Raw genomic sequence first — 121,896 nt, 5'->3', positions numbered from 1 at the left:
TGTTTATGAAGGAAAGTTTAATATGAATGAAGCTAACATGGTGCTCTGTAAACTGACTAGAGTTCAGTTCAGAGATTCTAGATTTAGACAGTCATTCTTAGTTTTGGACCATTTACAGTGTCATGACCGTGAGAAGAGGATTTAGCATAGGGTTTCTTTTACATACCTGCTACGTTGGGGAAAAGAAGCAAAAAAAATCAGGGCATTTATTTTGCACAGAGCCGGTATGCTTTTGATAACAAAACAGTTTTATTTTAAAAAAAGGAAAAAGAAAAGAGATATTTTTGGCAGAGGTAATGCGAGCTCGTTGCTCGCTTCCCGGCGCCGGCCGCCCCTCTCCGTGGTGCTGAAGCGCTCCCGCCGCCCCCGAGGGTGCGCGCCGTGCGCGGAGGGCCCGCCCTGCATCCTCCGCCCCTACATCCCCTGCTGCTGCTGCATCCCCATTCCTACATCCTTCCTCCCTGCATCGGAGGCCCCTTCATTCGGCCCCTTCCCTGCATCCCCCTTCCCTGCATCCCCCTTCCCTGCATCCCCCGCTCCCGCATCCGCTCCCCCCCGATCCGCCGCCGCCGCTGCGGCTCCAGCGCCGCCCCCGCCGCGCAGCGCCGGGCGGGCTCCGGCGGGGCTCCATGGCGGAGCGCGGGGCCTGAGGCGGCGGCATGGAGGCGGATTTCACCGCCTTCGGGAGCCCGCTGTGCGGCGAGGTCAAGCGCTTCTGCCGGCGGGTGCGGGAGACGTACCGGGAGATCCAGGAGGACCTGACGCCCTACAAGGATGATCGCTACTACCGGTACTGCGGGCGCGGCTCCGCCGGCAGCGGGGCCGAGCGGGGGCGAGCGGGGGAGGGTGCCGGGCATCACACGGGGACCCCCCGGCTGGGCCCCCGGGAGCGGCCGCCCGGCCCCGGGGCTGCTCCGGGCAAGCGCCCGGATCCATCCCGCAGCCCGGCGGCCCCGCTGCTCCGCCCGGGAGATGTGCTCTGGCAGAGCCCCCCCCGATCGGACAGCCCCACGCCTCTCTTCCTGCCCTCACCTGTTAACAGCCATACACAGGCAATTTCCATCTGCGTCCCTCCGTGCTACCGCTTTTCCACTGCCGTAGCAAGCAAGGATGTGTTCTAGAGGCAGCCGCGAAACAATCCTGGAACGGGGTAAGAATAGATTAGGAAAATGAGAGTGGTTGGCAAAGGTTGAGGTCAGAAGGGACAGATACACTGCCTGGGCTACACCCACATTTCTTCAGAGCCTTGCCATGTCTGCTGTTTCTGTGACTGACCACTGATGGCTGGAGAGATGGATGGTTTGAGATTACACAAGGCTAGGAAGGGCTCCAAGGGTATTGGGCACCTCGGTTATAAATTAAAGGAATTTTTGAATTGGAGGAAGTTTCTGAAAAAGTCCAATGAACATCAGGAGAAACAGGTGCCAGGAACTATGCAGAGAATGGATGCTGTTCAGCTACACAAATACAAGCTGGGGAAGAGTTATATGACATTTTTGTCTTAAAAGGGTATAGAAATTGTAATCTTTTATAAAATAGCCTCTTTCAACAATGACGTTGTCTTGCACACATGAAGAAGGTAAATGTACAGCGGAAGCATAAGATGTGAGAGTTACACCACTTACTTTAGTCAACACTCCAGACCTTAGTGCAAGCTATGTCCAATTCTGAACACCACACTTCAAGGGCCTGTCAGTGGAAGAGAGGATAAGACAGTGATCTGGATAATCAAAAGTCTTGAAAGCATAGCTTTGAGGAAAATTTGAGATTACTCCCCTAAAACAGCAAACATTGAAGTTGGAGGAATAGGAATTTCTGTAAAGAGAAACTTCATGTTCATCTTGGACAAAACAGTACAGAGTAATATTCACTGAGGCAATAAAAGTTCTTGTTAGACATCAAGAAAAAAAATCTGAATGGGAAGGATGGCAAAACACTACAAGAAAGGATTATCCAGAGAGACTCCAGTATCTCCATCATTGGAGGGTTTTAAAAACTTTTGACAAATAACATCCCAGGAAAGTCTTAGATCCGGCAGATGCTGTCCTAAGACAGAGGGAAGGATGAGGTATCTTGTAAGGTCTCTTTCAGCTCTATTTTACTGTGCATCTGGGCAGTCTGCTTCTGCACAGCACTCCAGCTGTTCTGCTTAAGTCATTTGACTTCAGAACGTGGTTCTTCCCAGCGAAGGGGCAGGTGGTCCATTAGATTGAGTTTGTCTCATTATTCACAACATCAAAGACTACAGAGTCACAGAGCTTGGAAACACTGACAGCTTGGCAGAATCTAGTAAAACCATGGTCTTTCCTGGCAAAACAGTGGTTCCTTACACTTGAGTGTGGTGTAAGAAGCCATGGGAGGTGATAAGGAGTGATGGCAATGTATGTACCTGTGTGCATCTGGCAGCACAATGAGGAATTTTGGTACTAGAATGGAGAAAGACGGGAGGCATTAACTTGTTGAATTAACAAATAAGAGGTCCTGGGAGAGGCATTTGTTCAGCTTTATTTCTAGAAGAATCCTGAGCTCTCCAAGATAAACTATTATTAATTCATTTTTATGACTTAAGAGTGTATGGCGGGACTTTCTGCATTGAAAAGAAAAGTTGCTACCTCAGTGAATCAAATGAGCTTGCAGAGTTAGTGCTACACTGCTCTTTCCTCAGTGACAATACCCCAAGAGGTATCAGCTGCAGGTCATCTAGAATGAAATGGAGTAATACTGGACTCTTAGCATGGAAATAATACTTCCTGACTTACAAGTCATGCTAGTAATTCCCTGCATTCCCAAGATCTTAACCTAAGTGACCTGGTGTAAAGTGAGTTACTGCCACTGCATACCTGCTGTTCTGGTGAGTGCTTCCCCTCAGCACCATGGGTGGATGTAGCAATGGCACCTTGCTTTTTAGATTCCTGGTGTGAAGGAGGGTTCCTTGATGCTACCACACAATCTTCTTACAGGCAACTCCCACTTACAGGAAGGAGAATTAGATTTTTGATCCTCTTGTCCCTCTTTGTTTTACTCAGGACGTTTGGTTCAGGTTATAAATGAGCACACTCTGGGATGTAACGTGGAGACTTTACTTCTCAAGTGGCAACTCCCCTGCTTCTCTAAGGCATTTTGAGTAGACTATGAAAACAGCTTAGTACCAATTTTACTAAAACACATTTTTATCTCTTTGACGTGCTAGCAGTGAGATACCAAAGCTTACCAGAAGATACCAGGCTTCCCAGTCAGCTGACAGATATTTTTCAGCGGGAATTTCATAACTCTATCACCTAGCTGGTGTTGAAGAGTCCAGCTTGCTGAAAACATTTTGAAGAATTGAAGAGCAGGAGGGTGTCCAAATTGTGGTCTGACATCAGAGTTGCATAACTGCAACATGGCATTCCTGAAAAATCAATTTCTAGGTTAATGAACATGTCCCACTGGCCAATCAGCTTATACAGGGAAGCACAGTGTTGATGCTGAATTTAATAATAATACTGAGACTGAGATAAATGTCCTTCAATCTGCCCTGCTTTACACAAGGGATAAACTTTAAACTCCTATAATGTAGTAATATGACATTTTGTACATCAAAAGGAAAATACTATACATAGGACATCACGAAAAGTATTTTTTAACTTGCAGCTTTAATTAATGCTTGATGTTACACAGACAATCTTCAAACCATATGGGAAAATTTCACTGACTGTGGTTCTGCTCCTTTGGCAAAAAGACCTGAGAATACCACATCATTTGACTCAGCAATAAAGAGAAGCTGTTCATTTTTCCTTAGAGAACTGGTACCTGTGTGCTTCTGAGGAGAAACCTCAAATTGCCAGAGAAGGCTGTTGTGATAAAATATACATTTCTTCACACCAATATGCATCTTCTACTAGGGCTAAAGTGCAAGTCTGTGAGAAGCCGTGGGGTCAACAAGACCCAGTCTAATTCCTGGAAGGTTCATGCTGCCTTCAGCCTTGACCCAGGCAGGATCTTCAGGCTGCTCTGAGCCACAGCTGGTACCCTTCTCTTGTTCTTTCAGGGTCCTGGCAATCGGAAGAACCTGAAAAACCCCAATGGGAAGTATATAGCTAGGGCCAGAAGGCTTGAAACAGAGAGGAGGATGAGACTAACACTGTAGCTTTATGATTGCTTCAAATTGCCATAAGCTGGCTCTGTGGCTGGAAAAAGCCATCATAGCTCTCATTTCCCTGGTCACACATTTCTGCTCTTTCCTCATCTGCCTACAATTAATCCTTTATCTGCACACTGACTGAGCAACTGATTCCTAAGTGACCTTTAACTCAGATGATTTCCATTATTTGATTCATCAGTGCACTGCACTAACATGAGTGTTGGCAAAATTGAAAGAGCTCCAGCTAGAGAGGCTGGATTTCACCTGTTGTCACTGGAGCTGTGACTCTGTAGCTGTGAGCCATGAAAGTGTAAACTGGCCATGAAAGTACAGCTTTAGTGCTGAGGTGTTCAGTTTAAGTAGAATCCCAGCTGAGTGAGCATTTAGCCTCCTGTTGACAGCTCAGTCTGCTTCTCTTGCAAGCCTCATTCATCCATCACACACTGTCCAGCTCCTACAACCAATGAGGCAGACAGCAGCTGCTTGCACTATTTCATCCCAGAGCAGGTCAGACAAGGCACTCAGTGGCATCTTCTTGGAAGAAGCAGAGACTGACTGACTGTGAAGAGAGAGGAGTTTCACAGTGCCTTCCCACCAAGTGTTTAGGTTGTGAACTCAGTGCCAAAATTTTTACAAAAAATAGCATGAAATGTATATGTTTACAGTGTATTCACAATCCTTCGAAGGTTGGTAGAGAGCAAAGAGAAATGTGATCCCATTTGAAGTCAGCTGGATTACAAGCTCTGCCACCCACACAGTTCTCCAAGTGACTTTTGGCAAGGCTCAGACTCTCTGTGCTTCAAGTTTTCCTACCTACTCAATGAGAATAATATAGTTTTGGTTTGAGGATAATAAACTGAAGTTAGTGAGACACCTGAGTGCCAGAGGGATTGGAGCAGTCCTTGGAACAGCTCAGTTGTGAGCACATAAATAGACTTGTAACTGCAGAGAGTCATAACTCCATAACCACGCTTCCCAGAACACTGGGAATGGTCACAGATGCTGTAAGCACTGCTCCATCATCTTCTGGCTGGGGAGAACTTGTTGGAGAAGCCTGAAGTGTGCTGAAAGCAGCACAATGTATGTCATAGTCATCCATGACCTAATGGCCAATTGTGGCTTGGCAGTGATGATAACTTGTTCCGAGCAGATACACTTTGTTAAGTTGTCCTGATTACTCAAAGCTTTATATTCTTTCCCCCAGTTAATTCCTGTCTACAGTTTAAACTCTTGTTGATTTAAAATGTGTGAACACCTTTTCTTCACTAATTGGTACTATGTATTTCTCAAGGCAGCTGTCTTTATGAGATTGCCAAGTGATCATCAGTGCTGTAAATGTATCCCATCACTGATGGGATAAATACCAGTATCAATGACTAAATTAATTCCCAGCATGTTTTTAGGTTCAGTGGTGTTACACAAGAGTGGTATATTGGGTCCCAGAGGTCACAAGTAATGACATAACTGCCCCTAGAGTAATGGAATAAAATTAATAATATTATTAATCCTACGTACTTTTAAAAAGGAAATGCAATAAGACCATTGCATTTGGACTCATCTAAGTAAGCTTTTAATGAAATTATTTAACCGTTGAAGAGATAATTTTTAAATTATTTGTTGACTGATCTATCTAAGCATTTCTTTGGGGGTCAATCCAAAGTGGTTCTGCCTTCTGTATATGACAAACACCAAAGCCAGGCAGTTACTCTGAATTTCATTCAAGACTACACATAAGGTATTCCCACATGTTTTAGTAACTGTGGTGCTGACTTTCTATGAGCAGATGTTAGAGTTATCAAAAATTAGTACAAAACATAGTTTGGCTAACCCTTACACCTTCCTACTCTTTGCCATCACTACCCAGGTTGACAATCTTTGTTGACTAGTCTTAGGACATTTAACAGAAATTCAGAACAGAAATCCAACTTTATCTTAACATTGTGCAAGAACAGAACACTGTTGGGTGTGAACTAGAGATTTTTATTACATAGTGTGTTTAAAGTAGTCGCTTACTCCTAGGATTTAATTTCTCTTGCTCGTGAGCTGACTGAATTCTCTGCAAACACAACACATCAATCACATCCCTTGAATACCACAAAGCTTTGTGCAGATGACTGCAGTGACAGCATTTTAATTCCACTGAAAGAGCTGGTAAACAAATTGGTTATGACCCAGGTGGGCACTAAACATGTGAGTGTTCAGCATGGATACGTCACACTGGGCCTTTTGCCTAAAATTGACAGGTTTAGACTGGATTCAGAACCACTTCTGTGTCCCAAGTATTTTCTGTTTATACGGTTAAATTTCCCTCTGCTACCGGGGGTTGCTACTACTACAGCACAAACTGATAAAACACACTAGAAATGTGGAAAATACTGCTTTTATCCTGACACAATGACATGTGTGGCCCATAACCAACAGTATGAGGTTCAACTAGACCAAACTCTGGGCTCTACACTTTGGTCACAACCCCAGGCAGTGCTACAGGCTGAGGAAGAGTGGCTGGGAAGTGCCCTGGCAGAAAAGGACCTGTGGATGCTGGTCAGCAGCTGAACGTGACCCAGCTGTGCCCAGGTGGCCAAGAAGGCCGATGGCATCCTGGCCTGGATCAGCAATGGTGTGGCCAGCAGGAGCAGGGCAGGGATTGTCCCCCTGTACTCAGCACCGGTGAGGCTGCGTCTCAAATCCCATGATCAGTTCTGGGCCCATCACTGCAGGGAGGACACTGAGGGGCTGGAGCATGTCCAGGGAAGGGCAACGGAGCTGGGGAAGGGTCTGGAGCACAAGTCCTGTGAGGAGCAGCTGAGGGAACTGGGAGTGTTTAGTCTACAGAAAAGGAGGCTCAGGGAGACCTCATAGCTCTCTACAGCCCGGTGAGGGTTGGTCTCTTTTCCAAGGAACCAGACACAGGACAAGATGAAATGGCTTCACGCTGCACCTGAGGAGGTTCAGCTTGGACATTAGGGGGAATATTTTCACAGAAAGGGTGAGTAGGCATTGGAACGGGCTGTCCAGGGAGATGGTGAAGTCACCATCTTTAAAGGTGTTTAAGAAAAGACTGACGTGGCATTCCGTGCCATGGTGTAGCAGACACCGTGGTGTTAGGTCATAGGCTGCACTCGCTGATCTTGCGGATCCTTTTCCAACCTAGCTGGTTCTCTTATTCTGTGTTACTGTCATTTTGAACCCGCAGGCCAGGACCAGCCGTGTGCCGGCGCTGCAAGCCGGCTCACCAAAGATAAGCTGGCGCCCTATCGCACTCCCTGCCGAGGGGTCTCTCCCGAGGGATCTCTCCCGCTCTCCCTCTCCCACACCGGGTCTCTCCCGGTCTCTCTCCCGCCGCCCCGGCGGAGCGCGGGCCCGTGTCCCCTCAGGCTCGCCGTAGCTCCCCCGCCCCCCCGCCTCTGTTCCCCCGCGGCCGGGACGCGGCGGGGCCCGTGACGTGTGGGGGCCGCGTGGCGGCCGCGCGGTGACGCACGCGGAAGGCGTCGCGCGGCGCCGGCTGTGCCACGGCGGCGGCGGCGGCGCGCGGAGGAGGTGCCGGCAGCGCGCGCGCGGCGCCGCCATGGAGCCGTGAGTGGGGGCGGGGGGCGCGGGGGGCGCGCGAGCCTGAGGGGCGCCGGTTCGCCCGGGTCCCGGTCCGGGAGAACAAACCGCGCTCTGTGAGGGAGGAGCGGAGTGTTGTCATTGACGGAATCACAGAACGGGCGGGCTCGGAAGGCACCGCGGTCATTGAGCGTGTGGTCCAGCCCGCCTGCTCCGGCAGGGTCCGTCCTGGAGCACGCGGCACGGGATTGTGTCCTGACGGGTCTCGGGTATCTCCAGGGAGGGAGAGCCCTCAGTCTCTTTGGGCGGCCTGAGTGTAATTCGGTTTATACAGGTTATCCTCGCTAGGGAAATCAGCTCGCCGAGGGTTAAATGAATGTTTCTGAGGTTGTGGTTCGCCGCTCAGAGCCCCGAGGGTGACTGTCCTTTTCTTTAGGTGAACGCTGTGAGTTTGCCTTGTACATGGCGAATAAAACCTCCCCCCAACCCCGCTATCTTCACTCTCAGATTGCTTGTTAAAAGAAAAAGAAAAAACTTGTTTTCCCGGATATTTCTTGGCATGGACCATGAAATGCATGACCAAGAGCCATAGCCGTGATTAATTATTCAGACTTAAATGAATACAACGGACAACAACTAAAAAACCAAAAAAGCCAAACCCACCCTGTGCACACATACAAAGGTAAAGCGTAGCCATGTTTATCTGTCAGTTGCCATGTAGATGTTCTATGTAGTACTGACAATGTTAATTTTATGCCTCTTTTTGTCTATTCACGTGCTGCCTTATTAGCTATTAACCCTTGTGGAATACATTTGCAAGAAGAAATTCAAGGTCTTCTGAGGGACACCAAAGCCGGCAATGTATTTAAACCATGAGCAAGTGCAGGGTGTATGGATAGCCCCAGTACTGTCAACGTAGGTAGAATATATAATTATTCAAATCAAAGTGGGTTTGATGGTTCTATTTGGGAGAGAGCCTAAAATAGAGAAGAGCATTTGGAGGCAGAGATGTTGAGGCTAGAAAAGCTGCTGTGCATAAAAGCAAGCTATTTCTGATTTTAGTATCAACTCTGTGCCTACATACTGCTTAATCTCAGTTTCACCACAGCTTTCCCTTCTTTAAAGTCAGTCTTTAGCGAAAACTGCTATATAATAGGCTCTGTTTCTCATGATGGTCTTCATGAAAGACTTTGTTGTGCAGTCATGAGAAATGATTTGAAGGTGAGGAATATCCTGAGGAACATTTTGCTGACCCTTTGGAGACTTTAGTCTTTACTCCAAAAGCAAGATGTAACCCTCCTTTACATCTCACATATGAATGGCTCCTGAAAGATTGCAGTAGTTTTGAGTGTGTGTTTCCAAAGTTAACTCTCACAGGCTGCACTAGAGCAGTTTAGTTTTACTGACTGCTATTTGAGACATGTAAGTATACAATTTCTCTGTTTGTATCTCAGTGTTTTCTCCTCCTTTGCAGTCAGTTTCAGACAAAGTTAATTATAAACCACTCTGAATTAGGGTAAAGCTGAGTGTAGGTGGTAAAAGCTGCCTGAAAGACCTGCAGACAGTTGGATGCCTGGTCTTGAGCTTTGGACTGCTGTGGTTGGGCTGATTAAAGTATCTTCCACTTGGCTTGGTAAAGCAAAGCACAATTCTTTACTTGTTTGAACAGGTGCATCCAGAGGGAGTAATCTTTTTTTATTTTCCTATAAATGCGTTTCCAACATTTCATTTCTTTCTTGGGCATTTCAAATGTAAGATAGAGGCTCTCAGTGGGGCATCACCAACTTGCACTTAGGTATGTTCATAAACTTTATGTAATCTCTTTCCAAAAGGCAGGTGTTAAACAGTGAACTCAGGGGAAGGTGATTTGACCTGCTTTGTGTGTCAGCTGGTGGTAGGTGCAAGGAGACACTTAAATCTGCACAAGGAAGTTCTGCAGCTGCAGCAAGGGGCAATGGAGCATGCATCACCTGATAGGAATGCTGTAAATTGTGGCCTGCCCTCATGAGAAATGCAGTTAAGGTTTGGCTGAGTTCTTGCATTTGTTGTGACTAAAAGTGTCCACGTTGCCTTGCTGACCTCTAAAGCAGCACATTCGGTCAGGGGCTTAAATGAGACTTGAGTAGTACAGGTGTGAGTGAAAGGAAAACACGGGGTGTGTCCCTGCTCTCTGTGTCTCCACTCTTGGCGGGGGAGGTAGGTGTACACCTACCCATTCCAACTACTAGGTGTTCACCATCTGGAGAGCAGCTGGAATAAAGAATGAGCCAATGTCTGGAACGTGTTCTTCAAAAGCTCACATCTCCTCTGGCCTCTGTGTAAACCAAGGTGCTAATTGCCAGTGGTTGTAACACTCTTGCCTGGGTGAGGAACTGGTGGCTTTCCTGTAAGGAGTGCGGGGAGGGAGCTGCTTCTCATGTCCACATCATGCATTTTGAAATGTCTGCAATGCAAAAACTTTGAAATTAGGGAAGTTCTGAAAAGAACCAGGAACATGCACAGCAAGTCAGAAGTATCCTGCATCAGCCTGTAGCTGTCAAGTGGATGCCCAGATGTGAGCTGTTCAGACAGCACAAGTGTATGTTATGCATAACTGCAAACATGGTACCCTTCCAGCTGTCAGCTGTGCTCAAGCCATGGACTTTCCTGTGTTGAGAGATCCTCAGTGTGTGCTCTGCCATGAAGCATTTGGTATCCACTTGAACTCTTACAGTTAATTTAGGCATGTCCACATTTTATGTACTGTTTTTATATGTCAGGGATTTTCTTGCTAAGATTAATATTTTGGTATCTCAAGATAATATCCCATACTTGGTGTACTTGGGGACACCAGGTCATCTGTGGAACTGAAGGAGCCCCTGGAGCTGATGGAAAAATGCACTTTAATTAGTTGTTTTAGAACTATTACAGATTTAACAGCTTTAACATGGTTTAAGTGCACGAAGGCTGAGGTTTTAAGACGTTGGTGTAATAAAAATACTGCAGTTGCATCCCTGCAAAAGTTGTGCAGACAAGTTCTGCTTTGAAATGCCTCTATTTGTGGTTTTAAAAGTCAACTTAAAACCCTATTTGTCTATGAGGCTTCTGTGTGCTGATCTGATATTACTTTTATGGTAATTACTTGGTTGTTTCGCGTATGGTTTGCCTTTTTTGGCTGTACAGTCAGCTCTTCTGACCTCTAGACTGATGCAGAGTTTCTGCTGTGTGTAAAGGTGTGTGGCAAGTGTTTTGCAGGTGCTGTGCCTGGAGTCTTGCACAGCCAGTTTGTGCAGGCTTGTAACATTTGCAGCTTCTTGCTTGCAGTTCTCATTACTTCTGTGGGGTTTTCCTCCCTTCCCCACCTCCTTTCTGTGTTAATAAAGATTTGAATCTCTCAAACTACAGTAAAGAAATAATGCAAATTGGTTTTGGTAGTGCTTCATTTGGGGAAAATGCAGTGATTCTCAAAGAAAACAGAGGTTGTTGTTATTAAATCTTTGTAGTGGTTTAAAGTGAATTGTTTGCCTTGCTTTAAGGGCTGCCATGCATGCAGCTCATGGTACCTGGTCCTAGAGTTCAGGCTGGGCTTATGGGGAGGATTTCACCACCTCTTCTGCAATTCTTTGTTAATGTGGTGAACCAGTAAGAGCACCATTCAGCTGGTGAAAAGAAGAAAGAAGTTTTATTGCAAGCTAAAAGGGAGTGCTGTCATTAAAGTCTTAAAGTTTCATTTCTTTCCATGATGGTGCTCCTACAAATGTATTGAAAAACACCACCACCCCCCCATCAGCCCCCCTAGTCCTGTAGCTTTCCCATGTAAACTGTACAGATTCCTATGATCATACCTCCTGGAACAGCAGTGGAAAGTCAGGTATGTGGTGGCTCAGTTCTGGTGTAACTCAAGAGGAAATGTTTGCTGTGTTTTGAAGCATGGTGGATTTGTCCACCTTATGTAAGATTAGTTATTTATTCATATTTCCCTTAGGCTAACAGAACTGTTTTCCAGGGAATGCAGTTGATATTTTCAATGCACACCACACCCCTGCCCCCGTTTTGTCTTTACCCTAATGATAACCACCAACGCATAGTGCAGGAGATGTCATTGCTTGTATGTGTATTTGTATTTAGGTGTCCAATTGCAAACCTGAGTTCAGGTTTTTATTTCCCAAGCTTTGGTGGAGCTCAGACAAGAGTTCAAAGCCTGAGCATGCAGATCTAGCAGATCTGGAGTTCTGCCCTGCTCCTTGTTAGGGATGATTCTGCTAGGTTGAAATATATTTATAGGATATAGACAGCTCATCAAGATCCTGTGCAGGTAACTGAGTTGTTAGTGATGTCTGTCCCTTTAGATTGAGCTCTCATTGCAGGAGACATAGGGTCTTGGATGTTTAAGTTATTAATGTATGAAATAACACAAACAGCCTTTTCTCCCTTTAAGAAAGGCTTTCTGTTGCTCAAGTTTTAGGACAATAGAAAAAATTCATACATTTTGGAGCACAGATGTGTGCATATATACATGTGTTTAATAATTCCTGTTATCTTTGCTCTGTGAAGCAGCATTAATATATTTTTTGTTAGTGTTACATGTTACCTCAGTGTTTGGTTTAATTTTCTTTGTTGAAGAATGAATGGAGTTTATTTACTGTCCCTTTAGAAATATGACAGACACTAATTCTGTGGTTTCTTTTGCTTCCTGTAGGCTGGCCCCGATGCGATTGTATACGCTGTCCAAAAGGCATTTTGTTCTGGTCTTTGTAGTATTCTTTATTTGTTTTGGTCTGACAGTCTTCATAGGAATAGCAGGTAAGGATGTTCTCTTTTTAAAAGATTACAGTTCTCATATACTTTGTCTAAACCTGTTGGTATTTACAGATGTATTTAAATGCTAATGAGCTTACTGCTCCTGAGATGTCTGAGGAAGCCTTTGTCTTGACAGAGACAGGGAAGTTTTTCTTCTATCTCACTTTTTCATAGAAGTAGTGCCTACAAAGACTTGGTATTTGCAACTGCTTTGCAGGGGAGAGACAATAAAAGGAAACAAGCAGATTCACTGCAACATAATTTTTCAGCAGACTGCTACATTAATTGTTTTCCTTTGTATTTCTATATGTAAGATAATAGTGCTAATACTTGATTTCCTGTGAGGAAACTCATAACTGTTTGTAAAGCCTTCTAAATGCTTGGGTGATAGATGCCATATAAATACAAAATATTTTAGTGTAAAAATATGAACTTCACTTGTCAAATGTATATGAGCTTAGATCTCTGGTTTCAGAGATCTTTGTGAGAGTCCTGACATGACCTGGGAGGCTTAAGCACATAAAGCCTGGGTAGTCGTCCTGGAGATCAGAGAGATTTGTGCTAGTCTGGTCAACAAAGATGCAGCGTCACTAGGGAGTTGAAAAGCATGGGACCCTTCTTTATTTCATGCCAGAGGGCTTTTCCAGGGCTAAAACATACTTGAAAAATAAGTCAGTGTGCTCGCCTAGCAGTGTTAAATGTACTGATACTCTTCTGTCAGAAGAGCTTTATCAGTACAGAAGTGACAGGGAGAAGGAGAGTGGCTGGTGCTCATCAAGCAACCCACCCCTATATAAGAATTACTTTAGCTTGCTACCATCTTCCTCTGCTTTACTGCTGACTTCCACATCACTCAGCATGTCCAGTGTGTCCCTCTCTGACACTTTTTGGCCTGTTGGGTTTGTCTCTGCTCTGCCCTGTCCTTCACCTCCTTTAGAGTGAGAAGGGCTCCTAGGCCTCGGAGCCATCCAGCCCTGCCTGACTTGGAAAGAAGGGTGGGTTAATTGGAGGCAGCTGTTTGGGCTTTTTATGCCCATCTGTGCCTTGTAGGCAGTACATTTTTCAAAATAGCCTTCAATAATAAAATTTGTCTGAGAAATAAAATGTTCTTTCTTGCTGTTTGATTTATTATAGTAGCCAAAGGTCTAAACTGGATTTCAGTTCATAAAGGTTAACCACTGATATTCCTGTGACTTGCTGAAGGGTGCTGAAGAGCATTATTTGGCCACTAAAATACTGCATCAACACATTTGCAAAAATGCATGTTATGATAAAGGGGAGAAAACCGGAATTATTTAATTTAGTGTAATTGGGCTATTTGGCTTTAAAATTGAACAATATTTATAGTTGTGTACTTATACTGCCAGGCTGCAAGAAATGAAAGAAAATTGTTTTATGTAAGACTAGGCAATGCTCCTGGAAGAGAAAACTGAGTGTTTTGTTCTTGATCAGTAGCAGAACCTGAGAGGGAGCTGTGCTGGTGTACTGTGTCTGCATGCAGAGAAATCTGGTGCTGTGGTCACCTTTGGCCCAGGGGACTTGTCTGCTGTAACCAGCACTTGGTCATCTGTACCATGCTGTGGTCCCAGGCCTTGCCTGTGATCCCCTTCAGGAGCTGGCATGGCTGTGGGATTCTTGTCCTTGTGAGACTGGTTTGTTGGACAGTTTGGCTAACAGTGTTCATTATTATAACTGAAATGTTTTTAAAAGAATGCTGTTTACCTTGGGAGGAGATCCACTGAACAATTACTGTGATATTCCCCACAGCTTTTGTTGACAGCTGCTTGCTTCCTGTGAGTAGAGGGAGGGGCCCTAACAAGAGAATGGTCCCTCGTTAGAGAGTACAATCTGAGTAAAGCTCACCAAACCCACTAAGTAAATGAAAGTGTGGGAGATGCATCCATATTTTCTGTGCTACTTAAATGTGCCATTGCCCACACCCAACATCTGTACCTGCAGTTTGGGAAGCTTGGCAGAACTCTTGATTTTCATCTGAGAAATCAGTTTGATTGGAGATGGATGCTGCTCTTACAGTTCCTGTAACCCAAAGCAGACACAGACTTGTTTGGACTTTTTTCCAAGTTGCACTCACTTTCCTTCTCTTTTCACAATGGGTCTGTGTTATCTTTGGGGTGAGACAAGTTCAGAGAAAATCCAAGGTGCAGAACTCATTTTGGTAGCTGTGCAGTTCATCAACTCAGGGTAGTTCTTTGCCTTTATCTGTTATTATGTTAAGTGAGCAAGAGTAAAAGAAAAACAGTAAGTATTTAAATTAGTCTCCATTTGTAAGTAACACAGCCACAGCATCATTTTGTTTCAAAAGCTTTTATTTATCACTTGCTAGAGAACAAGCAGTTATAGCACTAGAGCTTCATTATTTGTTTGGTTGCTGTTCTTAAAAACTTTGACTGTGATTTCTCTGTGCCAACATTGGTTCGTATCTTACAATTAAGAAAATAAAAACCCTTAAAAAGGCTATTTCTAGTTGTTTTGTCAAGACCTAATTACTGATATATGATGACTTACCAACGGTGAGAACCTACTGAAACTCAGTTTTGCTTTTTAAAACAAAAAATGCCTTTCAAAAATCTGGTTTATATGTACTCGAGAGCTGAAAAGTTCAATGATGCTGAACTGACTTTATAGTGAGTGGCTGTTAGTGATGTTGCACTGCAATTCTTATATGAAAGTCTAGCTGTGATGGCTGAAATTCTTAATTTTTTTCTTTTAAGTCTGTAAGATGGTTAATATTGTTATTAGAGTGGTTGTAGGAGCCCAAGCAGTGCTGCATGTTTAGAGCTGTCATGACAGCTAATCCATCTTGGACAGAGTGATCCTATGCTGCTCATTTATAAACTTCCTTCTTTTCGATTCTTTCTTTGTAGTAACTTTGAAATGTTTGGTCTGTGAGAAACTGCTTTTCTTGCCTAATTTTTTAGTACTGAGCTTGCAATTGAAAGAGCATATTTTGAGGGTTAAAAAAATCCATTAAATTGCCGGACTAAATATATACAGAGAGAGACCATTTGGACAGAAGGATCTTCCTAGCCCAAGTGCAGGTGTATATGTCTTGCTCATGTCCCTACCTGCCATACATCTTCTCTGTGTGTTCACAGCCTGCTGTGTAGACACAGATGTTTTCCTGCTCTTCCTTGTCACTTTCCTGGTTTACTCCTTGTGTGTTTTGTATACATAAAAACACAAACACATGTGCATTCCTCTTGTCCTCAGTACTTCGTGCTCCTACATGCCTAAAGGGAAATTGTACCACTGTCTGGAGCCACTTTATCAGGGGTTACAAAGAAGATTAGGCTTTTCTCAGAGGTGCAGCATAAGCTGGAGCAGAAGAAATTCCAGTTAGATCTTAGGACATTTTTCCTACTGTAGTGGTAGTTAAAAACTGGAACAGGTTTCACAGACAGGTTGTGGGAGTCTCTGTCCTTAAAGATGTTAAAGACTTAACTGGACATGGCCCTCAGCAGCCTCAGATGATTGAACAAGGGGGTTCTGTAGCTGAGTGCTTTCATGACTGCATTCCTATAAAATCCTGGGAGATGTATATACATATATAGATAGATAAAGATAGAGATATATATGAATAAAAAACTACTACTAAAATTGTAGTAGTTTAGAGTACACATTCAGGGCTTTTGATGTGGAGTTCTTGACTTATAATTTACTTTATTTAATGATGTGTAGAAATACCATGGCAGAGATGCTTAAAGGAATATGCAGGTCAAATTTATAAATTATATTGAGATATCTGAGTGCTTTACCCTTTATCTGAAAAGTGGAATACTATTTACCTTCTTTGCAGAAGGTATTTTGTACAGTCTTTTGAAAACCTATATTTACATCATCGCTTGTATGTATACTTCAATATTATTTTCTTTCTTCCTTCTTATATATTGTGTAGGTCCTAATGTAATTGAAACTTCTGTAGCAAGAACTGACTTAAATAACAGCCTAAAGGTAAGAGTTACTAAATATTGTTGGATTATATGAGTGGCTTTATTTGATGTTAGTGATGTTAAACATTTCTCTCCTTCCCCCCCAGTCATTTTAAATATTTAAACTTTTACTGCAGAATGTCTTAGTGGTGCTTTCCAGTTTGAAGCTGATCATGCAATATTGTACTACCACTGTGTTACTTCATGAATAGCCAGCAGCAATTTCTGGTCTCTTACTGTTGGGAGCAGGTCAGATAGAGATTTCTAGGGTGTTTCTGCACAGCAGTTTCTGATAAAGAAGCATGTGAGTTTTCCTCTGGTGAATTAATGTTGGAGATTCTTGTAGGGGTTCAGAAATAGAAACTGAGAACATGCATTGAAAAACGATGCACTCAGTGGCAACTAATGCTATCTCTCTTGTGATTTCCCTTTCTATCATCTGTAAAGAAATATTTCTTGTTAATTGTTAGCTATCATGTGACCAAGACATGGGATCTGGCTTTGTATTTTGATTCTCAGTTCTTGCATTTTTGTTTGTCTAACTCTTCATTGTCAACCTGATGTCCAAAGTATTTTTTGTGAAAGAAAGGGCTAAAAAGGTTTTTTGTGTGTTTTTTTTTAAGTGCATTTCCTTTAAATACACCGGGACACTGCTTTTTTTTTTTTTTTTTTTTTTTTTTTTTTTTTTTTTTTTTTTTTTTTTTTACCTCCCAGTCACCTATATGTGTTTGGATTGATACAGTACTGTGGGTGGGAAGCCCATCTTGGTTTCACATTAGAGAAGTCTTTCCTGCATGTAGGTTTTATCTGTTAATGACACCTTTGATTCTTTTGAACTCAGTGGGGAATTTTTAGAAAACCTAGTGCAAAATAGGACTTTTTTGTAATTATAGTTTAAAAAGTTTAAAACTGTGTAGCAGATAAGGCCCACAAATCTGGCTTTTGATGTAAAATTCTAAATGTTATTTCTTAAATTCAAGCTAGGCCCCAGGATTTTGGTTTTCACATCTGAACTTTTCTGTTTTATTGCTGCTGCTTTTATAAGGTTTAGGTAGTTGTACCTTTCCTTACTTCAGTGCTTTGCAAAATATGTGTGCTGTTTAAGCTACTTCTGTGGAAGACTTCTATGTGAGATGCTTATCACGCTGTCCACAGAGTAGCACATACAAATCTCTTCTCAAAAACATTGTCACAAACATAATTATCATGCCTTTCATTATTGTAGCTACAGATATGTCATGTAGCAGTGTAATGGCTGTGCTAACCTTGTGGGGTTTCTTACAGCTGAAGCCATTTAATTTAAGTTCGCCACCACTGTCAACTTACAACCAGCAGCTGTGGCTGACCTGTGTGGTTGAGTTGGATCAGCACGATGGTGAGAATCTGACCTAATTCTCAGGAAACTGCTATAGCAACCTGTCTGTTGTACCTTTAATTCCATCTGTCACACACATGATCCTCTTGCTTTCTGGCTGTGGTTGGTGGGTTTCTCCTCTGATGGGCTTTTCTTCCACCTCACCCCCCTCCCTTCATAAAGAGATGGACAGCACTGATTGAATTGTAAGCAACAGGAGTAGGGGACAAATTGTTTGTTATTTTTGTGAAAACAATAGTATCTAGATAATCTGTGTATTTCGTTCTTCATTTTGGGGGAAATTAGATGTGTAGATTGTAATGGTATTGATTTTTCAATACAGCTTCCCTGGATATATGTGAGAAATACTTTATTAGTAATTGTTAATCTGTAGATTCAGTACAGGCCTATGTATAAAAATACTGTACCCTACTCCAGTAATGTATAGCTGGTAAGTCTGAGTAGTATTTGGATAGCATGTTTTAAACAATTTTGGAACTCTATTTGAGGTTTAATTTCTGCAAGTAGCAATAGATTAATGTTTGCTGTTTTAATTGCAGTATCCCTCAAGAAAAATGTGACTATGACAGTCAGAGTGCTGGGAGTGGTGAAGGATGGAAGCACACCATACGTTAACAACCAAGTTCACAATCGGACGAGGTTACTCACTTGTGCACAAGTATGCACTTGCTTAAACAAAACTCTGATGCAGGGCATTTTCTTTAAATCTGTGTGCATGCTAATTTACAAATTTGCAAATAAGAATTTACCTGTTAAACATGTCTCAGGAAAGACTCTACAGGACAGTTTTATTTGTAATGGCAACGTAGGCGGTAATGCTGACAAGTCACCTTCCTGTCCATCATTTTTCTGTTCAGTTCTGTGACTTGTGTCTTTTGACTGTTACAGACTCCTCTTGTTAGAGTTACTCTTTGTCAGGAAAGCAGGGGGTCCTGTTCAGTCACCTAAACAGGTTTAGCAGCACTGAAGAAAGGGATGTTGTAGCAAAAGATTTGATATGGGGTTCCTGAGGAGAGAAAAATTCTTCTCCAACACCTTGTAGAATCTGCTTGAAATCAGCTGGCAACTGTGTTCTGAAAAAGCCACATTTTTTGCCAGTGTGAAGAAACATTTGGAGATTCTAATGTAATTTTCACTGAAATTTTTAAGCTTGAAGACATTCAAAACAGCTTCTCCTTCTTTAGGAAGGACATAGCTGAAGTTTTTAATGATAAGCATATATAGTAAATCAAGTATTTTCTTTTTATATAGATACATGTACATATCTATGAAATTTGCAGAAATTAATTAATACTGCTCCGTTAGATTTAATTACACAGTCAAGAGAGAATATAATTCGCTTTTCTCCTGTTAACTTTTTAAGTGAGTTAGTGTAAGGTAGGCCCATCTCACCAGTGTGAGTTAGTGACAGAGTTATTTGGTTCCATCCTGGTGCTGCAAGCGTTGCTGTCACTGGCTCAGGTGAAAAGCTGGCACTTCTAACTGAGTTTATTGTTCAGCCACTGATCCACCTGACTCACTTTAGCAGTTTCCTCTGCTCTCTCTGGTACCTTTCAAGAAAGTCTTGATTAGACTGACTGAGAGTGGTGAGATATATAATAAATATCATCAATATTAGACCATTTAGGAGCAAATTTTCCAGCTTATACTAACAGTGCATATTCTGGAATAATTTGAAGACTTCTAATTTCTGTTCTCTGTGTGTGTTCACAGAAATGCAGTGAAATCATTGTTGCTCACCTGGGCTACCTGAACTACACTCAGTACAACATATTTGTTAGCTTTGAAGATCGGAACAAGTTAGCATCCACCATCCAGAATATTACTTTCACAGTAAGTTTAAAGGTTTAGTCTGTTAAAAGAAGTCTCTTTAATGCTGTATTAAAGTGTGCTTTAACTGTAACAAAAAAGTATCAGATTTTTGAAGATAAATAAAAAAATGCATAAAAATTATTTTTTCTGTCACTACTGATGTCAGAGCTGTTATAGAATTTACTGTTGATAAGGGTCAAGACTAAATTTTTTAACTCCAAAAGGAAAAAAATTCTCTCAGAACTACTGCTGCTGTATTCTGTAATAGATAAATTTAGTCTGAATGCTGGGAGATATTTTTTACAATAGGCAAGCTAGATTAGAACATCCAGTTTTCTGCATTTGCTTATAGAGATACTGCCTATCTGCAGGATGGTATTTTTTTTTCAGCCTCTCCAGGAGGTGTATTTGAATTAGCAAAGTTTTCCAGACTTCATAAAAGTGTGAACTGGAAAGGTTTAACTAAGTCAAAGGAAAATGAAGAGATTTTTTTTGAGGAGCACTGTGCTTATGAGGAAGAGAATTGGTTTTTTTCAGCTAACACAAGCAGGTTACTAAAATAATTCACTCAAATGCTCTCCAGTGGAATAACTATCTCAGTTAATAGTGCTTTATATAGTGTGTATTGATTGACTCCAGAAAGCCATTTAGAAACATTTGCATTGGGAGAAAAGGGAACTAAACCAAGTTTATAATACAGATTACTCTGGTATATTTACCTGTATACAGCATTCACTGTGTCAGAGCAGGTAGCAACCAAAATCATTTTTCCTGTAAAGGAAAAATATTTTTAACATACCAAATTAACTTCTAAATATTAGTATTTTTAATACTCCAGTGCTTAAAGAATATAATAAAAAAAAAAAAAAAAGCTCTAAGGGGAAAAATCCCCTAGGCTTGCAAACCCTTTCTTTAGTTCCAGATTTCAAAATAGAACATAGTATTGGGGCATTTATAGCTGTACAGTTTTTTATCTTCCTTTGCAGGCTGCCTTTAAGGCAAACCTGTATGCAATCCCAAAACAACTTCAACCCAAACTTTCCTGCAGCAACTAAAATTGTCACATTTATTTCTTTATTACAATTGTTTGTGGTGATCTCAGTTGAAATCAATGGATTGCCTTTTGTATAATAAGTTTCTCTACATATAATTTTCGTTCTACATTTACAGTTTAAAAAGACAAGACAGATGTTGACAGATTTAATACATTGAAAGGTAAAGCTTGTTCAGGTGAGCAGAGCATGTGTTTGCCAGGGAGCTTACATTTCAAAAATGGCTTCAGAAGCATGCCAGGTATGAGATAAATTGTCAACAGAGCAGAGTTTATGTAAACTGACATGTTATAATTAATATCTATGCCTTCTAATAACTAGAGTAGAAGAAGGAGGCTTTCCTCCTTAACTTGTGTAAAGATTTCTGTGTTTCTGGTAAGCTACTTATCCTTCCTTTACATAATTTTCTCTTTTTGAACTTCTGAGACAAGTGAGTAAGCTTTAAGAACAGACTCCTGACAGGAAGTACACCTGTACCTTTCTGACTTCTTCATTATCAATTTATGCATCTGACCCTGGTAGTACAGAGCAACACACTGGATTTACTCATTTATTGGCATTCAGACTTTGATTGAAAGTGCAGTGAGATCAATGGAGACTATCCTATTTGTCCTGAGAGTGCTTTACATAAGACAGCACTATGTTAGGAAGTGGCAGGATAAAAGAGAAGCAAGGTTATTAGGCTGCTTTTCTTATCTTTTTGTCAGATTGTCCTGTGATTACAAATTTATCTTTATTTTTCCATGGTGACACAGTGGAATTTGGTTATACCTTTAAATTTTGAAAAGCCACAGAACTTTTCAGTATCTGCAGTAAAGTGCTGATTATTGATGTCATATGTAGTTTGTCAGAATATTACTCATTGGGCTCTTCTGTTTTCTTGTAGTGGAAGACCTACAATCCAACCTTTTCCCAAGTGGAGATTTGGTTCCGATTTGTCTTTGTAGTTCTTACTTTTATGGTCACGGTAAGAGTCCTTTGCAGCTTTTCTGGAGTTTATTGTGTAGACAGCTGATAACAGTGCTCTGTGATGCTGTGTTTAGGAATTTAACCCCAGGCAGCAAAGTTGACATGTCACTGACTGGGTGTAAAAATGTTTCTGAAATATTAATGTAGTTGCTGCTTTTATGTTTTTACAAGTGGTATTGAAGGGATATTAAGAAAATAGGATAAGTGGGAAAACTTGTTTTTCTAAACTCTGGGTTTGGATTAAACAGAAAAAAATTGCTTAGACAAAGGAGATTGTGATGACAAAAGGAAAGTATTATTTTGCAGTGTAGGTAGGCTCAGGAACAGGATGGCCAGAGTGTGGGCTGCTTGACCTTGATCTAATATGAAAGTTATCACTGCCTTGCATGTGAGCATGGGCCAGATGACCTCCAGAGGTCCCTTACAACCTAAATTATGCTATGATTTAGGTGATGTCTCCTCTCTAACCTGTCTTGGCTCCTGGAAAAGAAGTGTTTGGAAAAAAAGCCAACATAAAATCAAAAATCCTGAACTTTCAGAATAGGGACACCACAGTACTACATGCTTCCGTAGCATTTTTCTTTCAGGTGATGTTGCTCAGGTAATTGTGAATATAAAATGCAATCTGCTTTTTTAGAAAGTGAGTTCAAGTGGAAGTCATTGATAGTGTGTGATCAGTAACAAGGCAACATCCTTTTCTTCATATGTTGTTGATTTTCAGGTACTGGCTGCTTCACTTCCCAGCTTACTTGAGAAAAAAGTAATTTGCATTGGGGTCACTGAGCAAACTTGAAATAGAAACTAGGTGACCTAGTGTTCATTTTACAGTGTTCTCAGTGCAAAGGCCTCATGAAGTAGCCTTGGCAGTGTGCTCAACTCTGCCCTAGCTCTGGTTAAACCATTGAAGGCTGTATTCCTTCCTTACAAATTGTTGTTGTTTTACAGTGTCTGTTTGCACATTCCCTGCGGAAATTCTCCATGAGAGACTGGGGTATTGAACAGAAATGGATGTCCATCCTACTGCCTCTCTTGCTGCTTTACAATGGTAGTTGTATCCTTGAATTTTTGGAAAGGCACCATTTTAAAACAGAAGCAGAAAAGGAAGAGACAAAAAGAGGAGGCAAAATGGAATTTCTCCTTGAACTTATAAGCAGTTGTTTATAAAGCATCAGAAAACTAAATTTAAAAAAAACCAGCCCTTTCCAAGTGTAGCAAATTCAAGGGCATGAGTGGGTGGATTTTGTTCTTCTCAGTCACATGGATGTCAACTATTTATTTAAAGCTCTGATTGGAAGAGGTGCTTGCCATACTTAACCTTTCAATTTCTGTTTGTCTGCTGTCTTCATTTTTCAGATATTCACACTTTAGTTAAAAATGGAGGCTACTTTTGGTCCAGTAAAAAAATTCTGCACTTTCTAGCAGTACCAAAAGAATATTTGCATCTTATTTATACAATATTTTTTTAGATTGTCACCATTAACAGTAGTTTAATAGAAAGTCAAATAAAACCTAAAATCCTCTAGAAATGTTGGCAACCATTCAAGATTATTCCTACAGCAGAGTGGATTGCTGCTGGAGGCACCATTTTCTTTGTTACTTTATTGAAAATAAAGGAAGCTCCAGTTTCATTTACTGGGGTAAATTGAAAAAATCTAGGCTTTTTTTTTGTTCTGCTGAACTTAGATTTTGCTTTACTTTTCATACTGAAAGGCTTTTTTTCTCTCTGTTTAGCCTTTTTTATGTTGTTGTTTTGTTACAGATCCATTTTTCCCCCTTTCTTTTCTGGTGAACAGCTGGTTTCCTGGAATGCTGGATGATCTATTCCAGTCACTGTTTCTGTGTGCATTGTTGTTGTTCTGGCTTTGTGTTTACCATGGTATAAGAGTACAGGTAAGAGATGCAACAGTATCTTCTACTTACTGAGGAGACAGGACTTGTTTTGTTCAGTTCTCTCAAAAGGTGACAAAAATGAAATCAAATTCTTAGAAAACAAACATTTATTTTATTCATAAAGTACAATGTGACATATGAAGCTTTGGAGTTAGAATGATTTATGGTGAAGTAGATTATTTTGAGTCAACCAAGCCTAAATGCAATAGATGAGATAGTTGTCAGAATTATGATGCCATTATGCTTCATTCTTGCTTGAAGAGTTTTGATGTTGTATGTGGTAGTTGATTGGTTTTTTTTAAACTAATTTAAAATACTACATAAGAGAAATAGGAATCCTGGAGCCTATGCCTGTATTTGCATTATCAGTGAAATATGTGGGACCTTATAAATAGGATGCTCCAACTCTAATTCATCTTATTAACACAAATGATGATACAATATAATGTCTTCTTTAGTCACTTGTGCAGGATTAAAATACAAAAGATAAGTCTCTTAATCCAGTTCACATTGAGTGAAACAAAGATGACAGTTATTTTACTTTGTAAAGAACAAATAAAATCTGAAGTATGGGTTCACACTTTCACCACACTCTTGTTTTCTTGACAGGGGGAAAGGAAGTGCTTAACTTTCTATCTGCCCAAATTCTTTATTGTTGGACTGTTGTGGCTGGCCTCTGTTACACTGGGAATATGGCAAACGTGAGTAATTTCAAATGTATTGTGCAATATGAGCTGAGAGTGTTCAAGAATGAGAATACTGTGTGTACCTGGTGTATCTGTTTCTTAATGCTCAGATTGTGATAAAGGAATGGAGTTCAAATTCTTCATCTTTCTGTTCTGCAAATTGTGACTGATTTGAAAACAGTTCTCCTACTACTAGGACAACCTAGTAGTAAATAATTTCATAAATCTGAGTGTGATGTAGAAATCATTCTACTTTGTCAGTATGTTATGGCTCCCTACAAGAATCACTCTAGTGGTATGGCTCAATTAGCATTTGTAGCTAATTGAGTAGCTGAAGCAACAGTTTCTCTGTGGCTAATTATGACATAGTTTGACCAGACTTTCTTGGCTATTAAACCTGCACAACTGGTACTGACATGGCTTAGTGAAGCTGTGCTGTCTTTGCTCAGAACTCTATTATTTTGCTTGGTTTAGTGGTTCTCCCTTTTTTCCAGTTTGTTGTGTTAAAGGTGTCACTCTTCCCCACCCAGAAAACTTCATCCATTTTAGTACATTTGTAGTTTTATACTGTTTTAGTTTCAGGTGTTTGTCCCTTATTTTATCTCTCAGAAGAAAGATACCTTCTAACCTTCTCCTTGCCGTTGTGCATTACTGAAAGCAGTGCAGTTGCAGGAAATGCTCATGCTATTAGTAAAATTGCTATGAAGGAAGGCCTCATGCCACAATTTTCTAAGGGTAAAATGTAGACACTGAATCATGAAGACTTGTAGAAATCCTGAAGGCTTGTAGGAATTTACGTGATATACATTTTCTAAAAAACAAGTGGGGAGATTAGACATGATCCCAATTTAAATCCTCCATATTTCTTCAAATTTAGTTTGCTGTATATGGTATTGTCATGACTCCATTAGAATTAATGGCATTGTACCAACTTACACAGCCAAACCTTTTTGTTATAAGCTGTACATAGTAACCTTAAACCTTTTCTTTGTGAGTTGGTTCTTGGTCAGCATGTCTTTTTAACTTTGGAATTGTGCATTTTTAATACCACTTTTTAATTTTGAATCTTTTCTAGCGTGAATGAAGTACATGACCCTACATATCAATACAGGGTTGACACAGGTAATTTCCAGGTAAGTCAAAAATTACTTCTTGCTGTCCAATTGTCAGGTACACTTAGGCAATATGAGGAGATACAGGCCTGTTCTTTTATAAAAATGTATAACACAGTTTAGAAAACAGAAAATGCTGGTCAGACAGTCTTATTCTGACTAGAATACTTTAGTTTTTGCTTTAAATCATGCATACACCATATTGATATCAGTCCCATTGAGAAAAGTAAATTGTCTTGCAAATCTGGAGACTAAAATTGAAAGAAAAAATTTTTAGTCTATTGTTCAGTTTTGTACATCTTAACTCCCGCCAAGGTCTCCATCCCTAGTACATTTCAGACTTTATTGTTGTAAAGGGAGATTTGATGTACATGGGTCCTTGTATTGTTCTTGGGAGCTGTGTTTTTAGAGAATTATTGAGATTCAGCCAACACTGAACTCAGTTAACAAAATCCTGGTTTTTATTAAGCATCCTTTCTTTACATTCCCCAAAAAGCTCCCTGAATGTATCACCATCCTTGTTTCATGAGCCTACTTTCCCTGAATAAATGTACCATTCTGTGTTGTGCTTTTGGGAACTAATTATTTCTGTTGACAGAAGAAGGAATAGATGAAGTCTTATTAAATAATAAAGCCTAACACTTTCCTTATAGGGAATGAAAATCTTCTTCCTTGTGGTGGCAACCACATACATTCTCTACCTTTTGTTCCTGATAGTGAGGGCATGCTCAGAACTCCGAAACATGCCTTATGTTGGTAAGGAATACTTCTTCTGATTCTTCCCAAACAGGCTTGCTTCTCCTAGATATAGGTGTAAATTCCCTGATAACAACTTTTCTCAATCTTTTTCAGATCTCAGGTTAAAATTCTTGACTGCATTAACCTTTGTAGTGCTTGTTATTAGGTAAGGCTTTTCAAAGTACATTTGTCAGTACTCACTTTTTTAACCTTTTTTTCAGGGTTTTGAATACAGTTTGTTGTAATAAGTTAGTTAATGAAACTGAAGAATGCCTTTTAATATTATGTGATGGCCATAATTTCTTAATTTTTTAACCCTTCTGAGGATTTTGAGCTAAGTTTATATTATTTTGATTACCATGGCAGTGCACAAGATTTAGAAGTTCACTTGGCAGAGCTCTTCTGGAGCTTTGTAGGCTTCACTTAGTCAAAGCAGAAGTTTACTGTTAATTTCTTACATTACTGTTAATATCTGTTTTCCCTACACCAAGCTGTTATTTCAAATAGCTGTTGACTATTGGATTGTCTGTAGTGGATGAAATCTGAGGATTTCTGCTTTTCTCAGCTGAATGCTAACTGTTAATCACAAAAGAATCATTCTTAATTTAGAACTAGCTAAACAAATGTATCTTAAAAGAAGTGATCTGCATGTTAACATAATTACTCTCTGGAATACTTTTCTATAAACCTACTATTTCAATTTTGCAGCCTAAGGACACAGTACCTATATGCTTTATTTTTTTCCCCACAGCATTGTTATACTCTACCTACGCTTTGGAGCACAAGTTCTACAGGACAACTTTGTTGCTGAGCTGTCAACTCATTATCAGAACTATATCCTTGTGTTGTGATAGTGCTCAAGTAGGAATGTTAATCTGTTTTCATGCAGAAGGTGCTTTAAAATTATGTATCTAGGACTGAGACCTTTGACTTCTAGGTGGACTCTTGTAGTTGAGTCTGTTTTGTTTAGGATTTCCTGAAAGCATTTTGCCATGGCTCTTGTAAAAGTTGTCTCAGTCTAGTGTGTCCACATGACATGCATCACAACTGCTCGTGATACTCTCCAAGAGGAATGAAGTCTTAGATATGCATACCTTATGCATATCTAACTAATTTTAATGAGATACTATGTCAGATTTGGCTGTGTTTGCTGCCTCAGTTGTTTGCTCTATACTTACCAGTTGTCATGGAGCATATTAAAATATGAGAAATTAATAGTTTTGATGTCAGTGAAAATACATTTGTGTATTGGTCCAAGTCTACATGTGATACAGGTCACAACAGAGAATTCAGGTGGCTTGGGAAGGACTGTTTCTGGTGTCTGTTGCCAGCAGGACTGTGACCTGTATTCCTGGCCCTGAACCATGAGATCCTTGCTCTGTATGACTGCAGCTGCTCTGATTGCTGATTAGCTTAGATATGAATTGGGAGGTAGGAGAAAACAATATATAAAACCTTTAGTATTCACCTAAAACAACGGCAAGGAACCATCTTCAGACTTGTATCCAAATGTAGTTCCCTTCTTCATCAGTGTGCCAAGGAAGAACTTTTTGAAAAATAAACCAAACTAAACCCACCTGAACACCCAACTTACTCTGCTTTCTTTCAGCATTCAAGCAGAACTATTTGATTGACCATACACTCCACTGCTCAAGAGCAGACTGTGCCACCCCAAATGTTACTTGTGTTAAAGCTTTGTTTTCAATGGGAGCTTTACCTTGAGATAGGTTGAGTACATTAGTTGTTATTGAATTTAAAACATGCAGTTTTATTTCGCCACTCATGCTCACAAACTAGAGTAAGGTAAACATTCTTTCCATTGAAACAGCCTGTGTATGGGTTGGGTCTTGTTTCCAAAGTTAATATGTATGGAACTATATTGAGCAATATCCTTAACACTTAGTACCAGCAGAATTCTTATCATTTTATGGGTTATTGAACTTTTATCTCTACACATTAGCCTTTGTGTATTCCCCCTCGAAGAATGCACTATATGGTAAGTGTGAGCCATTGTCTGGCAGCCTGCATGACAAGAGCTGCCATATTAGCAGATGCTGTGCAATGCCTTTGGATTCTGGTTGTCTCATTACTGTTCTGGTTTGCTGTGAGTTAACATAAGCAGAAGCTGCACTCACTGCTCCTGAGCAAATAGTGTTGGAAATATGAAGTAACACATAAAATGTAATCAGCTGATTAGCTGGGCTTGAATTCTTGTGCACTTAGCTCAAGTTTACGGTCACTATGATGTTTGCATGTGATGCACCAACCTTTGAGGTGACTCACAGAGAGCCCTTAAGGAACAACATCACTTCATTTGTACTTTGTTCTAACAAAAATTAATACATGCATGCTGGCGAACTGGACTGTGAAATCCAAGTGCTGTTGGAAAAGTAGGAGTGAAACTGATCTCTAATACAGGAGAAATTTTGGAGAACTTGCTATGGGGAGGGCTGCACAGGGCCCATGTAAGGAGGGACAAAGGATTGAGTCAGTGGCAATTCTGGTTTTGCATTGTGATATAAAGGATACAGTCTGACTTACATGATGATTATAAAGCATTTCCCTCACCAAAAGATAAAGATCATTAAATAAATATTTTTGCTGAGTATATTCTCTGCTTTAAGCATTCTGTTCAAGGTACAGAACGACAGAAAGAGCCCAGGTTGGAAGAGACCTGGAAAGATGATGTGGCCCAACCTTTCATGGGAAAGGAGGCCTGAGATTGTCTAGCAACCTGTCCAGACGTATTGTGTATGCTGAGAGCATGCAGGGGGAAGGCACTAAATAGTGGAGCTTGTTCTTTCTCTAATTTAGAGTTGAGATGGACAAAACTGTTCCAGAAAATGCTATTTTTCCATCCAGAATGGAAAAAGAACTGACTGGATGCAGATAAAGCACCCAAAGATAAAGCACCCCTTCTGCTGGGTTGCAGAACTATTTGTTTGTGGACAGCAGAAGGTAAAATGCCAGGAAAAAGTTGCTATGGCAAATTGCTAGATCGAATTTTACTTGCATATAACTATGAACTGCAGCTAAGCAGCACAGATTATGCAAGAAATTAAGCTCTTAAGCTAGAGGGACTTGTCATAAATAGCAATTGGAAGGTGTGTGCTTCTTTTCATCTCACCATAAAGCTGCAAGTTGTTCCTTCATCTCTTTCAAGGATAGAGAATAACTGGATAATCACTGACTTGCAGTCAAGGGATTCCAGCTTTGGTCTACTGTATTTTTAGCTTAGAAATTAATCAAGAGGTCTGTGCTTTTTAAATGCATATGAAATTTTGATTAAGAATAATCAATTTATGTGCAGGTTGAAATATGACATCGGAAATTGCACAGGGGAGGAAATGAACAGACAACATAGAGAATATTTATCTAAAAATGAGATAATTATGTTATCTCTTTAACCCTTAAGAGCACTACAATTATGTGGCTGAAGGGTAGTGAATTTAAAGGAGAGAATTCCTGTTTGATGTAGTTTTGTTGAACTGTGGTTGTGACTGCCTTGGAAGTTGTTGTGTCTGTTGCTACAGTGTTGAGTTAGCACTACAGTCATGTTTATTTAACACACTAAATTAACCCTTATTTGTGTTTTTCAGAATCACAGTTGAAAGACAATCCTGCTTTTTCTATGCTGAATGATTCAGATGACGATGTGATTTATGGGTAAGATTAAAAAATACCTGTGGAGAATTACTTCTGGTGTGTTATTTTTGTAATATTCTTTTACATATTAATTAAGTGAAGGGTTTGTTATTGAAGTTTTCTGCCTAAAGAATAGAAGTATAGCCTTTTCTGAAACAGAAATACAATGAGAATGCATGTTTTTTTCTTTTTCTTGGTTTCTAAAAGGGATTGCCATGGCACTGAAACAAACAGGTAAGAAGGTATTATGATGCTGGTAGCTCATGGAGTGAATGCAGTAAGAGCTGTGAAGGGAAAGGGCTTCCTTTTTACATTGGGAAGGACTGCAGGAGTCAGATGGAATTAGCAAAGAGCCATCTCATAGGTAAATGCTCAGGCAAGGAGAGTGGTGCTTTTTAAGTCTCCAGCACTTGCTGAATGAAGAATAATCAAGTCTAGCAAAACTTCCTTGACTTGGATGATTTTATGTGATATGAGAATTACAGTAGCACTTGAGACCCATCCCAATCAGGTGTCCTGTGTTGACACTGAAATACACCCGTGATGTTTTCACCTCTTACCAAAGACGTTGAAGTGGCTGGAACAGTGAGGATGGGACCAACACTGCAGTAACCTGAACAAGTTCATGCTGGGATAGCTTGCCTTTGGTTAGTTAGATGAGTAGTGGTAGTGCCAGCTTGCTTCTTGCTGTTCTGTGTGAAAAATGGCTTTCACTGGAATAACTTTTACTGTGCATCATCCTCTGGAGGAAAATCATGTGCTGTTCATAGCTCCCACAAGGAAGAAAAACAGATACCAGCTTCTTACCCAAGTAACAATTTTATGCCTCAATGTAGTTTAGAACTTTCCTCTTTATTTTCAACTTCCTATCTGAACACCATGTTCAGAAGTTACAACACGTGTCTGTTTCACAGGAGTGACTATGAAGAGATGCCTCTTCAGAATGGCCAAGCTATTAGAGCCAAGTATAAAGAAGAGTCTGACAGTGATTGATTGACTGATTTCAGTGCAGACAGACTTGTGCATCTGGAGTACAGCCAGTTCTGAAGTTTTCCTAGGTGGACAACTTCTTTGGGTTCCTACAGTTTGCTGTCACCTGAACCCCAACTCCCAGGAAGGACATTCTGCTTCTATTTCTGTTTACAAGGATAAAACTGAGAAAACAAATGATGGAAATGGTTGTGGTGAAAACTGAAGAAACCAAAATTTGTATATGTCTTATAAAATGCCTAATAGCAAGATGTCTGTGGACTAAAATCTTCATCTGTTTCTGTTTTAAAGTCTCACAGATTGTATACTGTTTCAAATTGCTTCCTTGCTGCTCGGTTTTGGTTTGCTTGGTTTTTTTGTTGTTGTTGTTTTTCTTTTTTGTTGTTGTTGTTTTTTCTCTTTAGGATGATGTACAGCCTACTGCCATCCATCTGTTGCATTTTGCATTAGCTGTTTTGTATACTGTCCGCCGTGGTATGAAGTGCCTCATTTCCCTTTCAATTTTCTACCTTAGCCTTTTGAGCTGGAGGCAGTGAATTCAGTGTCTTGGGTTTTTTTAATCAGTGCAAGAAGACACAAGTTTTCTATTCTTCCTTCAAATAGGTGATATAGACTTAAGGCCATTTTAAAAATACATTTCAGTAAGTTTACCAGATCTATAAGTAGAAGATAGGGGCAAATAGGCAAGTTGTAGTGAGCTGAGCCAAAATAATCTCAGTGGTGCAAAATTATTTGTATAATTATGTGTTTCATGACATGCTTTACTGCCACAGCAGAAGTGTCTGTGTTGGTTTTTTTAAACAGCCCTTTCCAATGGAATGAATTATTTCAGCCACAACAAATCTCAGAGGGAAGCCAGTACTGGCTTTTTACTGGTCTTCCTGTATGCTGGAGGAGATTGTTACTTGCAGAGAATAGAGTATGAAAGTTTTCTAAGGAATTACAGTTTCAAATTTCCAAACATTTCATTTTTAGAGTTTTTTTTTCCTGAATCAGTTTTCCCTTAAGTTGTATTTCTAGATAGTTACTCTACATGCTAGGAACAGTTGTAGTTGCTCATGTATTGAACGTGCCTCAGAGTCAGCTTGTGAGCATGTTCTGTGCACAGTTCAGCTGCTTTGTCATACCAGTCGCCACCTGTATGATGGGAACTCTTACTAGCACATGTTGTGATTATCTGTATTCCAGTCTGTGCTGGAACAAAGTTGTATGGGAATTAAATATTCCTTGTACAATGCTGCTGCTTCTCTATTTAGAAGTTGGTTTTACACCATTGTTTGGTTCTTTATTTAAGATGTTTGTTTGTAACTACTTTTGTTTTCAGATACTTGAGTTTCTAAAAGTATCTCCTTTTTTCATGTACTCACAATAGAGATTTACTCTTGTAAATTTCTCATGCCCCGCTGCTTTAGAAGATTCCCAAAAGCACTGTTAATCTACTGCATTATGGTGCTGGGTTGCACTAGGGAATTGTGTTCATCATTAAAGCAGTTTAAGCACAATAGTGCAATGAAGTCCTGCTAGACTTGCTGAGTCACACTGGGGAAAAAGGAGATTTGTTCTGCTTTAATGCAACAACTGCTCTAGACCGTGCCCACTGCAGTGACCTTCTGGTGGCTGTTCAGGATCATGAAGGGGAGGCTGCATAAGGCAGCAACTCACTCAGAGAGGACCAAAGGAGCTCCAGCTTCATGTGGTTGTGCCCTTGCTGTCATAGAATAGTTCAGATTAAATCAGTGCTCTGCTAAAGATGTGTCCTGAGACTGTGTGCGTGTGAGAGAGAGAGGGAAAACTATCTAAAATTATATGGAGCTGTGAAATTTTTGGGGAGTACCTGAAATTAAAACCTTTTTGTGCCAGGGATCATTTCTTTGTTGGAAGCCAAAGCACTGCTGTATGGCTAAAGCAAGGAAATTGCTGGGGAGGAAGGGCAGGTTTTTCCCTTTACCTTCTTAGTCGGTATTACTTTAGAAGAACATTTAGGAAAACACTAAAGAAGTAATTCAAGTTAGTGGTGGTTTTCTTTCCAGAAAGTAAAAGGTACCTTCAGCACTTCTTTTAAGCCTGTTTTGAAAGGGTATGGGAGATGCTCTGAATCCTAAAATTGTAGAGTCCATTCTCATTTTTACTGTTTTTGAGATAACTCTCCCTATTTGAATGTGCAGAATCAGACTTGGCAACCAATTTGGCATTGTTTACATAAGCCAAATCCTTTCAAGTTCCATTGGAGTAACAGTGAGTACAGGAAGTAGGTTTTCAAAAACTGATATTTACATGATTCTTATATACTCAGATATTTTTCCTCTGATATTTTTTAATTCTCTCCTAAATTGTTATGAAAGATAAAATTTGACCAATGTGCAAAGTACACCAGTGTTTCTTCTCAGTCTGCACTGGTTGTTACAGTTAACTCAAATAGTGTTATGCCTTGAGATTTCATTAACTAAAAACATATTTTAATCTAACTTGGAGATTATTTTTTTAAGCTGTTTTCAACCCATTTCTCCTGCTGTTTTGTTTCACTTCACTACATCACTATATTCAAAGTAGAAATAGAAAAACTAAGATTGGGAAATGTGTACTTGAAGTATCTCACTATGAAAATAGTAGAAAATAATTTCTGTGATCATTTTTAGAGATTATATTTAAGCAGTGTTTGCCATGCAAAATAGCTTTCTGTTTTGGAAGTGCTACAGTGTTATGGTAGCTTGGTTGAATCATTGTTGCATCAAATTTAATATACAGTAAGATGCCAAAAGCAGTGAAGCAGATGAGGAACTGATTTTGCTAGCAAGACTCCTCTTATTTCCATGATTGGACACCAGACAGTATTTGAAGAATATTCCAATATGGGTTGTAAACAGCTTGGGAGTAGGTGGCATAAATTCACCTTCTGAGTAAAGTATTGAAATCTAAGGGTCAAACAGAAGAACTCTTTTTAAGAAGCTAGCCTGGCTTTCCTTTTATTACTGCTAAAGTAGTTATTTGCATCACTACTGCAGCTGTACAAAACAAGAAATATACACAGGAAGGCCCCACAGCACACAGTGATCCTGGCTCTAAGGGAGACATCATCCATTAATTACTGCAAGACTTCCACCTACACAGTGATTACAAGGGACTTCTAAGAAATCAATAATTGAGTGCAAGCCAGTCATACCAACTACTTTCTGTAGTATTTGCTTTACAAATACAGTTGGTGTTGAAATTGGTGGAAACTTTCCTAGGAGTGGCCAAGAGGCAGCCAGGGCTTAACACCAGTGAGCAACAGCTTGTGCATTGGATCTGTGGTACCAGTACTGGGGAGAACAGTTCCAGCTAGGAAAGACTTCAATCTGTAGTCTTTCTGTGAGCCAAACATTTCATCCATAGTCACCTGATTTCCCCACCCATTTCCTTTTGCTTATGCCAGTAATAACTTCTGCATTACTGTAAAACTTTTTTTAGGAGTTTGTAAATATGTAAAATGAAAATACGGAAAAATTGTATACCAAAATGGTATAAAAATGTGTAAGATAAATGCTCTGTTTAATGAGAAGCTGTAATTAAATGCTGCTTTGAGAAAGTGTGCATGAGGACATGTTAAATATTCTGTGTATCTGTAAGTTGTGCTAATAACAGCAAATTATCCATTTATGTTGTAAAACTTCATGCTAATGTGGAATATGAAGGAAAGCGGAATATTTTACTTCAAGGAAGTTTCTTGGAAGACTTTATGTGCATAATCATTGTTAAATATGTTCATAATAAAGTTTTATATCTTTATATTGTATCCTAGGTTTATTTTCCTTCTACTGAATTTTAGTTTCCTTCTCATAAACTGTTTTCATGCCTTATACATATTTTAAGTTTATATGCATTTTAATGCATATTTAAGCTTGGTTAATTGCATAATGATGGGATCCAAGAAGCTGTGTTATTGCAGATGTTTTGTATTTTTTTTTTGGGGGGGGCAGTTTATTACCTTGTCCAGAGTTGAAGGTGGAAGGACAGGTTGCTAAGTTTTTTTAATACACCAGCCAGGTTACATAAGGGACCGAGCATTTTCAAATGGCTTCACAGTGGCTTTGCAAAGCCTGCTGTGGCCATGCTGGCAGTGAGAATTCTCCTGGTGGATGTTAATAGCAGTCATAAAAAACAGGTTTAGAGAGTGAAGATGCTGATGTCATTCATCAACTTCTTACAGCTCTGTCTTCCAGAAATCTGCTCATAGCACATCACCTGCTGTTTGGGGTAATGCTGTTTGCATTTCTTGTATCAACTCGAGGGGAGACTGAAATCTGTGCTGAACAAAATGGCCACAAACTTCCCTGTGTAAATGGATATGCAGCTTACTCCTGGCTGTAGTATCAGAGAGGGCAGTGCTCTTTTAGCAGCAGCAGTTTATCCTGGAGCCATTTCCTTAGGTTTTAGTTACCACAGGTCAGACTCCTCTGTGGCAGCAACAGTAAAAGGCTTCCCCCTTCCTCCTCCCTCCTCCCCTGCAGACTGGCACTGCCATGCCCCCCATTTCTGTAGCTGTAATCATATGAAGAGCCACGGCAATAAGCAAGTGACTGCAGAGACTGACTGTGTAATTACCTTGAATGCTCCATTCACAGTTTGGGTTTATTTTTTTTAAGGCAAATTAATTACCTAGAGCCAGGACTCTGCCAGCTTATCACCCAAATGCTTTACTTTGGCTGGGAAAAGTGCTTAAAACTAAGGAAATGAAAATTTAAAAATCAGTTACTGCAGAACACCAAAACATGCAATTTTAAAGAAGAGCACTGTTTGAATCATGGGAGTGGAAACCAACACCCAAAAATCCACAGCCTCTAACCCCCTTCCTGTATCCTAGAACTTACATTGGAAGTACTGATTATTGCTCACATTTAAAACCATCTATAAAACTGTATCTGCCTTTCTGTAATGCATCTCCTGTTTTAATGCAACAGGGGTTTCTCCTCCCATGCAGCCTTTACACTGACAGGCATCTCAAACATTTGTTGGGGTTTTTTTGCAGCTCAGCATATGCATGAACCAAAAAGCACCAAAAGCTCAAGGGATTTGCTATTCTTAACATGAACAAAGGACAAGGAACATCTGGATGACCAAGAAGCAAATAAAAACTCAAAGTGCACAAAACTGTTTCTTTTAAGTGTAAAGAAATAGTTCAGTAGGTACTACACTGCCAGCATCATTCTGGCATGATGGAAAGGAGAAAAAGTATCTAAGCATCCAGATGAAAAACGTCCTTAGCAACTCAAGAGAGCAAAGATTTATGCTTTTCATAACAAGTTTCTCTCTGACCCTGATGACTGTTTTAGGCATGTTATTCTATCTGCTTTTAATATTTTCTTTTTACAGGTGTTGTATCATTTCTGACTGAAGACTGGATCTGTACTAAAGCTCTCTTACAGCAATGTAAGGGATGTGCTCCTCAGGCTAAGGTATATACATACACACTGTGTACAGCCTGTAGCACTCACTAGACATATGTGAACAGAATGAAGTGGCTTGTCATGAAGGAGATGCTTTTACAGAGCTGTCAGCAGAATGGAATGTCAGCAGAAATACAGAAGCCTTACAGCTCTATTAGATGTCTCATACACCAAGCTGCTGATACATACGCCTGTTTTGTTCTTCTGACAGCAGATATGGATTGGGAGGAATAGTCAAAACCTTGCCTAGCACAGGGCTTTCCACAGTCTGACTACACTGAGCAGAGTTAGCACAGAGCACATAACACTATGGCAAACAAATCCTCTCCTGCCATTTGAATTTGTAGTATTACATCTCTCCAGACTGTGGAATCACTGCTGTATTAGCAACCATCTCTCTCTTGAACAGCTCTAGCTGAGAGCCAGATTCTGAACTCATTAGACAGGGCTTCCTACAAAGAAGCAAATCACAGATTGCTCAAACTGACTCCAGCCCAGAGATGCTCTCCCACATGGCTCTGTAACTCTTTCAGCTTCATTAGCAGTGAGCTACTGCTTGCAGAAGCAGCACAGCTGTTGGTACAGGTTTTCTGAAGTTCATAGTATGCTCCCATTTCTTTAATTAGCTGACAAAACATTACCCAAGCCTATGCTGAACACTTATTTACTTGTTATTCTTCTGCAACTTTACTCTAGAAGGAAGAAGACTTACTTACATGTCATTTAGTCACATCACCTCAAGGCAGCTTTTTCCCCTTTCAGAAAGGATCACATTTCATCAGCTACCAGAACTCATCACCCTCACTATCAGCAAAATTGACAGGGCCTGTAGCAAGTCAGTTCAAGACCTACTTAACACATGTAACTGACTGCAGAAGTGAATGATTACCCAGGTACAGCTTGCTGAGCACTTCCAGAATGGGAAAAAATTTCTTACCTGTCTTTGTTCAATGAAGGTAGTTCTTGTTCCATGCTCTAAATACCATACAAAAAGATTAAACAGGTCCCAAAAATGCCAAGTTACTTTTTGATAAACATAATCTAATTTTCTTGCAAATTTGTCGTGACTTTGGCAAAATTATGAAAGTGCTTTGCACTGCAGTATTTACCTTGACTATCTTGAAGAGAATTGAAAAAACTGAAACCTTTTCCCCCAATAACAAAAGATCTAAGTTTAAATGAATCACACCAATGGTTATGAATTTCAATAATTTAATGCTAACCAAAAGTACAAAGTTGAAAGTCAGTGTCTCATTTATATTGGTCTAAGAAAAGAAATGTAGAGAAAGTGTTTATACTGCAGCAGATTTCAGTATTAGCACCTTGAAGAGAAGATTTTAAGTGATAAAAAAGTATAGAAAACACTTGTATGGTACTAGGTACAAACATAAAACAGGTAACAGCATGTTTTCAAATTTCTACCTTTGAAGAAAAGTTACTAAAAAAATGCCTTAAAAACAATTTCAGGTATTCACAGTTTGAGTGGAGATGGAATCAAGTGCTGGAATAGAAAAGAGAAGAATGAACAAGGCAATTATAATGCAAGTCCAAAGGCACTGACAATACAGTACATGGTCTTATTCTCCCATCTCACAGTGCAGGTTCCTGCAAATACAAAAATAAGGGTTTCAGAAACAGAAGGAAGTTGAAGTGATTACATGCATGCCCCTATATGCATTTTTATACTTGTTTCCTTTAAGAATCTTAATAACAAACCTTTCACAACAGCTAAGCATTTCATATACAGCCCAGTTACCATCACAGCCAAATGGAAAAAGTACCCAACAGTATGCTATTACTCCAAAACTACACACTTGGGGTGGGGGGGAAGTGTGCTGCCTAGTCTTAAAGAGACTGGCATTAAGCTGCTAGTTGGAAAATCCAAGAGTTGTTTTCCTCACCATCACTGGAGTTGTCCCAGAAGCAAGAGCTTGCTGTATGTAGCCCAGCACCATTCTTTTGCATAATCACACAGGTTACTGTTAGTGAAGTAGAGTAGAGAAGTTTTGATTAATTTCTCACACACATTAATTACATTTAGCTCCATTTTTGCTCAGCTCAGCACACACATACACATACACAAGCAAACATGCATGCTTGTGAGCAGTTTACAGACAAGGCTCTTCCTAAGATCTTCCCCCACCCCTGCCTACATGTGCATGTGACTGTGCCAGCTTTCAGAGAAAAGGGAAGCCGAGCTCACCGATGTACTTGAAGGGCTTCCCCAGCTTTGTGAGCTGGCTCAGGGTTTGTTCCACCACGCTCGTTGTCCACTGGTTCACTTTGCTGTGCTGGTAGGCGTTGCCGCCGATAGCGCCCTCTATGGCCTGCGGGGGACAAGCAGGTGAGGGAGCTGCACCGCTGTCAACTGCCAGGCACACATTGACCCTTCCCAACATGGACCCATATCCACAGAAAAATCACAAATACTGCTGCTCCACACTGGCTCTTGGAAGTGTTTTCAATTATTTAATACATGCAGGTCAGAGTCTGAGCCAGGCATAGGAGAAGTCATCATAGATCCCACACTCTGTTCATTTTGTGATATTTAATATTATTTGTGAAGTCCCACAGCCATAGTTATGAAAAAAACCCTACATTTAAACAGTCCTGAAGAGAATTAAAAAAGGCACAGTTCATTCACACATATTCTTCTATGGAAATTAATTCCAGTTTTAGAGCAGAATCATTTTTGGGAAACAAACCCCCAGACTAAAACAGAAGACCCATATAGTTGCTGGTTACTAACAGAGCATAAGCCTCCAGCCAAATAATCCATTTTACTTATGAGGATAGTTCCCCTTTTAAGATATAAATAAAAGTACACTATACCTACATGTTTTTCATTGGCACATTTTTTCATCACAGAGATTATTTCAAAAATAACCATAAACTGAATTCAGAAGAGACAGGAGTATGTATTAAAGCATGTGTATTCAATTTACAGAGTTTGACCAAAATAGTTATTTCACAACAACAAAAAGACTGCACTAGTCTACAAGAGGAATTTCAAATCCTGCTAGAAATTTTCTAGACAGAAAATTCATGTTTCTTAGCAACAAGAATTGTTCAATCATTCCAAACAAACAATTCACTTTGGAGAAAAGCATCTTGAAAGAACACAGTAACACGCATATGCAGACAGTCTACAAAAAACTCCTCTATTTTACTAAAACATAAAATCTATTTCTACAGTGTTTAACATAAGACATCCCCCTAGAAATTCTAATAGGAGTGCACTGCAACCAGAGAGGAGTGTATGAAATTACTTTAAATGTCTCTTGGATTTGTAACATATATCACAGCTAAAGCTTGGTATCATTTCCACTGAGGTCCATACACTGGTTAAATCCACAGTTACCTGCACTTTGACAGCAACCTATCCAGAAATCTATTATATATCAGTTATCACATTTTACTGAATGCCTTTTAGTACACATCATACAACATATCAAATTTCCACACCAAAAAAGTGAAAATGTTTAAATTACCTCTTTAATGATGCTGCTGACTTCATCAACAAGAAAGGCAGCCTACAAAAGAGAAAGAAGAATTTTATATAATGAGGGGACACATTCTTCTGTTTATGATGTTTGAGCTCTGTTAAGAACATGCACTAGAAGTTTAATTTATCCCTGTCAGATTTCTGGCAAGTCAAAAGATACCAAGTCTGCCTTTATTTGCATATATATGTACTCTAGCTCCTTCAGCCCAGTCAAGTTCTTAGAAAAGTAATGAAAAGTAAGAGATGAACTGATATTGGCTGGCCTTTTGAGTAAAGAAAGCTTTCAAATTTTAACTTGGAGACATTTGAAAATAACAACTATGGCACTTGTGTTCACATCTATTCCCCTTTCTCCAAAGCAGTAATTAATGTCTGCACATCACAGTGGGCTCACAGAGGAACCTCAGCTGGCAGCTAAATGGAACCGACATCTCCAGGGCACCGATGTGGGCAGGATCTCAGTTCAGAGCTGAAGGAAAAACTGTCCTGACAGGCTCAGCCTAGGGTAGGAAAGCTGCTCCTTGGAAACCAAAGGGGAAATGTAGCTCACTGCACCCTCAGCCTTCAGGGAGCAGAGATTAAGCACGTGGAATCAGACAGTGAAGGCCCCAGCATTTGACTGATCTTCAGACTACCACCCATTTACACGTAGGGTTAGTGGTTTGTGTGCTCTTGTTTTATTCCCTCTGCTCCTGCTGCCTCCGTGTCAGGGGGAGAACAAGCAGCCACTCCCAGGGCCAGGGAGCAGTGACTGGGGGGACCCCGTGCTCACAGCCCACCCTGCCACTGCTGGTGTCTCACAGCTCACCTCACAAACCAGCACTAAAGAACAGCACTGAAGCCAAACTGATTGATTCCAGAGGACCCAGTGAGAATGTAAAAATGAACATAATCCATACAACTGTTGACGGATTTTCACTGGGAGGTCAGTCAGCTTCCCCAGCTGACAGAAACAAACAACACTGTAATTCAGGATGCAGTTACACCAGTCTAGCCAGCTTCAATGACACATGATATTCAGAAAGATGAGAGAAGTTGGTCATTCCCCACGACAGAAGGAACAGCACACCCTGGGAGACAAGCTGGGCAACTCCTTTTCTGTACCCATCTAGAAGTACAATTCAACATTTTAAAAAGCTTTTATGTGCTGTGGCAAATTGTTTTTTATTTTCAGCTTCTTGACTTGCATTTAATTTGAACACGCCTCATTTATTTTCATGGTATACTGCATTTTACAGGTGCACCAGTGTATTTAACCAAGTAAGAGCTACAATTATCAAAAAACACTCTCTCCCACAGAGCTTAAGAATATGCATGGCAGACATGCTATGCTGGCAGACATGAAGACTGCTGTCAAGCAAGATGATAAACCACATACAGTTTTCTTCTTCACAAAATCTGCTTAGGAATGCCAGAGTGAGTACAAACATGGTTCACACCAAAGTAAAATTACTTAAATCCAACCCAAGTTCTCAAAGGTATTCTGAAATCTAATTTGTACTGAAACAATAGAGAGATCTGAGAATTCACTTCTAGGGCTGATGTCACTTTTCAACCATCTTCCTTTCTTGGAATGACAAAAATGAACATAAATTTCTGATATCCAGATTTGGGATATATGTGCTGTAACTGGACTATGAAATAACACAACACTACCCGTTTTATAATTATGTCATCTTTTAATAAGAAAATTTTAATAATAAAATATTTCCTTATGTCATCTTTTAATAAGATGACATAAAAAATTTTGTATTAAAAAATGAGGAAAGAATCGGTTACTTTGCAGTTTCCCTGCCCTACCTCCCTGGCACAAAGCAAGCAGCCAATGTTTCCAACACCTTGTTTAAAAAGGGTGCTCCCAAGCAACACATGCAAACTGCAGAGCAGTACTACAGCCTATAATAATTCTGGAGACCTTTTTGAAAATAGCTGTAAGAATTATGTTCAAGTATGTTAATTATATATTGAAAAAAAACCCAGTCTGTGACTGTAACACAGGTCAGGCCCTGGACGAGGCTTTTAGAACAGGACAAGCCTGACACACCTCGCCCCTCTCGCTGCTTCGCTATTGTGTCACACCGCGGCTGTTTGATAGTGCAGCAGCTCAGTGACCCTGTCCCTCAGCTCAGTGACACTGTCCCTCTGCAAAAGCAGCACGGGCTGCTTCCTCCTTAGCGGGGGGACATCGGGGGGTCATTTGGCATGATAATAGATTGAGACCCTTGATTTATCCCACTCGGTATCTTGTGAATGAGCCCCATCAGTGTGCCCGTAACACGCACACGAGAGGTTGGACTCCTGTTTCCGCACAGAAACAGCCTGCTCGAGTTCTGCCCCGGCCCAAACAGCACCGGCCGCCCTCCCAGCACGGCGCTCGGCAGCTCCTGCGGGGCCAGCCCGAGGCCACCACACGCCTCACGCCTTTCCCCCGAGGGACCGCAGCAGCAGGGGTAGAAGCCGGAGTGGAGGAGCCCAGTGAACACCCGGACAGGGACTGCTCCCGGGGGCCGCAGAACAAAGGCCGGGCCCGTCTGCCGCCGGTGCCGGGACACGCGGCTCCACCCTGGGGGAGGGCGACAGGGATGGCGGCGGGGGATGCCGAGGGGTGGGAACCGGGGCGGACGGGCAGCGCCTGAGACCCTCCGCTGGCCCTGAAAGGAGACGCCAGACGGGAAGCTGCGCTCCGCCTGCTCCCCATGCCGTACCTCCTCTGCCGCCTGGAACTCGTCCATCTTCCCGGCAGAACCCCTCACGCCGCCACCGACCCCGGCACCGGCACCGCCCCCGCGCCGCTGCGCCCCTCGCCGGCCGCCGGCCGCACTGCGCCTGCGCACCAGCGCCCGCCGCCGCTGGGCTCTGCCCGGCGCCCGCCAAGATGGCGCCGTTGCCACAGCGACAGCGGCCGGGAGTCGGGCGGGAGATGGCGCTCGGCGGGGCGGCTGTGGTGCTGTCACACGTCCCAGAGCCTGTGGCTGAGAGAGGCAGGGGGCCGCTGTGCTTTTCGTACCGATAGCTTGGCATTCGTGTTCAGCCATCCGAGAGGTCCTTCCCTGGGAAGTCTTTCCCTGAGTGATCCTCATCTGCTCCCCAAGGAGGAAAGGAGGATCTGCTTCTTGTTTCTGGAAACAGCTTATAAAGAAGGCCTAGGTCACAAACTGAAAAAATTAAAAAGTAGAAAAACTCTCGCTGTCTTTTAATTATATTCCCCTCCACCCTGCGCCCAGCCGGAGGGAAATGACAGGGCAGCTGTGGTGGGTATCCGACATTCGACAGGGTCAGCCCACCACAGAAGAATACCTGAATTCTTAGAGTTCTAAGCCGATCACATGATTTTTAGCAGACACAGCAAGAACCAGGAGAATGAAATTAAAGGGCACCCTTCTCACAGTTCCTGGATGTTGTGGGTGTGTGGTGTTTACAGGTTGCCCGAATCAGTGATGCTCCCAGCCCCTGAGTGCTGCTCCGGGCAGTGGGAGAGGCTGGTCAGGCTCAGAGGGGCCTGGATGAACTGCAGAATAGCCTGGATGGAGGAAGAAATAACTTACTGGGGACAAATACAAAGAGCTGTATGGAGGCTGGAATAACCAGCTCTACAAGTGCAGGTTCAACTCACTCAGTAGCTGTTCCATAGACATGTGGAGTAGGGAGGTGTTTAGGTACAATTTATCTCAATTTCTCATATAGTGCTGTTTTAAAAAATATGGGAAAAAATTTTAAAAGAGGACATAGAGCCTGGAAGCAGTATTCCTATTGCCCTCTCTGCAGTAAGGCTGCACAAGGAATACCGTGTCCAGTTTTGGGCATTGTATTTCAAGAAGGTAGAGGGAGTTACAGCTCCTGAGTGTGCTGACTGAGCAGTTTTGATCCTGTCTCCAGTCCTTTGTCAGGCTCTGCCTCCTGTTTTTCCTGAAAAAGGAGACCCTGACCAGCCACTTCACTTTGGGGCTCTGTGGTCCCCCTATAAGCAGCAGCAGCTCCGCTCGCTCCGGAGGGATGCAGTGGGAGTGTGGCTGAGTGCTGAGCACATCCTCAGCCCCATTCCAAGTCTTGTGCTCGCTGCTTCCAAAAAACAGAGACAAAAAGTGAGGACTATGGGAAGAGTGAACAAGTGGTGCTTGTTTGAACAAAAAGCTGTGCTTGTTTATGTTTATACAGCATAAACAACTGTACATTCGGTTATATTCTTAGCATGTATAAAATACTGCAGCAGTTTTCCAGGTCCAGGAGTGAGAGGGAAAAATGCAATGAGTTAAATACGTGGCAATTAAGGCTTTGATTAAATATTAGGGGGAAGCTGGTAGTAGGGCTAATATTCCACAGTCTGGATTTGGGATACAGTTAATCTGTCACTGTGGGTAGTTAGAATCCTCAGGTTGCTTTTGGCGTCTCATTCAATTCAAGTTTTGCCTAAAATTAAGGCTCAAATTACCCAAATATGGTGCATACACGCATAGCTCTATGCCCCACTAACAGCTGCTTTCTCTTCCATGATGCAGTTGAAGAAGGTAATTAAACTTGACATACACAGGTGGAAATGTTTGAAACTATTTAGCTTGATGAGGTTATAAAAAAATGCAGACTCTTCAACTTTGCCATTTGTGTAGAATTGCTGTGCTTTGTTTCATTTTGACTAGAAATCACAACTCTTAAAACACCTGAAACAGTTAAGAAGGGCTTCTGTATCACATGCACAGTTTTATAGAGCCAGGAACAAGAAAGGAGCTTGAGCTCTAAGAATAACTTCTTTTTTTTTTTTTTCTCCAGACTTAGAAATAATTGGTATGTAATTTTGAACTTCATTACTCACACTTGATTCTGTGATAGACTTAAGATGTCCAATCTGAATAATGCTTTGACTTTCAGTTGTTACCTGAGATCAGATTTCCAGTTGTGAGGTAAAATAACTTTCTTCTTCTTGCAGATGCATAAAAACTGACTTCTCTTGAATTTTTATCTATGCTAATTGCTTTATATTATAGACCTAAGAAGAAAACTGTTTTGTTTTCAGGAAAGAACTGCTTATGATACAAATCAAGCTTTCTGTGCAAGTCCTGGAGACATTGAGGTTAGAAGCGTTTTCACATTTACGGTGAAAAAGAAAAATGTATAACTCAAAGCCACTTCTCTTCCTGTGTATAGCTTGAACACTGAGCATATTTTGGTGTATCAGTCAGCTCTTGTAGTCTCTTGTGCCGAGTCTCCTTTTACTATTAGAAAAACAAATATCTTTGCTTGTTGCTGGTAACAAAACCAGAGATCTGGCAAAAGCTGTTGTAACACTGGAGCTCTTTGTTGAGTGCATTTGCTTTCAGCTGTTTTGGGGTGCTCCTCTGAACACCCATCAGTGGTTTCGGTGCACAGAGGAAGGAAAGGGGGTGGAGAACAGCCCCCAGTTTTCTTAAGGAGAGATAATTAAATAGTAAGACTGCTTCTCATCTTTTAAAAGAAGTTTACTTCCTGGTGTCTCTCTTTGATGGTTGCTGAAGAGGTAAGGACATCATTTTACTCTGTTCTGTATGACATAGCAGAGGGGGATGCATTTTTGTTTACTGGCATGGTTTTTTTTTTTCAAATTGGAGAAGGTTTAATGGAAAAACCACACCTGCAATGTAGTTGTTTGTGTTGGGTTTAATTATTTGGTTTTATTTTTACTCTGAATTCTGGGATGGGAAGTTATTAATATTAGAGTCTTAATTTTGGTAAAACATTATCAAGGACTTAATAATTTTCATGTGTATATGTAGGCATGTAAAAACTAAATTGTTGCAGCTAGGTAGTACCAAATAACACTTGTAATTTTCTTAACTAAGAATGAATTTATGTGATTGGTCTCAGCAGACTAGAAAATGGCCACAAATTGCAGTAGCTTTTGGGACTAGTTTTACTCTAAACCTTCTTAATCTGTTCCTCACTACTGATGTGTTACAGTCATCTTCTGGGTTAATGGATAAAATTATCCCATTATCTTAAGTAAATGAAGACTATGACTTTAGAAGATATGTTAATTTATAATTATTTAATTGCCATTGTTTTGTTGAAGCTTAAGGATCTGAAAGGAGATCAAGTAATACATTACTTGTAAAATTACTTTGAGGAAAATCTTGCTAAGCCAGTCATTTTTCAGTTTAAAATCTTAGGAAAGAAGCTGTTTTTGCAAACCTAATCTAGTGTAAGGTATGCTTTTTCCTTGATCTTCAGTGACAGAACTACATGCTATTTTATCCTGATAGGAAAAAACATGTTTTTTTGAGGTTGTACTCTGTGCACGCATGAATTTCTCTCGAAAAGGGTAGCCCCATTCGTCATCCCTTATCCCTTACAATGGCTTTGGGATTTGTTATGATATTTTCAAGAAGTTACTGATCCATCTGCAAGGTGCCTGCCCCTGCATTCATTTAAATACAAAATGTAATGATAAATAATGATAAATATATAATTTAAGAAGTGTTTCAACAGAATCTTTTTGTGAACATTGTGCTGAGAAGGAAGAAGTGTTGTGGTATTTACTAAAGAGGCTGCTGCTACTTTTGGTTTTATATAGGAGATGGTCAGCTTTGAGGTTAGCTGACTGTGCAAAGCAGCTAGCTAGCTGGATTCAATGGGTGAACTTGAAAGGAGGGCGTCCCTGAAGGTTTATGAGGTTTTTCCTGTCAAAGAGGGTCATTACTGAAAACACATTATTACTGCCAAAAAACTGCTCTAGTGCAGACAGCTTTGGTGTAAGAGAAGTTCTTATTTCGCAATGGTAGAGAACTTTTCAGTCCAGTTTGAACACCTCTGTGAAATAATTACAAGTTCAAGTTTGTTGTGGGGCCAAGGATTAGCTCTCATTTTGGGGGTTGTAATACTTTTAATACTTTTATAATACTTTATTTATTCTTAAAGCTACCTCATCATTCAGCTAGATTTTTTTAAAGAATTTGAAGGAGACATCAGATAGCAACTCTTTCTGTGCTTGCTTAACTGCAGGTGTTGCTCTTTGTAACTATTTTACTGTGGCACATTCTTAATAGCTCTATAAGACATTAATGTGTTTTCTGTAAGATCACCAGAGCAGAGTTTTATTGGATCCACTTAGTATTCTGTCATGCAGTTAATTGCTGCTTTACTGGGATTTTCTGGTGGTGTTCTGGATACGCCCAAAATCTTACAAGTTTATGGCAAATGTAGCTTTCCCTGTAATGGATGTTTTGGTGCCCTGTGTAGCGCAGAGACACCAGAGTTTGTACTGACTCCTCTTTAGGTTATGCTGACTTAAATGGAGTTGATGGTTTTAAACATGCTCATTAATCTCAGGAGGTATTCATAAGGTAAACGATGAAAGCAAGTGAAGGATGCAGGGGCCTTTGAAAATGACCTATATTGTGTAAAAAAAAAAATTGCTCAGCCTTTTTATGTTTCAAATGAGTAATTTCCTGTGAAATTGCAGTTGGTAAGGAAATAAAACATGACTATGCCTATCTCTGTCTCTCTTGTTTCCACAGGAAACCAATCTTTCTTTTTTTCTTGAACAAAAGCTTCTGTGAAATGGTTTATCCTTTTGGTGTCTGTTGAAGGGTTTCATGAAAAAATCCTCATAGACAAATGGAATGCAGCCTGTTTATGTAGCCATGTTTTCACCCTCTGCTTTTTCTAGGGGAAAATTAAGTAACTTAATTGGGGCAAGCTGCATGTAAATTCCCTGCACTGACAAAAATGCATTCTCACTATATAGCTGAAGTTTTAGTGGGTTCTTTTGGTTGCTTAGCTGTTTGTTTTAAATTTAAACCTTAGTATTTGAAAATAATGATCCAGCAATGCAGAAGTTGGTCAGATTCTCAGCTGAGGTCCATCAGTGAAGCATCAGTAACTGCTTTGGGAAAACTTTGCCCTTCTGTCCCAGTGTCTACACCTGCCTAGAACTTGACCTTGTGTATATACTTCAGATAAAGTCTGAAACAAACCAGTTTTCATATACCCATCTTTATTATTGGTGTACCATAAGTGGACTTGCTTTACATTTCTAGTAATATGCACTAAATCTTAGACAGTAATATCTAAAATGAATATGGTGTGTAAGCTGGTTTAGGTTGAATAATTGTGTTCTTTCTTGACTCTGCTGCAAAGTATATTAAAATTACTTTGTATTTTAGTGGAGTTTTGCAAAAGTGAAGGTCACTGTATGCAAACTACAGTTTTGATTCTGTTTCAACTTTATACTTGCATATATTTGCACTTTATCAATTTGGGACCAAAATCATTAGTACACTGAGCTGGAAATAGTATATATCTTAACATTTTAGTCTCTCTGTGTATTAGCAAAGATAATAGCATTATTTGGTATCAAACTGTTTCTCTGGACTTAACAGACACAGGTAATTGATGGAAGTGACTTAGAGGTCTTTTTTCCTCTTAGTCTTGTGATGTCTTTTCAACAAAATGAGATTATAAAAGGACATTTTTTTCTCAAAATTTTTGTCTCAGGCAGTATGACAGTCATGAGACCTGTAGGCCTGTATTCAAAACTAACTTAAGCTTTTTTATTGATTGTTTTATGTTGACTGTACAAAAATATGGAGGTATATGGTGCCTGAGTGCTATGGACAATATGGTGAGCCTCTCTGAAGAACAGAACTATCTTAAAACCTCTCCTGTGTCTGAATTACTGCATGAAAGGTTTGAGTATAATAAAATGTGTCCTTCACATTTTTTGAAGTGTCTTGAAGTGGTGAGAAGAGATAATGTTTGGTTTTTTGGTTTTTTTCCCCTTAGGCCCAGAAACTCCAAACCTAGAAGAGCAAATAAAGAAACCCAAACCATTTCTGCCACTCCTTTACACTATCTCTTGACAAATTGTCCCTCTATCTGTTGCCAGTTCAAGCCCTATCTGGAGCATTGCTGCAAGCACTCATCTTTTTTGGAACTGCTTTCAGTGGAAAAAAGAAAAGAAAAGGAAGTTAAGGGACATATGAGAAAGTCAAGACTGCTGTGTCCTTGATAACTGTTCATATTCCCTGTGCAGCAGAGACACTTAAATGATGATCCATGTGAAGACAGACAAAGTTATTTTTCTTTTCAGGGGTATGACACAGTGAAACTCATCAAGTAGGAGTACAGGCATTTAGGAAACACCCAGACCAGCACTCTGGATGTAGTGGAGCCCATAAAACAGGAGTTTATGAAACAAGTGAAATAGTGAAATTTGGCAAAAATGGCGTGTGAATTTAATCTGAACTTCCTTAAGGAATTAGAACGAGAGGCTGTTCTGGAAGTCCTATACCGTGACCAGATGGTGAGGAAAATGGAGGAGGAAAGAATAAGGTAATGCTGTTCCCCTATTCCTGTTTTCTGTTGTTTTTTGTGTTTTTTTCCTTTTAAATTATTCTTATTCCACTTGTTGTCCTAAATGTACTCCTCTTATAGCTTCTTGTTAGCTAATGCCTTTTTATTCTCTGGAAAAATCTAAGGTTATCCAGAGCCTCTTGTTTTTGCCATTCTATTGACTCTACATTAAAGATCAGCAAATCCTGTTCACTGAATAATGTACTTGGTGAATTTTACTTCCAGCTTTCATAGAAAGTTCAGTTGCTGGCTGCATTTTTTCTGTGAAGGCTTTATGGCATTCTCATCACGTTCCTATGTATGCATATGTGTAGTTTTGGTAACATGGAACATGTTCAGATCTTAGGCTGGCTTGTTTAGCTTAGATTGTGCCAAGACTGGAGTTTAGAATCATTGGATACCTGCTCATTGTGCTGAATCCATCACTGCTCCTCCTCACACACAACAGGCAGTGAGCACACCACTCTGCCTTGGAGGATGGTGCTTGTGTCAATAGGTGTCATTGGTTAGGAAAGGATTTTATTTACTAATTTCACACTCTGCCAGTATCTCAGCGGGTGAGGATAAAGGATAATTTTCCAGCACTTTATTTGTTTTATGTCTTGGCCAGGACCAGGATTTCCTAGTACCTTGTATCCTGCTTTGTGATATTGCATCCCCCTGTAAAACTAGGTATTGGTGTGGGTAAGATATACATTTTTAGTCCCTTAAATGTGGAAATTTAAATTTTGCTTACACTAAACATTTATATAAGGATAATGGGACATATTAAGCATAAAACAATATTAAAACAATAGTAATTATGTGAAGGGCTATATAGAAAGTCTGAATTGGTTAGAAAATCCTTTTCAACTACTGATGATGTTACTATCAATTAAAAACATAGATCTTGATAATTGGTACATGCAATGGAAGCAAAGTTAATGACAAGGAAAGGTTTTGATACTTTAGGCTGTGTGCTGTTTTGGTTTGGTTTTTTAGCTTTCAGATGATGCATTTGTTATGATTATTTTTTTCTCAGTAGAATATTTAATTCTTGGATAAATATGGTTTTAAAAAAATAAATGGAGGGGGGCACCATCTAGTCTCAGTTTTTGGAGGTAAATGCATAATCACTTGCATAAAATTATTTCAGAGTGGAAAATGGCCCTGGAATGAACAAAACCCCATTTATACTAAACTGTTTCTCTGTTAGTATGCACAGTTCTGATCACACTGCAGAAGTGCTATGTGTGCAGCTTTTCAAACAGTGCTCAAAAGAGGTCACACTGGAGGGCATATCTCCCACTAGAAATGGTACTGCACAACCAGGGTATTGCTAACTTGTGCTTTCCATGAGGATTTTGTCCTCTGTAATTTTTTCTTTTTTTTTCCTTTTTACCGGTGGAATTAGGAAAATGAAGCAGCAGCTGCAGCAGCTTCGGTGGAAGGGGGCAAAGAGCACAAGGCATGAGTACCAGGAGAGGTGTTGTGCTCGCTGCCAGAAGTCTCTGGGGCTGCTGGTGAACAGAGGCGCCGTGTGCAATGGCTGCAGCCACCGCGTGTGCTCCGAGTGCCGCGTCTGCCTGAACCCCTGCCTCTGGAAATGCACCATTTGCTATGCTTATGGGTGAGCAATTCTGCCTGCCTGCAGAGCCACTGGTGGAGTGAAAATGTTGGCTGAGGTCCTGGTGGTGATGAAATGGATGGAAATTTTGGGTTGTTCTTCACATAGCTGATGTTTCCCTTCCCGTGTTTAGCAAAATGGAGCCTCAGGGTAGGCCAGTGGTACTGTGAGTGTGACAAAGATGATAATAACAAAGCATAGAAACAGTCATGAATCTGAGCCACTGAGAGAGCTCCTTGTTAAGAAAGCAAAATCTCTAAATACAGGAGCTAAAGTGATATCCACAAGTGGGCAAGGCGACAAAACCTCTGGGTCTGCCATTTCACCTCACCTTATTCTGTGTCAAAACAAACTATAGGTAGGATGCTTTTGGTTCTGTCACTTGATTTGAAAGCCTTTTAGGTATTTTAATGACATCTTTGTAAGTAGCAATGCAGACAATTAAAAAAAGAATCAGCACCCATAAAGACTGTACAATTAATTTTCATCCCTAACCAGCTCAGTATTGAACCAGTGCATCCTCACAACCTGCTGAAGGTGCTGTGCTTTGATGTAGTATAGCAAATTTCTTGACAATTTCCTGATCATTTTCTGCCTCTTACCACTGGAGCAAGAAATCTGATTGACAAATAATTTGAAGTCATGCTTTATAAAATTTCAAAAGGCAAAACCAATTAGTAACGTTACTATGGTTTATTCAAGTATGGTCAGAAATACAAATTTTTTTACTTTGAATTAGTTGGTTTTTTTTCTTTTACTACACCACATTTTTGTATTTCAGGATTCAGGAAACAATCTATCTTTTACTTTATTGATACTTTTTTTTTAATATCACAATATTCCCCTAGTCCATTCTATTAAATGCAATCTTTAAAATGGTTTAGAGATATTTTCCCATTTGATGATACGTAGGTGAAGAATGATAGTTGGTAAAATTGTTCAAAAGCTCTGCAGGATGATAAATATCCCTGTAGAAAAGGGTGAGGGTTTGGATGAAAATTTACTTTATGCCAACACAAGATGAATCCACCACTCCACTCCCTCTGCATGTGCCAAAAGGAGATTAAAATAGAGGCAAATACTAGGCAAAGTATTGCTCTCAGTCAAACAAATGTGTACTAGTTTGAAGTATTTTTTTATAGTTTGGAAGAGAGTTGTAAACTATCGCAAACAAGGTATTCTCTGAATCTTCAGCTTATTTTGCAATTAATATGCAAAATAGGGAGTTCAGATATATTTATACTTGATACAAAATATTTACTAGATTTTGATTTGTGTGTTTTGATGTGTTTCAAGCTATGTGCACTAAACTGAAAATTCAAAAGTTAACTTTCCATATGCTTGTCTAGATAACCCTCCCCACCTCCTCTTGCTTTAAATTAGTTTCTAGTTATTTGGTGGCTACTGTGGAAATCCCCTATAGAGTCCTTGGTTGTTAAGCTGCTTTGTGTAGTGCTGGTGCTGCACATCCTTAATTATTTAATTAGCTTGTCCAGATATTTAATGGTAAAACCAAGAAAACGTTATCTAGATTAATTAAAAGACCTTTTTACTTTTCCTGCAGGAAATTACCTTTTTTTTAATCTTGCTAATACAGATGGATATGCCAGCTGTCATTGAATTTCTCTTTATGTGAAGAGAGAGTACATTTGGTCTTTAGTCATGATGTAAATCAATTAAATTCAGACTTCTTCCTTCAGTGAGCTTTACGTCAAAGCTGCAAATCTCAAGAAGGGTAAGGGAGTGCAGCAATGTGGTAAATGGTACTCAGCCCCTTTTGTTTATCCTGGTGAGGGAAAATAGGATGGCAAAAAATGGTAAGAGCTAATTTCCAAGTCCCAAGTAACTGTAATTTTGGGTCTTGCTTATCACTATAATAATTTTTTCCTGAACCAAACAGCAGCAGCAGCACTATGGGGGTTCTCCCCTAGATTCTGGGGTCATGTTTGCAAGGGATGTGCTTAAACACCTCAGTGAAAGAGCATGTAGGGACAGGCAAATATTGTATTTCTTACAAAATAAGAAATTTTGAAAACCTTGTGAACTGAAAAAGTTTGTATCTTTCACCTGGAAGAGGCATCTTTTATGTGAATGGAGTTGGTATAGTATGTTGGTTTTTTTAAAGGAATCCTATATTCTAGGAGTCTAGAAAGATGTTTGTTTTGGAGGAGTTTGGTCTATTTTACCTGACAAAGGGTCTTTATTAGCTTTGTTTTCATACTTTTGGTCATATCTTAGTACAATCTTTATTTTAAAAAAATATATTTTCAGATCTATTTTCATTCTGTGTGTGGTCTAATTATCATAGAATGGTTTGGGTTGGAAAGAACCTTAAAGATCATCTGGGTTCCACCCACCCTGCCAAGGGCAAAGACACTTTTCTCTAAGACCAGAGCCCCAGCCAGCCTGGCCTTGAACACCTCCAAGGAAGGCATGTCTGGAACTTCTGTGAGTAGATTCAATTATCACGTGGATCTGTGCAGAAGTGGAGATTAAACTCTGGAAGATAACCAGGGAGAGGTGGGAATAATATAAAGGGGAGCCTGGGGTTGAATGGAAGTCAAGGGACAACCAATGCAAAGGCCTTGAAGATAGAGATTTCAGACATTTATTAATTAATAAATCTGCATCCAAAATTAGTAAGTATCGCATCTCAGTTATTTAAACCTAATTTTTAGACTCATCTGTGTTCAGTTATGCACAGGAGTCTATGGTTAGGTATGAAAATTAATTGTACAGTCTTTATGGGTGCTGATTTTTTTTTTTTTTTTGGTCTGCATTGCTACTTACAAAGATGTCATTAAAATGCCCAAGAGGCTTTCAAATCAAGCCAGAACCAAAATCAAGCCAGACAGAACCAAAAGTATCCTACCTACAGTTTGTTTTGACACAGAATAAGGTGAGGTGAAATGGCAGACCCAGAGGTTTTGTGGCCTTGCCCATTTGTGGATGTCACTTTAGCTCTTGTATTTAGAGATTTTGCTTTCTTAAGGGAAGGTAAGCCCTACATGAATTTAAAGTTTGTATGCTATTGCCAGTGTCAAGCAATTTTGGCTGAGGGAATGGTAATAAAGTGATTAATTTTATAGAAGGAAAATCAACAACTGGGTAGACAAAAAGTTTAGCAGTGCCTGTGCTGAGGAAATCTTTGCGGCGAGACTCCATCTTATAGTAAGCATCACAAAATTGGCAAGGAAGGGAGATATTATACATGCCCTAAAAATTAGTAAGACATTTAGATGAGAATTTGGAACCTGAAGGATCCAGAGAATCTTATCCTCAGTTCAATTTTTTTTTTGTCTTTTTAATAATGGGTGAGTTTAAGTCGCAGACTTCAGGAAGAGTAATATTTGTTGAAAATCTGATTGTGACAGAGCTGTTTAATCTGATATAATCTAGTACTTGCTAATCATTACTTTTCTGTTCTTCCTGTGATCCTGGTGCCTTTGTAAGACATTGATGTAACTGATGGTAGTCTCCAGAAAATGGGGAGATGGACAATGAAGCCCCTGTGCTGCCAGGGCTGTGTAGCTCAGGGCTCCCTGGTAGCCATCCTGAGTTCTGCCAGGAGCCATGTCCTCTACCATGGACATTGCCAACTTCTCAGACAAGGCTGCAGCTGTAAGCAGCCAGCTCCCCACTCAGCACAAGTGCCTGGGCTGCTTTGTAAGTTGGTTGTGCAGACTGGAGTGCACCCAGGGCTCTCCTGCCTTCAGAGCAATGGCCATAGCAGGGTGTATCACTTTCCATGGCCAGTCCTACACTGCAAAAGGGAAAAGAAGCTATCAAACAAAACCCCCTCCAAAACCAAAACAAATGTCCCCAAAGGATTCTTGCCCTCCATGTTGTTTTCAGACCCACTGCAAAACCAGTCAATAGGTTGAGTAGTCATGAAATCTTAGTTTTACAGTAAGATTAATAAAGGATGTTGGATTGTTACATGGTAACTGAACATTTAAAGAAATGCATTTGCAAACATTTTGATTCTAATCTCTTTTGATTGTTTTCCAGAGATGTGAAAGTGAAGGCTGGTGAATGGTTCTTTGAGGAACGAGCAAAGAAATATCCAGGTGAAGGTAATCACTGGAACAGATCATGAACTGCTATGTAATGTGTAGTTGTCATCTAAGTCAAACACAGAATGTAGTCTGACACTGTATCCAGTGTTTCTTCCATGCAGTCCATCTGTCTGTGCAGTAAATAAAACATGAACACAAATTAGCAGAATGTGTTTAAAAGTATAACTTATTTTGTTGGAGTAATAAAAAGAAGAATATTGCTGGCCATATTTGAATTAAATTTGAATTCACGAGCGTGTAAGACTTCTAAGAAATACAATGATGTGAAATTAATATTGAAATGTTATATGTACAGGAAGAAAATGATCTTGCATTCATCATTTGTCAAAGTTTTAACTTCAGTTGCTTTCACTGAGGAGTTTAAAGAAAAGATAGAATGGAATAAATGCCCCCCATGTCTAGCTATAAATCAGGAGAGAACTAAACACTTTTGTTACCTTCAGCCAGCTGGCTGTGCCATTGCCTTTTGCTGGTCCTTTTCAGAGCCATTAAAAATACAAAATTCTAAAAGAAATTCTAGAGGATGTGGATGGAATACTCTATGGAGAATGTGTTTTTTCCAGCAAAGGAGCTGTTAGTGTTTGTTTTCACCTACAATAACTAGCAAGGTGGAGAAGACTTGTTTTCTCTTTCCCTTGAAGTGCCACTTCAGGTAGGCATCTACTGAATTTTGTACCTGACTGTAGTTAAATGATACAGTTTCACTTCCAGTATCTGCATCTATGTTTGAGAGTAGTTGGTAAAATGGAAAGAGCCAGGCCTTAAACCTCTATTGGGAAGCTTGAATAGGAAGAATTTGATAAAAGGAAGAGCATAATCAGGCAAATTTTGGGTAGTAGATGTTTGTGAAAGGCAGCAGGCAGCATATTAAGCAACTAAACTAAAGTTTAATTTCCTGTTAAAGTTTTGTTTTCCTGTTAAAACAATTCATTTAAAATTTGAAAGATTTCACTAAAGTCCCTTCCAGCTAACACAATTTTTGATTTTAAAGTGTTAGCTGACTGATCTTTTTAAAGCACAATTTTATCCAATAACCATTGACAATAATTTCCCCTCATTCTTTTCAATGAGTACGAAGCTGGTAGTTTTATCAATCTCTATTAATAATATATTATTATTGGAAAAGGTTGTTCTTGGATATCGAATCTCATAATGCAAGTTACAGACAGTCTTCTTTTCCAGCAAAATAAATCAGCTCTCACTTTGAATTATGAAAGCTTTGTGGGTTCTAGAAGCATTTTGCTTAGTTGGTCTAATGGTAATGCTGTTGACATCACAAAGATCTAAGGATATACAGAAGATAAACCTGCAGGGAGAAATATGTTTTGTTTAGTTCCTTTGATTAGACCAACTGATATATTTAAAGGAGGTTTTAAAAGTGACCAATTTTGAAACACAGCAGCCTTTATGCAATCTTCAATCCTGGAGGGACAGTGCCCTCTTTTGGTTTGAAAATATAACTGATGTAATTGCTAGAAGGTAAGTTGAACTGAGAAAAAAATTTTTATAATGAAGTTTTCTCATGTTCTGTAGTAAAAAAAAAATATAAACACATTGTTATGCTTTTTAATAATGTTTTTGTATCTTCTACCTAAAGAATGAGATTAATATTTTCCCTAAAGTGGTCGATTACTTTTCATGACTAATCAATTTAAAATCTAAGATAGCAAATGTTATTTTTCAATAAGAGAGAATTCTAGAGTTCTGATTGAAAATTCTAACATCCTTGGGCTGTTATTGTTTCTACCACTGCTAAGGTCTATTACTTTCATGTAAGTAATCTTATAATTAATGACGGTAAAACATGGATCACATGTTGCTTACTGTATCAGGAATTACTAGTGATTAAAGTCACACCAGATAATTTCAGTTCACCATTTGTTATATGTGTGATTTCCCCCAGGAACAAACAACAGTTTTATGAGTCTTCATTGTTGATGCCTCATGGAGCTCTTGCTCCTTGGTGTCTCCGCATCCTGTGGCTGCTCAGCTCAGGGATGTGCCATGGTTGCTGTTTCCCTGCAGGGATGCTCTTAGCAAAGGCTCTTGCTCATGTTTGTGAGCTAGTCAAGCATTTTCATCGTTGCTCAGGTCTCTGGTAGGAAGAGTGAAAAAAAATTCACGAGGTGCAAGAGTTGACCGTGTGCCTATTCTTGTAGATGTTTTCAAGCTTCCCTTGGCGTTTGAGTTTTGTGACTGAAGTATGCTTTAGCGCAGTGGGCCCATGCACTGCCTGCCTCCTGCACCCTGGGAGGCTGACAGCCCTTGGAAACCTAGGAATGGGCATGTTGGCATCTCTGTGTGATTGTCCTTAGCATCTGTGAAGAGTTATCTGTGTGTCACCTGCAACAGGGGAGGGTGGAATCATGGTACAGTGTCAGACTTGTGCGTTGCTTGATGTGTGTGCTGATACATCAGCTGGGAATTGACTTCATTCCTGACTTGTGTAAGGCCAGTTCCTGAAAGGCACTGGTTTTAAAAAGTGTTATACAGGCACAAGTAACTGATGTTGCTACTAAATTATCTGGGTTTTTTTCCTCCTTCATAGGCAGACATGAAACAGTTGGTGCAAAGCTCTTGGAATCTTACCAGAATCTGAGGTAAGACTCCTAAAAGGACAAACAGTCCTGGGACACGGCAAATTTGTATGGCTGATATATTTTATTATAAACCAACCAGTAGTTTGTATTCCTTTATTATGAAAAAGAATCAGTACTTTTGGAGTTCAAATGATAAAAGCATAGAAAAATTTTCACTTTTAGCTGGCAGCAATCCACAGAATAGGTCTCACATTCAACAGAGAGTAAGTATCATGTTTAGAGTAATAGTGTCTTCCTTGAAATGAAGGGATGTGCATTCTTTGTTTTATCTGCTTATATTTTTTGCTTAACTATAAAATTATCTGTTAAATTTGCCAAATACTTCTAAATTATTGTAGATGATAGTTATTTTCTAGGTGTCATAACAGCATCATTATTTGTTCAGTGGGAGATATTGCTGATATGATAGTTTTACAATAAATGGTAGACAAGAAGTTAGGCACTTCCACTTACCAAACTTTAAAAAAATTTAAAAATCTAGTTTACAGTGAATAAATACTTTGACTGGAGGGCAATACATGACCATACTTAACTTATTACCAGTGATATATTATGAAGTAACAGTCTGGTTATTATGTTATGAAAGGAGCCTCTGCCTTAAAATAAACCAAACCAAAAACTACAACACCAAGCAGCAACAAAAACAACTACTACCAAAATCCAAACCAACCAAAAAAAAAATCCCCAAAAGGCCTGTGTAAAATAAGATATGAAGAGGTGATCTCAATTTATTATAATTGTTTGGCAAGGCACAGCTGCATAAGAAAGAAACTTATATTCAGCTGGATAAGATCCTAACCAAGACTTGCTCTTACCTGGATGTGATAAAAATTAAAAAAGAATGAAGAAGCAAGTTCACCAGCTACCCTAGGATCCATGATTTTGCTGTGATAACAGAATCGGGCAGATTTATTTTTTTTTTTCACAGACCAGGACTATTTACCACAGATGGAATGGCAGGAATGTTTAAAGGGTCTTTAACAGTTCTGAACCCAGGCAAGGAAGGATCCTTCTAGTATTGTAAATAAAGATGACTACCTTTTGAAAACATCTCTGAGCAAGACATGGGGTGCATTTTACAGCAATTGTGTTTTAGGATTCAGGACACAGACTGTGATACTCCCAGCCATATAGAAGTCTAGGGAGCTTGTCCTAAATTTGATCTTCCTGATATTTCTAATGTAATCATTTTACCTGGAGCACCCCAAGATTGAGAAGGTAGAAAGGTAGTCCTAATTCCTAAGAACAGGCAATAAACCTGTGCTGCAACTCTGACAGACACAGGATGTTGACCCAGACCTTTATAGAGTGCAGGAAACATGGGTAATGAAGGTATTGTGCATGAAAATGTTTTATTTATTAATCTGTTGGCATCATATATTAATTACTGCACTGTTTATCTCTTAAATTTCCAGTAAAATTTCTGTCGTACCTCCAACTCCACCTCCTTTCACAGAATCACCAGCAGGAACCAGCGTGATGGGTAATGTATGTATCTGCAGAATATACATATGAGGGCATCCCTTAAGGTGTCATTCATATGAAAAGGTCAGCCACAGAAATGTGGTAAATAACTGCTGCAACATCCCTCTGCAATATAAATGCAGTCTTTTGCTACTTTGTCATTATTTTTATGCTGCAGGGGTACTGGGAGAGAAAGTTTAGAAGCTACGAGGGCTATTTTCAATTATTTTTCAGTTTTTGAGGGAAGTGGTTAACCACTCTACTTGAGATTAGAATGTTGCATCTGGTTATGGTGCCTCATCACAGGAAGACTGGACTGAGATCTGAGTTCTACTCCAACCTGAAGGATCTTGTGTTCCTGTGACATTCAGTGGTCACGTGTCACTTTCATTACTGAGTGAGAAACAGTGAATTTGATGGCTGCCTTTGCATTCCAGTTTCTAGTGGGCAGAATAGTAGAACATGGCTTGAAACTCACAGAAATTGCACGAAATTACTGTTTTGTTTAATTTTGGACTGGCTCCTCAGGCCCTGCTCTGGGTTTTGAAGCCCATTGCAGTTCTGTAAGCATTCTTATGTACGTACCCAGAGTTTGATGAAAACTCTTTGTCCTGTAATAGATAAGAGTATTAAATACCTTACCATAAATCAGTGATGTAATTAGCTGTATTTATGAACTTATGATGTGATCTTTCTGTGAGGAGTTCTGCTTATATGTGAAAGACCACGGAACTGAAAAGATGACTTTCCATACATCAATGTATGTCCTCAGATATATTTGTCTACAGAAGTGAGCAAAGGGCTGCAGCTTTACCCTCTGTCATGAGGTCTGTAGATACGTAATCCTGGCAACTTTAAAATTACAAATATTTTGTGTTTTCTTCCTCTTTGCATCTCCCATATGCAGGAACTTGGAGAGTCTAAAAGATTTAATAAATCTGTGGAAAACTTGTTTTTGTCTCTCACAACACATATAAAAAGTAAGTAGCTTTCACTCTCTTGTCATTCCAGGATAATGTAGTCAAATGTTTTGATTTTTTGGCCACAGTGTTGGCCAAGAAGTTGTTATAAAAAAGGCTCTCAAGTAATGGCTGAAACTATTAATGCCAAGGTTGTGCCAACCTGAAAAATAATATAGGAAATCTAATTTTCCTTAAGTATTCTGCCAGTTGTTAAATAAACTGATTCTATCAAACCAGAACACCTTTCTTGTAAAGATGTGAAAAGACTGTGTAATTTTTGCTTTTCATTTACCAGGTGTTCAAATCCAATATATTTAATTCATGTTAGAGTAATAACCAATTTCTGATCTTCATGTTATTTGGCTGAACCCCAGCTGACCTGGTTAAAGAGTCTGTCATTTAACAGGAGTTTAATATTTTCATTCACTGACAGTATTCATGAGGACTTCCTTCCTGTTTCTCAGTCTAGTTGTGTGGAATTTTTCAGTGCACATTTCTGTGCTTTCCAATCCTGACAGCTCCTGTTCCCTTCTGATGCTTTTGGTTCCTTTCATTCTCTTACACTGCCTGCTGTTCCTAGGGATGCAGACTGTGTGTGCACCTCTAAGGCTGACTACACTGAGGACAGTCAGCCTTTGTGAAAAACAAATTAAAGGCATCAGTGACCAGAGGAAAACAACTTCTGAGCTTTAAGAAGATTACAGGGGCTTGTGAATTTGCATGGATTTGAACAAACCGTAGTATTTTCTTGCTGGCTTCAATTTACACAACCCCACATGTGAGATTAGACCTGAACAAATCTGGCTTCAGTGCCTTTCTGCCTTTCCCCCTAACTCTTCTTTTAGTTCTTGTTTGGTCTTTCCTTTAGCTTCTTCCACCCATCCTAAAGACCTATTCTCCTTGAACTATGCAAATTTAATGTTGTGTCTGTGAGAACTCATATTAAAGCTATACAGAGATGTGGTGATTTGCTCCTAAAGAGAAGCATACAGTGGTGTAAGATCCTGGAAACAGTAATAGTTGCAGCATAGAACTGGATGCAAAGTAATTTATGCAGCTTTCTGTTAGTTTGAAGCCTGGCCATATCCCAGAGTTACTGGTAAAAACTGTCAGGACTGCAGCAAACTAATTTATTATTTTCCTGCTACCAAAAGGAAGGTTCTACTCCACTTGCATCTTTTTTTTTCTCTCTGTTTCGAGCCTTATGCTGGTATAATTAGCATCTGGAACCTTCTGGAAATTGGTTTGTCTAGGTTAGTATTAACCTAGACAAAACACATAGGTACTTTTTTGCTGTTTTAGTGAGTTAAATGGGATCAAGGTAAGATATATGTTGGAACACGTACAATAGACAGTGCTGGTCCATGTGATCAGGAGCCATATCAGGGATGGAGAAGAGCAGAGCAGGCATTCCAGAGGGAGATGGAAGCAAGTTGTTAGCTCAGTTCAGCTACAGGTGAAACCCCATTCAGGTGCTCTCATCCTCAGTTAATGTGGAGCAGTTTAATTTGGGAGAAAATAACAGGCTGTTGCAATCATTGAAGTCAGTAGTTAAAAGAAGTGTTACAGAGAGAAAGACTTGGGTTTCTTGCCTTAAGAAAGCAGCTTTTTCAGACAGTATGGCTTCTCAATGAAACCTGGTACTGTGCTGATAAATGTTTTTGATCACGAGAGTCTAAAGTTAGTACTCTGTATCTTATCTAGATAAAAATATCCTGGTTTGCAGAGGTATTTAGTACACCCAGCTCTTGTGTGCTGCAGTAAATAAACCTGGAGAAGCTTGCTGTGCCTCTGACTCTCTCACTGGAGGCAGCGTGTGTGTGTCTGAGCGCAGCAGGAATGAGGGATGGGTGTGTGCAGCACAAAGCTGCCACTGTACATCTGCTCCTTTGTGCTGCTGCCTCCTGTTCCAGGGGCTTGGCAGCAAGAGGACATTCTAATCCAATGGTTGCCTTTTGATGAATGGAAAATGAATTACTGGTTGTAGTTTTATTTGCAGTGAAAAATTGCCCTTGGCACTAGAGAGAGTGTCAGTCTTAATGATATTTGGGTAGAGGAGCCAAAAGAGGAATAAATATGAAAACGGAACATTTGTGTTTTCTCACACAATAACCTGTTCTGTAACCTGTTCCTTGTAAGAGAGTGTGAGGCAAGGCTGGTGTTTCTGCCTCTACTGCTGGTCAAGCTCCTCAGATTGTATCTATTCCATTAGAACTCTCAATTCCAGTCTCTTTTATGATCTCTGATTTCATTGTGTGTGTTAAAAACCTGGTTTCGTTTACAGAGATGGCTTAATTGAGCCTGCCTTTGAATGGGTCACATGGTGCCTTAATGGTGTACACAGAGTACAGTAAACATCTGAGGACTGATTGCTGCTAAGAACAAAACTAACCCAGAGTGTCTTTAAAAATCACACTTGAGTGCCATTGTTTTTGAATACCATAATGTTGTATTGTCTGCTGTCTGAGGTTCCTCCACAGAGGTTCATGTTGTGAGAGAAGTGTTTATTTCTTCTGTATGAATTAAACATATGATAGCTATTTCATGTGCTACTTATAAATTTTTAATTCTTCATGAGAGTCTATGTGGGACTGACAACAAAGTATCTGCAGTTAAGCCTGCTCATATTCAACTTCAGAAGTCATGGATGAGTGCTGCCCTTCCCTTTAAGCAAAATTCTGAGTGTACACTAAGGAATAAGAAGTGGAAAGTGGGGCATCAGATGTTCAATCACCCTGTAGATTTATTTGCCAATAAACTAAGTGCAACTGAAGTGCTAATTCAGTGAGATGCTTAAGTATGGACATAAGCTTATCCATATGAATAATGTTGTTGAAGTCAATGCAGGCTATTCAGTTTCTTAAAATAATATGTGGTTTGGCACCAGAGTATGTAACATCCTTCCTTTCGTCCATATTTTGGGATACATTTCTAAATATTTTCCAATATGATCTTCTTTCTACTTCTCATTGTCATGTTGCTTTATATTGTTGTAATGATTTTGCTTTTATCCTGAACCAAACCAAACTGGTTTACAAATCAAACTATACATAGGAGCTGTAGTAGCTGCTTCTGAGAGGAAACTGTATTTGGTGGCTCACCATTCCTTGCAGCAGCTATAATGATAGGCAGCAAGGAGTATAATTTCCAGTTGAAACAGCATGAAAGGTTTAGGCAGGCAAATATAATTACATACAATATGACAACCACTTGTCTTCCCAGCTGTTTCTTACTCTTAGGAGATCAATGCTAAAGGTACAGGATGACAGTTTGAAAGCTACAGAATTAGCCTATGAATCTATAGGATTGCTTGCAAAGTTTATTATAGTGGCTTTTCTCTTTATTCTATCTTCAGAAATATCAAAGTCCCAGAATGATATGGCTGACAGATGTGTCCTAACCACAGATTATGGGAAGAATGTGGAAAGAAGAAAGCAAAGAAGGAGCCAGTCTGACACTGCAATCAACGTTACAAGCAGGGTATCCATATTATTATACACAGTCTCTAACTGAAAGAGCTGTTTCAGGGTGAAATACATTTGTGAAAGCAATCATGTGCACAGTGGAGTTTTTCTTTTATTTTATGAACAGGACATAGCTGATGTTCACTGACTGTGGTCAGAACTCTGATTCTTCACAAGGTTTTTCACAGATTCTGTACAACTGATGTCAGCCCAGAGTCGAAATGTTAACTGGGATTTTTAACAAGGGAGGGAAGGATGGCAAGGATGGGACATTTTGCTCTCAGGTGCTCACAGATTCTCTTGAGACTGAATTGATACCTGCTCTATGTGACTGTTAGACTGAAGGGAGGTGCTCTGTCTTGTCTTCTTCCTGCCCCTTTTGCTGCTGAACAGAACAAGCTATGACCATCCTGATATTTTCTGAGCATTTTTTAACTTGTCAGGGAAAAAGCATTGCTGTTAGTTGCTATGCAACCTCTCTTTTCCTTTTGCTTTGGTTACAGTCTCTAGCTTTCAGTGTTTTCTTGGGAAGTTTGAGAAAAATCCAGTCAAATGTTTTCCTATAAATTGTGCAGGGCTGAAGATGATTTCACATTTCTGTTTTAGAGTTACACTGAAGATTGTTTTGTACACTCTCAGCTCTCAAGTGACTGAACTTTGTCCATACTCCGTTTTGCACATTGTGGTCACTTACTGAATTGTCTTGTTAGTCTGAGTGAGGTCAGTGTGGTTTGCTAAGTGCCTGGATTAGATGCTGAGAAAAGCCCTTGCTTTGGGCCAGATCTTGTGGCACACATTGCTCACAGCTCCCATGTGCACTTTTTCATTTTCCTCAGAAGTGTTGGGTGCTGATAAATGGAAGAGACAGGATGTCAAATTGCATGGACTGGGCAGGTTGAATTGGCCCAACAACATCTGAGAACTCTGTGAAATTAGTTCTGGTATTTGTATATGCAAATAAATTATCAATAGAATTGGCAACAATTATTGGTTACCTGAGTGCTGCTTTCATTGTGTCAAGCCACACTTTGGTATTAGCTTTATTCCACAGGCAGAGAACTGCCCCTCTAGTGCATTGAAAAACATCACAGTTGGAGGCAATGTGAATTCAGACTATGCTTCACTGCATGCTGATCACAATCAATCTGCCACATTTAAAAGATGGGTATGGATTCTTTGGCTTAAGAAATTAATTTGTAGGGGAATCCAAATTATTTGTGTGGGTTTTTAATTGCCTGTTTAAAAATTTAGAACTTATGTCCACGATTTGCATTGCAGGTTTTGAAAAATAGGTTTCAGTGTTTCTGTGCCAGAGTGCTATTTCTCTGAGTCATTTGATCACTGGACTATATTTAAGCTAAAATTTTAGTTTTGTGAGAAGTAATGTTGATTTTTTTTTCAATTGTGAATGTCCTTCATCTTTGTTTTCCTTTAGAAAGGGAACTATGCCTTAAGTTATGGGACAGAATCTGTTTTAAATTACACTTGCCAAATCAACTCATTATATTTATAAGAAAATATCATGTTGAAATCTTACTTGTTATGATTTCCACCCCAGAAAAAGCTTTTGTTTTCAGAACATGAATCAGAAGAGTGGCTTTCCCCCTTAGAAACTGTTAAACTGTTTTTTTTCTCTAAGGAGTGACTGTGAAGTAGTAACTGTAACCACAAGTTTGAATTTGCAGTGTTTAAAACTGGGGCACTATTTAAGCCTCAAGGATGCTATCAGTTTCTTAAGTTTGTTTTCTAAATTTGTGATGTGTGCAGAGCTTGATTCCTTTGGATTAAAATTGAAAGAGATTATACTTAAACTCAGTATTAGTGAGAAAACCAAATCCAATGGCAAGAAGTACCAGCCAGTGTAAAATCTGGATTTTGAGGGCCTCTCATCTTTAGAATGCCCAAGTTTACTAAGGAAGTGCAGCTATCCCTGCCTCACTGGGGAGCAAGCAGGCACGAGCCACGTTTGGGAGCTGTGTGTGGTGCATTGGTAGCTGTGGGATACCTCTCCTGTGGCAACAGCAGCAGACATGGGCTGGGCTCTGTGAGCTGCTGCTGAGTTTAGCACTGGTAGCTGAGTTGCCTTGTCAGCCTCTTCTGTTCTGTACTGCACAATAGCACAGTCTTTCTGATCCAAGTAGAAGCTAAAATTCAGTGTATTCAGCTTGTTTTGGTTAGCAAGTGAACATAGCTTGTGTTTCAGGTTTTATAAAGCAGAAGACACTTTCTCTGCTAGGAAATACTATTTTGGGTTTACTTGGGGTTTTTTTTGAGACTGTATTCTGAATGCATTTTCTGTCTGTTTCCCTCTTACAAGGTAACTTAGTTCTTGCATCTGTTCTTAAGGCAGGGCACTTAATAGACATCACAATTTCTGTGTGCTATAGTAACAGCAGACTGGTTAAGATTTTGCACAACTTATTTTTTTCAGAAGTAATCTCACTGAATTATCTCACCTCTTGTCCTCATTCTCTAGTGCTGTCTGCTGCTGTGCAGGAGGGATTCTTTCACATTTCCTGTTTCCTGTGTGCAAATAAGTCCTAATCCTTGCTATTGATTCAGTCACACTATATTCTCTTTAGTCTTTCAGGAAATCTGTTACACACCTTTTTAAAATAAGTTATTTTCCTAGATCCTAACCATGTAAAATTTCTTAGTTTGCTTTTTTCCTATCCATTGAGATGTCAACATACTTTTCATAGATTGTATTATCCCCAAGAGGTGGTGTGCCACAAACACCAATATTTTGAGCATATTTCCAGGCCTATGTATTTGCATTTCAGCACTTCATTCTATTAGCTGTTGTTCTTGGCAACAGAGGTGGCTGAAGATAAATCTCAAGGACTTTTGATTAATATATATATAGATATATAACTCAGAAATTATCAGGGTTTTCATGGGAAAATTGGAAATGTGAATGGACTTAGTCAAAGCAAAGTCAAGAACACCTTGGAAATTTAAACTTTTTCTATAAACAAAGACAAGAGAACTTGTCAGTCTGTTTCTATTTTCAAATCTCTTTCAACTTATGTTTATTCTTGCATAAGTAAATATGGGCATGTGTCATGCATATTGCAAAACACAGTTTTTAATTTCCTGGAGGCAAGATTATATTTTCTTCCAAAATTACTGTTTTGTTAAGGCTTAATAAGGACTTATTAATATATTGCTACTTTTGGTGTGTTATTAGTAGACTGTTGTTAGTAATTGCTAGTGATTGAGGTTGTGACCCTTAGATTAGCTGGTGGTATGTTGATTTTTAAAAATTATTAATATAATGAGTGTACCACTAACTGGGTTGAGAGAGTTATAAATCAACATTTAAATTAAATTGCTACATTATCTTTGAAGGTGTGCCACTTGCATGACCTTAATCAGAGTCAGTTGTAGATATTTACTGAGTTTTTTTCTGATAACATTCTTGAATCAGGACATTTTTCTTAAATTGAAAAAAAAAATTACTTTCTGAATTTCTTACAGATGAAAAGTACACCCAGTCTGCAACAGCTCATCACTGGGGCCCAAAATGACAGTGAAACTCAGAGCAAAAGTAGTTGCAAGGAAGAAGACATAACAACCAGTCCCACGAGTGATACAGTTTTCTGTGATGGCAAAAAACATGTAAGTTAAAGGTGAAGCCCAACAGAAGAGGTGTTTAAAGGGAACTGATAGAAAAGCTTGTGCAGAATGTTGGTGTATTTTGGATTATATCATAAAAAGAAGGAAGAATTGCACTTGAGTGTTTCTGATGAAAGACTGATTCCTTTGACACAGTCCTCATAGTAACACTGTGAACCTTTTGAAGCATGAGGCAAATTAATAATGGATAATTGATGGATATATCATCCACTAATAATGAATAATTGATAGAATAGCTTCTTCTGAATTTTGAAAATGCAGCTAATATTCTTCCCATTTGATTCTTAGAATTGGGATTATGAATGTGGTACTTTGTCACCTGGTATCTGGCTTTTTCTCTTCAAGCTTCATTTACCAGAAGGGTTTTGTCAGTCTGCAAGAACTGTGGTACTGGAAATGTCAGTGGAAATTCAAATGTCAGAATGCCAGTGAATGAAGTGGGAACTGACAGTGATGGAAGCCAGGGGAGCAGTTCATAGGCTTAGGGGATGACATTGAATCATCCTCTGTTGGATGGCATTTTGAGTACTGCAAATGAGAGAGAAGGAAGCTGGTTATAAATGAATTCAGCACAGTGCTTTAAAGCCTCTGTGATTAACTGTGGAAGCTAATTTCTATCTATTAGTGATGAGGTTAAGCAAGGTGAAGTATACAAAGAATTCCTGACTGATCTTGTAAGGAAGGGAACTCAAATGACTTAGGGACTCGCAGTTAAACCAGGCTGCTCACTTGACAGAGAAGCAGAAACACAAACCGGGACCTGGGTGCTCTCTTGTAGCTCATTGCACTGAGGAGTCAGACGTGTTCAGCTGACAAATGGAAAACAGTTTTGTGTTACATTTGTGATTCTAATGACAACCATTTGAGCTGGGCTGCAGAAAGCTCAGTCTTAGAACTGAAATATTTTCTGCTGTCTTATAAAGGTGGAGGTCAAAATCCATTAACTTTCTCTTTATGGGTAATTGTTGGATGTTGAAGGACACTCCATCAAAAATGTATCTCCCAGAACATCAGATGGCATTGCTCCCAGCCATGCCAGCAGAAGTACAATATGTTAAGTCATTGCTAAATCCCTGCTCACTGAACCTAAAGTGGTGACTTCCACATAAAATGTGTGGGATGCCTGATCAGGTGGGAGATGTATGTAGTGATATTCAGTCCAAAAATCATTAATCATAACACCTATCCAGCCTTCCTAAATAAATAGGGTGTTCTGTGGAATACATATGAGGGACTTTCACAGAATTTTGTTTTGGGAGATGTGAGCTTAGGACAAAACTGTTTGCATTCCATTGCCATAATAGATTTTGGTGGGAAATAAACATTTTCTGGTCCGGTGAATAAAAATATGTTCGGGAATGAAAGTGCAGAGCTGAACAAAGCTGCAAGTTAGACTGATTACACTGATATGCTTCTTGTGAAGGGAGCAACATTATTTGTGACAAGCATCAGGTCAAAACAGTCTTTTGACTTCCTCAGTAAGCACTCTGACCCTTCTTTTGACACGTGTGTGTTGCTTAGAGCTGAAAAGAGAGAGCAGATAGCCCCTTTAATAAATCCCTTGGTGTGAAATGAGTATTTGGCATGCTGTACAAAGGAGGAAAAGCATCTCCAGAGCAGGGAGATATGATCTTGCAAACACTGCTTTGCACTTGTAGCTGCTGGGTTGTGCAATGCAGAACTCCTTGGCCAACCAGTCCTGTGTGGGTTGGTGTTTATTTTTGGGGGGAGGAGTGATCTAACACAAATATCTTAGCAATCTAGGGCAGTGTTGCTGAGAAACTGATCACAACAGTGGTGCCTTCGTGACAAATGCTGTGTAAAAAGTTTCTAGGGCTCACCTTAAAGAATATTATAAATGAATGGAGATCAAACTGTTCTGAGTTGATAATTTGTTGCAGTGAAGGCAATAGCACCCTAGAGTTACGTGTCTGGACTGAGCCACCCAAAGGATTGATCTCTTCCTGCTTTGCAGAGTCCTGCCTTCTGTCAATGCTAGATACAAGTGCTCTTTATATGTGGTTCATCCACACATATAAAGCATCCAACCCTTTGACCCAAAGGTGGAAGTAAATGAAAGGAGAATAAAGTGGCTGAGCTCAGCTAGGGAACATATTTATGCACCTACAAGCAACAGCTGGAAGTATTCATGTTTTAATCTCTCCTGAATGGTCTGCAATACAGAATACATAATTTTTATATGAAATTGGGACATCTTGTAAGGCATTTACTAGATATGCAGGCCACTTTGGTATTTCCTCTAGTGCATGGTAGAACCAAATGTCTTGGTAGTGTACCCTACTATGAGCAATGTATTAAAAACAGTCTAATTCAATGGGTTTTTTTCATGTTTTTAGATTTCAGAGGGTTTCTTTACTCTCAGATACTTAGCCCATTTTTCTCATGGGAAGCAACATAGCAGTTTTATTCAGAAACAGTTTCTAGATCCAGAAGTTACTTAAAGCATTTTCTCAGCCTAGAAAGTTTACTGAAGAGGGCAAAGAAGTAGAATTGCAATTACAGTTGTGATTTTCAGGGATGTTATGGAAGCAATGGAATGTTTTATACAGATTACTCTAAATTTCATGATTTGCAGTAGCTTTACAGTCATATCTGTAAAAATATTGACTACTGAGGGAAATAAATGTTTTGTCCTGTTTGATCTGAAGCAGCGCTGCATTTACCAAGCATTTGTCTTTTCTTAGGGGAGCTTGTATAGTCTTAGCAGCACTTGCACTGAGTCTGGATATTTTGGCAAGGCTAACATCACAGGAGAAATAGAGTTTGCCTTAAAATACAACTTCAAAGCTTGCATCTTGGAAATCTGCATCAAGGGATGCAAGAACCTGGCTTATGGAGAGGAGAAGAGGAAAAAGTGTAACCCGTAAGTATTTCTGTAGAGAAGAAGGAACAAAAGGAAAACATTCTGGTTTTTACAATACTGATGCATGTTCTGAGTGAAATGGATTGATAGATGATTGTATGCAGTACTGGCACCTTCTGAACATCCAATATACACACCAACCCTCTGTACAGATGCACACTGCAAGACACATAGGTTTCATACCAGTTCCTGTTCCATTGTGACCATTTTCTGCTAGGAATTATCTTTCCCTGCCTGTGAGCAGGAAGCTGTGGATGTCCTGGGGCCTCAGGAATAGCTGTTCAGTTTTTAATTCCTAAGTTGTGGCTGAAACATGAGATATCCTGTTTCTAATTCATCTGCTGACCCATTGCGGGTCACTGGGTGGTTGCTGTGCTGCTTGGGTGCTTCCATCTTCTCTGATAACATTTCTTCCATCTTCTGGAAACATTTCAGCTGCTACAACATATTTTTAAAATCTAAAGCTGTTTAATAATTATGCACCATTGTAAGAGGAAGCAGTAAATATTTCTGTGCATAAAACATGCCACAGAAAATCTTGGTTGGATAATTAAACCTTGGTGATTTCTCTGTTTATCACTAAAGAGTCCTCTCTGACCATGCAGCCACTGACAGGAGATGACCAGGTAGGATCCCTGACTACCTGTTCTTGCCCCTGCTGTCTCACTGTGTTTGAGCATTTGAGGGGCCTACATTGGAATTGTGGACTTGCAATCACCTTCACCTAGAAGGACGATGGATTTTGTGCAGATCTTGCAGAGAATGCTCATAAAGACAAGCTTGGTGATGAGCAGTGCCTGGCTGGAGGAGCAGCCTGTGGAGAAGGGCTGTTTGGAGCACTTCAGAAGTGGGTCAAGGTTCTCTAAGTCCCCTGGTAGTTAAGCCAGGCAAACGGTTGCAGGAAGCCTGAAAGGCAATGAGGGAAGTGCTGTGTAGTAAACATTCTTCTCTATGGGTATATATTTATATACTTCTGTTGGTTTCCAAGTCAGATGAAAAAGTACAGCACACTTATTTGACATGCTTGCTGAAAAGCAAGCTTTTAACTGATGTTTAAAACCTGATTAATTATTTAGCTTATTTGCTGGTTTGAAGTCTGGCTGGCTATGTTTTAATTAAAATGATCTGGGCTCACAGAGCAAGAGGCTAAATCTTCTAGTACCTGTATATTTTAGAAACTAGCTTTACCTATGGATCAATTTGGAAAAAAATAGGGAGTATGTGTAAGTTCTGCAGTGATGATATGAGATACAGCTGATTTTATTTGCCCAGTAAGTTAATCAAGAGGCTCTTTTAAAATTCATTTAAATCATAATATCTGAAATATGTTTAAGTACAGTTTAAAAATATTTTGTATTGTGTAAACAGCTGCTCCTTTACCTGGCAGGCTAGAAGCACTCTCTATTGCTGAAATTCTTTAGTTTTGAAGCCATAACACAAGTATAGCCCACTGAACTGATATTAAGGGAAATATTTAAGTATTAGTGCTCACTTGACCTACACTTGAGAAACTTTGAGTATGAGTCATTGGTACTTGATATTGGTTCAGGTCAGCTTCCAGAAATTTTTTTTGGCTGTTTTTTCTTGAATCAATGTTAGGGCAATCTTGAGCCCTTGAGACAATCTCCCATTTTTGTTCTAGTTGCTGTTAGAATAATTAGCATTTGTAAGACCTCCGAGTTATTCTGTATTATTTACCTGATGTGAAGATGAGATTTTTTTCATGAATGTTGGGGGACAAGTAGCAGTGATTCTAAAGTTGATTAAGTTTACATTTTTTCTTTGAGCACATAATATGCTGTTTGTTTTCATCATAAAGCTGTCACTACAACTGACAAAGTGACTTCTTTAGGGGGCTGTTTTATCAGAAGCCAAGAGTATGACAACAGGATTCCTATTCAGATCTTAATCTCTCCCCAGCTGTAATGGAATTGAAACTCATTAGCTGAATGGTACACAAAGATAGCTGAATATCCACAAGGATATTGAGAAAATATATAAGTAATATTCTGCCATTTCATTGCTAGGGAACTTCCAAAGTTGCTTAAGAATTAAGAAAAATCTCCTCTCATCTAATTGTTTTTTTCATTTGATCCTCCCTGCTCCTTGTGATCCCTTTCCATGTATCTTTATCTCCAAGGTATGTGAAAGTTTATTTGCTTCCTGATAAATCTCCTTGGAGTAAGAGGAAGACAGCTGTCAAAAAGAGCACAGTGGATCCAGAGTTTGATGAGACTTTGAAGGTATGGTTTGCAATCCCATGCTGCTAACTTGTGCATTTCCATGGTACAATCCTGCACGTTCTGAACTGACCTGATGGGACAAATTTAGGAATCACTGAAAATAAGTCTAAAAATTATGGTTTTTCAGTCTAAATAAGAGAGAGTTGCTTTTGGAGCTGCAACAGTAAATTGCAAACCATTAGAGAAGTCTGCCTTTGTCCAAGAAAGGACTTTTAGTGAATACCAGTATTGGTCTGATTTACCACGTGGCAAAAGCCAAGTGTCTTCTGTAGATGCTTTTTCTTGTACATTCAGAAACTGGATGTATTGGAGAGCAAATATCCCTTTCAAGTGACACCCTTTGGTCAGTGCCACTTGAAGTGTCTCTCTAGAGTTAACTGTGTCCCAGTTGAAATCCACCACCTCTAAAAAATGTCTCCTTCCTTTTCCCTCTGCAGCTGATGCCAGGCTCTTTCTTTGTACTGTCTAATTTCAAACATTAATTATCCCATAGAGAAAAGTAGTTCTGACTTCAACTCCATAATGCCTTTTAGTATTGCTTCTTGCATCCTTGTTAGAATTGTGTATAGGAAACAGGAATCATTATTCTTACTTCCCAGACACCTCATTAAATACAAAGCTGAGTGCTGTCAGCCAGGAGAGCCTGCCTTAGTTTGGTTGTTCCCAGCTTTCCCAGCTCCACCTCTCTACTCAGATCACTGTAAACCATTTTTTTTTTGTGTGTGTGCTTTGGCAAGCTGCAGTAGGACATAAGATGATGAGTTCTTCAGTTGTATATTGTCTTGGAAGAGATATGACACAAAGTTAGTGGAGAGGCAAAGTTGTGTTGCTTCTTGAACTACACAAAATTTTCAGTGTTACCCCCAGTTCTTGGTGTGAGTGAACATCAAGAATCAATAGTGAGTGAAACAAACAAAATGTTCATAAAGGCAATAGTTAAAGTTTGATGATAACATAAAAGGATTTTTGTAATGCATGTGGTTCTTATACAGCCCAAAGCCTATCTATAGGGTTTAAACTGGCAGAAAAAAATGGCCAGGAATTGAAATCACTGGTCCTAATTTTATAGTCATTTTTCAATGCCAGTCATGCAGAAGTGATTAAGGAGAGTGAGAGCCATGCCTGAGCTGGCTGCATAAACTCTAAAGTTGTTTACTTGGAAATATTTAAAAATTGTTTAATTATTAGTTTATCCAGAGTATCACAAATGGTCAAAAGTGCATAGCACTGCTGCAGGTGAGCTCCATCATGACACTGACATCTAACTGGGTGGGATTCAGCTGCAGGTTAAGGCACCTGCATTTGGAGGTAGCTGCATGTGTGAGGGCTGTGTGAGTGCCCTTGGGAGTCACTGGAGCCCAGGGTGACTCAGGGTGATGAGCCACAGAGCCCACACCCAGCTTGTGATTCAGCAGCCTAAATATGGGCACTGATTTCCTTGCCTGTGCCATTGCCTCCAGCTTTCCATGCCGGTCACCTGTGGGCTGGGTTTGGCAGTCTCAGGGGTGTATTAGATACCCAGCAATGTCTCAAAGGGCTCTAACTATGTTTGGAGAGTGGATCAAGGCTTTCATTAGTCATCAGCTGAATTACTTCCTTCCCCCTGCTGACTGCATTAAGTAGATATCCACTGACCAGAATGGAAATTTACGAGCCATCATTAGGTGTCTTCTTCTTGAACTGGCTTCCAGTGCAGCCACATTCTGCTGGGAGTGTAAACAGAAATATATATATATATATAAAAACATATATATGTATATAAATGAAACATGCAAACAAGAAACCCCAAAAAACCAAACCCAAGCAAACCGAAAATGCGCAATCCCCAAGACCCACCCCCCAAACAAAAAAAAAAAAAAAACAAAAAAAAAAAAAAAAAACAAAAAACAAAAAAAAAAAAAAAAAACCCAAAACCCCAGCAAAAATGGTCAAGAGTTATTTAAAGTTCTGAATTTATAATCAAAAACTTTAGCAAGGCAGGTCAAGGTATTCCTGGAATGTTGTTTCCTATTTGAATGAGCATTATTCAGCATGTGTAATATATAGGTAGTTGGGTTTTTTTCAGATTGCAAAGCACAGTCAGACAACATGGCTCTGTCTGCATCCAGAGGCCTTCAGTCATGCTGTGGCTGGGCTTCCTGGGAGCAGGTCATGAGCTTGGGCTGCATTCATGCTGTGCACTGCTCTGTAAATGCTGTTTGTCTTTCTAGTACAAGATTGAGCACTCCCAGCTGAGAAGTCGGCAGCTTCAGATCTCTGTGTGGCATGCAGGAGCTCTCAAATACAGGGTGTTTTTGGGGGAAGTGGTGATTCCTCTGGCAGCATGGAATTTTGAGGAGGACTCGATGCAGTTTGACTGGTATCCACTCAAACCCAAGGTGATTCCAAGTTTTTGTGCTTCATTGTACCTTAAGAGCAAGATGTGGTGAAAGCTGTGAGAAAGATCACCCCTATGAGATCATTGGGGGGAAGGTGCTGTCAATCCAGCCCATTAGCAAGATATGTTGGAAACACGAATAAGCTGTGAGCATGATTGCAGTAATGCAGACTTCTGTGTGTCCCTTTCTTCAGCTTGAGAAGCCTGAAGATCTTGTCCAGTACAGTGCTGAACTCCTCATGTCTGCAAGGCTGTCGGTACCAGGCCAGTATCAGAACCTCCAGTCTGAAGGTATAGAATGTTTTGGCATGCACAACTGCTTAACAGTTGCTCTGTGATCCTGATGATTTAGTTGCTCAAGATCCTAATCAGCAGATCTTCTAATGATCTTAGAGGTCTTTTCCAACATAAATGATTCTGTGAATTCCTTGGCTAGAAAATAATCCATCAATGAAGGACGGGCAGTGTCCATGTATGGGTTTTTTAACAGCTACAGTAAATGGTGTTTTATATCTTAGGTTATTTAGAATCAAAACATTTTCAAGATTTTTATTTAATGCATGTTCTGTTTAATGCCAACAAAAGTTGTTCATTATAATGGCAGCAGTGTTGCATCCAGCTGTTTTCCAAACTTGTGCCTGTCATTATGTTACCAGTAGAGGTTATTCTGAGGGTGAAACAGCAGTTCTGCTGTCCAAGGCAGAGACTGCCAATTTGGGAAAATTTGGAAGGGAAGTATCTGCAAGGATACCAGACCAGCACCCTTGGCTTTCTCCAGTGGTCTCATCTTAGGGAGACTGTTTCACTTGAAAGGTGTTAGGTTCAAAATATATAGTCAGGATTTAGTTTCTAGTAATGAAAACTTGTAAGTACACTAAGTATTGCTGTAGTATGTCAGAGCAAGCACCTGCTGCTGGAGTGAAATAAACATTTTGGGAGGGATGGATGGGAAAACCTCCTTTTCCTTACCTCCCTAGACCTCAGTGAGGTGTATTCAGAGCTCCAGAAGCGCTCTCTGTGTCAGGACCACAGCAACAGGTAGCGACCAATGGGGATCTCTAATTAACTATTTTGTTACTATTGTTCCCTTTGCTTTCCAAATGACCCCAAAGTTACCAGCTATGTATCTTCTGGTTTTCCTCCCTGTGCAGGCCTGTGTTTTGGGTCTGCTCTGTGCCTTGAGCTGTGAGTGGAGCAGTACCACACCATGGCTTTGGCTCTCTCCATTGCTTCTGACTGTTCCAGAGAAATGCTTCTGTGTGTACTGCCCTGTATTTGCTTTTCACAAACACAACAGAAAGCTTTGTCTTTGGAACAGGGATCACAAAGCAGCCTGCTGCTCACTGCTTGGTTTGCTTTGAGTGTGAATCATTCACTGTACAAACATTCAAATCTATGAAAAGTTCCTAGTCCAGCCTTATGACTCCTTATCTCAGTAGTGCCACTTAGGCATTCCCCTGCTTACTTTTAGCAGCATCTTAAGCTATGAGCTGAGTTAACTGGCCATTTCATGTGATAAGTGCTCCTTTTTCAGGAAACAAAGACCAAGGAGTTCTCAACTGCCAGCTTCAGGTTATGATATTTGGGGCCAAGAACTTGCCCGTGCTGAGATCTGCTGGAATGCTGAACTCCTTTGTTAAAGGGTATGTCTGAGACCTAGCACTTCAAATAGAGGCTGTCACATGTGTTCCATGCAAATGGACATATTAACATGTTTTCAGCAGGAGACTGGCATGGGAAAGTGGCATTGCCCACACTCTTAATTGGAGTTCCTGGAAATGGTGACACTTGGGTGTCTGCAGAGCAGCAGCAGTTTGCAGGGTAGTGATGGGAAAAAAGGTGCAAATAAAGAGGCTGTTGTCACAATTTCACCTGTGCCTTTGCAGAATTAAGTATTGCTCTGGATACATTGAGAATTTTTATCCTCTTCTTGACATTTCCAAAGCAAAGGAGCTGAATTTTTCTTCAGCGTGCTGAGTGGCTTGTATGTGGGATTGTTTTACTTCCTTGCTGTCAGGCATCAGATGCCACTGGAAGGATGATACTGGGGTAAACTTACATCTCACAAAACCATTTCACCTGTTGTGGCCCCCACCTTTGGTGAAATGTGTGGGCAAAAGTTTGGTTTGAGACACTGTTGGGTAGCAGCATGTGGAGCAAAGACCCCTTCAGCAGTCAGTGACAACAGAGTCAAAGCAGACTACAAGAGCCTATTTGCACCTGCACTAAAGGCTGGCAGGAAAAGGTGCAGCTCCCAAAATCAACACAAGAGCACCTTTTATACCTTTCACTAAGGCTGAACTTTTTTGCTATTTAGGGCAAACCAACGGGCTCTAGTTAAGCCCTCTAACCTCTATTTGGTTATCAAAATGTTTTGTTTTCTGCTTGAGAAATCAGTATCCTTGCTGAACTCTTTTTTTTGTGGGGGGGAAGTTGTCTTATCCTTCCAGACCAAGCAGAGGTAAAGCAAAAGTCTCCTGTCCTGAAGAAAGAAACCTGTCCACAGTGGAAACACTTGTTTGTCTTCGATGGTGTGACCCCAGCTCAGCTACAGCAATCATGTCTGCACCTGACTGTCTGGCACAAGTCAATTTTCAGCTCAAGTGATCAGTTCCTAGGAGGAGCCAAGCTTGGTGCAAGTAAGTTCTCTGTCACTGAAAGTTGAATGTAATTTGGGGAAAAGTGCATTTAGTTTACATCCCATGCAATAATGAATTATACTGTGCTATTTATTACCTGCTTTCACATGCCTACACATGCAGTCCCAGCCTCTGTCCTAAGCAACTTTCAGTCTTGGGCTCTGATCATGCAAGAATTGACACAGGTGCTTCTGTTCAGGTCTGTGCAGAAGATCAAGGTTGTCAGTGGAAATTTTCAGGAAAGCCATTTGTTAGCATGGTGATTTTTATGGGTCAGAGCCATGCTAAGACGAGCACAGAAATTGTATGCTCTAACTCACACAGAGCTCTACACATTTTTTAAGACTTATTCCTTTAATTGTTTTCTATTAATTGGCTAACTTTAAATAACTTCCCATCAAAAGGAAGCAGGAGAGCTGATCATCCCATAGACTCCAACCTTGCTTCTGTCTGTGCTTATTACTTTATATCCACAAATCAATCCAATCAATGAAATACTGGAGGTGACACTTACTCCAAAGGGGCTATTGGATGATGTTTGTCTAACCTATGAGTGAGCTTTCCTTCTCAGGGCTGAGCAATGCCTGAGAAACCCTCTGCTCACTAAGTAGGCTGTATTCAATGGTAGTTGAGCAGGGAAGCATTGTCCCTTGAAGGCTGCTCATAAGTTGTTCTCCCAATGAGTTAAGTGCCCTGGGTTTCAGTATTTGAGAGGAGAGGGTCAAATGTTGTTTTGGTATCAGCATGCAGTTTACAGGAGTATTATCACTAGTGGTAGCTCAATGTCATGCAGTTGTTTTGCATGAAGTTGTTTTGCTTATCCTTATCCAAAAGCCAGCATTTGCCTTTCTGCTAGAGCAGGGACTATCTGCTTGTAAGTGATCCAAGTCCTAAACTTGGAATGAACTGAAGCAGGAGGCTTAGTGCCCTTCTGCTATTATGAGCATGCACACTTGCTCTTCTGCTTTTAGTCATACAGCCAAAAACTTTTTCTTTGCTGCAGGTTGCACTCTTCAGAAGGTGCTCCCAGTTTAACAGGATGTAAATAACAGTTCAAAAGTATAAATCCCATTTATTGCAATTAGTGCCTCAGGAGCTACAGAACAGCTGAAATTACTGAAGTGGGTGAAAGGGTTGGCCAGGAGTTGGATAAGGCCAAGTGAAAAGTAACTCTGATCTTTCCTTTTGCTTTCTTGCAGAGGAATTCTTTGGCTCTATGGACCTTGCTTCTCAGGGAGTGCTCCAATGGCAGGAATTGCTCTACAACCCAAACACATGGATGGACTTCACACTTGTACTGCATTCAAATAAGGAAAACTTTAAATCATAAGAGATTTAAAGACAAAACCTTTCCTTTCCCATGTCCATGTCCAATGTTTTAAACTGAAGTGGTACATACACTTCAGTTCTGGAAAAAGTACACTGCAATAGCACCTGCTCCCGTTATTTTGGGAATAGAATTATGTGTGTGTGACATTCTGAATGCTTTATTTCTTCAAAAGTTAAGGCTTTAGCCTGTGTCTCTAGCTGGAGTGTAAGGATGATATTGTTGCTTGAGGAGTGACAGCCTCAGTTTGAGATGCATTATGCTGTTAAAGCAACAGGGGCCAGACAATGTGCAGCTTTCCATTTCTAGGCCTAGCAGAACTGTTACTATTTTATTTAAATCACAACTAGGACTACTTCTGAGAAAATAACTGTTACAACAATAAAGTTACATTGTTTCACTCTCACATTGGTGTTTTAGCCGCAGAATGCAAAACCAGCTTGTCTTTGTCTGCTAGCTGCAAATGGGCGATGCTAACGCCTCTGTGCTTCAGCATTAACCACACTGCCGCTTTATTTCATGTGATCCTAAAAAGCTTTGGCCTGTGGCCACATCTATCAAGTGTGTGCTATAGCCTGGTGCTTAGAAAGTTAAATGTATAAATTCCCTGTCAGTAGCAGGGTGGGACTACAGCCAATGGAATAAGGGTGGGTGTAACAAGTCCCTACTTATCAGCTGCCACTGTAAGACAGAATTAACAGCTCTGAGCCTTAGGGTGTACAGCACATGACAAAAGTTGAGCTAAGTTTATCATTCCTTCATGTGGACAAGCTTAGGGCCCAACTCCTGTGTCAGTTTGCCTTGCCTTGGGTGTAGCTTTACAGTCAGCAGGAACTTCTTGTGTAACTTGTGTTGCTGTGTTATACTTTTACTCCTTTCTCTAAGTATTCCCCCTCCCTTTCTCGGTCAATGTGGCTTTTAAAGATTTGAGATTTAAAACCACAGGGATTCAAAAGCTAAGCTCAGGAACTAAAAGAGCAGAAGCACAACTTAATCAAAATACACCCCACACAAGAAACACTCCACTCCATCACCTTTGTTACTTTGCAGATCTTTTATTTAGATGGTTGCTGCTGCAAATAAAAAAACCCCACACAAGATTCAACTCAAGTATAACGCAGCATAGATATTGTAAATGAAGAGGTGACAACATACTGTATCTCACTTTCTAACAGATTTTCAAGGAAAAAAGGGGAGAGTGGGGGAAGGATGGTCACAGAAATGCTCTCTACTAGAGAGAATACAACTGTGATATAAACAAGCAGTCCCTTCATCTTTGGAGTCTGAAACTTTAAATCAAACATTTAAAAAAATTAGAAAATTTGTTAGAAAAATAGGTGCAGTAAAATTGTATATATTGGATCATGTGTACATATAACAGTTTTCATTAAGTAAAAAAATGATCTTTACAAATAATGCTTTATAGTAAATAATCAGCTGCACTGTATCAGACTACAGTCTTGCTTAGGCATTTTTACAGATGCAAGTCTTATTAAATCTGAAAAGTAACAAAATATACAGAGCAAAACTATTTCCCTTTAACTAGTACTGCAATTCACATATTGCATGTTTTATATATATATTTATAAATACTACACTACAACTGATCAGTAATGAAGCTGGAATGCAAACACAGTGGTGTTGTAGATTCCAGAATAATTTGCTACTTGTTACATGAAGAGGGTATCAGTGTCCCTATGCCACTTTGAGCCATCACTGCACCATTTCTCCAGCTGAGAGCAGCAACTAGAAAATATCTAATTTCTACACAAAGAAGTTCTGAGGTGTTGTCAGTTCTTTTGTGTGGGGGGGCAGGGAAGGGGGAGCCTGGGCATCAAGACCAAGGAAAAACCAGGATCTACAAGCACCTGTGTGTGGATGTACAACACACATACAGGTCCTTGAAAATCCTGAGTTCCACAGCCTGTCTTCTCATCTGTTACACTTTACACTGTAGCTAATAATACAAAGACATATGGCACAAAATTCACCCACAGATGCTTATCTTTTAGACCAGGCTGAATCCAGCACCTGCACAGGACACACATCTTTAAATAGAAGCATGGCCTGTTAAAATTTGTCTTGCTTAAAGAGAGATGTGACATAAGGCCTTTTGGCACTAAGTAAAGGCATGAGCAAGTTACCAGGATCTGTGGTACAATAAGTTTTAAACTATACCAAATTTCACAAAAGGTTCAGAATAAAGGGGAGATTCAAACACCTCTGGGTTTAGAGAACATTGGTTAAGTGTCATACAGGGACCCCTCCTCAGAGAAAAAAAAAAAAAAAAAAAAAACAAACCAAAAAACCAATACAACAAAAACCCCAAAACAAGAACACAGCATTAAGATCTGCCTTTCCCACAGTCCTGTCTTCTTCGTACGAGCATCTTTACATTGCCTCAAACTCGTCGATTCTCTGCTTGGTGTTGCCCTGCCGGATCTGCCGCAGCGTCTTGTACTTGTCCCGTCCCTGGCGCATGTTCTCCGAGTGGATGATGTCGTTCTGGGTCCTCTTGTCCTCGTGCCGGGCCTGGGCCAGCTCATCTGTCAGTGCCTGCAGTACACAGAACAATAAATGCAGGTTATTGTGAGAAGGTCTCAGCTCCTGTCAGTCCTGTTCTCTGGGAGAGCTGAGAGCTGTGAATGCTTGGACAGAGAAGTGATATGGATAAGACCTGGCCTTTCCAAAACCATTATGGATGATTTAAGCAATCTCAAAGCTTGAGCAATGAGAGTAATTTTTATATACCTTGCCTTTACTTCAAACTTCCTACAGGAACTGTAAACAAAGAGAAACTGTCATGCTCTGTGTGTTTAACCAAGTGGTGAAATGACCTGCTCTCCAGGACTGTTTCAATTCCTCTGCCTCCTCCGAGCAGTGCCTTACCCTCAGCTGGCTCTGCACGCGCGCGTTCTTCTCGGCCTCGGTGATGCGTTTCTCCTCGTTGCGGTCGTTCCTGATGCCCTCGCTGGAGAACTCGGCGCTGTAGGCAGAGTACTCGGAGCCCTCATCGTGCAGGTTGTCGTGGACGTGGTAATTCACCGGCTCGTACACTGGGGGTGGGGGTGGAGGTGGAGCAGTCATCACCAGGTGTAACTCCTCCTTGGTCTTTACCAGATCCTCCTGGGCTTCCCTGGCCTTTGGGAAAAGAGTGGAATGTATTTTAAATGCTTTTCTTGCTTTAAATCAGCTTAATGAACACTTAAATGCTTATCTTCCTAGTTTGTTCCATCTACTGTGAAAAGCAAGAGAGAAAGAAATGTCTGCAGCTGATGGTTCTCTGTTATTAGAGAACTTTTGTTTTTGCTAGGGATGCTATCATCATCAGCCACTGAGCAAGGGGGTGTGAACAAACACATGTGCAAGGAGTCTAAGCAAACAATATTCTTCCAATAAAACAAGCCAGGAAAAAGTTCTATGGGAAGCTACAGTTATCATCATTCGGTTCTCTATTAGAAGAGCTGCAGGCTGGAGACACACCAGTTCCACAGAGCAAGAATTTGGGAATCTCATTTGGCGTTTTTAGTGCAATTACACAGCAGGCAGTGACCTTCCCTGCTGCTGCAGTGGTTCTGCCCTCCCACATGTCTTACATTGCACTGGGAGCACCAGCACTCCAAGCCTTGTGTGGTTTCACTGCAGCAGTTGATTAAACTTTCCTGATCCAGGGACCAGGAAGCCACCAACAGCACGTGCCCCTCAAAACAGACACCTGCAGTGTGGCTGCTTTTGCAGCATCTTCTCTTGACTGATGTAATGTTTTCAGACATTTTATCATGGATTACATGCATCATTTATTCATGTGCCCCTCTCTCTCCAAGGCTCCAAGACAATTATCGCATTTTTAGATTTTATACAGGTTTTCATTCTGACTTTTGACTGAAGGGTTGTTGGAAGAAAGGTGTTTTTGGAGACGTATTGCACATTCATGACAAGTTTGATCTTTTTCACTGCTGAACAGATGTTTGCTTCCACACGTTTGAGAAGTCACACCAGGCTAAGAACCACAGAATTTTAGAGCAGCTGGTAAAGCAGATACTCACTCTGATTTGCCACTCTTCAACTTCACTCTCTTTACGCTTCCTTGCCTCTTCAAGAAGTGCTATCTTGGCTGTATACTCTGCAAGCTCTGTAGCCTGTTGAATAATAAAATGGGAATTACAGGGACTTAGAAAAAACACCAACCCAACCAAAAAACCAAACACAATAAAAAATACTGTTAACTCTCGTAGAGACTGAACAAGAAACTAAGAACTAAAAATTAGATTGTTTATGATAGAAATCAGTGCCACAATGACAGCCCACTACCTCACTGCACTGTTTTTCCCTGGACATGAAGGCTTTGCCTTACTCAAGGGCACAGTAATATGCCTCTGTATCTTGTTCTCAAAGTAGCTGAGTCTTACCAGCTGTTCCTGGCTCTTTATCTGGTCCATAGTTTGTCTCTCCAGCTCTTCCTTGGCCTGCAGGGCTGCCAAACGTTCAGCTTCCAGGCGTTCTGCCTCCTCCTGGGCCCGTTTCCTCTCCTCTTCCAGCTGAATGGCTCTTTGGATCTGATCTGACAGCTCTGCAGAGACAGATCAATGTGGTTAGTCCAAAAGTCTGCTCAAAGCTAAGGAACTTCAGTCTCTTAGGTAACTGCAGAAGTCAGGACTTTATTCCAGCTTGCAATACTCCCTTCACTGTGCTCCTCAAAGTAATAATTTGCATAACACACCAAGTAACTGGATTCAGAAGTAGTCAGATGCACATTGCAATTAAACCTTCTGTGAGATATTTGCACTGAAGTCTGTAACACTGACATGACTCTGCTGCTGTTAATTGACAGTTTGCTGCGTGGATCAGATGTTGTGTTCTTCTCTGCATTGAAACAGAAGCTTCCATTTCACTGGAAAGATTTGTTCCCAAAGTACTTTTCTGTTAGGAGTGAGTAAAAAGTACTTGAGGGGTGAACTCTTGCACACTGCTGGATGAGGCTGTGCTACTTAAATTCTCCTGGCAACAGGGGAAAACAGAGTTCCTGCCCTTTCATTTCCAAATAAAACCTGCAGATTTTATGCTACTTTCATCCTTTGGATGCACATTAGTACATTTAGCTGTATTGGCAGACTGACATTAGTAAGTCTTGCCAAGCCATCCCAGTGTCACCAGATTTAGGCAAGGCATGGGCAACAACCCATACACCCCCTCTGTGGAGCACAGTACGTGGTCAGCCAGGACATACTTTACCTTTCTCTGCTTTCTGAGTCTTCACTTCATACTCTTGTAGCCTCACCAGCAGCTCCTCCTTCTCCCTCAGCATTTGTTCTTTCTCCCTCTCAATTGTCTCTCTCCTCTTCTTTTCATCTTCTAGTTGTTTCCTGTTAAAAACACATTTCACGCTGGAAGCTCACTTTCAGACCCAAGCTACTGCCAGACAAGAAAGCTGGCTGGGAACCTCTCCAGGCAGCTCAATGGGAAAGTGGCTGCCACAAAACAGGAGCCAGAAGACAGAAATAGGCTGTTCCTTCATCTCTTTAGAATTTTTGCTCTGTTTAAGATACCCCATTTCATAATAGCATTTGTATTTTTGTTCGTTGCTACAGAAATTTAGAATACCAAGTAGCTGCTAGACCCAGAGAGGAAAAAGACTGGTATTGCAAGGCAGAGGAGGTGTAACTTTGTTACTTCTGCCATATGCAAAGTTAAGGAGGTGTGAAAACAACAGGACTGAGAGAACAGAGACAAACCATCCACAAGTTCAGGAAAAAAGCAGCATGATTTCTTGAATCATAAGCAACTGCAGCCAGTGGTAGAATTGCTATTCCTTTTTCCTGGCCTGTAAGAGATCTCCCAGTTCCTTCTGTCTTTACAGAGTACCCATATGTGCTCCCTGTGAAGGCTTCTCCCTACTCCCAAGCATCCTGTGGCTCAGCCCATAAATCAGATGCCAACATTCCAGAGTCAGGAAAATCCTTCTCTAGGAGCACACCACCACACCAGAGCCTGCTGTGCCTTTACTTGCACATTTTCTTGCAGCTCCTGAGGCTGCAGCCAGGACAGCTGGAAGGGTAGGGCAGGGTAAAACAGTCCCACTGCGGGACACCCCAAAAGTCCCTGCCCATACTCCAGAGCTCCAGGGCCACACGTGCTCCCCCTGAGCCTGGGATGGCTCAGAGCCTCACCCATGGATGCAGCTGCTTGCTGAACCCTGGCACCTGGGTGTCATTTACTTCTGCCATGCCACACCAGCTGCCTGCATCCAAGCCCACCTTTCCAGTTGTTTCTGGTGCTTCTCCTCCCGGGCCTGGGCCTTCATCTGCTGCACCTCGATGGTGTCGGGCTTCCTGCGCCGCATGTACAGCTCGTGGTTGCCCATGCAGAGCTGCAGGATCCTCTTGTTAATTCTCAGGCGAGGGGCATAAAACACAAAGTCCTAGGAGAGAGAGACTCCACAGTCAGTTTTTCCAAACACTCTTCATCCTCCCAGCTAACTGCAGACAGAACATCTTGTCACTAATTTAATATGAATCCAGACATAAATGCAAGACCATTTAAACACAGCAGCAGAGACTGCAAATATCATCTGAAGCCAAAACTATTGTGATTTATATTCTCCATTTAAAGTCTACATAGAATGTGCAAGTTACTCTTCTAGATAAAGCATCTTTTAGAGAAAATCCCAGATAGATGAAGCCTCATTTAAATAGAGATTATTAGATGTTGCAGAAGGTTCTGGGTTGGCAGGTAAACATCTGGGCAACACACAGGCCTCTAGTGTTGAGTAGTTTTTCAGTTTGCAGTTTTGTGACTGAAAGACAAAGCATAAACTACAAATTTGTAGAATTTCTCAATCTATCTGAATCAACATTCAAGGCCCTGTGTGTTTTTTCAGATAATTTCTTATCTTAGATTAATAAGAATAATTAATTATCTTATTACTTCTTTCAATATAATTCTTGTCCATTCCATGGCATTTCCTAGTTAAGCTGACCTAGGCTGTTAGAAGAGTGTCAAATAAAAAGTAATTTTTTAACCACCAGCCACATGGGTTATTTGAAATATCAGGTTGCAAGCAGTGACAAAACAAATGATATTCTAAAATTTCTGGTTCAGTAAAAAGGACACTCCCAAATTTCTTATTACCTGTCCTGTAGTCAGACTTTTACAGAAATTATAAATTAGACTAGCTCTTCTAGAAGAAAACCAACTAAGGAATGGATACAGAGGGCCCAAGTTCACTACCTTCCTGATAATTTTTCTGAGTCCACAATCACACACATCTACAACACAGTCTAAACTTACACAGTGGATAAACATCCTTGTGCTTTTTCTGTGTACTACATGGATAGTGGGTAAGCTGCCACATGACCACCATAAACCAGTGCCCATTCCTTGGAATTATTCTCCTATGGATTGCCTCACTGTTAGCAAAAGATGGAACCAGGTATGGAAGCAGTGACCATGTTTTTAATTGCCTGAGCTCAGAAGCACAACTGTGGCTATCTCTGGGAAATCTAGAAGTCACACTAAGCAATTAAAAGCTCCCTAAGTGGCATTAAGATGAACATGCTGGCAAAGACTGATTTTCTCCAATGCATTTCCCTAATGCACACTGGCTGCAGAAGAGGCAGCCAGGGCACTGTGCTGTGCTCTCCCACTAAATCCTGCTCGAGCCATTCCGAGGCTCACAGGTCTGATCCTGATAATTGTGACTGCAAACTGCTCATCCACCCTCCTACTTCTGATAAGTAATTGTAAAAACAAAGTTTGTGCACATTGCGATGAACAGGTCCTGTGCTGAGGCAAAGCTCACTTCCGTGGAAGTAAATACTGAGGGTATGGATGGTGCTTGCATTTGTCATTTAAGGCCATAATCAAGGGACACAACATTCAAATATAAATATAAGAAAATTCCTTTCTTTCCTCATCCCCAGCCTACCCCAGATCTCACACAATGGGAGAACTGCACTTTGGTATTTTAAAGATAATGTGCTGAAGATCTTGGAGTATATGGGCAGACAAAGCCCAGAAGTTAAAAAGCTTATCCTGGGCAAGGTGCCACAGGACTCTGCCCTTTACATTACTGTAAATTTAAACACAGGCATACAGAATCTTCCAAATTAAGAGAGACCTTCCCAACCTACAACTTGAATGGACTGAGTATTTTGCTGTAGTAATGATGCCTGACTTTCTAAAAGGAGATACAAGCACACAAAAAAACCCAGACAACTTCCTGAATACTCAAAATTAGTGCCCAGGTAAATTCTTATTTTAGGCATATATAAACATACCATCAGTCAGAAGGAAAATTATAATTGACAGGGAAAGAGGAAACATAACTGAGGTTTTCAATGCTAACACCTTTCTGTACCAGCCTTTTGCAAGCCTTCTATCTCAAACTCAGATTTACTCTTTGGGGAGTGGGTGGCAAGCTGTGATCTGTGTTTTGTAATTATGTACAACACATGCAAGAGGCTCTTCTATTGAGAAAAGCATGCCTGACAGTCCAGCTTTCTATCTCTGGGGAGTTCTGTTGTTTTCACTAACAGCATTACAGAAAATAGCTCCTCTCCCCCAGGTTCTTATCTGGAGGATGGAAGAAATCCCTGCAGCACACAGTGCATTAATATCCTTTAAATTACTGGGAGGATCTTTTGCTGTTAGAGATATTTATAAGCCATCATCCTTTGCCAAAGCCAGGCTGCTTATTATTTATCTGGGCTGCACTTATCCACCAAGGCCAAGTACTGGGGTGGGGGAAGAGCAGAGGAGATCTTTCTCAACTACTCCAATAATTTCACAAGACTGACACAATGACATCCACCCATACCAGTTATTCCACCTTACGTTCTCAACAGGTCAAAGTAAGTTTCTAATTCCTCACTAAAATAACTCTGAAAACATACTTTTAAGTATTGAAAAGCAACATTCACAGGTAGCTACATTTCAGCTCTCCAAAGTCATATCCCTGAAATTTACCTTGGTGTTCAAGAAAGCCAATGAACACCACATTTTACTTTGTCAGAAGTGTGGAAGTGGGCAGTGATGGATGGGAAGCCATATATACCCATGTGGTTTTGCAGTAGCATTTGAACTACTTCTGTAATTTTTTTAATGTATGGATATTTTTAAACAAAAAAAAAAAAATTACCTATCAGCTTGCATGCACTGAAAGATATGCAGAGAGGCCTCACAGAACTAGCAAACTAGCAATGAATCTCAAATTTGAGCATGAAGTTACCCAGTTTGCTACAAAAAAGGACTCTGCAGTTGTAAAATCCTTATCTTTTTCCACATTAGCTATCACTATCAGCCCTTCATTTATGCTGCACAGAAAAAACAGCAGCTCTGAATACACTCTAAATACAAATGCTTATTTTGCATCTAGAGTATCTGTGGCTTTCTCCTCTCCCAAGACTACTTTATTTTGAGATGAAACACTATCAGTTTTTCATATGCAGTATCCAGGAGTCCCTTCTGGATATACTTACTGGTGCCTTCTTGTCAATGGGCTTTATAACAAACTTCTTGTCATTGAAAGAGATGTTTCTGATTTCACTCCAGGGGAACCCAATCTTTGGGGTTAGTCTGGAAAGAAGAAAAACTTGTTTTAAGGGATGATGCAATAAACATTTTTCCCCCATATTGCTTCCAACACACAGACTTGGTGGAATGCAATGCTTCACAAAGCTTTCCCAAAAGAGAGAAGACAGTAATTGAACCAGAATACCACAGGGAGTAGGAAAAGAAGCCCAGTAACCTCTCTTAGTGAGTCTCTTCTCATTCTCACCACCCTACTGACCTTTGGCTATGTAAATAGGAATGGACTCTGCTGAAGCCACATGATCAGCTGCTTCTAAGCTTATTTCTTTTAACTCTGGTCCCAAAATCCACAGTATGCAGAATTTATGTGCAGTGCTTCCCTGCACAGACCTCTCACACATCATGGGAGGCATGAGCCAAAGTAACTGAGCTGCTCCCCACACATTACAGCACCCACAGGCAAACCCACCCTGCTGCGGTACAGCTAGCCCAGTCACCTCCATGCTGCCTTCTCTGAAGTGCTGGGCAGGCACCATTGGTAGGAGAAGATTTATTTTCTTTTATTTCACAGAATGGGTCATGTTGGAAGGGACCACAGTGGATTATCTGGCCCAACCTCCCTGCTCTAGCAGGTCATCCCAGAGCACATGGCACAGGAATGCATCCTGAATACCTCCAGGCAGGGAGACTCTACAGCCTCTCTGGGCAATCTGTTCCAGTGCATGGTCACCTGTACATGAGCAGAATGCGAGGAAGAACTTCTTGTGCACAACACAGAAGTTCTTCCTCACATTCAGGTGGAACTCCCTGTGCACCAGAGCCTCTCCTTGCCCCATTGCTCAGCAGCACTGAGAGGAGCCTGGCTCCATCCTTTGACACCCTCCCTTCAGATATCTCCTCCCCTAGACGACAGGCAAGGTTGGTAACAAAGGCCCTGTTCTCTCCTTCCATACAAGCTGCTCTTTGAGCCCATCCCATGAGTCACCCAGCGGAACTTCACTCGCTGCTCATGCAATGAGCTGTGCCACGTGGCTCCCACCAGTGAAAAGCTCCCCTATGAAGCAAAGGGCAGGATTCAGACTCCCAGCTCTTCCTCGCTGCTGAGGAGTCCAGGTCTGCTGGTTTGTTTGGAATTTTTCTATATGACTCACTAAACACTTGATATTTTCCTCTGCCTTAATTTCTCCAGAGTCTTACATATAAAAAGTTTGTCATGAGATCAAATGTTTCTGAGCCATTCCAATACTTCATCTTCACACACCTAATCAGCTCTGCAGCAAGTTCTAACATCACAAGGACTTGTGCATGTGACTATAATAAAGTCCTTTAATTAGCCCAACCAAATATTTTTTTTAATATTTAATATCACATGATTATTCTTCTCTTAGCAAGGGACGGTATATTCTCTAGAGATAGCTGTTTTTGATTAAGAACTATAATAATTGTGTCTTACATAAAAAATAATGACAACAAGCAATCTTCTAGTTATTCTCTAACCCCTCCAACATATGTTGTTGTCTCTGTCACAATTATTCTTGCAAATTATTTGAAGACACAAGTATTTCATGTTTAGCACTTACAGAAATGTTTATCATCACAGTGGACCACTCAAATTCTGTAAGAATTCTGTGGAGCACATTGATTAAAGAAAAAAAGAGCAATTTTGGGAGGAATTTCCCTCATTGTCAAAGAAATGGAAAGCTACTACATCAAAAGATTTTGCTGGGTCCAAGCACAAAAAAAAAAAAAAAAAACCAGCCTTGCTTCATTTAAATTCAGACATCAAGAATAAAATTCACCCTCTTCAGAACTATCCACTCCCTAATCACTAACTCAACTGCAAGATTATGAACAGTGTGTGTGTGTGTGTGTGTGTGTAACATTAAGAACTGTAAAGAAAATTATTTGATTAGACTAAGATTAACTAATTACTCCAGCCTCCATCACATTAGTACAAGTGCTTAAATCCTAGATAATACAGTCTGAGAGACAACCAAAATAATTCACTCATTAAGTAAGTTCTACTGCAGATTCTTCCCTTTAATGCAGGGGAAGAAAAAGCCTGAATATACCCAGAAACAGGACATTGACATGCACTGCAGTCTAGAGGCTCACACACCTACAGCACAGCCTCATTTTCCTCGTGTTACACTCCAACAATGAAATCTCTGCTTCTTCATCTTTGCCCTCAGTCCCCAAACTTTACACCTACAAACCAGAGGTGCCATACACATTACTATTTCTAGTCCCCACATCTGTTGGAAAGACTTAATTATATAGTGGCAAGAGTCACAGCAGAAATAAGCAGTTTATTCCAGCACTGTATTTGTTTTGCAAACGCTCTCGATAGGCCTCCACAGTCAATGGCTACACTGATTTCTGCAGCTCGAAAAACCTGTTTGTGTGACCATGGTTACATAGCAAGACCAGTCATTCAGGACTGAAGTATTACATGAGCGAAACTACTTCTCTTTCAAGTGACACTCCTTGTTTTCTGGGTGACAGCACATATTAGCATTGCAGAAAAGACTGCCTTTCTCTTTGCCTTATCAACAGAAGATGCAGAGAGTTCCAACTAATATTTGGGTTGCATTCAAACCTTTTTAGAGGCAAATATGTAGAACAGGTGAAATCCGTTCTGTATTTCAATGATAGTCTGTTACAGATTAGTGACATGAAACAAAGATGGGAAACATAGGGGAGAGGAAAAGAAAGCAGTCTAGACAGCAATGCTCCATCTAAAAAATAGATATTTTTAACTCCCCTCAATCCTTCAGTGCAGAGTATTAGAAGAGACTAGCAGGCTTAGACACAGCTGTTCTCACCTTCTTATTATGTTTATTTATAGATGTAGTCTATCATTTCCCACCTACTATCCAATTAATAATGGCTCTGCCTTTACCAGAAGGGCTGATTAAAACTGTGTGTACTTCAGCAAGCCCTCATTTCATTCCTTGTTCACAGTAACTATATAGGTTAGCCTCTCCCTGGGCTCTGGGTGTCACCCAGCTTTGCTTTTGTGTCCACCCCATAATCTGCCTTTTTCAGAACTGGGCAGCTGCACACACATTCATCATTAACTTCAGGACAGGAGTTTCCTTAGGTGTCTGCAGATGCCTTCACCTAGCCAGGTTCTCATTGTGGCCACTGATGGTAAACCTGGTGACCTGACTCAAGGAAAAGCCAGGTAAACGCCTCAGTTCAGGATTCAGCCCCAGCACTGTGCACAGTTATGAGCATTGTACAACTGACATCTCTCTTTGAACAGCAGGTAGAGTTAGCAGCTCAGGAAAGACATGAAAGCACAGGGGACGCGAAAGCCCATTTCCCAGCTTCACCTACTGATCCAAAATTGGACCACAAGCATTCCTGTAAATGAGAAATGTCCCATACCAACCCTCTTTGGAAGATCAGAGGCAAAAACAAAAGACTTACTTATCATCCTTTTCATAAATGTTGAGCCCCAAGGCATCGACTCCCAACCAAAGATCAGTTCCTTTCTTATTCTTGATTTCAAAGTAGTTGATTCCATACATCTCCAGGTCTTGGGCAATCTTCAGGTATTCCAGCATGGCATTCTCTCTGATTGAGACAAGGAAAAAAAACCAGATAAATGAGAAACCAACATCAGCTTTAGCTCAGAAAATACAAACAGCTCAGAAGAAAAAAAAATTTCCTAAACCTCACTTGAAACTCAGAAGTTAAAACTGAACATGCACCATTAGGATTCACTTTAGAAGTTATGAGAGCATGTCTACCAGCACACACAGAGAATATTTCCATATACCAATCCCTAGTACCTCCAGGCAGAAAATCAGCAACATTCACCTCCCTCAGCACTCATAGCACTCATCCTTGTCTCAGGGTACAATGAGTAGGAAAGGTATAGGATCTGAGCTTTCCCCATCTGTCAATGCAAATCCTTCAGTGACTGTAAGGTTTGACAGCACCTTTATTCTTTTCCCCACTCAAAGCTGTCACTAATCCAATGTGCACAGGTCCAAGATCTTCAGGAAGCCACACTGTTCTCAGCACCAGCACAAAATATACTACTGTGCTTTACCATGTGATCCAATACTGAACTAAAAAATACACACCAGGAGCAGTGTGTATCACTCACACAGGCAACTCAAGAGTCTAAACCCAGACTAACAAAACCATGTTGTAGAAATGCAAACTTAAGGTAACCAAACAAGCAGCAGGGTGATCAGCCCAAGGACCAACACAAAACACTCACTTGAGCATGCCACTGTGCTCAGCGTGCCACACCTGGATCCGCTCCTCCCACTGCTCTCTGGAGAGTTTATGCTGGTCCATCACCCTACACAAGGAAACAAATATCAGCAAGATTAGAGGTTCTGCAGTATCTACTGATGGTGATCTTTGCTCTCACCCTGGTGCAAGCTTTACTGTAGCCAAAAGGAAAACCCTACTCAGCCCAAAGATGTTCTCTGTGAAGCAGGGCAATGCAGAATGGGCAAAGACCCTCTGCAAAGCCTTTCTGGTCACTGCCCAGACACATGAGAGGTATAAGCAAAACTCCGCAAACGAATCACACACATACTGTAGGCACCAGGGGATTACAGCAAAGCAAAAGTTGGTGCAATCCCTGGCATCAGACATTGCTGCAGTGTCATCAGGAAGGGTAAACAGAAGCCATTGTTCTGATAACATCCACTGATCCTGAGTGAGGATGGACTGTGAAGCCACAAGACATGCTTTCCACTTACAAGCTTTTTAGGACTGTACTTTAGGATTAAGGACACACAACCCAACTTTCTTCAAGAACAACATATTCGTGACTTAATGCTGCTCTTTTCTTCTTAAAGAAGAAACATTCATACTGCCACAGTTACCAGCATGGCAGCAGTTTTTAAGAAATAAAATCTGAATACAAAACTATATTTCCTCTCTAACCAACACAAGGAGAAGCAAAAATATACTGAAATATGACAGATAGAAGTGAAATAAGGGAAAAACCCAATTATATGCAATTCAATTAAAAAAAAAAACCAAAACCAAAGATACTTTTAAATGAAACTCTTTGCATTAAATAGAATTCAAACAAAAAAATAAAAAAGGAGACTGCATCAGCCAATTCCTTCACCTTTGGGGGATCAGACGCTCTGAATTGAGGTATCCAGGCTTGTGCACCTCTTTGTTGTAATCTCCAAATTTGGCCTGCACAGCATAGGAACCAAGAAGTACTGCTGTTTCAGGAGGACAGTAGATCTCATCACTGAGGATCCCTTCCTTCACCTGCAGGAAGAACAGCTTCTGCGTGATGTCCTGAATCAGCTCTTCAGACACATCCTCTGGGAAGAACTTGGCACGGAATCTGAACTGGAGGGGATTCTCCTTTCTGATTTCTTGAGCAGAAACCTGAGGACAGAGGTGACACCACAACTGAGCAGGTGTTTTTTTGCAAACAATAGAATAGAGTGCTTTAAGACAGAAAAAAGAATTTGGGGCATTTGCCATAAGAGGTGACTGGCAACTCTTTAGCGGAATTCCTTAATTCTGGCTGCTTACTGATACGAGAGAACATGGGGGAGATGCATTATGTTTTCCAACTAAGCCAGTTAAATCCTGTTTGTACAGCAAACACTGGTCACTGGAGAATGATTTACTGCGCTGTATCAGATGGCAAACCCATCTAGTACTGTGTGTGTTTGACAGAGAACAGCCCCCTGACATTAAACAGGTGTGTCAGCGACTGCCCCACCAAGAAAAGCAGCCCATGCCCTCATAAGAGCTGGGAACACAAAAACAAGAGCACACCAGAGGCATCAGCACTTGGCTGCCCAGCTTGGAAGTGCTTCTTCTCCAATTAGGACACAACTGATCCTGCACAGGCAGGGCCTAAGCCCATGCCAGCCAAGTGCTCCTCCAGCCACAGAAAGTGCAGCTGCTTCCTCCCAACAAAGCACAGTATCCAGGTGCTGCTGCACACGTGGCAAATGCTTCCTGCAACTCAGAGAGGGAAAGGGCTTCTACCATGTCACACCTCACCCATGGAGATCACAATGTTATCTCTAAAAACAATCCTGGAATTATGAAAATTAGGGCACAATCAACAGCAGGCACAAGGTGTATGAAGTTGCAGCCAATAACACATCAGGAAACATACAAGCTTTAACCTTTGGCCAGCAATTAGCCCAAAGTCTGTTACCTTTTTATCAAGCTTCAGCCAAGTTTGGAATCCTTTGTTGTCCACATACTGAAGACCAAAGTACCACACTTCTCGCAGACCTATGGTTTTAACCACCTGCAACGGAAAGGTAAAAAAGAAAAAGCTATTGCAGGAAAAACTTCACTTGAGGCCCAGGTATCCTTTCGAGTCCCACATCACCTGTGATGGTGCAGGCAAGAGCCTAAACCTACTCATCTCTTAATTTCACGTTGCAGACAAGGATATACAGCTGCATTGTAGATGATGATGACAGCACAGGCTGAGATACTTGTCCCACCCAGTTTTGAGAAGATGATGATCTTGGGGAAAGCAGGTGAGACAAACAGCGAGTGACAGGCCACCAACTGCTAGACTGACACGCTGGCAGCAGGTGGGGCTTCTGCTTGCTTTTATCTACTGACTCATCTTAAAATTGTACTTAGTGAAGCAGATGAGTTATGTCGCCAAAGTTTTTGGTGGGATGGTCTCTAATGGTATTAGTACTAATTACAGCTAGTTAGCAGTAATAAAATGGCTCAAGTGACCTTGTCTGCCAGTCACCAGAGACTATTCCTTCTGGAGGAAGCAACTGAGAGGTGCTTTATACTGCTGCTGTGAGGCTCTGAGAATTAAAAAACAAGATGCAAGTATTCTCAGTCAAGGTTATTATTTCTTTAAACCCCCCAAAAGGCTGAGTTTATGAAGGACAAGAATACATTGATACCCCCACATTAGGACAAGTTTCATTTCATATATTGTAAATACTAACCAGCTGAAAGACACAGAAACACCATCCATTGACTGGGTGGTGCCCTTACTAGAAAAGCAGTCCTGTTTGGACATGTTACATTGCTTCAGTGGAGGACAGAGCCAACAAGTCCCTGACCTTCACCTACTCTTGAGAGCTTGTTCTTATAGCCAAGTGCTTGGCTGCCAGCTCATGTACCTGTAAAGCTCTAGACACAGCCAAAATCTGCAAAGATCAACCACGTTCACAGCTGCATCACTTCTGTTATGTTATTTGCAGAGTAGCCCCACAAAAAGTGATGTAGGCATCACTACAGGGAGCTCAACTGAGTGGAAGGCAAGAAGAGTTAAAAACCACTGAGTGAGTTAGGGAAGTGACAGACTTGGGAATGTGTAGTTACATGTGCTTCAAGCAAGTCTAAGATCTCAACCAAGGATCTGTTTCACCTCCACATTTAAGGTATTGCTGGAGACACTCTGGCTGGAGAGCAGACTTGAGAGAAACAATGTCATGTTAGCTAAGACTAACTAGAGTTTATCACAAAGACAATAAAACCCACCAATCCAAACAAACAAAAAAACCCAAGCTCCCACCACGTTCTTTTAAAAAAAAAGCTGGGCTCTGTAAATATTCAGCTTTTACTTGACTAAAATTCCTTTTCCATCCTCCCTCACAGTGACTTGTTTCATCATGGGAGACCAGTTTTCTGACAGCTGGATGTATTTTTATGAAGTTTAACAGGAAACCAGGGGTATGTTGAGTGTGGTACTTCCTGTTGCACAAAAGAATGTTGCAACTTTGTTAAAATAAAAAGTTACATAAATCAAGCAGTTATCAGGTCATTATCTCTGAATGTCTCTTACAAGAGAAAAAGTACAATTCCTATAAATAGAGTTAGAAAGGTTTCAGAAATCATGACCCTTCAAATTCTTCCCAAACCTAAAAGCAAGGAAGGAGAAAGTATTAAGCTAAACTCCATAATTTGACTGTTTGAGTTTCAATACAAAGAACAAAGAAGGTTTTGGCCTGTACTGGGAAATGCTCTGTAAACTTCCTCCACAGCAAAACAAGGAAGAAATAAGAAACAAGGCATTATATACAAGATGAAAGACACCTCCTCTGCTTCCTGAAATGCATGAAGCCGCAAATCTTGAGTCTTCCCATTCCATGCAGTTATGCCTTCACTCCCAGAGAATGCCAGTTACACCCTCCTCCATTTGAATTTCTTTTATGCGTGGTCAGGAGGGCACATGGCCACCTGGGAGATACTCCAGCCAGCAGCAGAGCCCACTGGGCTGGTCCTTGGGATGCCTCAGACCTCACTGCAGCATAAACTGCACAGGACTGGCTTGGGTGGAGAGGAACTTAATATTCACAGGTTTCCTTATTTACCCTCTCCTGTAAAAGGAGCTATAGAACACCTTACATGCAGGATACAGACATCTAGCAAAGCCTAGCTCTGGTTTTTGACAACCAAGCCAATAAATCACCTTGTAGTTTTTAAAAATAGCTTGGTTCTTCAAAACCCCCACGGTGGTTCTGCAGTTCCAGCTGGGCCACTCCCCATACCTGTGAAAACCTGTTGCCTCCACAGGCTTTATCTGAGTGTAAACTCCACCCGAGATAAGGGCCTAGTGAAAGGCTTGCTCAACAGAACTGAAGAGAGAATGCATGGTCTTCACCTTTTCTGGTTTTGTGCTGCTCAGTTCTACCTCAGCCTTCCCTTGATATGCTGAAGTATCCTCCAACAAGGTATGAAATATGGATAAGAATTTCCAATCACAGGTTTTAAACCCATGCCATGGGATGTAAAGGAGCAAATCTCCACGAGGTGTAGGTCTATCCCAATAGTGCACTAATCATTCTTCAGAAATCCCTAAGAATCCAGACAGCAAGCTAAAATAGAAGTATCTGGAATCTGAAACATCCTGCCTTTTCCATGTTCTCAGGATTTTGAACTTCTCAGCAGAAAGCAGAGAAAGTGGTTTCCCTTCTGCCAGAGAGACAACCCTGACTCTGAACAGATCTAAGCATTAGTTAATATATATGGAGGAGGGAAGTACTTGTTGAATGCTTGTCATAAGGACATACTTAGAGTCTAACCTAAAGCATTGCTTTTTAAAACCTGGCTTTCAGTAATTTGGATTTTCATACTTATGGAGATAAAACCCAATTTCTCTGTTTTGGATCAACATGAAAGGGCAAGGGGAAGAAATTACTCTGATGCCATGGTGATCAGCATGAATGGAATCACAGAATCATAGAATGGCCTGGGTTGGAAGGGACCTTAAAGAGCATCTAGTTCTACCTCCTGCCATGCACAGGGACACCTTACACTAGACCAGATTGCTCAGAGTTCCATCCAAGCAGGCCTTAAACACTTCCAGGGTTAGGGCATCCACAGCTTCTCTGGACAGCCTGTTCCAGTGCCTCACCACCAACACAGTAAAGAATTTCTTCCTTATATCTAATCTAAAGATGCTTCCTTCAGTTTGAATCCATTCCCTCTTGCCCTGTCACAATATGCCCTTGTAAATAGTCTCTCTCCAACTTTTTTTAGGGCTCCTTTCAGGCACTGGAAGGCTGCAGTTACGTCACCCCAAAGCCTTCTCTTCTCCAGGCTGAATAATCCCAATACTCAGCCTTTCCTCATAGCAGAGGTGATCCATCTCCCTAATCAACTTGGTGACTCTCCTCTGGAAGATCAAGCTGCAGTTATTGTTTACATAAAAATACAGGTTTCAAATGCACTTCAGCAAATCTCCAGCCACAGAATCATAAAATATTCTGAGGGAAGGGACCAACAAGGATGATCAAGCTCAACTCTAAGATGAATGAACCATATGGAAATTGAACCCTTGGCCTCTGTGTTCAATGAATACTTGATGTTTATCCCACATCAGTAGTAATCAAAAGGAATTAAAGTTAGATTTAATGCTAAATACAAGCTGGACTACTCAGTTTTGTACTGTGAAGCTCTGCAGTGTTTAGTATTTGATTTCCTTCTTTCATTCCTTTCAAGAACTCACTAAAAGCTTTTTTCCTGTTAGTTTGTTGGGGGTTTAGAATTTTGTTTATTTTTAAACTGATTTGTGGGTTGTTTGTTTGTGGGTTTTTTTCTGGATCTTCTTTTTAAATACTTCTCAATGCACAATTGCCATAAGGCCTAGCAAGTTCTAGTTAACTCACTGAAACAAGAATTGCACCAACAATACCCCAGAAGGAATGGACATTGTTTAGCCAATACTGCCTACCTGAGTAGCAGTAGCTACTCAAGTACAACCACCCTTAGCTATCAAGGTTAGTGGGTACAAGGGAAGAAGTACAAATAATGGTTTGTGAACACGTTAAAATGTGTGACTGAAGTCTGCATAGACCAATTCTTGTTTTTCAGGTCTACAGCAGAAATGGTTAGAAGCAATTCTTTTCTTCTTCTTTTTTTTTGAGTTGCAGAGCAGTAGGTAAATTTTTTTCTGCTAAAATCTAGGCCTTGCTTCAGTTTTACAACAGCAAGCTACTTAAGTTGATAATAACAAAATTTCACAAATAGCACACAGTTTGTTTTAGCTGTCTTTATCTGATCTTTGCAGGTCCATCTTCAAATAGACCTGAATATTGTTCAAGCAGTAACAGGAAAAATAACAGTACAGGAGGAGTCTTGGCCACTCAAGCTCTCCACTTCCCTGGGAATCCCTGAAGGCAGGGATACCTGCACTAATCTCTGCTCCATCCTGCTGCACAGGGGCTTCTTACAAGGCATGCTGTCTGTAAATGCTGCACAGAGATCACAAACTCTTCTGATTTTCCAGTATTTTGGCAAACTCAAACACCTGTGCTAACTCAAACCCAGCATTTGAATGAATGCAGTCATGCCAACGCCCTCATCAGCCACCTGAAGACCTGATTCTGAACAGTTTTATGCACAAGAGCAACATTTCAACCTTAAAAGTTAAGAACTATGTAAGAGTTAAGCAGTATTTCAAAGCAAGAGGTATATTTTTACATGTTAGTTATGCTGTCAAAATATTTTAGACAGTTCATCATCCAACATGCTAGGAAGACAGGTTTCACTGGAACATAACATACCTGCAAGGGTTTTTGCTTTTTTCTTTTACTGTGATGGAATTTAGAGATCTTAGTTCAGATTGGGGCCGTTTGATTAGGAGGTAGAGAGAAGAAAGATAGGTTTGGAATCCAGTCTTAAGAAAACACTACAGTCCAAAACATACTCCAAAATCAAACAACAAGAGCCCACAGGAACCCTTCACTGACCTGGTCGAAGAGCTGCTTGCCTGTAGTGTTTGGTTGGATGGCAAACTCCAGCTCTGCATCCATAGTAACAACTCGAACGTTGATCTAAGGAAAAAAACAAAAAGCATTGTTTAAGATGCATTGAAAGTTACTTCTAGGTGTTAACAGAGTCCTTTGTGTACAAGAGTCTCCATGCTTTGATGCACTCCTGTAACCTCTATAATAAACACACTTAAGCCTCAATTAGAATCGTGTTATCACACCAGCAAACTTAATTGGGGCACTCATTCTGCTGTTTTAACCAAATTGCTCCACAGGTTTTCTTACTCAACACAGGATTGGACAGATCTTCTGGTTCAACAGGAGGGTATTTTAGACCTGACCCTTTCCAGGCCTAAACCCTCCTGGACTAAGAGCTACTGTGGATACACATTATAGCTGCCTGCAGGCCATCCCTTGGATTACGAAAGGCCCTAATGACTAAATTAAATTTAAGACTTATAATTTAACTTCCATTTATATTAAAGCTGGAATTAATCTGAGGTTTTAAAGGCAAAAGGCTGCAGATTATTCTTATAAAGCAATCAGCATTAACCTGATAAACGTTCATTCTTTCCCTCATAAAAATCTGTTCAGCACATAAAAACAGCAGTAACAGGTACTGAATGATTCTGCAGGCCAGGAGTTCAATAAGCTCTTGCTGTCAGCGAAGAAACAACATAACTAGATTTACTGCAATGGCACTAGACTGCAAGAGAGGGGTTACTACTAAATGCAGAAGGCAAGAGTGTTTAATGACTAGAAAAAGTCTATTAGCAGTTAATCAGGATGCAAAAGCAGCAACTAATCTTGCAGGGAATGGCATAAGGACCAGTAAAATGGAAAATTGGGAAAGGATTATCTCCAACTGTTCTGAATACAGCTTGTAATATTATACTACTTCTCAAAACCACAAAAATCCCAAAACAAATCTAAAAATCCCAAATATGTATGATTGTGTAGTACAGTTATGCTACAAGGCCAGACAACATGTAAGGTACAGGCAGATGAGATTTCTTTACAATTTCCCAACAATTTGGTAATGCCACATGACAGAAAGCCACGGTTAAGAGACCAGGACAGCCTGGCCCACATCTGAAGAAAAGAGAGGTAAAAGAGGAAGGAGAGGAATAGAATCACTCACTACAAAGCTTCGGCCTTCAGCAGTTCCCAGCAACTTAATTATGTATGTTTAAACTCTAGGATAAATGTCACATGTAACAATGTCACAATTAACACAGAATTGTGAATAAAACAAGTTGCTTCAGCTAGTTTTAGTAAAATATATTTAAAAGCTTTGCACTCCTTTTTCAGTGAGACACTGAATGTTTAACCAACCTTCTTCAGTTTAATGGTGGACCTGTCAATGTTAGGTTAATGGCTGAACTTATTCTTAGAGATATTTTCCAAACTAAATGATTCTATGAAGGCATCAAGTATCTTTATAGAGTTGTTTCTTTTCTTCTGCTCCCATATGACAGAGTATCCTCCCAAAGAAAGATGACTGAAGACACTTTCCAAGTCACAGGACCCCAGAACTAAACCAGAGAAGATGACTTAGTGATGCCGCTTTTAAGCTGTGTTTTTAAAGCACTGTCCTTTAAAAAAATTCTTTAAATGCAAGATGGAAGAACAAGCAAGAAGGTAAGAGGAGTTCTTGGAAAACCTAACTAGCATTCGAGATCATAATGGAGCACGGAGTTATGCTCAAGGTTTTCTTCCCATGCCTTAAGAAGCAAAGGTTTCCCAATAAATTTTTCCAGTATAGGAAGGTAGGGGAAGTTCAGATATCAAATTCTTTGGAACAGCAAGTCTGCAATTCAAAGATGTGACCTTAAAAAACACCTGTTGCTTAATCCCTCTCAACATTAAATCCCTAATCATATTCTAATCCCTTTCTACCCACTTCAAGAAAACATATGCTCATCGTCTTAGTTTTGTGCTGAGCAAGTTATTTGTTCTTCTGGCTGAAACACCATAGAAGTGTAAAATAAGTATCACTTTACAAGCTAAAGAACTTAAAGGAGGTGCTTCTTACTCCTTACCAGAAAACCTGCAGAATGCTGGCTGAGTACAAAATTCCAGCTCATACCAGCATGTATTTTCTTCTCTCTCTCCTTGGTGGTTATCTGCTAGTAAAAAAAGTTAAACTCCCTAGTCTTGCTTCACTACAACCCTCAAAGACTGTAGGATCAGCTATACAGTGAGCTATTTAGTGCATTTAGCTGCTACATATTTCATTAATTATTTTAGTATTAAGACCAAAAATTGTAGTCATCTGCTTTTCCACTTCAATCACTTAAAGTTGGAAGCATGCAGGAACATGACTACTAGTTATCCAAAAAGCTTTCAAGGACACTTGTGGCCTGCAGTAAAGGCTAATTCCTGTGTCCTCTAAGGGCTACATAACCATCAGGACAAAGAGGAATTTCCCTGGTGCCCTCAGACAAACTGCCAGCCACAAGACAGGCACAGCAAGAAGAGACCTTCTGTCCCTTCAATGTGTTGATGACTACCTGGAATATCCTTTGAGTCTCCTTCCTGCCCTATTAAGCCCTCCTGCTTCTCATCTCCAAACCTTAGCCTTGACTTCATGAACATAATGATTTTAACAGTGTTTCTAAATGGATGTCCTACAACCACTCCATACATGCAAGCTTTTAGCCACAGAGAAACTCTTAGTAAAGCAGCAAACAGAGCTTAACCCACACGAAACTCTGGTTTAGACAGCCTGAAGAAACCTCGATGTCTGCTCCACTGAGAGTCGATCAGTTTGGCACTCAGCTCAGACCAGATGGAGCTCCCCACGGCGCCAAGACGATTAAATCAACACCTAATGTGCTAACCAATTCAGGCATTGTTGGGGAGGAAAACAACCAAGAACCCAAACTCATTTCCATGAGCAACAAAAAGAAGAAGACACAGTTGGGACAACTTTCACAAGTGAAGTCCTGCTCACCCTGTCTAGGCAAGGCATGTCCTTTATAAGATCCTACCAAATCCTGGCAGTAACCCAGGACAATGTTGAAGCCATAACCAAAATGAAAACAGCTTTTCATTTTTAAGAGCACAAGGGTGTGGAGAAAAGAGAACAGCTATAATACATGAAATAAAGCTTATATTAAAAAATGTGTGCTTTTATGCACAAAACACTCTAAAAATCATGGACAGTAAGATGTAACTTCTTTCTTGATAGGCCAATGTCATAACACTTTATTATTCTGGGGGTTGGAAATAGATTATATTTAAGGTCCTTTCCAACCTAAACTATTAAATAATTCTACTTTTATGTCTGAGGCTAACACACTTAAAATGACAAATAGGGCCCTTAAGGTTTCCTTGTGCATACAGAAACACTACAGAACACAAATTTTTCCTCTTCCTGTCTTAGGATGTATAAAATTGCTAACAAATTTGATCCAGAAGGGAAAAAGCACGTTGTTGAAAAGGCAATGCCATCTGCATTAAAATTAAAAACTCTCAATTAAGCTGAAGAATTTAGTACACTGAAAGACTGAACACCAGTTCCATGACTTCATACTGGACTGTAACATGCTAGCTACCTTACCAACTCCAGCTAGGGAATAGAAGATGAAGGCCAGAGCTAGAGAGAACTTCAGAGTACAGTTTAAATGATTGTAACACTATGGAAAGCAATGGTAGTTAGAATGGAATCTTCTGTGCTTTAGCAATGCCCTTAAGTCATGCATTTGTTTCTTTTGTTGCCGATAAAACAACATCTTTTCTAATGCTGTCAGTAGATCAATCTGTGGGGCAGGTGCAGCCTTTCAGAGTCCATGCACAACAGTAGAGTAACTTGAAAAATCAAAGTGCCCTTTGAAAAACATTCAGAAGACACTCTCTTAAGGAGGCAACACACTGCCAAGCGGCTGAGTGGCACCATGTCTGTGGAAGGATCAAGACCTAGACAGGAACCCAAGAAGACATTGCCTTTTCAGCCCCATCCTCTCTCAAACACCCAGAAAAAACTACAGCTGTGTGTTCAAACATTGGATTCTTGAGCACCTTGGTGCAGAACCACTATATGATTGCAGGCAACACGGTATCTTTGAAGCGAACCATCCCTCTGCTGATACTGCAGCTCTACTGAAAAACATCCCACACTAAAGGGAAAAGGGCAGGGACAACAGGGAAAAAACCCCACAGCTGCCAGACACACTATGCTATTGTGGGTATTTTGCACTCTGACACATGTAATCGAATAGTTCACTTGCATAATAAAATAGTTCAGTGAAACCACGAAGTTGTGCAATGTCATTTAAATAAGACCATACAATTTAATTTCAGTAAATACATATGATAAAGGGCACTAAATACCAACTTTTACCCATTAACACAGGACAAACCGGTACTTAACTGTGTCACTTATCATTGTCATTAGGCAGGTCTAAACGCCTTAGACAATGCTCAGGAATGTTTTCTCCCCTTTCCAAGGAGGAAGAAAGACCCGAGTCTCCTAAACAGCAGGTTTCCAAGCACGGTATCTTTCCAAGTGGTGGCAATTGGCAGTGGAGAAACCTAGATAGACATGCCTCGTTTCTTTAGTCACTGGATGTCTGGAAATCCCAGGAGTCACTGGTACATTTAAGCAAATCAGCCACATTTTGAACTGCTGTTCTGCACAGCACATTCTATGAAAAACAGCGTGCAGAGCTGTTCAGCCTTTTTGCACACACTCTGACTGTGTGGATATGGAATTACTTGTGCTGAAGGAATACAGAAATCTTGACAAGGAGGACTCAGTGGCATTAATAATAGTATTAAGAAAGTAGTAGCATAAATCCTCACTTCTGCAGGTCTAGTCTTTCACCAGGCAAGCAGCAGCTACTAATGGAACAAATAATAGGCAAGCTTCTTGGACTGGGCAGCAATGCATCTGCAAGGACAAAGTAATCTCATTTTGACCTTAGCAACCAGAGCTGTTCACAGACGCGTGGAGTGATTAAGTATCTGGTAATAGGAAAAACAACTTCATGCAGCAGCATCAGAAGGGCAATGAAACTGCTCTCTATTCTTCCACATTCCATTCAGTAGTGTTCATTGGTTCCAGGTCCAGCAACAAAGAAAGATATTGTCTTAACTGATGGAGTAACTGTTGTCCCAGCTCCTGGAAACTGTTATGGGAAAATTTTCAACTTTGAGGAGGGGAAAAAATCCCAGCAGCTTCAGAGCTCAGAGCTGATCTGCTAACACTTCAGTATCTGCATTCCTCCGTCCTGCATAAGTTACTTAAGTCAACAGGTAATGGTTCAGAGACTGTGCACAGAAGACAACTCTGAGAAGGTAAGTAGTGCAAATAACACAGAAGCAACTGCGGAAATATTAGCTAAATTTATGGTATACTTCTTAAGAATGTACTTATGAACACCAGCATATCAAGAACACAATGCCTGGAGACAATTCTGTTTCTTCACTGACAGAATAACCTGCCTGACAGATCAAATAAAATCTAATAACATATTTGATGTGGTGCCATACAACACAGACTAGGCATACAACAAATCTGAGCCATGTGAAATTACAACCAAATGACAAGCTGTGCACCTAAGTTCTCCATAGCTTCTTTCAGAGCAGGAGATAAATGTCATGAATATCAAGCAAATGGTCAATTCCATTCGCTGCTGCAGGATTGCCAAATTCCAGCTTCCCTCTCAGCTGGGCTCAGCACCTTCACCTTGCTGGAACTACAGCAGGGACACATATTCTGACCTTTTCATGTCAAGTCAAGGTCTTGAAAAGGGGATGTGAGTGGGGTGGGATTGAGGGAAGAAGAAAACAAAGTTTTCTCACAGTCCCTGGAAGATGGAGTGCACTTACAAGATCATTAACAGCACCTAGTCAAGAACAAATAAGTCTTTTGGGAGGACAGCACTGGAATTCAAGGATGTTGGTAGCTCTGAAAAATAGCTGCAAGTGTTACACTTGGAGAGGTGAGAATGGAGAAGAGGCAGAGATGAACAAATTACAGGCTTGCAAACAATGGGCTACAGCAGGACTGCAGAGAAGGATGTGGTTTATTATAATCCCCAGAAAAACACCACATTTCCTGGTGTGATGCTATTACACAGAGGGGAAAATTACATTCTTGAGTGTATTTGTCACCGGAAGCATTACAGCAGGTGACTATTCTGCTCTGCCTGCCTCGATGACTTGCTAGATGGAATGCTGTCACCCAAATCTGAATGCTTCTTTTGCAAGGGGGCAAGTTAATCAAGGAAAGTCTACACTGACCTACAGGTCAAGTGTTTCTGGGTTGGTTGCCAGTTGGGTTTTTTTTAATCTGTGTGTGTTTGGGTCTTTTTATTTGTTGGTGGAGGTTTTCTGTTTGTTTTCAAACTAGATTTTATTTTTAAACATGCCAGTGATCCCTTTCCAAATGGGAGTTGTCTGAAACATGACATGTTTTATATAGAAGCCTATAAAACCTTCTAAATCCACATGGAGAAAACCAGCAAAAAGTCCTCTTATTGCAGGCTGGGTACCATGACAAGAAACAATAATTGCTGGAGTGGTAAGACATTATGATATTATGTAGCCACTTCCATGCAGCCTTCAGAAAGCACAGGTCCAAGTCCTTCCCAGTGCTACACTTTCATGATTTAAAGGACGTCCAAGAACCTGAAATGGGAAGGCAAATGACAGACCCACCATTTCTCTTCTGGGGGAAGGAGAACCTGGTTCCTATGGGAATGGGAAGAACTGCACAGCCCAGCCACGAAGAAAGCCTTTCACAGCTCCTCCCCTGCTCCCATGGCAGAACCTTTCATGCAGTGCCTGCCTCACACGGAGCACTTCAGGGAGGCGGTGGCAGCACAGCACAGCACAGCACAGCACAGCACAGCACAGCAGCCATGAGCCCTCCCCTGCACACAGTTTGCTGACAAGGAGGAAGGGAGCCCCAGCAGCTCACAAAATGTGAATTTTAGACGGCCTCAGTGGCCTCCCCCTGGCTGACAAGGCAGGCTGGTGGCACCCACTTGAGCGACCCAGTTTCCCAGCATACCGTGCTAAATCAAAATACCCCTCTGTGAACTGAAGGACGTGTTCCATTTCAGATCGCATTGTGTTAAACATTGCTTCCTCATTGCAAATAAATGGGAACATTAAGTCACGTTCCAGTGGAATTCCTCAGAGTCTATGAAGCAGTTAGGTACTGCTGCATTTGCAACAGGTAAAATTAGAGCCGAGCAGGCTGGTCTTTGTTCCTCAAAACCTTGCTTACCTTCCCAGGAGAGGGAGAAATACCACTGAGGTTCAATTGAGTTGTATATAATAACCTAGAATCTAGTAGTTACTTTAAAATTGTCCAGTACTGTTGTAAGCCTTAACTACTAGTCAGCTTTAATGCAGCAGCTTGCAGAATCATATTTTTGGGGGTACTAGTCCTCAGTATTTAAGGAGCAATAGCTATATCAGTTATACTTAACTGAGATTTCTTAAGTTTAGTCAAGGCAATAGGAGCCCAGTTACTTGCTCTCATATATGGTGAAAACCACAACTTATTTTGCGGCAGTTTTTCGGAAGAGAAATAAAGTACTTTGAGGGGAAGCCAAGAAAAACTTTGGAGTGAAATGTGAAAGCTAGACTTCTGGATGAAGTGGAGGGAGGGGGGTTCATGTGAGCAGGAAAACCTTCAACACCCAGATGTGGGGAGTCATCCAGAAATTCCAGTTTTAACAAAGTGGTAGAATTTTCAGAATGAACTTCCCCCTCCCTGCCTACACACACAAACAGGTCACAAGACAGCAAATCCATGGAGTTCAGTATTGCTGCCATGCCACTTAACTCTTCTTTGTAATACAGCATGAAACTGTCCTTTTAATTAAACATGAACATAATCCTAGAAGGCAAATTCAAACTTTTTTATGTTTAGATGTGCAGAAGATGCCAAACTAAATTACATGCCTATCTCAGTTCCCTTAATGAAGGCCTACTATCTCCTCTGTCAGCAGGTAATAACTGCATAGTAGGCATCTTCGTGACAAATCAAGAAGCAGCAATGGCTGCAATTCAGTTCTTTATCTTAGGTCAAGCAATGACAGTCTGCATGCCAAGAGACCATGAAGATTTCATGCAGGTGTGGCAAGTGCAAGTGACAGTACATCTCTGATAGCCCTGGCTCCCAAATGCCTAGGCCCCAGACAGACTTCCAGCATTCTCCACCTCTGGTCAGCCCTGTACAGTTAACAATAACTGCTCAGTGAAATAGTAAAACCAAGCACTCTACCCAGAAAGAAAAAAAAATATTTAAGAATCTTTCTCTAGTCACCGAAGATTCCTCCCAACTCTTTCCTAACAAGCAAACAGCATCATTCTGTCTCAAGCCAGGAACAAGTTGAAAAGCTGAGAGACAGAGGCCTATCTAAAACTTTAAAACTCAATTATTTTTTTTAAATGCAAAATTCTCTAGGCACAGCTCTATGCTCTGGCAAGACATAAAGCAACACAGAGTAAGTCTGAAAGGCCCCAGGATACTGCCCTTGAACAAAGCCCTGTACACTCAAGGAGCCCAGGTGTTTTTCATGCAAAACACTTGCCCTCACTCTGTGTGAGGGATGTAAGAATGATTTACTTTGAACACAATATTATGAAAAAGTAGGAGGGCTTATGGTGTTTCATTGAACTACATTAATTTTCACTTTAAAGGCTCTCTGATGCTGTATAATACTCCATTAGCATTTTCAGAATATCTGTGTACAAGCAGCAGTCTGCTCTTTAAAGGAGGAACACACAGCCAGTGACAACAGGCTCAACATAGCACCACTGCCTGGATGTGTCACTTGCCCTCAATGGATGCTAGGATGGATTTAGGAACACGGAGTGCAACAACAATAGCTCCTTTGTACATAAAGAATAAATACAGAGGAAAGCTAGAGGCCACTGGATCAAACTCCTGCATACACAGACTGTTTTATCATGACAGCTGTTGCATCTAATTAAACATAATGAAGTTGTGAGACTAAGGCTTCACACATGAAGTTTACAGCAAGTTCCATAAACAATCCTCAAATAAGCTTTATTTCAAGAAGTTGCTCAGAACCCAGAATGGATCAGATCTTCTGCCGTCTTCCATCAGAAACATAAGCATGGGGCCAAGTGCAGATAATATACAGTTTATCAAGTTTTATCATAATTGCAGGGTCTTCTAAATAATTTAACATCTCCAATATTTACAGTACATAAAGGGGATTCCATCCTTCTGCAATCCCCTTGAGAGAATAGAAAAAAAATAGTATCTTACAGTCTTGATCTGGAACACAAACATAATTTTATGCCTCTGCTTGGCTTTTTCACTTGGAAGAAACAAACACACAACAATTTCAGCAAACGGTGAACTCCACAGTACAAACTCACAACAACCAGGGCAGGATCTGAAGCGCTGTGAATAATCTAAATAAAAGCCACAATAGCCTTAGAGCTTCCCCTGAATCTGAGGCACTAATACTGGTGCCTTTTATTCCAATGCTTATGCAGACATCTATTTTCTAGAGGGCAATGTGCATGGAAAACCCAGTGCCATTACAGTCAGAAGTCTGACAGCAGGAACACAGCCTGACAGCACACAGCTCCCAACACTTTCAATAGACCCTGTGGTTGTTCTTCTGGGGTGGAAGAGCAGCACATTGCAATGGAACAGGGTGGGCTGAGTGAACACAAGGATTACCTGTGACTTACTCTCTCACAGGACTATGACCTGGGAGCTTAAGGCATCCAAGAAACAATTACTGGAGAAATATTCTCAGTAACTGTACTCTTCCCAGACAGAAACTTTACAGGGTGCAAAGCCATATTTTCATCAGATGTGAAGTGGAAGAAGATCAAGGATGCTCAAATAATTACCATGCAAGGATCAACTAAGCTAGCTAGGACTTCTCAGTTTGGAAGAAAATTAACTGAGGCAAGGACATAAGAGCATATAAACTCCTGAGCTACATGAACAGACTAGACAAGGAACATGTGTTCATGCAGCACTGTAGCAAAGAGGTTTGTAGATAACTTTACAAACAATGTGAAGGTTATCTAGGACACAGCCTCTGTTAAAGTATACTATGGATGCTGGAGTTCACAGGGTTTTAAAGCAAGACTGGACAAGTTCACAGAAATCCATTTAGTAACTCATTATATAGGACTTTTCAACCTCCAATACCTCAGAGGAAAGCACCAGTGCATATCTTTGAAATACTCTTCCTCAGGCATCAGCTTTTGGCCAACATCAGAGGTGTACTATTAGGCTACAAGGGCTTCTGCCTGACCTACAAGGCCAGCCATGTTCATACAGACATCAAAGTGCAGAAGGAGAATGAACTCCATTTACTTAGGGAGAAATAGCAGTGCAACAAGTCACACAAGGCCCAGTAATGATGTTTGTTCATTCTGCATTCTAGATACAAATCCTTTTGTCAGAGAGATTTTTGTTTTATATTCCACCCTTCTGTTTTACCTGTTCCATATCAGCCTCTTTCATTTTACTCAGGGACTTCAGTGGAACACACTTCATGGCATTTGTGAAATTTCTTAGTGGGGTTATGTGATGTGATCACCTCTGACAGCTCGATAATCTGATCTATGTGCAATACACTACAATGCTTCAACTTCTCAAGCAGGTACTTCAAACAGCATGCAACAGGCACTATTTGCTCCCAGATAAAGGTAGGTCATGGCAAGTCCTGGAATGTCACCTAAGCACAAAGGCATTGCTCTTGAGCAGTTACAAATCATAAAGGAAAAGGGATTGCAAGGACTGGCAAAGGACCAAAGTACCCCTTCGTAACCCATAAAACAGCTTAAGGGCTCCTGAGATGAAACTCTTCCCCCTCCCCTCACTATCGACGTGTGATGGCAAACAAATATGCTCCAGTGGTTCCCAAAGTGTACCTTGAGCACAGTGACAGCAGATAAAGCACCTTTCAAGAGTTTGTCTCACAACTGTGACAGTTGTTATGGAGGAAGATCTATTCGCCCCCACACTGAGATCAGCGAGTATCAATTATGCAAATCACCCCACCACACACCACAGTTTGTGCAGCAGGAACTCTGCATAATCACTTATCTCTACAGAGACAAAAAGTTAAGCCAGCTAAGTGTACTCAGCTAGGTGTTGAAGAACAACTTTAGCTCCTACAAATAACTCTGAAGGCCAGAACTTACAGTATAGGCTTGAAGTCATCTACTGGGCTACACAGGCAAAATTCAGGTGCCTGGGTTCAAAAGTGAGATTTTTTTAGTATCTGCTTCTTTAGGTAGCAGAGAGCTCACAGACCTCTCTCTGCATCTACACAGCAGTGGTCTCTCGGCAGAACTGAGCCACTCTAGAGTTTTGTAAGCCTGCTCAAGATTCAGCAACAGGACATCCATCCACTCATCCCCAGAGAATTCTCTCTCACACTCATTTCACACTGAGGTTAGTTAGAACAACTACAGCAAACATGGACTTCTTCAAGCAAAAACAAGAAAAGAAGAGACGGTGACAGTAACACCTCAGAGTTTTACACAATAGCTACAGCACTTGCTCATGAGAGGGAGAAGTAAATGCACACAAACCAAACAGGGCAACCACACACTCCCCTCTCAAAGGAAGCAAAAGGCTGCAGGCCTGGTGTAGGGGAGTTAGCATCTCTTCCACTGAGCCTATGCAGTAGATAGCCAAATACGAGTCCGTGGTCATCAGCAAGAGTTTTTCTTACTTAATTAGAAAGCAGAGTCCTGCATGTTAATTCCTGGAGTCAGGATTTTTCCTTAATGGACAGCTGTTACTATGAGGTGTCCATCGGCCTCAGCTGAGCACCTCAAAGATGAGAGCGGATGCAGAGAAGGCAAGTGAATTTCCCCACTATGAAGTAGGAACTAGAAAGAGAAACAAAATCTGGATCTGAACAGATGAGCAATATGGAGGCAGCAGGGTTAGTTGTTACACTGAGCTATGCCTTGTTTCCAGCCTCATACAGGAACAATTTTCCCCTCTCCTAGGTGCACCCACTGCTGTTTTTTGTAATTCCCAGCTCACAGAGTAAATGTTATCTGTTGCAGAAACCAGGCTTGAAAGCAAGCACACAACACAGCTAAAAGCTAAAGCACATTACTTAACAGTGTGCAGCGAGGTTCAGTGATCCTGGGCAGCACTGCCTTCCATCAAGGTCAATCGAGTGATTATGGGATTTACAGCGCATGTAAAGCTCTCTGGGCACAGGGTGCCAAACAAGAATGACACTGATGTGGGAATCTTCAGTGGTCATCAAGAAGTCTTATTCTCAAAAAGTCCTGACATATCACAGCTTTTTTTTCCTGGACAAAGGAAGATGTTCATGTGGGTGGAGGAAGAGAACAGAACAGGAAGGCTTATCTCCCTCCTTTTGACCTTTAAGAAGGTTAAGAAATTCTTTAATTAGCGACTAACATAACAGTTAACACCCTTGGTTTCTCTGTAGCAGCTAACATCCCACAACAAACTGCCCTCGGAAATGCTTACTCAGCTTACACAGTAAATAAGGGTTTTGGCAAACTGTGAACTCATTCTCTTATAACTTTATTCACCTCCTTACATTTACTACTCATAAAATCCTCCACCTTTCTTTTGCAGCAGTGAGTGACACATTTGGCAAATGTAAGGGAGTTCTGGCATTTGGCAAATGGAAGCTTCCTTGGGTTTCCATTTTGCCCCAGAGTGAGTATACATCTCCTGGTATCAAATACACCATACACTGTATCACATGATGGACTGCAACTGGTGCTTACAAGGGTAATATTTTATTCTTGACTAAATCTATAGCCATCCATAAGCTGAGAGTATTTTAATTGATTGTGAACACTTAAAGCCATTAAAAAGTATTTCTATTTCAGTCCACTTACAGGAATCTGCTGTAAAGAGCTCTGAGATAAAACCACTATGTGTAGTTAGAAAACAGATAGTGAAGAAAAATTGAGAAGATCTTGGAACAATGAATAATTTTAATTGTTTATATTTAGAAATAAATTCCTGTCACTACACTTGCATATTTTTTGGCTGGCTTATCGAAAGCTTGTTAAATTTTAATGCCATAGTCTGCTCACAGACAGATAAAGGTTTGGCAGAAGACCTGTATTCTGAAAAAACAACTTGAAGACAGCACACATGTATATTCAACACCAAACAGGTACAGAGGACTTGTCTAACCACTTCATGCCTAGCACACACCAGCCCATTATTAACAACACAGGGCTGGGAAAACCCTTTTGAAACATCAGTTCCAGCTCCCCACTCCTACAGGCAGCAGCAATAAATTGTGTACTGTCAAATTTTATCTTAAGGATGTTAGGTCTTGGAATAGTCTTCTAATAAGATCAACAAGGAAGGGGAAAAAAAATTCTACCCACTCACAACCCCCTCCCCATACATGCTTAATTGTTCTAAAAGTTTAAAGTCTCTTAAACCACAAATTGTGCTTAAAGCAATTCTTTCTCCTCTTTGGCATTTAAATTCCTTACATTTTACTACACAGGTGAAGGAAGAGATAACTCCTTGCATTCTACCAGGCTGAAATAGCCAAGCACCCTCTTATCTTAAGGTGGAATTTTGTCTGTTGTCATCCCAAACCCATTCTCTAGGTTTTGCTTTGAATTTGCTGTCCTGGGCACAGGTAAGTACCTTCATTAAAGGAAAATTCTCACTAGAACCTTCTACTAATGCCTTCTGTTAGAAAAGCCCTACGCATTGCAGATGACATGAACAACAGGACAGTTGTACCACTGATTAATCCATACACTGATTAATCCATCTCCTTCTAACCTGTTTAGTGAGGGACCTTCTTTCCCCACCCCTCCAAGTTTAACTCTATGCAAAGGGAACTTATTACCCCAGTCCTTCAATCCCCTTTATATGTTGGCCCTCTGCATCAATAATGCTTCCCCCCCAGCAGCATGACATGAACAGATTTCATTTCTGTGCTCAGCTTTCTGACCACAGGCCATTAATAAAGGTATTTTAAAAAGGTGCCTCTGGATATGATTCACTTGTATTTTCTCTTTAGGACCAAAAGCTGCTAGACTGCACTTACTGCTGTCCTCTCTTTACACAGTTTTATACACATTCACACAAGTATTAGAAGTTCTTGTGTGATACCACATCAATCAAATGCTATGCTGCAAAGCTAACTTAATTTCTTGTGAAACTTTACATTTTGTTTTTTCCCTCCAAGAGGAAACAAAAAAACCCAAACCCAAACCAACCAAACAAACAAAAAAAAAAAAAATAAAAAAAAATCCACCTTCAATAAAGTAACCAAGAATGCTGGTAGATCAGATCAAATTAACAACTCTATAGACCCGAGATCACATTTCCTCCTCCTTCGGTAAGCACTGTTCATTAGCCCGCAGCCATGCTGTTCTGGCCACAATTTATTAGATTGGTTTGTTTTGCAAGAGGATATAATCCAGCTAAAACACCATCAGAAATAAACTAGAACCATGAATCTAGGAAAATGCACAGAGCACACAGACACTCCAGTAATGAAATGAAGCAAGGCTGAGTAAGTAAGTTTATTTAGCGTTTCACTCATTTCCAGATAACACAGCAAGATTTGGACAAGATGACACCTTTTGCATTTCCTTACAAAATAATTCACTACCTGTAAAGCCTAATGAACCTCTGTACAGACTAGATAGAAATCATGCATCTGAACTGCTGATGAACTCCCAGCCATAAACCCTCATGAACTGGGTATAGGTTATATATTTATAGCTTACTTTGGAGGGACCTCATTACTTTGTAACTGTTACACATGGCAGAATGGCACTGTTAAATTACATATTAACACATGTCTATATTAACAAATACTTATTTCAGTAGTACTTTCTAGACTTTTACTAAAATTTATTTTGAGCATGGTAAACATGCATCAGGTACAACTAATTGTGACCAAATCTTACCACAGACTTGAGAAGCCAGCTTTCTAGCGCTTCACTTTGGTACTCAATTAAGATACAAAATCACTAATGTCCGACTGTTAATGGATTTACAGTTGTTTACTGTGAAATAATAAATTACAAACATGATCCGTAAGTTTTGTGGGCACATTTATAATTTTTGTTAAAACAATAGTTTTACAGAAAGGTTTAGCTTATTGGGTTGTGGGTGGAGGGGCCAGAGGAGAAGGTGTTGCCAAAATTTTGCTTTCTGTCATCATAATCTTTACTTGTAAATAACTGATGACCAGTGTGTGAGACTTCACACAGCAGCATGAAGTCTGCCAAGCAATACCATATTTACTTATGCCATGTAGACAAGACATATGCAAACAAGCACAGGTAATAAATATTTAGCATCCATGCTAAATACCCAGCAGAAAAACACTGCTTCCCTGTGCATCCCAAGAGGTCGTGCTATCATTCCTCACACCTGCCAAAGGCCGTTGTCACATTCGTCCTGAGCACAGTTCTGCCTCTGGAGTGACAGCTTTACATCCTCCCTCCCTGCAAACTGACACGAATCCTATTTAGCTGTATTAAGATTAAATGAGCTGAGTTGGGAAGGATCCAAATCCAGCCTCAGTCTAAAGCAGACAGAGTGAACAGTGTGTTTTACTAAAATAGCCTCTGCAAAATTCCTCTTTTCCATTTACAATAAGGTGGCAGTTAGCCCCACTGAACAGCAGATTAAATGAGAAAAAGGCTTATATTTACAAAGTATTGACACAGAGTCCTGTCCATAAATCCCAGCCAGCAGGTCACATATCAGAAGTCTTTACAGTGCTACTGTCCTTCCCCAGTGGATGGTGGTTTACACCATCCATCCTTGTTATTCACTGGCCACTCAGCTAAGAAACAAAGAAAAATCATCATCTCTGAGGGAATACGAACCTAGCACTGCCAAGCAAAAGGATAAACACAGCTGTATATTTTTAAGAGATTAAAGAGTTTTTGTACACCTATCCATGGCTTCCAGCGTGACTTAGTCCTAAACCAGGATTTCAGATTATTCTAACCAGGATATTTCAAGAAAGCACTCTGTAATTAGCAAACAGCTAACAAGGCAGAAAGAGATTATTCACACACAACCTTTTATACCCATACTTTATAAATTATATATTTGCTTCCCCAGTTACAGAAGGGCCCTCTCAGTTAGTTGTTATTATATGCAGTAATATATCAACCTCCCACTGATGAAATACAACCAGAGAGACTGAAGATTTATCAGTTCTTAGGACTGAGCACAGTGTGGTTTTGGAGTGTTTTTGTCTTTTGTTGGGTTGGGTTTCTTTTTCTTTTTCTTTTTTTTTTTTGTAGGTTTATAGAAACTGCTATGCAAGTCAACCTAAATGCTTAAACAAAAAAAAGTTCAACTAACTTCAACGTTATGGTGATAAAACATCAATTACTTATTACCAAAGATAAGCTTGTTTGCTCTTATTTCACATTTCATTTAAGTGAGCTAATACTCACACAAGTCCTTCACTGCATTGCAATTTAAGAAATATTGCCTCTATTGAAAATAGATAGTAACAACAATCTGTTCTGATCATGCTCTTCAAAGTTCAAAAGTGCGTCTGCTCCAACGACTGCTCGGAGCTCCGCATTAGGCACTTGGCTCCCCAAGGGAATTACCGTCTCTAACCGGCACAGGAGCTGCAGACTTTGAAATAAAACAAACAAACCCACTACAAGGTCGGAGGAGGAGGCGCTGAGGAGGTGGTGGTGTCAAGAGAAAGAAGGAGGGATAAAAAAGACCGTTCAATTGAAAAAAAAAAAAAAAATCCAACCAAAAAAGGAAACAGGTCTTCGGTAATGACTGGTAAAGACCAGCGTGGAGAACTTTTTTATTAAGAGTCCCTAGCATTTAGTTTTTAGATCGCAAAACAAGGAGGGAACAAGCTTTGTCCTATGTTTACAGATGCATACATGCTTCCTGTAGATAAATGCACAGGCCACAAGCATACTAAATGGCAGCGGCGCAGTTGTATCATTTCTCGTTAAGCGGGAGCGTGATGAAAGCTCTTCTTTCGAGAGTTACTCGGCAGCTCTGTGCATGTCGAGCACGGAAGCGCTGCACAAGACGGAGCAATCCACCGCCTGATCTCTGGAGCACGGAGATCCGGGGCTCCGCGCTCCCTTTCCCGGCGGCGGGACGGCGAGGACATCCCGCAGCCCACCGAGATCCTCTGTCCCGCCCGCGGCCCTGCGCCCGCAAGAGCCGCCCTGGCGATCCCTCCGTCCCTCCCGCTCCGAGCGGCCGCTGATGTGGCTCCGGCGCGGGGTGCCCGCCGCTCCCTCCGGCGCCGCGCTCAACTTCCCCGGGCGCTCGAGTCCAAACGCCCCGTCCAGTCCCGGGCAGCAGGGACGGGGTTCAGCCCTTCCAGCCCGGCAAAAGCCCGCGCCGCGACACCCGGAGGTGCCCGCCCCGCCGAGCGCCCGGGCTAGCCCCCGACGCCCAGCGCCGGGCGGGCGGGCCCCGGTGCGACCCCGCGGAGCGCCTCCCTCCCACCGCGCCCCGCTCACCGGCTTCGGCATTTTGAGGGCTGCTGGTTCTTCTGCTACTCCCGACACAAACGTTCATGCAGCGCCTGCCGCGCCTCTGCCGAGCGCCCCGTGCGGAGGAGGTGCAGGAAGAAGGAGCCGCTCCCGGCCACGGCGGCAGCGCAGCCCGCGAGTGCGGCGCCGGCCGCCCGGCGGCGGGTTAAGTACGGCAGGTGGGGCCCGGCCGTGACTCACCGCCGCCGGCCATTGCCCGCCGCTCCCCCCGGCGCCTGCCGAGCGCGGCACCGGCCTCGCCCAGCCACGGGGCAGCCCCGCCGGCTTCGCTTCGACGTGCCCGGCGCGCAGGGGGCACCGCGGCCCGCAGCCTCCGGCAGCCCCTGGCAGCCCCCGAGCCCCAAGCCGTGAGGGACGGCCGGGCGGGCGGGAGACGGGGGCGGGGGCGGTGCTGCCCCGACCCCCGGGCACGGCCGGGCCCCCGGGGCCTGTGCGGCCCCTCCGAGCACGGCCCCGGCCCCGCCGGAGACCCCCGGCTCCGCCGCCTTGCCCTGCCCTGCCCTGCCCTGCACCTGCCGGGGCCGAGCCGGGCTCGGCGCTTCCCAAGCCAGTGGATGGCACGGGGAAAGCGTCCGTCCGGCACAGAGGTGATGCCTTGGGGATGGTCTGTAATAGTTGCTGTGTTTCTTGAAGTGCGAGGTCAGAAAATATGATTACTTAACAAAACACGCAGGCTTGCTTTGTGTAGTAAAGCATATTTTCAGCGATGTCAGCAAAAGAGAAAACTTTGAAAATGCATCTAAACTCAGAAACTATAGAGTATACTTCAGGTGGTTCTAACTTTTTGTAAAGTTCATGCAAGTAGAGTAACAATGAATAAACACACACAGATAACAAAATTTGTGTCTCTGCCCCTTGTTCCTTCTCCCTCCTCACCCATGAGTGTAATGCACTTCTGTGGATAGCGTATGCCAGGAGCTGCTGGCCTCCCACTGCATCTCCTTGCTTGGCTGGTCACAAGAGCACATTGATTTACATAGTCATGGGCAACGAGCGGCCTGTAGGACACAGCTCTTCCACTGCGCCAGCAATGGCACATAGCTGAGCTGTGAGATTGAGGAAATTGTGCGGCCTGTCCCCACTGTCTGCAACACCCCATTTCAACCACTGTCTGTCTGCTTGGCATAGGACATAGGATGGGAACAGGGAGGCACAGAACAAGGAGAATAACACCCACTACATGGAAAATTTATAGGGCAGGAGAGAGCCTGGGAAATATCAACGGATGGTGACAAAAAGGATAGCCCAAACAATACAAGTCTTGCTTTGGCAGAGTTCCAAATGGTGTCTTCCCCCACAGAGTCCACCAAGCAGCACTTGGTTGTGCCACATTTAAATAAAAGAATCATTACTGTGTCAGGTCTGTGAAAGAAAGGGGAGGGGAACCCAGTTGGAGGCTGAGAGAATTCATGGTAGTGTTCCTTTCCTGTTGCATGATCCTCAGAGATTAGAGACAGCTTTAGCATCAAAACAGCCATGGGGGTGGCAGCTTGCAACAGCAGGTGAGAAGAAATAGTCTAAGCTGAACAGCTTCCAAGAAAAGGGCCATGGGATCAAACATCCTTGGGAAACAGATATGGCCTCCTTTTTCAGTTGAAACAATTCCAATGAGATTTACTTGGGTCAGGTTAATTTAACAAAATAAGCTGACACTCAGTTGGATTGGGTTCGTTTAACAGATATATGATTTGTGAAGACACTTTCTTTGCTCTTCTGTTAAGCAATAAGTTTATGGTGGGATTTCATGCTTTATTCAGCAAGATGACACTGGAAATGAACTAGACCAAATTATCACAGTGCTTTGGATAGGCTGCCAAGCACAAGGAACAACTGTTCCAAGTAAGAAATACTGTAAGAACCCAGCTTCTGCAGCTCTCACTCAGAACCCTAAGTGACGTTCTTAGATATTTTGGGAGGGACAGAAAAGGATAGAGATGAGATATTTTCATGCCATAGCTTTAAAATCCAGATTTGGCTGTGACTGGAAACAGAAAAGTCAAAACAAGTGTATGTGTCTGCATCCCCTTGAAAAAAAGCATTGCATGGATCTAGTGGGAAACCCATTTCCATTCTGGGAGATTTTCATTCCCAAAATCCTTTCTTGTCCATAGCTCAACATGAGCTCAGAGACCGTCACCCTGGGTTTCATGTTGAAGAAACTCCAAGTCAGAGAGATGTCTCATTTAATACATCATATTTAGTCGGGTAAGTATTTGTTTCCATATGCTAGTTACATATCCAAGCTTAAACCCCTGTTTTTGTGGGGTTTTTGTTGTTTTGGTTTGTTTTTTTCCTAACACTCACCATTGCTTCCTAAACACACAAACCTAGGGGCAAAAGGAATTTAGGTGACTAATATTTAAGTGTGGCAACGTACAATCTCTAGGTTCCTGTTTGCCACAGCACATAAACTTGTGCCATTCTCCCACAGACACCTGCAATCCATGGGGAAAGGTAGATACCTCAATGGCATCCATAACTACCAGCTTGCCCAATACCACTCCACCCAAAACCAGCCACTGTGAACATACTGAGCTTACACAGGAAGAATTGTCTTCAGTGGAAGGAACCAGAACAATTGCCAGCTTGAAGTGTTTGTTAGACACCCTTTGCTTCCTTCCTGGGCTTTTGCCTCGTGCTAGGTGTGCTTTCAAACCCTCTTGCCTGCAGATCTCCGTACCTTATTGAAGACTTGGCTAGGTAGGTGTCTCTGTGACAGTACAAAACTCTTCTGCAGCTGGGTTGTTCAGCTCCTTCCTTGTTATTTCTCTCCCTACCACTCCCCTAGAAGTATGGGAATGTATATAATGCAAGCCCCTTCTTCCCCTTTATACAGAAGTCTTCTCATCCTTCCAGACACAAAGCAGTTTCCCTCTGCTCCAGAGTGGGGGTAAAAGCCCTCAGTTCTCTGGATTTCCTGAGACGGCTCTGAAAATCAGTATATTGAATTTTGAGAGTATGGACATCGTGTATAAATCTAAGCATTGTCTAAGAATGCTTAGAGACTGAATCCCCTTTGGAGTGTGTGTGAGGGAATACTGAGAAGGCATGAAATCGTCACAAAACAATCAACCCACGTCAAGATATCCTGGGGCAGAAGTACAAATATAGAAAAAACAGATAGAAATATGCAATCTGGGGAAAATTCCACATTAAAACTCTATGGAACTTGGTTACTTCTAGATTTAGGCATTAGCTAAGCAAGAGAGAGCTTTTATGGCCACCCTAACCACATCATCTTCGGTCAGACCTCACAATTAAGCATAAGACCCAAATCAAAATGAAGCCTTTAAGTCACAGGATTAAGATCTGCTCTGATCCAGCACTTACTCTTAACCTGCTTTATTAAGAGGATAGCATTACCAACCATTTACAGGAATTAATAAGGCAGAGGAGGTGACGAAAGAATCCCGATTGCTCAGCAGGTCAGTAGCAGAACCCAGTTTCTGTCTTCTTCCCTGTAACAGTTCCTGTGACTTACTGACCCCTAACCAGACTGTGTCATCTCATCAAGTCTGCCTTCCCTGTTTTAGAGAGAAGACCAATTTGATTTTCCTGTTATACTTTAAGCTGTAATAACATTCAAACTTGATGTGGATCATTTATGAATTCCATGTACTTGCCTGGGTTTGCTCAAGCAAGTCCTATTGCTAGAAAGTGGCATTTGCTTAACAGGCTTCATGCCAGTCAATTTTTAGTCAACATAAAACTTCCTAAGTCAGATCATCCTGGAACTGGGAAACATGGAATCTTGTGCCCTAAATCCACCATTCTTTGTTGTTCATGCAGAATCAATAGTCTCAAGAACAGACAGACCTAAACTCCCTGTTTCTCTGAATACAAAGCTTCATCCAGGTTAGGCAAGGCATAGCTGGAAGAGTTTTGCAGATTCTCTGCTGGTTTGTTTGCAGATTCTTTAGTAACAAAAACCTATAGTAGCTAACTCTGTCCTCTTGACAACTCACAGACTACACATTTAGTATAGCAGCTAGAAGTAAGGACATTCATCAGAGTAGTTAATGGAAAGGTTGCCAAATTCTGAGACATATATAGATTTAAGGAGATTTGCTGTCATGCAGGACAGTTAGGAGACTTTGATTTTCTTTTTGAACTGGAACAGCTGTAAAAGGAAAAAGAACCACATGGGATTACTGACAATAGTTTCTTTTTCATTGTGCATAACTGAATAAGCAGCTTATTACCCATTGCACATTCTGAAATTTTGGCATTATAATGCCTGAAATGTCAGACTTCAGGAAGAGTGACCAAGGACATGGTGAGTTGTAGTTCTGCACTGAGAGCTACTTCCCCATTACCCACACTGAGCTTACAGAAAACCTGACAGAATGAGGTCACAGTGGACCAGCATCTATTGGCAAAGCCTCTTGAGACATTCTCTGAGTTTCTTATGAAGGGGATAAATGGTGTAAAAGAGTGCAAGGCTTGTGCCTCATTTTTGCTTGTTCCTATGAGAAGCTGCTGCCAAGTCCAGTTGCTTGTTGTTCCTACATGAAAAGCTGCTGTTGCCAGGTTCAGTTGTTTGTTGTTTTGCTATTTTTTTTTCAGTAAGCATAGATTTGGGTTTTTTTTTCCTGCACCAACAAGAGGTTAGGTGCATTCAGGCCTGGAAATAAACCTAATTCAATGATCCAATGGTTATATGCTGGGAGATCCTTATTTTTGCCATCCTAATTGATGACCCTTAATCATCAATTTGTCTTCCAGCAGCACCCTCAAGTAGTCTTTGGGATTATTTCACTCTTTGAATTACCATCATGGAGCCGTACAAGGAGAAAAGTATATATGATGAAATTTATGAAGGATTATTTTAAAATGTAAGAAGGAAAATAATCAGACAAGACTTCAGGCTTTTATGTGGTTTGTTCTTACCCATCATAAAAGGAGAGAAAAACTTAAAGGGGATTATGTTTCTCCTCAATAAGTTTTAAGAAGTCCCAAACACAGTTTGCTTTCAGTTCCCATGGGAGTTGTCGTAGTAACCTCTCTAGTAACACATTCTTCTTCCACAGGAAACTTTCACAGGGAGTGATGCAAAGTGTGCAATAAAATCTTCTTTTCTACTGAAACAAAATATAATTTGGCATTTACATTTTGTGTACACTGAGACTGAGAAATTATTTACAATGGATGGGGAAGGCAAGACTTAGTGGTAGGTAAAATACAGATAAAATATTACTCAAAGTAAAGGCAGATTTAAACATGAAAGTGACCAGGGAAGGAAAGTCTGTGGTAATCATCTTTGTAACTGAAATCCACAATGAATTATTGATTTACCAACAAATAAACAAATAGAAAAAAACACTGAGAGTTTTCTGAATCTATTGAATGAGAACAATCATGTCACAAACCATTGTTTAAAAATGTGTGAAATGACGAGTGAAGTTCATGACATACTGAATTTGTAGAGATTATACCGC

General features: G+C 40.8%; 4 protein-coding genes across 10 annotated transcripts; 2 read left to right on the top strand and 2 right to left on the bottom strand.

The window, feature by feature from the left end:
* The first annotated feature begins 614 nt into the window (after positions 1-614).
* On the top strand, positions 615-34,432 carry TMEM181 (transmembrane protein 181). Of its 2 annotated transcripts, none has more exons than XM_059468196.1 (17): positions 615-790; positions 12,348-12,451; positions 16,365-16,420; positions 17,683-17,773; positions 18,313-18,431; positions 19,487-19,606; positions 21,524-21,604; positions 22,552-22,651; positions 23,366-23,496; positions 24,106-24,197; positions 25,258-25,315; positions 25,948-26,050; positions 26,147-26,198; positions 26,784-26,866; positions 27,939-28,028; positions 29,632-29,698; positions 30,592-34,432. In XM_059468196.1, exons 1-17 carry the CDS (start codon positions 660-662, stop codon positions 30,668-30,670), a joined length of 1,557 nt encoding a protein of 518 aa, XP_059324179.1. In that variant the 5' UTR covers positions 615-659; the 3' UTR covers positions 30,671-34,432. The 2 variants fall into 2 exon arrangements, with proteins under 2 accessions (XP_059324179.1, XP_059324180.1); XM_059468197.1 differs by lacking the exon at positions 615-790 and adding an exon at positions 7,610-7,696.
* A 2,853-nt stretch (positions 34,433-37,285) lies between these two features.
* Positions 37,286-42,403, bottom strand: DYNLT1 (dynein light chain Tctex-type 1). Its single transcript, XM_059468387.1, has 5 exons — positions 42,301-42,403; positions 39,582-39,623; positions 38,294-38,417; positions 37,992-38,069; positions 37,286-37,695 (listed from the first exon to the last, which is right to left on the bottom strand). The coding sequence occupies exons 1-5, from the start codon at positions 42,325-42,327 to the stop codon at positions 37,625-37,627; spliced, it is 342 nt and encodes a 113-aa protein (XP_059324370.1). The 5' UTR covers positions 42,328-42,403; the 3' UTR covers positions 37,286-37,624.
* Positions 42,404-44,212: 1,809 nt separating this feature from the next.
* SYTL3 (synaptotagmin like 3) lies at positions 44,213-78,902 on the top strand. 6 transcript variants are annotated; one of them, XM_059467897.1, is made up of 18 exons: positions 44,215-44,374; positions 44,459-44,490; positions 44,604-44,660; positions 48,450-48,895; positions 50,310-50,525; positions 54,534-54,598; positions 57,150-57,201; positions 58,617-58,689; positions 59,573-59,645; positions 62,983-63,107; positions 66,572-66,712; positions 69,436-69,614; positions 71,755-71,857; positions 74,068-74,235; positions 74,429-74,525; positions 75,769-75,877; positions 76,668-76,873; positions 78,073-78,902. In XM_059467897.1, exons 4-18 carry the CDS (start codon positions 48,786-48,788, stop codon positions 78,201-78,203), a joined length of 1,848 nt encoding a protein of 615 aa, XP_059323880.1. In that variant the 5' UTR covers positions 44,215-44,374; positions 44,459-44,490; positions 44,604-44,660; positions 48,450-48,785; the 3' UTR covers positions 78,204-78,902. The 6 variants fall into 6 exon arrangements, with proteins under 6 accessions (XP_059323879.1, XP_059323880.1, XP_059323876.1 ...); XM_059467893.1 differs by having other exon boundaries at positions 48,347-48,895; XM_059467898.1 differs by having other exon boundaries at positions 44,216-44,258; positions 44,360-44,490; positions 48,347-48,895; positions 54,534-54,592.
* A 333-nt stretch (positions 78,903-79,235) lies between these two features.
* Positions 79,236-116,656, bottom strand: EZR (ezrin). The gene is made up of 13 exons (XM_059467899.1): positions 116,426-116,656; positions 98,921-99,004; positions 93,901-93,996; positions 92,836-93,110; positions 91,966-92,049; positions 91,164-91,310; positions 87,677-87,773; positions 84,455-84,618; positions 83,433-83,563; positions 82,610-82,770; positions 82,247-82,339; positions 81,090-81,341; positions 79,236-80,756 (listed from the first exon to the last, which is right to left on the bottom strand). Exons 1-13 carry the CDS (start codon positions 116,435-116,437, stop codon positions 80,592-80,594), a joined length of 1,761 nt encoding a protein of 586 aa, XP_059323882.1. The 5' UTR covers positions 116,438-116,656; the 3' UTR covers positions 79,236-80,591.
* Between the last annotated feature and the right edge of the window lie 5,240 nt (positions 116,657-121,896).

The sequence above is a fragment of the Ammospiza nelsoni genome, chromosome 3 (assembly GCF_027579445.1).
Source record: "Ammospiza nelsoni isolate bAmmNel1 chromosome 3, bAmmNel1.pri, whole genome shotgun sequence".
In the NCBI taxonomy this organism is placed as follows: domain Eukaryota; kingdom Metazoa; phylum Chordata; class Aves; order Passeriformes; family Passerellidae; genus Ammospiza; species Ammospiza nelsoni.
This window is presented reverse-complemented; position numbering and strand designations above follow the sequence as displayed.

Excerpts from the sequence above, each read along its gene's own strand:
- TMEM181 (XM_059468196.1), top strand. The coding sequence starts at position 660 with ATGGAGGCGGATTTCACCGCCTTCGGGAGCCCGCTGTGCGGCGAGGTC. Across the intron at positions 28,029-29,631 it reads CTCGAAGAATGCACTATATG|AATCACAGTTGAAAGACAAT; the intron begins GTAAGTGTGAGC and ends TGTGTTTTTCAG. Across the intron at positions 29,699-30,591 it reads GATGACGATGTGATTTATGG|GAGTGACTATGAAGAGATGC; the intron begins GTAAGATTAAAA and ends TCTGTTTCACAG.
- EZR (XM_059467899.1), bottom strand. Across the intron at positions 84,619-87,676 it reads CCATTGACAAGAAGGCACCA|GACTTTGTGTTTTATGCCCC; the intron begins GTAAGTATATCC and ends TCTCTCTCCTAG. Across the intron at positions 82,771-83,432 it reads GACTCAGAAAGCAGAGAAAG|AGCTGTCAGATCAGATCCAA; the intron begins GTAAAGTATGTC and ends CTGTCTCTGCAG.
- DYNLT1 (XM_059468387.1), bottom strand. The coding sequence starts at position 42,327 with ATGGACGAGTTCCAGGCGGCAGAGGAG. Across the intron at positions 38,418-39,581 it reads TCAGCAGCATCATTAAAGAG|GCCATAGAGGGCGCTATCGG; the intron begins GTAATTTAAACA and ends TGTCCCCCGCAG. Across the intron at positions 37,696-37,991 it reads CTGGGACAACTCCAGTGATG|GAACCTGCACTGTGAGATGG; the intron begins GTGAGGAAAACA and ends TTGTATTTGCAG.
- SYTL3 (XM_059467896.1), top strand. The coding sequence starts at position 48,786 with ATGGCGTGTGAATTTAATCTGAACTTCCTTAAGGAATTAGAACGAGAG. Across the intron at positions 69,615-71,754 it reads AAGAGGAAAAAGTGTAACCC|GTATGTGAAAGTTTATTTGC; the intron begins GTAAGTATTTCT and ends TTTATCTCCAAG. Across the intron at positions 76,874-78,072 it reads AGGAGCCAAGCTTGGTGCAA|AGGAATTCTTTGGCTCTATG; the intron begins GTAAGTTCTCTG and ends GCTTTCTTGCAG.